This window comes from Barbus barbus (genome assembly GCF_936440315.1).
Source record: "Barbus barbus genome assembly, chromosome: 34".
Classification (NCBI taxonomy): Eukaryota; Metazoa; Chordata; class Actinopteri; order Cypriniformes; family Cyprinidae; genus Barbus; species Barbus barbus.
In genome coordinates this window covers 27,123,833-27,226,653 of record NC_136762.1, presented here as the reverse complement: position 1 = coordinate 27,226,653, position 102,821 = coordinate 27,123,833, and the positions used below count along the sequence as shown (strand labels likewise).

At 38.4% G+C, this 102,821-nt stretch overlaps 5 protein-coding genes across 7 annotated transcripts; 2 read left to right on the top strand and 3 right to left on the bottom strand.

The window, feature by feature from the left end:
* Positions 1-3,403: 3,403 nt before the first annotated feature.
* LOC306854218 (18S rRNA (guanine-N(7))-methyltransferase-like) lies at positions 3,404-10,472 on the bottom strand. Its single transcript, XM_079392053.1, has 5 exons — positions 9,837-10,472; positions 9,211-9,292; positions 9,044-9,126; positions 7,489-7,726; positions 3,404-3,746 (listed from the first exon to the last, which is right to left on the bottom strand). Exons 2-4 carry the CDS (start codon positions 9,276-9,278, stop codon positions 7,557-7,559), a joined length of 321 nt encoding a protein of 106 aa, XP_079248179.1. The 5' UTR covers positions 9,279-9,292; positions 9,837-10,472; the 3' UTR covers positions 3,404-3,746; positions 7,489-7,556.
* Positions 10,473-13,418: 2,946 nt separating this feature from the next.
* Positions 13,419-16,108, top strand: dnajc30b (DnaJ (Hsp40) homolog, subfamily C, member 30b). The gene has a single exon (XM_079392052.1). The coding sequence runs from the start codon at positions 13,441-13,443 to the stop codon at positions 14,101-14,103; it is 663 nt and encodes a 220-aa protein (XP_079248178.1). The 5' UTR covers positions 13,419-13,440; the 3' UTR covers positions 14,104-16,108.
* A 737-nt stretch (positions 16,109-16,845) lies between these two features.
* Positions 16,846-51,636, bottom strand: LOC306853849 (SH2B adapter protein 2-like). Of its 2 annotated transcripts, XR_013782774.1 has the most exons (11): positions 51,456-51,627; positions 49,240-49,347; positions 45,234-46,119; positions 33,658-33,759; positions 33,414-33,505; positions 31,693-31,793; positions 29,670-29,825; positions 24,924-25,129; positions 24,160-24,331; positions 17,410-19,547; positions 16,846-17,206 (listed from the first exon to the last, which is right to left on the bottom strand). XR_013782774.1 is itself a non-coding variant. In XM_079391500.1 (10 exons), exons 3-10 carry the CDS (start codon positions 46,086-46,088, stop codon positions 19,267-19,269), a joined length of 1,965 nt encoding a protein of 654 aa, XP_079247626.1. In that variant the 5' UTR covers positions 46,089-46,119; positions 49,240-49,347; positions 51,456-51,636; the 3' UTR covers positions 17,317-19,266. The 2 variants fall into 2 exon arrangements, 1 of the variants encoding a protein (XP_079247626.1); XM_079391500.1 differs by lacking the exon at positions 16,846-17,206 and having other exon boundaries at positions 17,317-19,547; positions 51,456-51,636.
* Positions 51,637-59,242: 7,606 nt separating this feature from the next.
* Positions 59,243-83,904, bottom strand: cux1b (cut-like homeobox 1b). 2 transcript variants are annotated; one of them, XM_079391526.1, is made up of 23 exons: positions 83,830-83,904; positions 81,543-81,653; positions 77,834-77,881; positions 77,556-77,634; positions 76,579-76,716; positions 75,989-76,112; positions 74,759-74,835; positions 74,428-74,494; positions 73,656-73,704; positions 73,109-73,213; positions 71,246-71,434; positions 69,353-69,411; positions 68,820-68,868; positions 68,634-68,730; positions 64,685-64,812; positions 63,562-63,625; positions 63,317-63,429; positions 63,114-63,230; positions 62,104-62,187; positions 61,942-61,998; positions 60,347-60,427; positions 60,183-60,247; positions 59,243-60,047 (listed from the first exon to the last, which is right to left on the bottom strand). In XM_079391526.1, the coding sequence occupies exons 1-23, from the start codon at positions 83,893-83,895 to the stop codon at positions 59,996-59,998; spliced, it is 2,019 nt and encodes a 672-aa protein (XP_079247652.1). In that variant the 5' UTR covers positions 83,896-83,904; the 3' UTR covers positions 59,243-59,995. The 2 variants fall into 2 exon arrangements, with proteins under 2 accessions (XP_079247652.1, XP_079247653.1); XM_079391527.1 differs by having other exon boundaries at positions 59,245-60,047; positions 83,568-83,864.
* A 1,171-nt stretch (positions 83,905-85,075) lies between these two features.
* On the top strand, positions 85,076-91,194 carry LOC306854336 (signal recognition particle receptor subunit beta-like). Its single transcript, XM_079392261.1, has 7 exons — positions 85,076-85,268; positions 85,870-85,964; positions 86,064-86,141; positions 86,274-86,356; positions 87,689-87,825; positions 88,454-88,508; positions 90,466-91,194. The coding sequence occupies exons 1-7, from the start codon at positions 85,127-85,129 to the stop codon at positions 90,674-90,676; spliced, it is 801 nt and encodes a 266-aa protein (XP_079248387.1). The 5' UTR covers positions 85,076-85,126; the 3' UTR covers positions 90,677-91,194.
* Positions 91,195-102,821: the final 11,627 nt, after the last annotated feature.

Below are 102,821 nucleotides of genomic sequence, written 5' to 3'. Positions count from 1 at the left end.
TACCGTAGATTAAAACTTTTTTTGTGGACAAACTGTTTGGAAAGTCCTTTATATTAACTGACCGTCACAGAACCACTGGCTCTTAGAATCACTTTTACTATGATCAATACAACATTCATTTAAACCGAGAATAGACACACAATGAGTCTATGTTCACGCTCAATGAGAGTAATTCATTAATAGATGACTGTCATTATTATCAAATAACAACCAACTACTGATCATTTTCTCTGGGCTTTTGATTTACATAAAAAATTGTTCTGCTCGTGTTTCATGAATGAGGCCCAATGAACATACGCACAGAAAACACCTCTCTTTCAGATGTGAAATCTTTCTTTTTTCTCTTTCAGATGTGAAATCTATGCTCTCTGCCTTGTAAACGACTCCTAATTAATGTCATTAACATATAAAATATCACCAGTCATCGTCCAAATCCTTTAATTTAGAACAGTGAGCTGCCAGAACAGCTTACATTTCCAGAAACCAGCAGTACTCGAACAAGAAAAGTGTGCAGTCTGCTCAGACCCTGACGTCACGCGAAGCTCTTTTCCACGCCACAAGCACTTTTTACAAATATGAGCGCTGACGTGGATTAAAGCATACACTCACTTTATAAACTTGGCCCCCAGCAAGTAACATTTACATACATCCACGACTGTGTCCACGACGAATGATTTTAGCACTATAAAACAGTCGAAACCACAAAAGCGGCCTACATATATGTAAGCAGCCAAAAGCTGCCTAGTTTGAATGCACATGCACAGACAACACGTGGTGCTAAAGAGGCTGTTACCTTTCAAATAACCATTCTTTTTGGCTTGTTCATGCTAGTAAACAATGCTATATTGCCCAATTGAACTCATTTCATAATTAAGGAACTTTACATATTGACCAGAACTGAATCCACACTGAGCTGTCTTTAACTGAACAATGACATTATTTCATTTTTGGCAGTTACACTAAGTGGAAAAAACAGAATATTCTAGTTACATTAAGTGCAAATAATGATAAATTCTGTTTACACTAAAATAGGAGTATTTGTTTTAGCAATAGGCAAAGTGTAAATAATAGTTTGGTAGCAGATATTTATACTTCAGTACTGTAGTACATTATAAAACTGTATGCCATTAATTGAATATAAATGATCATATTTATTAATATTATTAAATGGATGCTGCATTATTCTGATAAAGCCCTCACATACCCAATAAACAATGTATTATTAATGAGGTGTTTTATTTCCACTTTTCAAATATTTCCTTTATTTGTATTGAAAATAAATGCCTCTCCGATCGGATACGTGATGGGAAAAGGAGAATGAATTTGGCAAAAGGTGGATTCGAACTCGCGTTTTACTCGCTACGCCACTGATAGTACTGATAAACAGGCATTTTTTTGCAGGGCTGTTTCCTAATATTGAATGCAAAATTCTTCATTCATAAGCAAAAATGGCTTAAATCTCTTAAATCTTTGACTCGTTTCATCTCTAAACTTACAAATAACAAAGAGTGCCAGATTTTTGATGTATTATGACAACTTTTCTTAAAAGCTTTGTGCTTTTCTTTTCTTCTCTGTGTGGATAATGCCATAACTTGATATGTGCAAACCCATTTAGTTTTTTCTGTCCTTGTTTTTAGGTTTGTTCTTTGTAAGAATACATCCATGTCTCTTTTTCCCTGTTCTTGTAAGTTTTTTTACAAGCTCTGCAATAATAATAATAATAATAAAAAACAGAATTATTTTGCAGGGCTGTTTATCGCAGCCAGACATTGGTAAATAGCCTCTGCCAACAAACAGGACTATTTGTACTTATAGTAAACATACACTCATCATACACATTCCTCTTTTCAGAGCCGCTTTACAGCAGAATTGATTTCTGTTTGCATAATATAAATATCATTTAATATTAGTTGAAATATCAATTTATCATTATATGTTATGTATTACATTACTGCAGTATTATTATTACTCTTTGAAAAGATCTGTACTGTATAGAGTGCTATAGAGATAAAGGTTACGCCATTTGACTTGAATGGAAGCTTGCCATAGAGATTAAGCAACAATTTATGTCCTACTAACTGATCTCAGATTCCTACACCTGCTTGTGTATGTTTATGGAATAACAAGTTCAGTGATATAGAATGGGAAGATTTCTGGCTTTTTCAACAATATTTTTTCTTTCTAATAAAGTTGTCAGAATCTCCATTAAAAATTTTCATAATTGCTACTACCCAGTTCTCTGGTTATCAGCACACAAGAGAGAAGAGATGGATTCAGTCAAAGAGGTTTACTGAAATTCAGGTAAGTAAATGAGGATATTATTCAGACATTATTATGGATAACAAAGCATTTTGAGCAACACTGAAGGAGATGATGGCGGAGATCACTGGGTGTACTTCAATAGAGATCACAGGAGAAACACAGATGGAGATTATTTAGCGCTTTCTACAGAACAGAAGAGCAGGAGACATTGAAGTGAAGTGAAGTGACATACTGCCAAGTATGGTGACCCATACTCGGAATTTGTGCACTGCATTTAACCCATCCAACCTGCACACACACACACACACACACACACACCGTGAACACACACCCGGAGCAGTGGGCAGCATTTATGCTGCAGCGCCCGGGGAGCAGTTGGGGGTTCGGTGTCTTGCTCAAGGGCACCTCAGTCGTGGTATTGAGGGTGGAGAGAGCGCTGTACATTGACTGGTGGGTGTTGTGTGCTTTTATAGTGGACTGACAGATTCAACTGACAGTGATAAACAGGCTAGAACATCATGAAAATATCAATTTCCTTAAAATGTATGCCATTGTGTTCACTCTAAGTTTAAAAAATACATGAAATGCTATTGAAAAATATTACAAACTCTGAAACGTTATTGTCTTGTAGGTTGTCGGTGCCCTACACAGCCTGTGTACTGTTTTTTTAAAACTGCATAGTATACTCTACTTGTGTACAACAAATGGTGAGAATGTATAATGAAAATTGAAGTACATATAAATACATGTTTTAAGTAAAAAGCACTTCAAGGATACAGCTCAGGTGGAAACACATCATTTATGATGTTATCTGGCATACTATTTCATACAAAGTGTGTGAATTGTCATGTTGCCCTTGTCTTAATGAAAACAGAACTTGTATTGTCAGTTTAGTGATTAGTAGCATGGGAAATTAGTTTTTTTGCACTCGAGTTGCTGTGGCTGGAGAATGCTTAATTTTACCATTCTATACTGCCATATACTGAACGTGACATTAAATAAACAACCCCAATCTCTTGCATTCACACTGTCTTTGTAAGTGAACTATAAGCTCTTTTGAAAAATATTTTGTATGTAAAATATTTTGTACCGCAGTACATACTTTATATGCATATTCATTAAAAAGTCACACTTTAGAAGATAAAATTTGGTTTATTAAGGCTTCTGTTAATTCACACATAATGCACATGTTGATCTTATAAGACACGACAAGAAGTCCTTCAAATGTATCTTTACAAGAAGCTCTCTCCTCTCCATATGGGTTTTCTATCCTTCCATAATATATTTCCTCAAAGAGCATAGTTCTGGTTCTGGCTTCTAAATGGTCAATACAGATATATGAGTTGTAACTGGCTCCAGTAGATTGAATAGCCCACCGTCTACTGTATGTGCTGTGCAGGCGAGATGCTCATATGAAGTAGCTGAGGGATCAAAAGTGAGGTTTTCTGTGACGACCCGTGTACTTAGTGCCGGCCCTTACATCCCTGAGAGGAGAAAACACAGAACACTCACCACAGCTGAAAATCAAGAGTAAATCAGATATATAACAGCTGCTAAAAACAATGACCACTTTCTAGAAATGAATTTTGAAATTCTCATCAAGTGTAATTTTCTCAAAGGATTTCTTCAGGTCTGATTCTTTCATTGAAGATCATTTCCAACTTCTTTATTACTTGTACTATTAAGGTTTTTGCCCCCTTCCTGTTTTTTTTTTTTTTTTTTGCATATTTGTCACACTTAAAAGATTCAGATCAAACTAATTTTAATATTACACATAGATAATGCAAGTAAATACAAAATGCAGTTTTAAAATTTAGATTTCATCTCTTAAGGGAAAAAAGCTGGTCGAACCTACCTGGCTCTACGTGAAAAATGAACTGCCCCCTCCTGTTAAATCATGAAAGAACTGTGATTAACCTCATTATTTTAGAAAGCTGAGTTAAATTTCTCTAGCCAAACCCAGGCCTGATTACTGCCAGACCTGTTGAATCAAGAAATCACATATTTAAAAAGAGCAACACATCATGCCGCGATCTGAAGAAATTCAAGAACAGATGAGAAACAAAATAGTTGACATGTATCAGTCTGGAAAGGGTTGTAAAGCCATTTCTAAGGCTTTGGGACTCCAGCGAACCACGATCAGAGCCATTATCCACAAATGGAGAAAACATGGAACAGTGCTGAACCTTCCCAGGAGTGGCCGGCCGACCAAAATTACTCCAAGAGCACAACGACGACTCATCCAGGATGTCATAAAAGAACCCAGAACAGCATCTAAAGAACTGCAGGCCTCACTTACTTCAATTAAGGTCAGTGTTCATGATTCAACAATAAGAAAGAGACTGGGCAAAAACGGCATCCATGGGAGAGTTCCAAGACAGAAGCTGATCAAAAAGAACACACAGGCTCGTCTCACATTTGCCAAAATATATCTTGATTATCCCCAATACTTTTGGGCAAATATTCTGTGGACTGATGAGACAAAAGTTGAACTTTTTGGAAGGTGTGTGTCCTGTTACATCTGCCATAAAACCAACACAGGATTTCATAAAAAGAACATCCTAGCAACAGTCAAACATGGTGGTGGTAGTGTGATGGTCTGGGGCTGCTTTGCAGCTTCAGGACCTGGACGGCTTGCCATAATTGATGGAACCATGAATTCTGCACTGTATCAGAAAATCTTGAAGGAGAATGTCCGGCCGTAAGTTTGTAACCTCAAGCTCAAGCGCACTTGGGTTCTGCAGAAGGACAATGATCCCAAACACACCAGCAAGTCCACCTCTGAATGGCTCAAGAAAAACTAAATGAAGGTTTTGGAGTTTAAGCCAAAGTCCGGGCTTAAATCCGATTGAGATGCTTTGGCATGACCTTAAACAGTCCATTCATGCTCAAAAACCCTTCACTGTTGCTGAATTAAAATAATTCTGCAAAGAGTGGGCCAAAATTCCTCCACAGCGATGTGAAAGACTCATTGCCAGTTATCACAAATGCTTGATTGCAGTTGTTTCTGCAAAGGGTGGCACAACCAGTTTTTAGATTTACGTAGATTCACGTAATCAGGCAGGTTTGGAAAGCGTTTTTCCCTTAATAAATGAAATCATCATTTCAAAACTGCATTTTGTATTTACTCGGGTTATCTTTGTGTATTATTAAAATTTGTTTGATGATCTGAATCTTTTAAGTGTGATAAATATGCAAAAATAAAAAATAAAAAAACAGGAAGGGGGCAAAAACCTTTTCACGGCACTGTAAGTGATCATATTAAATTTGATTATAAATTTAGTGGATTCAAAGATAGTGGCAAAAATAGTAAAGAATTAAAATGACAATTAATTTGTATTTTTGGAGGCTGAACTGTGATCGTTAAATAGTCTTTTAATGTCATCTAAAGATTCTTGTTCTAAATATGCCTGACAAGATTTTTTTTTTTTAATAGGAACTATTGTTACATTTACACAGAAACTAAATTTTATACTGAAACTATTGTGTTCAGTAAATCATTTGATTGTCATTTTTTTTCTCAGAAAAAAAGAAAGAAAAGAAATTAAACAGGACAAATTCTAATGTATGGGAGAAAAAAATAAAAAAAATAAATATATATATATATATAAAAATCTGTATTGTACTTTTTTTTAGTTTTTGACAAATAAAAACAAAGTCAATATACAGTTATACCCATATATATTTGGACACAGGTATTCTCATCACATTTGGAGGAAAGGTTAAGGAATTACAGTTCTTTGATATGTACCTCCCTTCTTTTTCAAGGGAGCATAAGTAACTGGACAGTTGACTCAAAAGCTGTTTCATGGACAGATGTGGGCTACTCCATTATTTCTTCATCAGTTAAGCAGGTAAAAGGTCTGGAGTTGATTCTAAGTGTGTCATTTGCATTTGGAAGCTGTTGCTGTGAATCACATCATGCAGCCAAAGGATCTCTCCAAACATGAGAAACAGATGATTGTTAGGCTTCAAAAACAAAACAGATCCATCAGAGCGATAGCAGGAACATTAGGAGCGGCCAAATCAACAGTTTGGTACATTCTGAGAAAACAAGACCGCACTGATGAGATTAGAAACATAGAAAGCCCTGGATATCCACGTCCACGGAGGACAACAGTGATGATGATCGGAGAATCCTCTCCATGATAAAGAAAAACCCTTTCACAACATCCAGCCAAGAGAAGAACACTCTCCAGGAGACAGACGTGTCTACAATCAAGAGAAGACTTCACCAGAGCAAATACAGAGGCTTCACCACAAGATAGATTAAACATCTAGAAAAGCCAGAGCACTTCTGTAAAAGCATTCTTTGGACGCTGAAATTAAGATCAACCTGCACCAGAATGACGGGAAGAAAGAAGTGTGGAGAAGGCTTGGAGCAGCTGATGATCAAAGCACACAGCATCATCTGAGAAACACGGAGCAGTGTGATCATGAGCTGCACGGCTTCAGTGGCTCTGGGTTACTGGGGTTTAGTGATGATGAGACAGAAGACAATTCTGAAGTGTGTAGAGATATACTCTCTGCTCAGATTTAGTCAAATGCAGCAAAGTTGATTGGGCGGCGCTTCATTAGAACAAATGGACGATGACCTGAAACATACAGCAAAAGCAATCCAGGAGTTTCTGAGGGTAAAAACGTGGAATATTCAATCTCCTGATCTCAACCTGATCGAGCTGCATTTCACTCGCTGAAGACAAAACTAAAGACAGAAAGAGCCACAAACCAACAACAACTGAAGTCAGCACCTGGGAAAGCTTGATAAAGAAGAAACCCAGTCTCTGCTGATGTCCATGAGTTCAGACTTAATGCTTTGCAGGCAATGGCTGCCTTCTCAACAAAATATGAAAAATGAACATTTTATTTATGATTATATATTTATTTGTCCAATTACATTTGAACCCCTGAAAATGGGGAGACTGTGTATAAAAATGATTGTAATTCCTAAGCATTTTGTGTTCAACCCCTTGAATTAAAGCTCAAGTCTGCACTTCAATCACATCTTGATTGTTTCATTTGAATTCTGTTCTGGTGGCATACAGAGCCAAAATTATGAAAATTGTGTCAGTGTCCAAATATATATGGACCTAACTATCTGGGTATATCTGGAAGACAGCGTGCGCTCCTAGCGCCTACAACAACACATGTTTGTCAGTTCCTACTGTTTGCAAATAATGATCACTGTATGTCAAAGACAGACCTGTAAATCTCAGATGAACTCACCAGAGATGAGTAGAGTGTGCTGAAGAAGCAGTACAGTCTCTTCGGAGGGCTGTGTTTTCTTATCTGCGTTACACAACCACTGCAGTGCTGAGATACTGACAGAAACAGGCACATTTAACACGCACGCTCCCATCAAACTGCCTTATACAGCCATCGAACATCCCCGGTCTGAAGGGCAATCCCTCACCCATGTCTCTCAGCAGAAGATCTCCCTCCACGTCTCGCTGCAAGGCAACGTCTGACCAGCACAGCATTTAAAAGCACAGTCAATACAGTCATGCATTTATTGATTTGATTTCTAGATTAGCCTACAGGTTTAAGATGGTTATTACTTTCAATTTGATACTCTAATGAATTTGCTTCTTTGAGATTTTTGGCTTTCCATAAAGAATTTTTTTTCCCAGACTAGTGGAAAAATTTCAATACACTGCTTTTTAAATTTTTTTTGAAGGAGTCTCTTCTGCTCATCAAGGCTGCATTTTAATATACTTTAATATTAAAATATTTTATACATTTTAATATTTTCTATTTTAATATACTTTAATCATTTATTACTGTGATGCAAAGCATCATTACTCCAGTCTTCAGTGTCACATGATCCTTCAGAAATCATAATAATATACTGATTTGAAAGTTGTGCTGCTTAATATATTTTTTTGGAACCTGTGATACTTTTTCAGGATTCTTTGATGAATAAAAAGATAAAAAGAACAGCATTTCTTTCAAATTTTTTGTAACAATGTAAATCTTTATATCACTTTTTATCAAATTAACACATCTTTTTACTGACCCTAATGGCTGATGAACATTTTTTATTTTATTTTAAATTGCAATTATATTTCATAATATTGCTGTTTTTGCTATATTTTTGATCAAACAAATGCAGCCTTGATGAGCATAAGTAACGTCTTTAAAAAACATTAAAACTCGTACTGATCCCAAACTTTTAACCGGCAGAGTATCTTTAAAGGAGTTTTCTCTCCACTTCAGCAGCATTTACATACTCCGAACTTTTTATTCCTACCTAAATTCTGAAGAGCTTCACTGAGAGGTTTGTTCCTATTTCATTTCTCTGATTTTATAGTACATTTTATTTCTAAAAGTGGTGAAAATTTTTTTTCAGGCTGTTGACAGTATTTTCAGACTTAAAGAGTGATAAAAGAGAAATCTGAAATCCTTAACTTTAATGTGCCAACAAAATGAAACAAGAATGTTGAACCTGGCTTTATCCGATGTTCAGATTTATGTTCTATATATGTTTGCAAATTAGTGCATATTTAATTAGATAATGCTTCATTTGCATATTTAAACATAACATTTCATGTAATTAATGTATTCATTCAACTGAGAAAAAATGAATGTAATCATTAATGTAATCAATTAATGTAATCATTCAACTGAGAAAATATGGTGATATGTTTTTTTTACCCTATTCACCTAAAAATGTTTTGCCAAAAAGCCCAAAATCTAAAAACTGATGAAAAAAAAGGTTTCCCGTTTTAAAAACTCTTGCTTGTCAGAGCTGTGTGTGTGTGTGTGTGTGCAGTATATTCACCCAGCATGGCTGTGCTGATGTCCACACCAACCCAGTAGTGACCAGCTTCTGTTAAATAATCTCCACTGAGTCCAGAGCCACAGCTGCCGGATTGAAGCAGGTGAACGCAGCATTACGAGCCTGACAGTGTAACACATGTTCATACAGAGCAGCAGCACAGCACTCACCCCACGTCCAGCAGGTAGCAGGGCTGATCCTCGGGGAGACTGAGCAGCTCCACGGCTCGCTCTGACATCTGCGTCTGGATCTCTAGCATTAAATGTTACAAATGGACACATGCAGTGTGAAATGTGTCCCTGGAGCACAAAAGCAGTCTTAAATCGCTGGGGTATATCTGTAGCAATAGTCAACAATACATTGTATGGGTCAAAATTATACATTTCTCTTTTATGCCAAAAATCATTAGGATATTAAGTAAAAATAATACTCCATGAATATATTTTGTACATTTCCTACCATAAATATATGAAAACTTAATTTTTGATTAGTAATATGCATTGCTAAGAACTTCATTTGAACAACTTTAAAGGAGATTTTCTCAATATTTAGATTTTTTTGCTCCCTCAGATTCCAGATTTTCAAATAGTTGTATCTCAGACAAATATTGTCCTATCATAACAAACCATACATCAATGGAAAGATTATTTATTCAGCTGACCCTTGTTTTGTGCTCCAGGGTCACATATGATAAAAAAACAAAATGCATGCATCACAAAAACAATCTTGACAGTGCAGGCAAAAATTAGAACAGCAAACCTTAATGACTCGCTTTTGTAAATGACATTGTACTTACTTTAAGGAGTATTTTTTGGCCTCTTCTTCATTATAGAACTGTAAATAAAAACAACAGCATCAGCAAAAAGCATTTACGTTAATGATACACAAACGGTATTTGGCCATGTATGTGGACCCCCTTTGATTAATGGGTTTGTTCAATGAACAAATGATTTGTTGGAATTAAGCTATTGATTAAAGCTATTCCGTGTCAACTCAACCAGAGGTCCCTCAGTTTTGTTTATGTTGGTGAAAGAAATGCATAAATGAAGACAGAAGACAAAATATTCAACCCGATGGATGAATATTTACTATTTTGTAGAGGGGGGTCAAAATGACAATTTCCTCCTGGAATTTCAAGCCAAATTGCAGGGGAGGAAAATGACTTCAGAGAGCTGAAGCAATATTATGCTATTGTTACAATGAGATTGATACATCTATGAGTCCTTTGTTGTATTAGGCTATATGCCAATGGTGACAGTCTTCTTGAGATGTGCATTTGTAAAATAAAACTGTAAAGTGCTTTTTCTCATTTTTGGACTATCTTAATATCATTTCTTTCTTTTTCCATCTTCCTTTTTAAGGCTCTATATGATTTTGTTTCAGAGATATGGGGATCTATATGGCTCCTGAGCAAATTGTTACATTTTTACCCATTTTCAGGGGCTGAAGACACTTTGCTTACAGCTGATACTTATTACATTTAAAGGGGAATTAAAGAACAAATAATGTTGAAACAAGACTTGTATCTGGTTTCTTTCAATCAAAGCAATTGCACAGAACATACCTGACACTCATAAATACATGAAAAATAGCCAAGTTGAGGCACAGTAACTTGCTCTCGTTCATAAGATTTTATATTTGAATCAGTTTGAGGGATATCTGGAAGAAGGGATTTTGTTGATTGTCATTTCCCACTTCTGTAATTTAGCTCCAAATTTGGAAAATTATTATGACCTTTCTCTACAAAATATATGAATATTCATCCATGGCATTGAACATTGTGGCTTTCAATACTATTTATGTCTATCTTCCTTCAGAAAAACCTACTAACACAAAAGAAATTAGCTGGGAAAGTTTCTCAGATTTGGTAGATTAGACCCTATTAATGTGTTTCTTTGTAAAATCTGATCGGTCAACACACAGACATGGAGGATCCATCTGGTGGTGTTTCAGATTATGACGCTTAAACATTTACAAGAAAAGAACAATAAAAACAGACATTTTAATTGTTTATTATAATTTTGTAAAAGCGCCTACTTCACTCTGGAATCGAACCTACGGAGGCATCATTGCAATCGAGCACACTAACCACTCCCCTACATCACCTAGTGGGTTCACTGACACAACATACATTACAATTCGGCAATTCGCTCAATTGTTTCTTTGTCGACGCTGTTTCAGAGCAATACTTGAAAATGCCCACTAGGTGTGACTGTAGAGACAGGTATCGAAACGTTTCGAAGCCTCGACACATTTGCTTCCACTGCTTCGGTGTTTCACGAAGCCTCGCTCTGCCCACCACTAACTACTTTGTTCTTTCGGGAAAATATAGTCTTTGGGTGTTTCTCAAACGGAAGGCTGCATATCTCGTCACGTCCTTCATTCTGCTGTTTCGGTGTAAATTACTTACTAATCACTAAACTGACTGTAATTTCATCCACAGGGAGATTATAGACGGCTGTGATTCAATGTATTGCATTAATAGAAAGACAAATTATATAAAGATTTGTAATACAAAGTTGTTGTTTTTATCCCCTCCAAAAAAATAGGAAAAACTATTATAGGAAAAATGTATTAGTGTTTTTGTGCTGTGACGGTGAGGAACATATGTGACCCTGAACCACAGAGGGTCAATTTTTCAAAACTGAGATTGCATCATCTGAAGCTGAATAAATAATCTTTCCATTGATGTATGGTTTGTTATGATAGGACAATATTTGGCTGAGATACAACTATCTGAAAATCTGGAATCTGAGGGAGCAAAAAAATCTAAATATTGAGAAAATCTCCTTTAAAGTTGTTCAAATGAAGTTCTTAGCAATGCATATTACTAATCAAAAATGAAGTTTTGATATATTTATGGTAGGAAATTTACTAAATATCTTCATGGAACATGATCTTAATATCCTAATGATTTTGTCATAAAAGAGAAATGTATAATTTTGACCCATACAATGTATTGTTGGCTATTGCTACAGATATACCTGTGTTACTGATGACTGCTTCTGTGCTGCAGGGTCACATTTCACACTGCATGTGTCCATTTGTAACATTTAATGCTACAAAACAATTATTATTCAGATATATGACGTAGCCATGCACACTTACTAGGTCTTATTCTAGAGTGTAATGCCGAGGAGGAGTCTAGTCTACAGGACTCTGAAGGACTGAAGTAGACAGGATGCAGACTCTGTTTGAGAAACACTCTTTGGCTTTACTGACTATTCTGACCAAGAGGAACAGCATTTTTACTTGATAGGGAACCAATTTTATGGTGTTGTTGACTGAAATATGTATATATATTAACAGTATCAGAGACTCCTTGAATAAGAAAACTGTAAGAACTTGTGAACTTTATAATATATTAGATTTTTTATATATATAAATGCATATATGTGTATCTTGTCTTTTATACTTACCTGGCAACTCCTATTTTCTGTAACTTATTTTTCTATTCTTTCTTTTTCTTCTTTTTGATGTTAATTTCTTTTAATTAAAAACAGACAAACAGATGCGACGTGACATATGCGTTTGGGAAGTTAGAGAGGTCTCCTTTAAAATATCAAAACCTATGACTATGACAATTTTATTAGGATATTGAAAATACCCCCCCCCCCCCCCACAAAATTCAAAAACACACACACAAAATAAATAATAATTATAATTAATCGTGATTAATCGCATCCGAAATAAAAGTTTTTGTTTACATAGTATATATGTACTGTGTATATTTATTATGTCTATATAAAGACACACATACAGCATATGTTTTGAGAATATATACATGTATATATTTATATTCATATAATTTATATTATATATAAATATATTTAATATATGAATGTAACATATTTTTCTTAAATATATACATACATATGTATTTATATAGACATAATAAATATACACAGTACACATATACTATGTAAACAAAAACTTTTATTTCGGATGCGATTAATCACAGCAGTGTATAATATATATATATATATTCTATGTATGTATATGTATGTCTTAAACTTTATATGTATGATGGGTAAATACCATATTTTAGATACATGAAATTTAAACCCAGCTGCATTTATTATTGTCATGACTTCAAAAATTCTCCTCCTATAAAAATAAGCTTTGAAGACATCTCTAATTATAGAATGTTTTTTTCTGTTCGTTCTTTTTTGTATTGCCCCATATGTTCTGTATTGAATTATATTACTGAAAAAATAAATAAATATATATATATATATATATATATATATATATATATATATATATATATATATATATATATATATATATATATATAATAGATCTCATTGGCCAATGGAACGCCGTTTCCTGTGCGCCCCGTCTCTGATTGGTTCATATCTTTGTTTTGCCGGATGTAGGTCTCTGGATCTGCAGCGGCTATGGCGGAGGTCAGCGGCTGCTTGAGGAGCGGAGCTCACAAACTCTCTGTTGTTGTAACACTACGGAGACATTATCGTCATCTGTCCGCGGCGGATGAGTTTACGAGCCCTGCCGGTTCTGACAGGACTCACGGAGCGACCAAACCACCGCGAATCCGAGGCTACTGCACCAGGCCGCGCGAGGAGAGCCCAACCGCCTACTACGACATCCTGAGGGTCTCGCCGAGCGCCACGGCAGCGCAGATCAAGAGCGCCTATTACAAACAGTCCTTCATCCATCACCCGGACCGGAACCGGGACCGCAGCGAGGACGCGGCGCGGCTATTCGCGCTCGTCGCAGAGGCCTACAGCGTGCTCGGCGACAGCGGCCTCCGGAGGAAATACGACCGCGGGATCCTGAACCAGACCGACGTGCAGCGCGCCGGGAGACCGTCACCCTCGCGCGCCCCCGACGCTCGCGCTCACTTCGACTTCGACGCGTTCTATCAGGCGCACTACGGCGAGCAGCTGCAGAGAGAGCAGCAGACGAGACACAGACGCGAGCAGATGCGCCAGCAGCAGCAGCACAAACTCAGAACCTGGAGGCGGATGAAGATGAACGAGGTGACGGTCGCCTTCCTGCTGCTCTTCGGAGGAGGCCTCCTCATCAGCCTGAGATCCTGAAGCGTGCTGCACTGCGATCAATGCCGCCGGGTTTGATCCTCAGTGCTTCATACTCCTCAACTCTTAACCATGGAATGGTCTCTGTTTTTTTGCTTTTTGTCTGTCAGAATTTAGGCTATTTAATGGATTTGAGGCAAACTATGCATTTTGAATAGCAGTTGAGTGTTGTATTTACATTATTCACAATTTTCTGGGAATGTGCAAGATTTCTGATTCATCAGCCTTCATGTGTTTATAACCAGAAGAATAAGTAAGCACATCAAACTAACTGCACTGCAAACCAGTGTTTATTATGATAATCTACAGTTGTGGTCAGAATTATTGGAACCCTTGGTAAATATGATCAAAGAAGACTGTGAAATTTAACCTGCTTTGTTAATCCTTTTGATCTTTTATTTAAAAAAATCACAAAAAGCTAACCTTTCATTGGATAATAAGAATTTAAAATGGGGGGAAATATCATTATGAAATAAATGTTTTTCTCATTGTTTTGGATCAAATAAATGCAGGCTTAGTGAGCAGAAGAGACTTCTTTAAAAACATTAAAAATCTTTGTTCAAAAACGCTTGACTGATAATGTAAATAATAGCAATATTTATTCAGCATATTTGTTGCTGATGTTCATTTAAACTTGAAAAGAAGAAAAGAGCTGTTTATAAATCAATATTATATTTATATGTAATATACTGTGTCATGGGTCTTTGGTTTGAGTAGAAACACTGGTGTGAACGCCTTACGTTAGAATAAAACTATTGCTTTACACCCTCACTATATGAACTAATCCGTTTAATCGTAGTCTCTCTTCATTCTCCAGACCACATTTACCATGAAAACCTTTCTTTGTGCTTCTTCATTCACAGAAATATAAAGTTTAATGTGAAGCTCATCACTTGATATAAAATGTTCAAAACTCATTCCACTGTTAGCATAAAGGATTCATATAAAACAAAACTCAGAAGTAGACAACATTAAATAAAACAAGGGAAAGATGCACAGACTCTACAGCTGGAGCTACAACACATCAGTCATTTTCAGTTATTAAACCATGATGATGATCGGCACACGAGACATCGAGCACAATATACTCGCTCCCCAAATGTGTGATTCAAGAACTCATAAATGGAAAATATGATCAGATCAGCAGGAAAAACCACACTATGACCAAACGTGTGTGGACTTCTGATGAACGGATATGAAACAAACCTTAAAGCCATGCTGTAGAGTTACAAGCCGGTCGAGTTCTTCACAGCAAACTCAGTGAATCACATCTGGACTGGGTTTGCTGCATCAGTCTCTCTGTGTTCCAGCCCACAGAAATACAAGAGGGTGTCCAAAAACATCTGCCTCAAGAGAACAAGCCCACAAAATTACATTTATCCAAACTCTGAAGCAGATTTAGGTGTATTTAGAAGTCACTCAAGCACCCACATTGTTCAAGTTATAATCATGACTGTAAACATCTACATGTGTTGGACATTTACTGCATTAACCAACAGAAAGCTGCTTGGTTTGGAAGTGATTCCTGTGTGAGCTTCGCCTCATGCATCACTACACTAGTGACTATTGACAATGCACCTTTTTGTGCCTGCTAAAATGACCTAAATTTCACCGATGCACACCTTTCAGTGGTGTTTAAAGACATCATGCGAGCTCCGAGTTCTTCTCACCAAACTCAGTAAAGCTTCTCTGAGTAGTAACTCCTCGTCCTATCAAAAGCAGCTGGAACATTTGAGCGTCACAGATTACAGGAGTATTGACAGTAACTGTTCTTGTCATACTGCTGGGCCATTACTAGGGGACGGACTCAGAAACTCATTCAGCAAATGCCTTACAAAGACAATCACAGCATGAGCTGACCACGAGACTATAGGTGCATTTGATGTTATCTTGATAGTATATGTAACAAGTTTTTTGTTTTTAATCTATACTGATTTTTCTTCAGGTTTTGATGCTTGAATGACCCCTAAATACAATATTCAACAAAAATAAAGTTGTGGAGGAAAAATACTATAAAACTTCATGTTTTTGGAGCATCCTAGTAAACCCCCTTTGACATTTAAAAAATAAACACAAGGTAGATCAGAAAACTGGACCGTCGGAGATGAACTTGAGCTAAAGTAATAGCCGTTCATATAGAAATAGTGTGCTACTGCATAGAGGTCGACGATATATTGATTTGAAAGATTTGAACCTGTGTTTTTTTAAACTGTTGGTGCTGTGCTGATCCACAGAGCTGGATTTTAAACATTAACAGAAAAAAGCTAAGATATACATACAATACATGTTATCATTACATAGTAAAGAAATCAAAAACGCTCTGATATGCTGCAGGATTATTAGAGCATTCTTTGGTTTGGTTTTATGATGTTATTTGGAGTTTGTGATTCAGTTTGGATGTTTATCTGTATATATTTTTATGATTTAATAATTACAAAACATTTTCATGATCAAGGCTTTGCAGTGTTTTTACAGTGTATTGTTACACTAAAAAAAACATATTCATATAACATAAAAAAGTTAACTTATTGAACTTATTTTGATGAGTTAATGTAAAAACATAAATAGCCATGACTTACCCATCATATCATTTTTACAGTGTAATTATTAGTAATAAAGAGTGTAAGGTTTGCTTTCAATGTTGATTTTAAAAGCCAGTTAATTCAATACAGGCCTGTTTTCACACTTTATTATCCCACAGTTATCATATTCGTGAAATCAGTCGACCTCTACTGCTGCATTGAACAGGTTTAGTGTCTTTGTTTTAATCTGAAGCATGACTCTTATCTCAACACAACATCGCTGGAGGTTTGGGTGACACTGAACTGTTGGGACACAACTAGTTCACATTAACAACAAACGATGCAGTTAAAGGTAAAGCACATGCTGTTTTGGGTTGACTTGTAACGTCTGAGGTTCAACCACATCAGTGAAAAACCCTTGACAGCACACAAACCCAACCAAACACATGAGCAACAAAAACTGCATTTTTCATGAGAGTAACGGCACATGGGAAGGTGCTGTACATTTACTCAAACAGATGCAGTCACTGTTCATAACTGCACATATGCTGAAGGTCTGTGGATTGTATTCATGAGATTCTTTCCTGTGCAGATGAGAGAGAAGCTCCTGAAATCAGATCCTCGTCTGCTCTGAGAGTGAAACAGCCAGAAAAATGACTTCTTTAGCAAACACAGGTTTATGTTTAAATGTAATTGTTTAAATCAAGTTCACACAAGTTATAAGGGTTTATCAGTGATTCTGACTTGAATTGGTTAAAAAAAAAAAGAATATTCATTCATCATTTACTTACTTTGTCGCTCTGAACATGTATGAGTTTCTTCTGTTGAACATAAAAAAGGAGTTGACGAACAGTTGAGGGTAGCCATTGACTTCCATGGGGAAAATAAATACAATGGAAGTCAATGGCTGCCAGCAACTGTTTGTATATTTTATATATTCTCTTGTGTTCAACAGAAGGCACAAACTCTTACAGGTTTGCAACAACATTAAGAAGAGTAAATGATTTTACATTTTTGGGTGAACTGTCCCTTTAAATAAGACACTCTGCCATTGATGAAGATCAGATGATGTTTAGAAGCCCTTTGTGCAGGAAAACATCACAAAAATGTCACCACAGCCCATAAAACGTTTGTTGTCTTTACATTTTTGGACATTATTTGAAAAATACCAATAGACGAGTGATGAAAAATATCACATTTTACACTCTATTGTATAAACCAACAGAAAAAGCACATCTCAAGATCTATCAATGTCCTAAATGACTAATATTAGAATAATGCATGGCCAAACAGGTGAACATAATTAAAACATGATTAGTTTGATTTGCTAATAGACACACATCAGATGGATGATCTGCTGCACGCCTGAAGAACACAGATGGACATCAACTCTATTGTCCAGAAGAGTTCAAACCAGACGGTCCATTCAGATCCCACTGAATCCAGAGCAAGAGATGATCTACAGGTAACGGATCGTGAAGAACGAGTCAGATGCATGAATCCTGAGGATGATAGTGAAAACTAAAAACGTCCTGTTAACTATGATGTGGAGGCGTTTATTGTCACTGAATGAAGAGATCATGAGCATCTGTGCTGCAAAACACCTCAAGAAATGCACAAGGACTGACTCAACTTGAAAACAGAGTTTGATGAAGTGACTGATCAAAGACGGCAGCTCTCAGTTGATAATTTACTTTTTCACTGATGTTTTGTTGATTGCAAAATAATTTTCATGATGTGTTGATATATAAAGGGAGATCAAATATACACCACCGGTCAAAAGTTTGGAATGATTAATATTTTAATGTTTTCTGAAAGAAGCCTCATCTTTATTTTGAATTTATTTGATCAAAAAATACAGTAAAACAGTAAATTTGTGAAATATATTTAAGTGAATCTATTGTAAACTGTAATGTATTTCTGTGATCTGCAGCTGTATTTTCAGCATCATTCCTCCAGTCTTCAGTGTCACATGATCTTCAGAAATCATAATAATATGCTGATGATTATCAGTGTTGGAAATATTTTTTCAGCTTAATATACAACTGTGATGTACTACCATTCAAAAGATTGGGGAAAATTACTTACATTAAGGATGCATTTAATTGATCAAAAGTGACAGAAATCTTTTGTAAATGTCTTTACTATTTTAAATAAATGCTGTTCTTTTGAGCTTTTTATTCATTTGTGAATCCTAAAAATAAAATGCTTCACAGTTTCCACAAAAATATTGTGCAGCACAACCGTTTTCAACATTGATAATAATCAGAAATGTTTGTTGAGCAGTAAATCAGTATATTAGAATGATTTCTGAAGATCATGTGACACTGAAGACTGGAGTAATGATGCTGGAAATACAGCTGCAGATCACAGAAATACATTACAGTTTAACACATATTCACACAGAAAACAGCTGCTTTAAATTCTTATATTTCAAAATTTTTACTGTATTTTTGATCACATAAATGCAGGCTTGATGAGCAGAAGAGACTTCTTTCAAAAGCATGTATCAGTACTAAACATGGTTAAATCGCACACAAACTCAGAAACAACACAAAAGGAAAGCATTCAGACATCTGCGTGATCTGCCTGGAGTGTGCTGTAACAGTTAGAGCTCTTGTCTCTCGTGAACCGGAGCGCAGCATCAGTAGAAGGAGTACTGGTTCTCCACAGCTCTAGTCCGGCGTGTGCCGTCGCTGTCGTGGTAGTCGTCGGCTCCGGCGGCCCCGGGCTCCAGCAGTCTCTCGGCGCTGTTGCTGCGGCTGTGCAGGCCGGCGCTCGGCTGAGCCATCGGAGACGAGGAGGAGCTGGAGGACAGCACTGTGTCTGACGGAGGAGTGGCGCCGGAGAGCTGGTGCGTCGACTGGGGTTCGGCCCGACAGACAGCGGCGTCCCGCAGGGCAGCGGGGATATGAGGAGCCACATCTGCACACACACACCCAGACAAACAGTCAGAGATGCAAACAGGTAAGGGGGGGGGGAAAGGTGAGAACACTGCGTGGATCAGGGACATGCTCCACACGGAATTTCTTTTAAAGATATTTGCTTTACATGCTCATTTGTAGTTACTTTAAGATAATTTTTATTACCTTATGTCCAAAACTGTAATTTTTCACCAACATTTTTTAACATCTTGTTGCAACATTTTACAACAATCAAGATTGAATATATTTGGTCAAAATCCCATGTTATAAAAGATGAAGTGCTATGCAGGCTATTTAAGACAATGTTGGCTGATTAGACGGAAATGCTGCTGACCTAAAATGCCCTCTCTCTCTCTTCACCGTTCCCACATCTCAGGTCTAAAATACATCAAATATTGCCCTTTTTAGACAGTTTCTGAAGTAAAGAGTAAAGGAAATACTATACAAACTTACTGAAACAACCAGGGGCCAGTTGCATAAACTTAGCCACCGACTGTCTTAAGAACTAGTTAGACCAACTAGCAGTTGCCAAGGGGTAATTAATCAGTCTTGCTTTTCCAATACAAATAAGACCATTCTACCTTTTCATAACTGAATTAAAAAAAAGTTATGATCAGTCTTGAAGAAAAAAATTAGATGGCTAACTTTTTAAGACTAGTCTAAACAGTTTATGCAACCGGCCCCAGTTCTTTATTTACCCTTGTAAGACCCCCCTTCCCTCATAAAACACTTTCTCATTGGATCTAAGTGAATCTCATAGGTTACCTATTTTCTGAAAAAAGTGAGTGGTCACTGAAAGGTGAGGAGTTTACATCTATATAAGTCATACTGCAGAAAGAGCCAAAGTCACTCACAAGCGACCTTCAGGGAAGTGTGACATCAAAACAGACAACAAAATGTATAAGAAGAAACTTGGACGAAAAATAGAACTATCTAAAATAGACAAAATGTTGAAGTGTCTGTGATATTCTGCCCAGCTAGGAATGCTTTTGTTCTAAGAATGTTCTGAGAACATTATATATGTTCTGGGAATGTTTTCAGCAGATCCCAGAATATTCTCCAAAAGGTTGGATAACGTTCTCTAAAAACATTCTAAAAATGTTTATTGATGGCATTATTAGAACATTATCCCCTAACATTCTAATAAATATTTAAGTGGGAAGCTTCCCATTGGACATTGGATGTGAACTGAAATGTTGCTCAGATGTCAAATATTGGCTGAAAGTAAAAACCCAACCTTTGTTTGATGAAGATCCAACTTCATTAAGTAACTCCAAAAACAGCATTAACAGCTTCACTTATTATAAACCAGGTTGACTTTATTTTATGTCATACATATACAAAAGGTCTTATTGAGATGAACAGAGCTTTAGATGTTGATGTCTGTTTAAGGTAATAGTTACAGCCATAATGGTGACATCAAACCAAACTATGCTTGTTTTGGCAAAAACAGCAAGAGAACATGTGATTAAATGATGCCGTATGCTTGCTGATGGTGAAGATATCATCACGTAGCAGTCTGATTATCTGATTTCATCCAGTCTATACTATGGTATTAATTGCACATTAATTATTACAGCAACTCAATGGCTCTACAGACTGAGATCCAGCAGAATTTTAATCAGATCATTTCAAGGATTTAAAAGAAACAAAAACCTTCTTTGGTCACACAAACATGAAGAATCAGTGTATGAATGACTTTCATTAGTTGTCAGTTATAATCATCAAAATGAAAGGAAATAAACATTTGAAATATATCAGTCTGTGTGTAATGAATGAATCTAATATACAAGTTTCACTTTTTGAATGGTATTACTGAAATAAATCAACTTTTTCACGATATTCTAATTTTATAACCAGCACCTGTATATATAGGTTTTTATATATTTTTTTCATATTCATTTATACAGTATATTCATTATGAATGATTCTTTATGATTCTCCACATTATATCCGTATTACAGTCTTATGTTACTCATATACTCAAGCATTATTCATTTATTCTCTTTTATTACTACTATTTATACTCATATTCCGTTGACGTAGTATTTTCTCTTAAGATTTGACATTTAAAGGTACATCTTGTTATGATTCAAATGTGTTTATAGGATGATGGAAACTTGTTCACAGTGAAAAATATGTTTTATATGCAAGGATGTTTTCAAGAGCAGGTATTTGCAAAGTGAGGTCTGCTGTTTCTGCGTAAAAGATATAAAACCACAGCCCCGTCTTTACTTTTAGCTGATCTTATCTATCGCCTATTGTCATGTCAATGTGACCTCGCTTTGACTTCAAGTGTTCAAATGTACGTAGAGACACAATGGATAAATTCATTTCGGGCAGCTTCTTCTTTTCTTCTACTCGACATGCTCCAAAGGCCTTTGTCTTTTGACTATTGAAGATCATTATACTTGGATTAGATTACTCTCTAAGACATTTTGGCAAAACACACTCCGTTTGGATTTTGTATTCATTTTTAACCTTTTTCTTTCATTTTAATTTTTCATTATGATTATCATCAGTAATTGTTATGATTTGTAATTTTGTCCTCAATGAATTACAGTTTTACTGAAAGACTTTGTCTGCCTGGATCTCTCCGTGCATGAGAGCTGAACTGGTTACTCCACTTTTCTTTTAGAAACAACTTCACGTCCGTAGTGAAAAATTTATATGCTAAAATGTATTTGAAATAAATTTATTTCATGCTAAGTATACTACAAATACATTTCCATATTTATGTACTCAATAAAAATACCCTGCGATTGTACTTTTGGTGTACTAATCAGGTATGCTTAAAGTCTGCTAAACTACTAATTTTGTACTTAATGCACTTTAATTGTGTGGAAGTAGTGCTGAAGTTATACTGAAGTATATGAGATTGTGCTGAAGTGGAACTGTTGCAAGCATACTCCAGGTACATTTTAAATATCTCCCATTTAAAGACCGATATTACTCAGATCATACAATACTCATCAACAGTGACATTAAAACACATTTTAAGCTTAATATTAAGAAATGTGCATTGTGCACAAGTAGTACTCCAGATACAGTTTAATTATAATGCTTATCAGTAAGTCTTAAGGGATATGTCAATAGTTTGAACTATACTTAGTATGAAATAAATTTATTTTAAATATATATTACTTTTTACTTTAACAGCACCCAACTATAAAAAGCAAACTATGTTTGGTCACTTTAGGCCAGTCTCTTCTTGTCTAACTGACCGGCTTTTGACCAAAACAAGCTGCAAAGTGGACCAGACATGCTGATACTATAACAGTCTCACTATGTAAGACTCACGGTCAGCTTGAACAATAGTTCCTGGTGCCACAGACCATGAACAGAACAGAGCCGTGACTGTGGTCTCTCTCTGTTAGTTTGGGTGCATGGTGTCACCAGTGCTGGGAAGGTTACTTTGGAAATGTAATAGGTCACGGTTTACAAGTTGCCCTATTTAAAATGTAATAAGTAGTGTAACTATTTCAATAACTTTTTTTTAAATAATGTCACTGATTACACTGATTACATTTGATTACTTTTCTAATGAATGTTTTCAACTGTTAAGTATTTTGAAACATTTAAAGCAGACAGGGTTAACCTTACACAACTCAACACTGATTACTGTCAGACTTTCCAAATCCTTCTTCACTTCAATTAAGATTATTATAATTTAGTTTTGAAGCACAGCCACCACAAAATCAGACTTTAGCACCTCTTTTTATTTGAGATCATTCTGAGGTTAAATACAAATTTAAAACCATAACAAAAAATAGTTTAGTAGATATGATACTGTTATGATATGAAATCAAATATGTGAACCTGGATCACAAAACCAGTCATAAGGGTCAAGATTTATATAATCACCTGAAAGCTGAATAAATGTGCTTTCCATTGATGTATGGTTTGTTATGATCGGACAATATTTGTCTGAGATACAACTATTTGTAAATCTGGAATCTGAGGGAGCAAAAAAATCTAAATATTGAGAAAATCTCCTTTAAAGTTGTTCAAATGAAGTTCTTAGCAATGCATATTACTAATCAAACATGAAGTTTTGATATATTTACTGTAGGAAACTTACTAAATATCTTCATGGAACATGATCTTAATATCCTAATGATTTTTGTCATAAAAGAGAAATGAATAATTTTGAGCCACACAATGTATTGTTGGTTATTGCTACAGATATACCTGTGTTACTGATGACTGCTTTTGTGCTCCAGGGTCTCATATTTGCATAGCTGGCATCTAACAATGTCATGGAAAAAACAGTTCATCTTAAATAATACATATACATAAACCCAAACAGAAAATAAAACGGTTATCAAATAAGCACGTGTCCTAAACTCCTGAAACATTGGTGTCTCATATATTAGAGAAGTCAACGCAATTTATGAAAGAAGTCGTATGAATCTGTATTTGTGAAAAATATTAAAATGTAACTCCCTTTGTAATCATTAACATTTTCATAAGTAACTGTAATTTAATACACATTTTAAATTTTTTAACTGATTACAATTACATTTATTTTGTAATTAAATTACGCAAACGCTGCGTGTTAGTCACTGGGGAGGTGTGATGTGGCAGCGGCTTCAGTGTGTGTGGTTGGGTACCTGTGGGCGAGCGCTGGACTTGTACGTATGAGCGTAGCGTGATGTCCGTGGATCCGCCGGACTCCAGAGGGATGGGGTGAGCGTGGAAGTGGCGTAACATGTCAGCGATCGTCTGGAACCACAGGTGATGAACGTGACACTGACCGCTGTCATTCACAGACAACCGCAGGTGCTGCCAAACACACAACATGACAGATCCATATATAAACTCAACAAAATGATTAATTATTAATGTGTTCATTTGAGTTGTTTGTCATTTGGTGATATTATTAAAAATCAGATATATTAGAACAAAAACACACACACATTTACCGATATATATATATATGGGAACACGTGTTATGTTATAATATATGTTAAAAAAAATATGCACCGCAAATGATTTTCATACTTCGTATTTTTGTCTTGGTTTCTAGTATAAATATCTAAACATTCTTGAATCAAGATGCATTTACTTGACTTTTCTGAAAACGTTATCAAAAATTTGTTTAATATTTTAGTTTTTGTTTAAAACAAGAAAAAAAAAAGTGCCAATGGGACAAGAAAAATAATCTTTTTCTTGCACATATTTGTTTCTGGTTTTAATATATTGTATTAATATAAATGTATTCATATATTGCATTATATTTTCCAGTATATTCCCATATATTTTTGTTTCATACAGGAAGCTGATTAAAGTCTTGAATAAAAGCAGGTTTCCTGCAGATGCACGACAGATGTCTGCTCAGATGTCATCATCACAAGCGCTGAATGCCGTGGCTCACCTTGGCTTTGCCCTGGAAGTTGAAGGTGAGGACGTATTCTCCAGGACGCGTCTCGCTCTGGCGGATCACAAACAGACCGTGACTCCGTACGCCGCCAGCGAGAACAAGCTGGGCTGCCCGTACCCGTGATAGTGTCCCGTGGAACCATGGGTAACCCCCCAAACTGGCATCTCCTTCCACTTCCCCTGGTGTTTCTCCTGGGCTTCCTAAATGACATGAGCAATGTGAGCAGTGTGTGTGCGCATGTGTGTGTGTGTGTGTGTCCTGGTATTCCCTACGTTACGGAGACATTTTTTTGGTCCTCATGAGGAAACAAGCTTATAAATCATACAGAATGAAATGTTTTGAGAATCTAAGATGGCAGAAGGTATGATTAGGGTAAGGGGATAGAAAATACAGTTTGTACAGTAGAAAAACTATTACGCCTATGGAATGAACCCATAAAACATGGAAACCAAACCTGTGTGTGTGTGAGTGTACTTGTTTTTGCTACACTGTGACCAAATGTCCCCACAAGGATAGTAAAACCTGAAAAACATTTTGACATTGTGGGGACTGGCCTGTCCCCATGAGGGAAAAAAACAACAAAAAAAAGTAAATAATGTTCATGTGAAAGTGTAACAATGCAAACTGATTTTCTATAAGGGGTAGGTTTAGGGTTAGGGGATAGAAAATATTGTTTGAATGAATGAATGATGAATGAATGAATGAATGAATGATGCATTTTATATAGCACTTTGTGTATTGCTGTACACCCAAAGCGCTTTACAATCATGTGGGGATCTCTCCTCAACCACCACCAGTGTGCAGCATCCACTTGGATGATGCGACTGCAGCCACAGCACAACGGCGCCAGTGCGCTCACCACACACCAGCTACAGGCGGAGAGGAGAGAGAGATAGAGCCAATCAAACGTGTGTGTGTGTGTGTGTGTGTGTGTGTGCGTTTCCACTCTCATGCTGCTGGTCATAAACCAGGAACTGCTAATTTCAGTAATTCTGGAGATGAGATAATAATGAATACAAATTGATTATTATATCTATAAAATATATAAACAAAACACTTACCAAAACAATAACAGTTCAGTGTGTCTAGACTCTATAGACTGACACAAAATGAACAAGATAATTTTCATTCTAATCAATCAAATGGCCTGATGTGTTGTGCACTGCAAAGCTACTCATGCCAATTTAACTTCTATATTTGTCGGAAATAAAATGGATACATTCATAAATTTCATATGAGAAAATTAATATTATTATGAATACATCTGGATATTAAAATAATTCTAAAACCACCAAGATGTAACAGGTAAACTACAACTGAAATCATCAAAAAAAAAAAAGTGTTACAGCATATAAAAAAGACAGGACAATTTGCCTAGATACAATTGTGACAACTTGCCTCAACCTGACATGAAAAACACCAATTTACCTTCATCATACAGTGACCTCTCTGTTAAATATACATCAGTGTGTTTTATCACGTTCACTTGTTGTTCAGCATAACATGATACTGTAATTTTAGAACAGAATTCACAGGAAATATACTAACTTCACACATCAGTAAATGAGGTATAATGCTTCTCTGTCTTTCTTATTTGCAACCCAAAACTAAAAGCAATCAGACTGTTATTTTTATGTTGTAATATTTGCACGAGGACATTTGTCCTCTCTAGTTGCTCATTGTGTGTACTGCTCTCTAACTAGTAGGTCATGTGTTTTCTTTCAAATTACTTTTGGTGCAGTAAACTGTGTTAAGTCTTTGTCCTTTTCCTTTTTAACATTCTACAGCATTGTCTGTTTAGCCCCGCCCACCGATTCTACAGCACTGCCTGTTTAGCCCCGCCCACCGATTCTACAGCACTGTCTGTTTAGCCCCACCCACCGATTCTACAGCACTGTCTGTTTAGCCCCACCCACCGATTCTACAGCACTGCCTGTTTAGCCCCACCCACCGATTCTACAGCACTGCCTGTTTAGCCCCACCCACCGATTCTACAGCACTGCCTGTTTAGCCCCACCCACCGATTCTACAGCACTGTCTGTTTAGCCCCACCCACCGATTCTACAGCACTGCCTGTTTAGCCCCACCCACCAATTCTACAGCACTGCCTGTTTAGCCCCACCCAACAATTCACGCATGTAGTGTTTAGGGGAGAGGCAAATGCAAGTCTATGCAGAAACCATGCTCTGAAGACAAGACGCTGTTCAGTGCTAAGCTGTGGAAAAACAGTGTTTGCGTTTCCTTCCTTCTGATCCCAATGTTAGGAAAGAGTGAATAGACTTTATTTTTAAATGAAGATCCAGACTGCGTCAGTAAGAACTCTGTCCTTTGTTCACTTCCTTTTACTGCGGATTCGTTTACAAACAAGGCACAATTCGACGCAGGATTTTCAGAACGATAGAAACTAAAAGACGATGCTGTGGACTATACTGGATCCGACAGTAATGTCGCAACACAAGTATGAGTAACTGTTAGTGTTTTCATTACGTGCTCACTATTGCTTTGTCTGTTATTACAGATCGTTTGATATGTATTAAGTAATTATGTGTTTTTGACCTAAATCACAGCAGCGTCTATTTATTTATTTATTTAGTCATTTAGCAGAAGCTTTTATCCAAAACGACTTACAAATGAGGACATAAGAAGCAATCAAAACCAACAAAAGAGCAACAACGTGCAAGCACTATTACAAGTCTTGGTTAGCCTAATGCAGTACAGATAATTATTATTATTATTTATTTTATTTTTTTAAATAAAAAGACATATAGATAAAATACAATTAGAATAGAGAGTGCTAGAGTTAGAGGGTCAAGTAAAGATAGAACAGATGAGTTTTTAGCCGTTTCTTGAAGATGGGTAAGGATTCGGCTGCTCGGATCGAGTTGGGCAGGTCATTCCACCAGATGGGAACAGTTCATGAAAAAGTCAGTGAAAGTGTTTTTGTGTGTCTTTGGGATGGTACAATAATGCGTTGTTCACATGAAGAACGCAAGCTTCTAGAGGGCATGCAAGTCTGAATTAATGAATTTAGGTAAAGGGCTGCAGAGCCAGTGGTGGTTCTGTAGGCAAACATTAATGCCTTGAATTTAATGCAAGCAGCTATTGGTAGCCAGTACAAATTGATGAACAGAGGCGTGACATGCGTTCTTTTCGGCTCATTAAAGATTAATCTTGCAGCGGCATTTTGGATTAATTGTAGAGGTTTAATAGAATTGGCTGGAAGACCTGCCAAGAGAGCATTGCAATGCTTTGACACAATTTACATTGTTAAAAGCGCTATATAAATAAAGGTGACTTGACTTGACTTGACAATAGTCAAGTCTGGACAGAACAAGAGCCTGAACAAGGAGTTGTGTTGCATGTTCTGAGAGAAAGGGCCTGATCTTCTTAATATTGTATAATGCAAATCTGCAGGACCGGGCAGTTTTAGCAATGTGGTCTGAGAAATTCAGCTTATCAATCAATCACAACTCCAAGGTTTCTGGCTGTTTTTGAAGGAGTTATGGTAGATGAGCCTAACTGGAAGGTGAGATTGTGATGAAGCGATGGGTTAGCTGAAACCACAAGCAGTTCTGTTTTAGCTAGGTTGAGTTGAAGGTGATGGTCCATCATCCAGCAAGAAATGTCTGTTAGACACGCTGAGATGTGAGCAGCTATCGTCGGATCATCAGGATGGAATGAGAGGTAGAGTTGAGTGTCATCGGCATAGCAGTGATATGAAAAGCCATGTTTCTGAATGACAGAACCTAGTGATGCCATGTAGACAGAAAAGAGAATTGGTCCAAGAACTGAGCCCTGAGGCACCCCAGTAGCTAGATGTTGCGGCTTGGATACGTCACCTCTCCAAGATACTTTGAAGGACCTATCAGAGAGGTAAGACTCAAACCACTGGAGTGCGGTTCCTGAGATGCCCCTTTCTCAATAGGGTTGACAAGAGGATCTGATGGTTGACTGTATCAAAAGCACCAGACAGATCCAGCAAGATAAGTAATGAAGATTTGGAAGCCGCTCTTGCAAGTCTTGGGCTTCAACAACAGAAAGCAAGGCAGTTTCGGTCGAATGTCCACTTCTGAAGCCAGATTGGTTACTGTCCAGGAGGTTGTTCTGTGTGAGAGAGACAGAGACTTGGTTGAACACAACTCGTTCAAGTGTTTTTGTAATGAAAGGATGAAGGGAAACCGGTCTATAGTTCCCTAAAAGAGTTGGGTTAAGAGTGGGTTTTTTTAAGAAGTGGAGTTATACGAGCCTGTTAAAATGCTGAGGGAAAAATTCCAGTGTGAAGGGATCTATTAACGATGTGAGTGAGTGCAGGTACAACTGCAGGAGAAATGGCTTGAAGGAGATGAGATGGAAGAGGATCAAGCGGACAGGTAGTAGGATGACTGGAAAGGATGAGTTTAGAGACCTCTGCCTCAGAGAGTGGAGAGAAGGATGTGAACGAGTGTTATATGAGTGTCTATCTGTGAGGAATGTACACTGTCAAACATACACAACTATTAGCCAATCACAGCAGTGGGCGTTTACTTCCGAGTCTACGATCCTCCACACCTATTCAAACTGAGCGTTCTGATGAGAGGGGTTAAAACAGGAAAGAAATTATGATGTTTTTTGATGTAAAAATCTTGATAACTTTATAAGTGGACCTCAGAGAACAGTACAAAATAGAAAAACAAAGGCTGTTCAAGGTCAGTGTGAACTGACCCGACTCAAGCGTCACTGTGGTGGTAAAGGTGTGTGTACCTGATGGTGTGTTAGTGTTCTGGGCCTCTGTTGACTGCAGGAACCGCTCTAACGGGACATGTGAGGGGTGCTGGGTGATGGGTGGCTCCTGACAGCAGCCAGCAGTCGACTGATCAGCAGCAGCAGAGCACAGCCGCTCGGACCCCCGATGTGAACCTGAGCAACACATCCAGAACATAAACCCAACTCTTCCTGTTTCATCTGAAGAGGAACACATCATATGTACAAACTTGGGCTGTAAAAAAATAAATACAATTTTGAATATTCGTAAATTATTTTATCAGTGGCACACGAGATGTGATGATGATGTAGGTCAGTGGTCGGCAACAGGCGGCCCGCAGGCCAAAAATGGCCCACCAGCAATAATATCTGGCCCGCGCCCGCAGCCAGATTATTTTGATAGTGGCTGGTTCTGAAATAGATCTGTCATGACAGCAACAGTTAGCCTCCTCACAACCAGAGTATGTGAGCGGAATGCGAGTGGAGCGGTGTGATTTTGAATGGAGCAAGGAGCGGAGTTTTTAAAAGTCGGAGCGGCGTGGTTTTCACTCGCTCCAAGAGCGCTCCATCACGAGTACAATTCATGCCAACGACCCGGCCGTAATAACACTGCATATTTAGCAAGAATTCACAAGATTAAAATATTTAGCTAGCTAGATAGAGAAGGATCACTCAAATCAGAAAGAATGTGAATGACGGCAATGGACATGAGCGGGAAGTTATAATAGTTCTCAAGTTTGTTCCTTCTAGATACTGAATATTCTGATCTGAAAGCATGATTTAAACAACTAGTACAACACTTATTCACACACAATCGCTCTATCAATAATGCATCGATCCATAGGTAAAATAAATGACGAACACATACTGTTCTTTTCATCACAAAAAAAAATAATAATTGGACTGCAAAAAGCAGCAATTATGCCTTTTAATGCTGATAACCATGTTATTAGCTTGTCATGTGTTTGGAAAACAAGTTTGCACACTGGTGTTCCAATAAGCCATGTTGAAACAATCTTTTATTTATTTTATTTTTTAACATAGGCCTACGTTATGAACAGAACTGTGATACTGAAATACTTTATCCGCGGAGCAAAGGCAGAGCGGTGTTTCTGATTTCAGTGAGCGCGGAGCGGAGTTATTAAATGCCCGGAGCGCGGAGGGGAAATTGTTGACGCTCCACTCCGCTCACATACTCTGCCAGACACCGCCACACAAATGTGGCTTTTTGTTAATGACTGTCCTACCACAGGATTTAACACCGAGTAACAGCTCACAGTTACAAAAGACACTGTAACAGTATGTCACAGGCAATTCTAGTTGCATTTTTCATCAATTAATTTCTTAAATTATCCTTTGACCATGTTCTGGCCCGCTATCTAGTGGCAATTCTTTTTGTTTGGCCCGATGCCAAACTTACTTGCCGACCCCTGATGTAGGTGTTGTTGCATTTGAATGTTTTTCATAGCTAATCCAGCTGAACCCACTGCATGCGGTGCTGCTACGTTGTTCATTCAAAATATTGCGGAAAAAATATTGCATCATGTTTTTAAATGAAGAAAGTACTATTGGTGATTGGTTTTCGGTCCTTTGTATTAAACTCTACATACATGATGCTGTTTTGTTTCTAATTGTTTAAGCAAATTAATTAATTTAATATGGTTTATAAACATTATTTTAAACATTATGCATTTTTTTTCAAAGATAGTCATTTTATTTTATTGCTTTGAAGAAACGGTCATTAGTAATATTTTGCTCAATGCACTCTCTTGTGGCCTCAGGAGAGAAGACAAAGGCTATTTTTTCCCCCTAAACTGAAATTATGCCTTTTAAATGTGAAAATAATTTGAATATTGCTAATATTTAAGTACAAAATTCGAATTTAGTTTTTCAGCCATTTTGACAGCCCTAGTACAGACAGAATTAATCAGAACGCTGCATTCATCTGAGCAGCTCCTGTCAGGCCTGATGGCCTGTAATTACTGATCTCTATGACAGATTAAGGCTGAGCACGATGACGTACCGTCACACAGCAGCTCACAGCTGCAGGACGACACCAGCGAGAAGTCTTTGTGCGGCTGGCTGTGAGCGCATGACGCCAGCTCGATGTCATCTCCGCTGTCCCTGTGACACAGAGAGCGATTCTTTAGCAACTACATTATGAAAAAAAAAAATCTTCTATAAAGTGTTTCATCTTTTAAAACATTTATCTGATGTCCTAGAATACAGAGTTTCTGACTGACTTAGTGGTTAAATTCCATTGTTGCTTTTTACTGTATTTACATCAGACTACAGTTTAGATCAGTAAAGAAAAGAGTTTAAACTGATGCTATCCCAGATAGCAACATAGTGTCGTCCCAGATCCGGCCCACATCTGGCACATGTGTAATGATGATCTGGCCCACATCTGGCACATGTGGAATGATGATCTGGCCCACATCTGGCACATGTGGAATGATGATCTGGCCCACATGTAACATGGAATGATGGCACTTGGGCGGACCGCTCCTGTTAGCCAGATCTGGGCCAAAAGCAGGCCATAGCAATGCCACATGCCTGCCGAGAGCAAAGAAATAAACCACACTGGACCTTATCTGAGCCACAAAATCTTCATATATTATTTATAGAGTCCTCTCAGCTTGTCTAAGCTTGTTAACAAGAAAAATCACAGAAGGAAAGAAGAGAACAGAAAAAAGAGACAAATAGAAACAAGAACTACAACTGACTTAAGCCACAGCCTTAGATGAGTTCAGCTAAAGATAAGACATTAAATCTCTGAAGATCTCAGCAGAGGAGGATTAAACAACTCCACAAACAGCATCACCAGCTTCACTTATTACTAACCAGACTATCTTTACATCTGTTAGAGGGCTACAGAAGTTCTTATTGAGAATTAACAGGGGTTTAAATCTAATGTTTGTTTCATTTGAAGTCACCATAATGGTGATTGGTGTTTCTATTAGTTGTGCTCTTAACTCTTATTATTAATCATTTGTCGTCTTTAGCTGCTGTGACAGTGTGTTTAACACATTTTCAGTACATGATAGTTTGATGATTTCACAATTATCGTGGAATTGCCTGATTCTCTGAAGTTATTTGAATCATGAAGCTGTGTAATTTAATGCTTACACATTGTGTTACTGTAACTTGAGTTGCAACATCAGTTTGAAAATATAAGAGAAATGTAAATAGCACTGACACACACAGATATCAGCAATCAGCATATGAATCTCAACAATGGTGACAAAATATTCAGCTAATCAGGTCAATTCTGGACATCCCAAAAAGCTACTATAAGACACAACAAAAAGCAGCAAAAAAAATACTAAATAAATGCATGAACCAAAGTTAGATTTAAAGAAAATCATAGCACAATTCTGCTGCATAATTTATTCATGCTGTGATGCATGCTGGGAGTTTTGTACTATGGTACCCAGCATGCATTGCAACATTACACTTTCTATTGTCACCATTGTTGAGGATCATGTGTTGATTTATGATGACTTTGTGTGTTATTAGATTATAACTTTTAAATTTATAATTAAATGGGATAATTTAATGACTCATAAAAGTTATGACCAGTGTATAGACACTAGCTTTTTGTTAATGAAATGACAGATCAGACTCAAAAATATGTCACTGTCTGCCAGTCAGAGCGTATCTGTGATTGCGTCCCGTGATTTTGATGTACTATAAAGTGTTTCAGGACAATAATAATCCTCGGTCTCAGCAGAGGAGTCTCACCCGGGGTCAATGCAGTCCTGGATGTCAGCGACCCACGAGTTCTTCTGCAGAGAGTCGATGGTCTCCAAAATGTATTCAGCACCATTTTCTACCTGCGATCCACAACACAACACCACAGCTTGAACTGACAGCATTCGTCTATAATCCAACATGCTTTCTCAAAGAAAAGTTACATACAGTACATGACATGTACATGAGCATATGAGATGAAAGACTATCTAGAGTAAGCAAGAGGGAACTGTACCTTCAGCACGAATGTGTTGTCTTTGTCAGGCATCTCTAGAGGCATGGTGGTCCTCACCTCCACGATAGCAGACAGAGGGATGCTCACTTTGGGTTTAGATGACTACAAACACAAATCAATGCCATTCAAATACACACACTGTACAGCATGAAATTCAGTGATAGATCTATATAGTGAAGTGAAGTGACATATGGCCAAGTATGGTGACCCATACTCGGAATTCATGCTCTGCATTTATCCCATCCAACACAGCAGTGAACACACACACCGTGAACACACACCCGGAGCAGTGGGCATTTATGCTGCAGCGCCCGGGGAGCAGTTGGGGGTTCGGTGTCTTGCTCAAGGGCACCTCAGTCGTGGTATTGAGGGTGGAGAGAGCGCTGGACATTCACTCCCCCCACCTACAATCCCTGCCGGCCCGAGACTCGAACCCGCAACCTTTGGATTACGAGTCCAACTCTCTAACCATTAGGCCATGACTTCCCCGTAATATATATACAGTGCTGGCCAAAATGATTAGAACACTAGTAATTTCAGCAGCTAAAAATGGTTTTAAGTCAGTTATTTCTATCTTTTGTTGTAGCGTGTCAGTAGGAAACATCATAAAGAAACAGAACAAACTGAGACAGATTAAATCCAGAAGAACTGTGTCTCCAAGACGCTTCAAGTAAGCTCCTGAGAAACTCTGCTCAAGTGCACCGAGGAAAAAAGCTGCTTTAAACACAAAGGATGCTCATACCAAATGTTGATTTAGTTTAGTTAATAGAAGTTAACTGATAAAGAAAATCTATTTTTGACAGAATCCTCATTTTACCGCTTTTTTACACAAACTTTTAACAGTACTGTAGCGTTGCAGGAGGTTTCTTGAAGCAGAGACACAGTTCTTCTGGATTGAGTCTCAGTTTGTTCTGTTTCTTCATGTCACTCCAGACAGACTGATGATGATCAGATCAGATCTCTAAAATCTCACTGGATTATTACAATTAATGGAAAAATAAAGTTTGGAAAATGACACTACAGCAAAAGCTAGAAATAACTGACTTAAAACCATTTTCTATCTGGTTGAAAATACTACTGTTCTAATAATTTTGGCCAGCACTCTGTGTGTGTGTGTGTGTGTATATATCTATCTATCTATCTGTGTGTGTGTCTACATGATGTCTAAATGCCCTTTTTCGATTTCAATTTTAGCCATTAATTACTGCCATTCATCATTACATTATAATTGAAATCCATTTTTAAAACATTTTATAGGCTTTGAAAAATGTAACAACTTTTAGTTTAAGTGAACTTAAAACAATCTTCACAAACTATAAACTGTATATGCATAAACTATAAATTGAACATAGAATAATCTTTTCAAGATTATCAAACTATTCAATCTATTCAAACTATAAGTTAATCAACGAGCAGAGCAGTGATTGATTTCTCTTTTGCTCTTATGCACTAAATTCACTCTTATAAAAATGAAAAGGAAAAGAGAGTGAAACTGATGCACCAGGAAAGACTAAATTTCATCTGACAACCAGATAGACAACTTGTCCACAGTGATATTGAAATTAGCACAACTTACATCACATAAATTATTGTAATTATTGCATAAAAACACATAACATAGCAGGTCCGTTAACCCGGACCAAAACTCTCTCAAGGGCCCCGGGACATTCTTAGTGACATCCCTGTGTTTCCGGTTAAAACTAACCAGACATTTGTGACCCTGCAGCACAAAAGCAGTCGCTGGGGTATATCTGTAGCAATAGCCAAAAATACATAGTATGGATCAAAATTATACATTTCTCTTTTATGCCAAAAATCATTAGGATATTGATATAAGATCATGTTCCATGAAGATATTTTTTACATTTCCTACCATAAATGTATCAAAACTTAATTTTTGATTAGTAATATGCATTGCTAAGAACTTCATTTGAACAACTTTAAAGGAGATTTTCTCAATTCCTCAGATTCCAGATTTTCAAATAGTTGTATCTCAGCCAAATATTGTCCTCTCCTAACAAACCATACATCAATGGAAAGATTATTTATATATCTTTGATTCAGATGATCTATAAATCTCAGTTTCAAAAAATTGACCCTTATGACTGGTTTTGTGGTCCAGGGTCACTTTTACATTTGTTATTTCCAAAAGCAGTCTTTCCCTCTGCCCAACTTCTGATTTCATAAATTATGTTCTCATTTGTTAGGAAAGAGGATGTTGTTCTGAAAACCTCACAGTGAAACTGATGACTGAAGCTTTACTGCATGAAGACAGACGTCATCTGACTGATTGACAACGCCAAACTCTCTGCTTCCGCTTCTGTCTCTCACGTGCATTTGACTGCATTATTTGTCCAGGGGATGTCACATGTCTCTGAGAACACTTGAAGACAGACAGGAGCTTGACTCAACTCAAACACAGACCGATACGTCTGTTTATGCAGTAGTTAGCATGGATACGCACGCAGTCACCCTCTATTTTTACCCTGTCTTTAGTTTGCTCAGGAAAAGGAAGTTATTAGTACAGTCTTGAGGGACTAAAATTGCTCTGAGATCCACTTCCCAAAATCTCCCTAAAGCCTTCTGAACAAAATCAAAATGTGGAATAGGATTTTAAGAGGCCGGATCTGACTCATTTTTAATGAGAAAAACATTACTACTAACATATGTCTGCTTCATCTGTTCACTCGTGAAATCACCTCATGTGTGATATAGCTAGCTGAAGTTACTGGAATAACTCAATTATTCATCAGCCACATCAACATGTCAAGCGGAATCAAACACCAAAAGATAACAGTCTTCAAATAATAAAAGCTGACAGACAAATATCGCATCTCACAGTCCTGTTCATGCATACCGCAAAAGCACTTTTGCTAACATTACTGAGGGCACAGCAGGTGTTTTATCAGTCCATCAGCGATATCAAGGAAAAACTGCTCACTAGATTTAAAGTTCATATAATAAAACAAAACATTTTTCCACACCAGTCCATTACTGTGGTAATCCATGTCAGAAGATCACACACCAAACAAACAAAGTAGACGCTTCTCAGCGTTGCTGTTTAGTCAGTGGTCTGGTTACATGAGACTAGCCTAAAATATAACCACTCCCTAAACCTAAACCAGTGGTTCTCAGCTCTTCTGTATGATGTTAAAGTTGCTCTGAGAGCAGCTTCCTAAAAAGTTGTTGACTGTTGAAAAATATGCATAGAAACACACAAGTATACAAATGTGACACAATATCCCAAAACTACATGAATAAATAAGTGTATTTTATGAAATTAAGATTTTTATTATTATTAAACAAAACTCTTTACATTTATTCATGTTTCTGCAAGTTCATATGAAACACAAGGATGAGAGGATGGTGATTGTAATCGTCAAGCTCCAAATTAAGATTAAGGAACCATTAAAGGTGCAGTAAACGTTTTTGGTAACACTTTGGACCGATTCTCACTATTAACTAGTTACTTACAGTATTAACATGCCTGTTATTAACATACTGGCTGTTTATTAGTACTTATAAAGCATATATTAATGTCTTATTCTGCATGTCCATACCTAAACTTAACAACTACCTAAAGTGTGACCACGAGTTTTTAAAAACGCTGATGAAAAATGGATCGCTTTCCAGTAATGTTGGCTCTGCTGCGTTTCACAGAACTGAGGTGTGCTGTCTTTTCATACGAGTCATCTTCACTTGTGTGTTCATTTGCATTATTATCTTCCTTTGCATTAGATATGATAAAGAAGCATATGTGACCCTGGACCACAAAACCAGCGGTCATTAGGGTCACTTTTTTAAATGAATAAATAATCTTTCCATTGATGTATGGTTTGTTATGATCGGACAATATTTGTCTGAGATGCAACTATTTGAAAATCTGGAATCTGAGGGAGCAAAAAAATCTAAATATTGAGAAAATCTCCTTTAAAGTTGTTCAAATGAAGTTCTTAGCAATGCATATTACTAATCAGAAATTAAGTTTTGATATATTTATGGTAGGAAATTTACTAAATATATTCATGGAACATGATCTTTACTTAATATCCTAATGATTTTTGGCATAAAAGAAAAAATTATAATTTTGATCCATACAATGTATTGTTGTCTATTGCTGCAAATATACCTGTGTTACTCATGACTGCTTTTGTGCTGCAGGGTCTCATTTGTTTCCACACCCTATAAACCCTGGAACGTATAAACCTTCTCCACCACCTGTTTCAAGCATCAGCTCCCAAAGTGTGTCCAGAAAGTGAGAAAACAAACATTTGGTTCTCTTTTAGTGATTCTTATAACCCCTCTATCATTGCATGTGTTGTATCCCCCTTATTTTTCAACGTGGAAGTAAGCCGTTTTCTTTGAATCTGCGAGATTTCCGGTTCATTAGCCGCTGTAAATAATGAGAAGAACAACGTGCACTAAACGGTAACACTGTTTGCACTACAAACTAGTGTGTTCATAATTAAGATAATACATTAAAATAATATGATAAGACACATCAGTTTGCAATATCAAGCAGCAAAATGAGCCATTTTATACAGCTAAAAATAGCTGAAGCAGATAACACCGGAAGCAAGACACATTACATTTACAAATGGCTGCGTCCGCTCTCTGGGAAAAATAAGGTGGATAGTGTGTGTGTGTGTGTGCGTGTGCGTGTGTGTGTGTGTGTGTGTGAGACTGTGGAGGCATCAAGATCTGATCCTTTTTTGGTAGGGACGTGTTTGTTTTGATGATTTCAAATATCCACAACGTTTTCTAGAAATTGCTTAATGCAACTTTAACGTACTTCATATGATTATTGTGCATCATTCTGAGTCTTCTGAATTAATCTGATTGCTTTATGCAAAAAACAAACCATAATTTAAGTCAAAACCTTGTCCTCTCTCATTTGAATCTCTCACACGCGAGAATGTTTGTGAGCGTCATTCATAAAGCAGAAGAAGAAACCGCACACACAAACCTTCATGGTTCATGCATCTATCGTCAACGCAGTTCATTTGAATGCCGAAAGTGAACAAGATTTGAGGACTAGGGAAGCTGTATGGCACGGCAGCAACTCTTCTTCCAGCTGCAAAGCTATCAGGAAGAGGTGAGAACAGCTGAGATCATCACTGGGAATAAAATCCCGGCCTTACAGCACATTAACCAAACACACTGCTTGAGTGAGACACACGGTTACATCATTAAGGACAGCACCTGTCCTGCTCACCACCTGTTTGTGACACTGCCGTACCGTCGCATCCACTCAGACAACCAGACTGACAAACAGCTTTCATTCTCAAGCCATCAGACTACTTAACAGCCAGCAGTTCATCAAGGTCTTACTAGGCATACTAGACACTTCCAGGCAAGTTGGAGCTAAACTCTGAATACACGCTTGTATGTCATATGTCATTAGCTGGGTTTCCATCCAAAGTTGCGAATTTAACTTATGCGCAAAATTGAAATATTGCATAAAACATTTGTGAATAAGCACCGTTTCCATCCAACGAGTCAAAGAGAACAAAATCATCACTTCCTGATAAACTGGCACTAAATATCACTAAGAAAAATAGGAGAAGCCACGGAATATAATCATTTTCATAAATGATAAATTACTTGCGCCTCAGAGCGAGCAGACGAAACACAAATGCGGTCACTGCTTTTGGAGGTGGATGCTGCTGTTTGGGAACTCAGTCGTGTGAGACAGTGATTATACAGAAATACTTTGATGACAGACTTTGCTCGGGCATTTCAGAATGACCATAACATTTCAGGACCTGTGGAACGAGATCAGTCCGCTGGTTAGTCAGGATTTGCCGTCCCATAGCGCAAAGTCACATGACTTCAAAATGTGCATAAAAGCAGGGTAATGGAAACAGCTATTGTCTGAATCTGAGTGGTCACAAGCTCTTAAATATCAGTGTATTCAGTGAAAATGACAAATAAATTACTTTTAAATCTTATAACTCTAATATGGGTGTGCGATATTTACACAGTGTGTGTGTGTTTTTGTTGTTTAAAGATATCTCTGTGGTTTTGGGGATTTTGTTGATTATTATAATTAAACATTATTTAGCTATTTTGTTGAGTGTGTTTTGTCCTGATCGGCTGATTTTTGGCCTGCCATAGATAAATAAATATGATACTACAACCAGCTGCAAATCCCTGGCCGTTTCTCAAATGGAAGGCTGAATCCTCCGGAGGTCGCATTTGCAGGCTACATACATCATGAAACCTGGTTTATTTCAGTTAACTGAGCATTACATTCGTGAGTCATAAGCATATTACAACAATTTACACTTAACTAAGAATAAAGGTCAAATGTATAACTGTTAATATTCTAAAATAAGATCATCTTAAATGACGTATGCAGCCTACAAATGCGACCTCCGGAGGATGCAGCCTTCTGTTTGAGAAACGGCCCATCTTAATGAGTGATTCAAATGATTCTTTCAAAACAGCTGATTCATTTAGAAACAAAGACAAGTGACTGTCCTTATGAATGGATCACTGACTCAAGTGGTTTGTTCAAAAACAGGTCCATTTAGGAACGAAACACCTTCTCTGAGTCACACAAATGTTCTCATCTGACTATATTGATGCGATACACAGATGTCAGATCCATCAAAATGGCGCCGCTGATGGCAGCTATTGTGCGTTGCTCCTCAGTGTTTGTATTGTTTTTGTTTGTTTTTCCTGTTTTTTGTTTTTCAAATAAGATCAGCTTTACCAGGGATGATCTGCTGAACATTCGGCAGAACACACCACAAAATCTTCTACCGGTTTTTGATTTTTCGGACGTTTTGCTGGACATTGTAGTTGGCGGAGCCATAACTCTGGTCAAACGCTACAGGAGGCGCAGGTGGGGGAAGCGAGCCGGCGCGCTCGTGAAACTTCGTCAGCGCGGATTTAGAACGGCGTTGCCTAGCATCCATCTGGCGAATCTCCGCTCTCTACCCAACAAAACGGACGAACTCCTTCTGCTCTCCCGGACAAACAAGGACTTTTCTAACTCTGCTGCTCTATGTTTCACGGAAACCTGGTTGAATGGCGACATACCGGACAGCGCGATTCATCTGCCTAATTACCAGCTGATAAGAGCAGATCGGGACACAGAATCAACGGGGAAATCGCGCGGTGGCGGGACATGCTTTTACATCAATGAGAGGTGGTGTACAGATGTAACTGTGTTAAAGAAGATGTGCTGTTCAGATCTAGAAACGCTCTTCATTAACTGCAAGCCGTTCTACTCGCCGCGGGAGTTCTGCTCGTTCATTCTCGTGAGTGTTTACATTCCACCGCAAGCGCACGTGAGCACAGCTCTACAGAAACTCGCTGATCTGATCACAGAGAGTGAACAACAACACCCGGACTCTGTTTTAATCATTCTCGGGGACTTTAATAAAGCAAATCTCTCCCGTGAACTGCCAAAATACAGACAGCATGTTACATGTCCCACCAGAGACAGTAATATATTGGATCACTGTTACACAACAATAAAGGACGCATATCACTCGGTTCCACGAGCAGCTTTAGGACTCTCTGATCACTGTTTGGTTCATCTTATTCCATCCTACAGGCAGAAACTTAAGTCTGCGAAGCCTGTATTAAGATCTGTTAAAAGATGGACTAACGAAACAGAGCGGGATTTACAAGCCTGTTTCGACCTGACTGATTGGACTGTTTTTGAAGCTGCGGCAAATGACCTGGACGAGCTCACAGAGACTGTAACATCTTATATCAGTTTCTGTGAGGACATGTGCATTCCTACCAGGACTCATCTATTCTACAACAATGACAAACCATGGTTCACTGCCAAACTCAGACAGCTCCGTCAGGCCAAAGAAGATGCTCACAGAAAGGGGGATAAAGTCTTGTACAAACAGGCCAAATACACACTGGAAAAGGAGATCAGAGTGGCAAAGAGGAATTATTCTGACAAGCTCAGGAACAAATTCTCTTCCAGCGATCCGGCTTCAGTGTGGCTAGGATTAAAGGACATCACCAGCTACAAAACACCACCCCCCAGCACTCTGGAGAATCAACACCTGGCAGACGACTTAAACGAGTTCTTTTGTCGTTTTGAACAATCACCCCACACCCGCCCAGAACACCCCTCCACACAACCATTCACACCTCCAGCAACCCCTCTCTCCCCCACAACTACAATTCAAATCAGCGAAGACGATGTGTGCCAGGTCTTCAGGAAGAACAAAAGAAGGAAAGCACCTGGTCCAGATGGTGTGTCACCAGCCTGCCTAAAAATCTGTGCTGAGCAGCTGGCCCCCATCTTCACACAGATCTTCAATAGATCACTGGAGCTGTGTGAAGTCCCCTCATGCTTCAAACGCTCCACCATCATCCCCGTCCCAAAGAAACACAAAATTACTGGACTTAATGACTACAGACCTGTGGCACTAACATCTGTAGCCATGAAATCATTCGAAAGACTGGTTCTGGCTCATCGGAAGGACATCACTGGACCCTTACTGGACCCCTGCAGTTTGCCTACAGAGCAAACAGGTCTGTGGATGATGCAGTCAACATGGGACTGCACTTCATCCTGCAGCATCTGGACAGACCAGGGACTTATGTGAGGATCCTGTTTGTGGACTTCAGCTCTGCTTTTAACACCATTATCCCGGAAACCCTTCAAAATAAACTAACTCAGCTCTCCGTCCCCACCTCCGTCTGCCAGTGGATCAACAGCTTCCTGACAGACAGACAGCAGTTAGTAAAGCTTGGCAAATTCACATCCAGCACTCGAACCATCAGCACTGGAGCTCCTCAGGGCTGCGTACTCTCCCCACTGCTCTTCTCCCTCTACACCAACGACTGCACATCTAAAGACCCCTCTGTCAAGCTCCTGAAGTTCGCAGACGATACCACACTGATCGGCCTCATCCAGGACGGTGACGAGTCTGCTTACAGACAGGAGGTTAAGGAGCTGGCTGTCTGGTGCAGTCTCAACAACCTGGAGCTTAACACGCTCAAAACGGTGGAGATGATCGTGGACTTCAGGAGAAACCCCCCTGCTCTCCCCCCACTCACCATCATGAACAGCACTGTGACTGCAGTGGAGTCATTCAGATTCCTGGGCACCACCATCTCTCAGGACCTGAAGTGGGATATTCACATTGACTCAGGAAGGTCCAGCAGAGGTTGTACTTTCTTCGCCAGCTGAGGAAGTTCAACCTGCCACAGGACTTACTGAAACAGTTCTACTCTGCCATCATTGAATCCATCCTCTGCACCTCAATAACTGTCTGGTTCAGCTCAGCTACCAAATCTGACCTCAGAAGACTACGGAGGGTAGTCCGGACTGCTGAGCGAATCATTGGTACAACCCTCCCCACTCTCCAAGAACTGTACTCATCCAGAGTGAGCAAAAAGGCTGGTAAAATCACTCTGGACCCCTCACACCCAGCACACAACCTCTTTGAACTGTTACCGTCTGGTCGACGCTACAGAGCTCTGAGCACCAGAACGACCAGACACAGGAACAGTTTCTTCCCTCAGTCAATACATCTCATGAACACTCAATAAATAAACGTAGAACACACAACTAATACATTATCCATTCACCACACTCACTTATTTTATTTTCTCATTTCTAATTTGCACATACTTGACCTGTACATACATAGTCGCCTATATTATATATTGTGTATTTTTTTTTTTTTTTTGCTGCTTTGTACATTGGTCATTGGCTATTTCCTGTTATTTTGTTTCATTACCTGTGTCCTGTCCTGTTACTGTCCTTCTGTTGCACTGTGGAGCTTCTGTCACTACAACAAATTCCTTGTATGTGTAAACATACTTGGCCAATAAAGCTCATTCTGATTCATTCATTCTGATTCTGAAATCAAAGAGAGACTGTTGTCAAATTGCATTTGCATTGATTGCATGTGTGCGCTTAACACTATACTTCTAATTATATGTCCCATAGTGAGTTGTATCTTTTTAATATCAAAGGACTGAAATATGTATCTAGCTTGAATAACACATTAAATTGGTTGACGAAACAGGAAAAAACGAATGTTCTGTTGAACATTTGTATAAAGTCAATATCACATTTGCGATCTTGTTCATGTGCTGATATTCAGGAAAACAGCACTCTTGCTTGCATGATATTACTAAACTATATCATATCTTAAAACTATAATAAAACAAAAACCTATTTTGCTAATATAACTTGAAATATATTGTAATTTTATAATGAGGCTTAATCATGCAGTGAATGCTCTTGGATGCTTACGCAATAATGTCAGCTCACACATCATTAAAACAACAATTATGATATTATCATAGACGGCAAATATCACACACCCCTAGACTCCAGGTATAGAAGACCAGGGTTTGAATCCAGAGCGAGACCAAATCAAAAAGAAACATTATTTGACAAAAAGGCCCAAGATAACCAATATTCCAATGCAAATAGTAGATAAAATATCTATCCTACAAAACAGAGGCCTTTAACCCTGCTCCTGGAGACCCAGTACCCTGCTAAGTTTAATTCCAACCTTCTCAAACACACCTGCCTGCCATTTTCAAGTCATCCTGAACACAATGATTAGCTGGTTCAGGTGTTTTTGATTAGGGTTGCGGTGATACTCTGCAGTACAGTGGCTCTCCAGGAGTGAAGACCTCCGCTATAGTGTGTTTTCACGACACGTCATCAATCCAGAAGTCGGCCATATTGGTGGCACTGAATGTAAACAATGCCATGGAACCGAACAATTTTGCTGAATTGCTGCTGAAAAATGGTTGTGTTTTGAACATTTGGAGTAATAACGCCGGCAGTAGGAACTCTGAAGCGGTGTTTATGCACGGCATTTAGGACGCCGTGATCGGAGCGGTTTTTGTTGTGTGTCGTGGGTTTCATGATAACGGAGATGGAATGTAAACGCACAATTTACACAATTTTTGAGCAAAAAGTTGGACTAAGAGATGAAGTTTTCTATGACAACTTGCAGTGTTACATATCATCGAGGCTGAGAAAAAACAACGCTGCAGACAACAGGTAAATGCCGTTATCGTTGATTTCCATGTTCATTAAGTAAATATGTTTACATGGCTTTTTAAAAATGCCGGGTAGCCGGTGTTTCGTATGTGCTTGGCCAGTCAGTGTACACTACATCACTGGTAGATCCAATAGAACTGTTTTAGACCCTACTCTGAAGCAGGAGCTAATTTAGTTCCTAGAAATAAATACGTTCCTAGTTCCTGGGGTGCGAACATGCCAATAAAGAAAAGGTTCCTCCAGTGTGAAAATGCTATAGACTGCCAAAAGATACAACAAATCATCGCTCCCTTTCCTGCTTACTAAGTCATTCTCTATATGATTTAGCAGCTTCCACACGTTTTTTCTGTGGTTTAGACATAATAAATTATTAGAACAACATCTTCAGTAGTACATTAACTGTGAAATCCATGCTGTTGTTTACGTCTGAGTATCTCCAATACGGGCACGGATCCAGGTAATTGACCAAACCATGGTGTATGTGCAAATCCTCTATTGATTTTTTTTCTTCCCCTAACCCACAAACTCGCATACTAATAAGAGTTTTAGCAGAGTGCTCCTCTACCTTTGGTGGAACGTAGAACTCAAGCTGGAACTTCTCTCCTGCGTCCACATGCGCGGCAGTCTTCCTCAACAGCAACCTGCATTTCTGCCACTGCGCCGCCCCCATGCAGTTAGTGTCATCGGCCACCATGTATCGGAGCGCACCCTCCCTCTGGATCTCCAACAGCTCCGCCTTATGGCCCTGAGAGCCCCGCGGCAGTCGCAGCTTCTGGCTCCAGTGTTCGGACCCCACGGACTCGGCTCCATTGGTCCTCCTAGAGCTCCCCGAGGGGTCTGGTTCTGGAGAAGCCCTGCGGTGCCAGATCTCCTTCACCCCGTCCACCACAGTCAGACTCATGTTGCGGAGCGAAAAGCCCTTCTTGAAGCGAGCCTTGCGTCGGCCCAATGACACATCCTCCGAACTCCTGGACTGGCTCACGGTTGCCATCTTACGGGTGGGAGTCTGCTGTTCCTGTCCGCTGGCTCCTCCCCCTCCGCTGTCCATGCTATCCAGCGATTCGCTGGAGGCCCCCAGGTCTTTGCGCCGATGGTAGAGGTCGTGGCTGAAGGGCAGCGTGCAGCTCTGTATGCCCACAAAGGGCACGATGCTGTACTTCGGAGCGGTGGAGTCGCCCGGAGAGCTGGGACCTTGGTCAAGGGCGGCAGAGAAGCAGGTCAAGAAGTGTTGAGCAAAGTGTTGCGAGAAGTTGGCGTCAGCGCCGGGCGAGTCGTAGCATGGGTTCTCGCTGATGAATCGCCGGAACTTGTGGGCAAAATCTGAGGCGGAAGCTCGAGCGTGAAGCTCACAAAACTCCTTCCAGTCGGGCAGCGTGCAGGAGGAGTGCTCCGGGCTGCTGGGAGTCCCGTCGCCATTCATTACTAGGCCATGCCAATGCCCTGGCAAACCACTGACACAGAGAGAGAGACAGGTCAGTATGCAAATCAGAAAGTGTGAAGCAAAAGGCCACATTTACATTACATGGTTCAAGCGACCTATTTCTTCCTCCAATGTGGCACAGATCTGATATGAGACAAAAAAGGCAGAAAAAAAAGGGCATGGATTCCAATATTTTCAGATCGGTTTCAGGCCTCATTCATTTATAACCATATTTGGATATGAATCAGATATGTGCATTTGCATCTGCCCAACCTGGTCTCACATAATTCCGTGTAATGACCACGGACCCTTAACTCCGAAAATTCCGTGATGGGCTCACAGAAGTGATACTAATGTAAGTGTCACCAACGCGATACTGGGAATTTTATCGTCATAATTAAATGATATATTGGGTAACAACATTGCCATTATTGCGTATATGTTGGGGTGTGATTTTTCAATGTAAACAGCCACAACATTTATGAGCACGTAACCCAACCCCTGCCCCTAAACCTACCATGTGTCAATAAAACAGAAGATATAACAGACAGACACAACTACCGTCATAATTTATTCAAAAAGTATTAATGTTCCAAGTCTTCCGAGGCAAAACGATTGATTTGTGAGAGGAATAGAGCGTTCGCCGTTTCCGTCCGCCGTTAAGCTCTTCCTATGTGCTGCAGTCTCTGTGCGTAAATTAAAAAAATGCCGCCAGAAGAAGCCTTACGTCAGCTTTGGTTGTGAAATGCCATTGGCTCTTGCGTGTCTCGTGATCGATTGGGTCATGATACGGGACGGGAGTATCTTTTTGAATCAGATGTAAGCGTGTTAACGGAGCGGGATCATTTTCAGCAATTAAAACCTTGTGTTTTACTCTCTTCTTCGCATAAAGACTTCGTATTGCTTCAGAAGACTTGGAATGCAACATGACTTGTTTGTAATGCTTTTATACTGCTTGTTTATGGTCAGTTTTTGCAATAAATACCTGTGACTGCACTTATCTTTGCCTGTTATGTGTTTTATATTGTTCAAAGGTGGGTAGGTTTAGGGTAGGGGTGGGTTAGGTGCTCCAGTAAAAGTATGAATTTATATACAAATATAACTGCATCGGAGTCACTCTTTTTACGCGGTAACCACGGCTGATGCCTGTCACTGACTTACATTGGTATCACTTCTGTGAGCCCATCACGGAACATTCGGCGTTTCCGTGATGTCACCACAGATTCGGAGTTAAGGGTCCGTGGTCATTACACAGAATTCTGTGACACCAGGTTGAGCTGCCATGTAACAGAACAGATCAAATATTCCCGTCAATGCGAGTCGTATATAATTGAAAAAGTAATGGTGGCAAATAGTGCTGTCAAACGATTAATCGCATCCAAAATAAAAGTTTGTTTACATAATGTGTGTGTATTCTGTGTATATATACACACACACACAGTATATATTTTGAAAATATTTACATGTATATATTTATATTCATATAATTTATATTATATATACATACAATATACAAACTAAATTTTTCTGAAATATATACATGCATGTGTGTATATAAATAATAAATATACACAGTACACACACATATATTATATAAACAAAACTGTAAATTAATCGCGATTAATCATTTGACAGCACTAGTGGCTTTTATGGCACTTATGTGGACGCTTATCTGAGTCAGTATGCAGTGTTGCCAAGTCTCATACATAAACACATGTTAGTTAATGGAAAAAAAAACCCCATAACAACCACACACAAGCATCTCCGTTATATTCATGAAGGGAATTTTCATGCAAGCTAATTTATTGTGGTTTTGAAACACAAAATTACATTTACAGTAAACAAAATGATCATCATTCACCACAGCAAACGTCACACAAAATATAAACACAAATATAAATAAATATATATATATATATATATATATATATATATATATATATATATATAGTTGTGCTCATAAATTTACATGTCCCTTGCAGAATATGCTAAATGTTAATAATTTTTTACAAAATAAGAGGGATCATGAAAATTGCATGCTATTGTTTATTTAATACTGTCCTGAATAAAAGTTTACACACCCTTGAATCTTAATACTGCGTGTCATTTCCTGGATCATCCGTGACTGTTTTTATATTTTGAGATAGTTGTTCATGAGTCCCTTGTTGGTCCTGAGCTATTCAACAGCCTGCTGTTCTTCAGAAAAAGCTCCTGCACACTCCTTGGTTTTCCAGCATCTTCTGCATATTTAAACACTTTCCAACAGTGACTGTATGATTTTGAAATCCATCTTTTCACATGAAGGACAATTGGGGGACTCATACATAACTATTATATAAGGTGAAAACATTTACTGATGCTCAAGGCGGCAACACAATGCATTAAGAGATGGGGGGTGTAAACGTTTTAAATTGGATGATCAGGGTAAATTGTACTTATTTTGTCTTCTGGGAAACATTTAGGCTAAGTATTTATGTAGCTTCTTAAGTACAGTACCAAATGAAAAAAATATGATCTTTAAAGAAAATGAGAAAAATTTACACATCATCATCCTGTTCAAAAGTTTACACCCCCCGTCTCAATGCATTGTGTGGCTTTCTTGAGCAATAGTACGTTTCCACCTTTTGTAATAGTTATGTATGAGTCCCTCAGTTGTCCTCGGTGTGAAAATATGGATCTCAAAATCATAGTCACTGTTGGAGAGGGTTCAAATATGCAGAAGATGTTGGAAAACCAAATAATGTGCAGGAGCTTTTTCTGAAGAACAGCAGGCAGTTGAATAGCTCAGGACCAACAAGGGACTCATGAACAACCACCACAACACAGAAAGACAGTCGTGGATCATCCAGGAAACACAGATTATTAAGATTCAAGGGTATGTACACTTTTGAACGGGGTAATTTTTTATGAATTCAGTTATTATTTTGTCTTGTGTGGTATATATAAACATCTGTTATGTGAAATAGCTTATTCAGAATCAGGAGAGTACAAAAAATTAACACGCAATTTTCATGATCCCTTTTATTTAATTAAAATGAACATATTTGCATATTCTGCAAGGGGTATGTAATCTTATGAGCACAAGTGCATGTGTGTATATATATATATAAAGATTACTCTACAACAAAAAAAACTTTGAACAGTTACTCACTTTTGTGATAGACACACAGCAGTCTCTTCTCTCTGAACAGTAGACTTATTTTCCAATCATAATGCAGAGAATGACACCGAGTGCAGAGACACACAGACCAGCATCTGTCTGGAAATAAGAGCCATGCACTGAACACGTGACATTAAGACAAGTGTATTACACAAGATCAGTGTATTAGACTGATACAGTACAAGTGGCCTCCACAAATATTGGCACTTTTGGAAAATATGAGCAAAAATGTTTTTTGGTGTTTATCTTTGTCTTTCATTCGAAAATATTTACACAAATCTAAACTGTAATTAAAGCAAAACAACTGAAAGAAAAAAAAAGGTTGCATTTAATATTTTGTGCAACCTCCCTTTGCCAAGATAGCAGGCTGTGAGTCTTCTTCTAGAACGTGTAATGAGGTTGATCAACATATAGCAAGGGATCTGAGACCACTCCTTCATACAGAATCTCTCCAGATTTGCAGGCCTATGTTTGTGGACTTCTTCAGCTCATCCCACAGGTTCTCTATGGAGTTCTGTCCATGGCAAAACTTTCATTCTGTGGTCAGTGAACTATTTAGTTGATTTTGAGTTGTGCTTGGATCACTGCTGGAAGATCCGGCCACAGCCCAGCTAAAGCTTCCTGAGATAGGTTTGTTGTTTGAGGACATCAAAGACTTTTTATGGCAACTTTCCCAAACAATTTGTGGTTATTTAGGTGGTTGATCATTGTTTTAGAGACTTTTTGATCCGAAGACACACAACCAGCATCTGCTTTTCTCCAAATGTGATCTTTAAAGACTGTTTGGCCACTCAAAGCATCCTCCTCACTGTGAGACACACGTCTTCTTCCAGAACATCTCCACTAGATTTATTTCAATTAGATTTTTCTCATTACAGTTTGTAGGGGTTCCACATGTTATAGATTTTTTTTGTAATTATTCCACATTTATTTTTTTGATAAACTTTCATTAAAAGTAAGATTTGTGTGAATATTGTAAATGAAAGACTAATTGGACAAACCGCTAAATCTATTTTTTTCCGAGTTCGTTTGCACCCATTTACCAAGGGTGCCAATATTAGTTACAGATAACATTATATACACACTTATATTTGACAGCCCAGAAAATAACAGATGGTAAAGCTTACTTTATGGATATTTAAGTGTTTACTGTTTAATTTACAAAGCACTTTTAGACTAATATGAGAACGGGCAGAGCTGCACAAAACTGAGCGTGAAAATATGAGCAATTAAATAAACTAACGTTTCTCCAATATATAGACCGGTTTGTTTTTTTAAATATACTGAAGTGTTGTGCTTCTACGCATTATATATATATTTTTTACATTATTTTAACTTTCCATGATGTTTTAACACATACTGTAGCTCTGCCCCAATTAGTTTACACTGATTTTGTTGCTCTAAATAAACATTTACACACAGTTATGGGGGAATTTACATAAGTGACAATTTTATTCACCTCTAAATATTTTTTTTAATTCTTGTATAATTCTTACAAATGCAGTGTTCTCATAGTATTTGAGATTCGTAGCCTATTTGTAATATTTTATTGTTAACCCAATTTTTAATTTATTATTATTATTAAATGGTGGGGGGGAAAGTAACCAGTTACAGCTTGTCATTTACACATTTCCATTTTACATTCATATCCATTTTAACCTAAAACCTTGATGCTGGAAAAGCGTCCTTGTTTCCAGTGGTTTATGGATTTTAATGTTTACACTGGTAGGGTCCATTCTCATGTCCTCGTCCAGGGCCCCTCAAACCCCCAGAATCTCCATAGGTGTGTGTGTGTGTTTATGCATCTGTGCACATGCATGTATCATTTGATTATTTCAGGTTATTGGGTGGATGACACATGATGTTGTGAATCCCTGTGAATGAAGCCGGTGCACGAGGCCTGAATCAATAACACACACACACGCGCGCGCGCATCGATACAAAACACTGTGCATATGACCAACACTGGAGCAGCATCTCCAGAACCAGCGACTGTGACCCATATTACCCTTTAATCATCCGTCACCGCACATGTGCGAGCATTTAAACGAGCATCAAGCACAAATAAACGCATGCGAACGCGTAGGTAAAGCAGCGCATAATAAATGAGAGCGAGGGGCCGTTCATTCAGGACGCGTTCCGACGCGCGTTTCTGGACGCGTCCTGAATTAACGCGCGGCCCCTGGATCGCATGCGTTCGGTCTCACCTCCGAGAAATGCGTCACTGCATCTGATGCCAGTGCTGTTACTCCAGATCCATCGACGGGGGTTTGTGGAGGAGTCCAGCACATCGCATCGCTATATGATCCATAAGTGAGCAGTATAGAGACGGATACATGAAGCGCGCACATCTATTCTCCAGGCAATGCAGCTGCTCTTAAAGGGGACGCGGCGCGATTTCTGATTGGTCCTTAAATGGACCACGTCATGAAGTCATTGGTCACCACTTAGTGAAGGTGATTCACAGCATCATCCTCCTCCATCAGGATCAGATCACATGAGTATATATACACACTGCTGCTGTATGTTCATGGAATACTAGCTTGTGCTCATGGTATACTGCATACTATATACTGTATACGGTTTATGTACAGCTATTACATATAGATTACTTTTTGTGATGGGTGTCAAAATGTAATTGAGAAATAATACAAAAAAATGTTGGAGTTGACCTTTCATTACTGATGTAAATGTTCTGTTTCATAAACGCACAAATACTGTGGCAAAATATAAAGGAAGATTTAGACATCAACACTCATCATACAAACCTCAGCAATGGTGACAATCATCAAACTAATTCAGATAAACAGATCAACTGCAGTGCATGCTGGGAGTCATGAATGAGTTTTGTACCCAGCATGACAATGAAAACCTAACATTAAAGTACAAAGAGTCAAGAGCCCTATTAAAGCAAACACTAATCACAATAATAGAGGTTTGTTGAAATTTCAAACAATTTTCAACATTAATTGCAGGTGCAAAGTTGATATTAATTAAATGCCAGTAACACTGACAAATCAACTATTTTTTAACATTGATTGGTTGCTTGTGATCAGGGTATTTATTTATTTTTTCTGATTGGATTGCTCAAATGAGCTATAGATGTGAATAAAAAACAAATAAACAAACAAAAAAACATCCTAAATATCATGCAGGCGTCTGTCCAAACCAATGCGATATACTAACATAATGTTATATCACAGTCTATCCTGGATCTCCATACCAGTTGCAGTTTTACACACAATAAAATTGACTCCCTATCATCGATTGCTTCTGTCTGTCGTGCTTCTGAGAGGTTTGCGATTGTAGCTCTGCTACAATCTTACTTTCACTCTCTGTTGTTTAAAGTGATAATATATAACTTAATTCCCACCATATTTCTGGTATTATCTATCAAACTAATTTGATTGTTCGCTTTTTATAACTGCGAGTGCAGCGTGTTAGCATCCGTTAGCCGGTTAGCTTGTCACTCACGGTTCCATTCGCGTTTCTATTCGCGCCTATTATTGTTATTTTTTCTCACTCCGTTTTTCACGAGTTCATCAAACAACAGTGGTAAGCGAATCGTTCTTCAATCACGGTGAGTAATGGCTTCTTCTCCTGCTATTGTTATTTGCACTTCTTGTCACATGTATAGTTTATCTCTTTCTGTCGGCGATGAGGGATTCACATGTGATAAATGCAGGGATATAGTTAGGCTGACAGAGAAGATTTCAGTATTAGAGACACACATCCAAACTTTAGTTGAGGACAGTAAGAATGTGAGGGCTGTAGATACTGCTTTGGATGTGACTAGCTCAGGGAGTCCTGTACATTGTTCGGTTCCTGTTGAGCCCATGCAGCAGGGCAGCTGGGTGACTGTGAGGCGGCCTAGTCGTGGGTCAAAACACCGCTCTTCCGTTCCGATCAGAACATCAGTTCTATTGTAGGCAATTCTATTGTACGGAACGTGAAAATAGAGACACCAGCCACCATAGTCCAATGTTTCCCGGGAGCCAGAGCGCCTGACATCTTGGCAAATTTAAAAGTGCTGGCTAATGCTAAACGTAAATTCAGTAAGTTATTCATGTCGGCGCTAATGATGTTCGACTTCGCCAGTTGGAGATCACTAATATAATGTTAAAGAGGTGTGTGAACTTGCAAGTACGATGTCAGACACTGTAGTATGCTCTGGTCCGCTCCCTGCTTACCGGGGTGATGAGATTCATAGCAGACTGTCGTCACTCAATGGCTGGATGTCTAAGTGGTGCCCGCAGAATAACAGGTTTCATAGACAATTGGAAGAATTCTTGGGGCAGACCTGACCTGTTGAAAAGAGATGGTGTTCATCCCTCCTGGGGTGGTGCCGCTCTTCTCTCTAGAAATATGGCACATAGTCTTAGAGTTTGTACTTGACTAACTGGGGCCCAGGTCAGGAAGCAGTCAGACTGGCTAAACCGACCGTCTGCTAGCCGCCTCACGTCACAGAAGTCTCAGCACATAGAGACTCTTTCACCTAGATATCACACTATAGAGACTGTGTCTGTTCCCCGAACTAGAAAATACAGAAAACATCCAAACCAAAGTAAGAGTAACAATTTAACTGATGTTCAACAAATAAAAGATGCTTACAATACAGAGAAACAATTGATAAAGCTTGGCTTATTGAATATAAGATCCCTTTCTACAAAAGCACTTTTTGTAAATGATATGATCACTGACCATAAACTAGATGTGCTTTGTTTGACAGAAACCTGGATAAAACCAGATGACTACATTACTTTAAACAAGTCTACCCCCCAAGATTACAGTTACAAACATGAACCGTGTCCAAAAGGTAAAGGGGGAGGTGTTGCCACAATTTCTAGCAATATTTTCAGTATTTCTCAGAGGTCGGGTTTCAAGTATAATTTGTTCGAAGTAATGGTGCTTCATATAATGTTATCCAAAGAAACAAGTGTTAATGATAAATCCCCTGCGATGTTTGTACTGGCTTCTGTATACAGGCCACCAGGGCACCACACAGATTGTATTAAAGAATTTGCTGATTTTCTATCTGAAGTAGTGCTGGCTGCAGATGAAGGCTTAATTGTTGGTGATTTTAATATCCATGTCGATAATGAAAGGGATTAGTTGGGATCAGCATTTATAGACATTCTAAACTCCATTGGTGTTAAATAACACGTTTCAGGACCTACTCATTGTCGAGATCATACTCTAGATTTAATACTGTCATATGGAATTGATGTCAGTGGTGTTGAAATATTGCAGCAGAGCGATGATATCTCAGATCATTATCTAGTTTCGTGTATATTCCATATAGCTAAAGCTGTAAAGCCAACTCCTTGTTACAAATATTGTAGAACAATCACTTTTACAACAAAAGACTACTTTATAAATAATCTTCCTGATTTATCTCAATTCCTCAGGATATCCAGTAGCTCAGAACAACTTGATGATGTAACAGAAACTACTGACTCTCACTTTTCTAGCACTTTAGGTACGGTTGCTCCTTTACGCTCAAGGAAGATTAAGGAAAAGAGTCCAACACCGTGGTATAATGAGCACACTCTAAAGAGAGCAGCCCGGAAAATGGAGCGCAGCTGGATAAAAACAAAATTAGAGGTATTTCGTATTGCTTGGCGGGAAAGTACCCTATTTATTTAATACAGTGGCTAAATTAACAAAAAAATTAACATCAGCAGGTGCAGACAATACCTAGCAGCACAGTAGTGACTTTATGAACTACTTTACTTTACTAGAAAAGGTAGTATCATCACAACTATGTTCCTTCTTAGAGAAATGCTATATGTGAGGATTTCCAGTCAGGTTTTAGACCATATCATAGTACTGAAACTGCTCTCATTAGAGTTACAAATGACCAGCTCTTATCATCTGATCGTGGATGTATCTCTCTATTAGTGCTACTGGATCTTAGCGCCGCGTTTGACACTATCGACCACAATATTCTTTTAAATAGACTAGAAAATGATGTTGGCATTAGAGGAAGTGCACTGGCATGGTTCAAATCGTACTTATCTGACCGCCATTAATTTGTGGCAGTAAATAAAGAAGTATCATACCAATCACAAGTGCAGTATGGAGTACCTCAAGGCTCAGTACTTGGCCCCTTACTTTTCACGCTTTACAATGTTACCCTTGGGATATATCATTAGGAAACATGGTGTTAGCTTTCACTGTTATGCTGATGATACCCAGCTCTATATTTCTTTGCGACCTGATGAAACTTACCAATTTGCAAAACTAACGGAATGTATAGTTGATATCAAAAACTGGATGACTAGCAATTCCTTACTGCTAAATTCTGAAAAAACAGAGGTGTTAATAATTGGACCAAAAACTTTTGCATGTAATAACCTAGATCACTGTCTAATACTTGATGACTGCTCTGTAAATTCTTCGTCATCAGCGAGGAACCTAGGCGTACTTTTTGATAGCAATCTTTCCTTCGAAAAACATGTTTCTAGAATTTGTAAAACTGCATTTTTCCATCTTAAAAATATATCTAAATTACGACCTATGCTCTCCATGGCAAATGCAGAAACATTAATTCATGCATTCATGACCTCAAGGTTAGATTATTGTAATGCTTTATTGGGTGGTTGCTCTTCACGTTTAATAAACAAACTCCAGCTGGTTCAAAATGCAGCAGCTAGAGTTCTTACTAGAACCAGGAAGTATGACCACATTAGCCCGGTTCTGTCAACACTGCACTGGCTCCTTATTAAACATCGTATATATTTTCTGATCTTGCTAATTACCTATAAAGCCCTGAATGGTTTGGCTCCTCAGTATTTGAGTGAGCTCTTATGGCATTATAGTCCTTCACGTCCGCTGCGATCTGAAAACTCTGGCCATTTGATAATACCTAGAATATCAAAATCAACTGCGGGCGGCAGATCCTTTTCCTATTTAGCACCCAAACTCTGGAACAATCTACCTAACACTGTTCAGGAAGCAGACACACTCTGTCAGTTTAAATCTAGATTAAAGACCCATCTCTTTAACCTGGCTTACACATAACACACTATCGCATTTCTATAATTCAAATCCATTAAAGGATTGTTAGGCTGCATTAATTAGGTCAACCGGAACCAGGAACACTTCCCAAAACACCTGATGTACTTGTTAAATTGTTAGAAGAATGGCATCTATGCTAATATTAGTCTGTTTCTTTCTTATTCCGAGGTCACGGTAGCCACCCAGATCCAGACTGTATCCAGATCAGATGGTGGATCAGCACCTAGAGATGAACTCTACAGCAGGACACCTAGATGAGCCCCAGAGACTGATCCCCAGTGAAGACCCTGTCTCCAAGACGGCCATCGGGACAAGACCACAGGAACCAGATGACTCCTTTGCACAATCAGATTCTGCTTTAGCCTAGATTTAAACTGCTGATTTTGTCTGGCCAGAGGAGAATGACACTATTTCAACAAACTATTTCCCCGTCTAAATACTGTAAAGCTGATATAAAGCCACCCAGCTTTATATCAAGCCGATGTAAAGCTGCTTTGACACAATTTGCATTGTTAAAAGCGCTATACAAATAATATTGACAATAACAACACAGTGTTCAAACACTCACTGAGCCGCAAAGGACTGTTGGAGGAGAGCGAATCCACATGTTCATGAAGAGTTGTACTCTAGACACATGTGCTTTTCTCATCAAACAACACAGGTTTCAAGGCACGTACTCAGTGTCTCAAACACACATCTGCAACTTACTTTAAAAATAAAGTAGCTACACCATGTGTGTCGACTGATGATAAATGAAGTTATGTCAGTGTCTGTCCATTGTCCAGCCATTTACTGTACTTTCTCATTCAGAATGTGTTCTGTGAGATTCATTTCTTAAACCAGACAGCCTTGTCAAATAACAGAAGAAACATGAATCATGTTAGAAACAGACAAACTCTTCAGAACGAGGCTGAACATGTGGACTGTGAGTCTACAGACAAGCTTGGAGCACAAGAGCAGCCAGTGAACACACATTCATTCTGAGCATGGAGTTTAAACAGGGAAGAAAAGAACAGCTGAGAGATTCATTATATCAGTGTTGGGAAGTAACTACATTCATTGTAATCAGTTACAGATACTGAGAAAAAAAGTGTAATTAAATTAAAGTTATTTAAGGGGGTTACATCTTTTCACATACACACACAATTGATTTCTTTCATAAATTGCATTGACTGCTCTAAAATCTGAGACACCAATGTTTCAGGAGTTTAGGACAATAGGACACATGCTTATTCGATAACTGTTTTATTTCCTATTTGGGTTTATGTATATACTTTATAACTATGCAAAGATTTGATTTCAAAACAGTATCAAACTATTTACTACACTATTTCTTGTTATGGATTTAAATCTGTATTTAACCTCAGAATGATTTCAAAGTAAGTCTGATTTTGTGGTGGCTGTGCTTTAAAAATTAAATTATTATAATCTTATTTCAAAAGATGATGGATTTCGAGTGACAGTAATCAGTGTTGATACTGTAAGGTTAACCCTGCCTGCTTTACGTTTCAAAATGATTTACAGTCGAAAACATTACAAATTTAGAAAAGTAATCAAATGTAATCAGTTACATTACTTTTATAAAGTAATTGAAAAAGATACACTACTTATTACATTTTAGATAGGGTATTACATCTCCAAAGTAACCTTCCCAGCACTGTACATCATACATGTGTGTCTAAACAAGACATGTGGGATCGAAGTTATGATTCTGGAGTTTTGAGCTCAGCATCAGCACTACATCATGCACTGGAGTTTGTGTTCTCATTAATACCATGTTTCTTGGATCCGCTTGAGTAGCAGGTAAATACCACGGTTCATGAATACAGTCACTGTTATCACTGACTCTCTCAGTCTAATAGATATCGCATCAAACGTGCTGCAGGTTCAGGGAGTCCCATGCAGCTCGGATTAAACTCACAAGCAGCTGCAGTGAATATCAGTCTCTCACATCACTGCATCAGACACTCTCTGATTGGTCAGGTCCGGTCACATGGGCTGAGACCTCAGACAGACGATGTCACAGGAAATCAGGCAGCCCAGTGTGATGATGCGGCTCTGCTACTACAGCATGCTGGGAAACGCAGGAGCAGAGGTCACATGGGTCAAATGAAACGAGGAGCCGCAGCTTCACTAAAGAAGTGCTTTCTGAATCTCACTGTCATGTCTCTCTCAGACAAATAACACACTAAATCTAACTTTACGCACAAAAGGCATCCGACCAATAACCCGGGCCGTGCGTGTGTTAAAAACATCTCATGTTCAGACCCAGCTGCTCCTGGGAAAGCCCTGCACGCTGATGTACAGCAGAATGAACTGCTGAGGATCTGGACTCATTAAGAGCCATTAGATGAATTATTCAAACGCTCAACACCCCGCTGGATGTCTGCAGACTGATGGAGGAGACTGTTTTCCGTCTCACTAATTATTCATTACAAAACGAGCCTTTAACTTCTGCTTCCACGATGAAAAGATGAACCCATGAGCAGAAGCCCATTGCTCGAGCATCATCAGTGTAAGTCCAGAAATATTCTCAGGACTGACCACCGCCTGCAGCCCACAGGAAGCCCTTCATTTATTAATAATTAGGTTCAGCAGATGCCGTTTTTAGTGTGCAGGAGTCCATGCCATTTCACACATTTCATATACTCCACAGATGTTCCTCTGAATCAGTAAAGAAAATGTGGAAATATCTCCAATTATTGGTTCATGCACAGTACTGTTCAAGGGTTTGGAGTCAGTATGTTTTTTTTGGAAAGAAAACAATACTTATATTAAGGATGCATTAAATTGATCAAAAGTGACAGTAAAGACATTTACAATGTTGCAGTCGATTTCTATTTCAAATAAATGCTGTTCTTTTGAACTTTCTATTCATCTGTAAATTCAGAAAAATAAAATGTACCACGGTTTCCACAGAAATATTGGGCAGCACAACTGTTTTCAACATTGATAATAATCAGAAATGCTTCTTGAGCAGTAAATCAGTATATTATTATGATTTCTGAAGATCATGTGACACTGAAGACTGGAGTAATGATGCCGAAAATACAGATTTGATCACAGAAATAAATTACAGTTTAACATAAATTCGCATAGAAAACAGTTATTTCAAATTGTAATAATATTTCACACTCTTAGTGTTTTTACTGTATTTTTATCAAATAAATGCAGCCTTGATGAGCAAAAGAGACTCCTTTCAAAAACATTAAAAATCTTACCAACCCACAAATTTTGTATTAATTTTATTTTAATAGTTTTATTAATAGATTAATCTCAAAATAAAGAAAACACAAATTCCCTGAAAGGTTAAATTTAATTTCAAGAGACTACACCTAAAGTCCCAGTAGTTGAATATACAAAATGAAGGGATATAAATATCTGGCACACAGTTAAATAAACCATTACCACTGATTTCTCTATAAAGCATTATAATCATGTATGCAAGAGCAACAGATCACCCCCGGGTAGGTGTTACAGATGTTAGAAATGATTGATTTCAAATAAAAAAGATGGTAACAGAAAATGCTCAACACATGACTTGCAGAACATCTCATCACGTAAATTGACAGCATCAAACCGTTAAACCTCATGTCAGTTTAATATTTAACCCAGTATATTCCCAAACCAACCTGGGCCTAATACCAGTAATTAAACGACAAGGTATGATTTTCATGTCATAAATATGTGATTGATGTGAACAGCTCTCTCTAGTGGACAGAAGCCGCTACTGCCACGTATCTCCATCCTCGTGGAAACGGTGCAGGTGGTCTGAGTATCTGCAGGAAGAAAGAGTGTGTGAACCAGAAAACACATGCATTAAACACAATTCATGTGAACACATAGTGGTTCAGAACCAGAAACTCAGATCACATGCCATTCAGGAAACTCGCACAGGGTAAAAAAACACTCACTTCTTTGCACAAAATGCAGCACAGTCCCGACCGATACTCTCACTCCAGGCGGCTTTATACAGCACCTGATCTCACACACACACACACACACAGGCAAAATGCTTAAAACAGCAGGGCAACATGAGCTGTGCTGGACAGTGTAAACCGAGGATCATGTGACTCACCAGGAAGACGAGGCAGTGCAGCATCAGCGTGTAGAAGAACGCCACAGTTCTGGCCGTCTTATTGGAGAGGATCACACGACCCTGAAACAGATGCGCCGAGCATCAGCACAGACAACAGAGCAACAGCAAAAGAGCAGGGAAATGACAAAACAACACACAAACTGGATCAGGTTTGGTGATATGTGAGCATGTGTTGTGTCAGCTTAGCTCTGAATTTCTGTAAAAGCATCTGTATTTTTTTCCCCCTTAACTAAAATGTAGAATCCCTGTATGTTTAGTCATGTGATCACCAAAGTTACACACTGCAGATATCTGCCAACCTTTGAGTACCACAATATTTTAAGTCTTTGTTCACAGGCTTTCATGCTTCTTCAGTTGACACATGGTCATTTTCCCACTCACTGCCAAAGCCAATTTTTCATCATTTTTATAAAAATATTTTATTTCACTAAAGAAAAAAAAAAAAAAAATAATAATACTTTCACCCAAAAATGAAAATTTGCTAAAAATCAAAGGGTATTCACCCTCAGCCCATCCAAGATCCAAGTTTGTTTCTTCATCAGGTTTGTATAAATGTGTCTCTGCATCAGTGTCTCAGCAATGGATGCTCTGCAGTGAATGGGTGCCGTCAGAATGAGAGTCCAAACAGCTGATAAAAACATCACAATAATCCACACCACTCCAGTACATCAGTTAACATCTGGAGAAGACAAAAGCTGAAACACATCCAGCATTAAGATGTTTTTGACTTCAAACTGTTGCTTCCAGCTAAAATATGAGTCCATAATCCATAATAACGCTTCCTCCAGTGAAAAAGTGTATCTCCTGTTGTCTCTCACATCAAAATCCAGCCACATATTAGTTTAGAGCTGTGCAGATTTCTCTCCTGATATATACCAGATGGGTTTCAGTCAAAAATGTCTTAACGGATTTGTTTCAGCTTTTGTCTTCTGAAGACATTAATTAATGGACAGGAGTTGTGTGGATTATTGTGGGGTTTTTTTGTGATGTAATGCTAAATTTCTCCAAATCTCTTCCGATGAAGACACAAACTCATCTACACCCTGGGTGGCCTGAGCGGGTGAGTACATTTTGTTTTCTTTTCAGCAAACTTTCATTTTTGGGTGAACTATTCCTTTAAATTATACAAAAACTCTTTTGCTACTCTTTTAATTAATACTAATTTAGTATATACTAGCAAACAGTATAAATAGTTTAATAATAATAATAAAGCTTTTAATAGAATAATTACAATAATATTTATGGCAGTTGTTATTTTTACGTTTTCAAAATTTAAACCACAGTTTTTCTTTCGGAGGAAAACCCCAAGGAGACCTGAAATTTAGCATAAATTCCTATTGTGGCATATATATAAATATCCAAATGAAAAAGGTGTAGATCGAGACTTGACTGGACGCTGAACACACCGGACCATGAGATGCTCACGTGCAAAAGAACACTGATTCACATGTGTGTGTACTACTGTATATGACATATGATATTAGTATATGATATTAGTGCTGTCAAACGATTAATCGTTATTTTATTTCATTTGACAGCACTAGACGATCTCAACACAAACACAGGTCACACACCAGACTGAGCGTGGCCTTGTCCCACGGGCTGAGGCTCTGATATCTCCTGTGACGCTCCTGAAGAGAGAAAATCACATTATAAACACATCACAACTAAAACCTGAATGCACAAAACCAACAAACAATTCCAAAACTGAAATATGAATATGTTCAGATTCTCACCTTTTTGCTGAAGGAAGCGAAGGGATCGAGTCTCTCTTCATACTGAGATGAGTAACGCATCACTGTATCATCACTGTCTCCAGCCTAATACACACACACACACGTCAGGCTTTAGTGCTCGCCATCTACTGTAATGAGACCTACAATCTCATTCATGCCCCGAACATAACTGATGTTTGAGATCCAATTATACTAAATGAAGTCCACATTCAGGCCAACTACATGCAATTATGGCACTAGTAGGGGTGTGCGATGTGTGCCATCATAATTGTTGTTTTAACAATGTGTGAGCTGACATTGAGTATATCACTTATTTCCCAAACATGTCTTGAGAGCTTAGTAGAAAGCAGTTAGTAGAATGACCCCGAAATTGAAGATATTAGGGCCGAAATGCCCCTGTATAATCGTTGCCTTATATTTCTAGATGGTATAGCTAAGCAAAATCTCACAACAAATGTGTTTTCCCAAATATCAGCACCCTGAAAATTAGATACTGATTTTAAACAATAAGGTATTAAGTGTGTTAGATTTTAGACACAATATTGTCTGATTTGGCTTTATTTCACCAACGAAAATACTTCCAAACAAATCCACAGTGTGAACTATTGCAGTCTCCAAGCAACACAGTGGGGTTTGATTTCTGAATGAATCAAGCCAGTGATTCAGTGACTCGTTCATAAAAAATTACTTGGTTCATTCATATTTCAAATTTCTTCAAATCTCACAGCGTTAGCATTTTGTCGTAATTGTAATTGCAGTGTAAACCTCTGAGCTGCATTAATCAATCAATATGAGTTTACCAAAATACCACTTCAGATGCAGCTTCTGTGCCACGTCTGGAGTGCAAAGATGGATTTTTGTTGATACTGATTTAATTTGATTGGTAACAGTGTCGGAAACATCATACCGCACACCCCTAGGCCCCACAGGAGCTACAGACCACTTCACCTTAGTGCTGAAATGTCCAGGTTTATTCATCATCCACAGAAGCGAGATGTCAAACGACTTACTCTGTTTGGGTAGCTCTGCAGAAACTTGATCTTCTCGTAGAGCTTGATGTTGTCGGCCCGCAGACTGTCCAGCTCGCTCTGAAGAGCCTGTAAGGTCTGCTGTATGGAGCTGTTCGCCTGACGGACATCAACAACAACAACAACATGGCACATTCAGCCTCTCTTCCTCGGAGCAACAGGAATCATTAGTGACGTGCACTCACGGCCTCCAGCTCCTGGTTACGCAAGCGATATCTCTCCCTCTGACTGGAGATGATGGACAGCAGAGAGTCCATCTGACCCTGAGGAAGATCCGTCTGAGGAGAGCCGCCCACACCTCAACACACACACACAGAGAACAACAGCTGTATGAACATCTCATGCCTAGAGTGATTGATGACAGTCTGTATTATGTGTCCATGAGCATTATATGGTCATCCTGCTCTCATGAGCATGTGCTTTAGTTTACCTGAGAACAGAGCGGTGGCCTCTTTAATGGGCTCAGGGACGATCACCACACTGCTGTCTGCACCCTAGATGACAAAAAACAATCAATCGATAATCAATCAAGACACCTTTTGTACTTGTGTGTGAGGCTGAGTTTAGCTGTCAGTTCATACATCTCCTGAAAAATACTGCAAACCTCCACAACTGTCATTTGGAACAGATTCACATACAGTTTTTTACTCCTCCTACAAAGTGAGCATCAGCAGTCTTCACACTCAGATCAAGTTACTAACTGCCTTTTCAGTGTTTGAATAAAAACCTGGTCCCTGTTGAAGACCTCAGTGATTTTACTTGCCAACACTTATATTACATATAAAAACTATAGTTTGAAGTTACTAGTATCTTTAATGTTTTTTTAGAAGTCTCTTATGCTGCTTTTATTTGCTCAAAATACAGTAATATTGTGAAATATTACATTTTAAAATTTGAATCTATTGTAAAAATGTAATTTATTTCTGTGATCAGAGCTGTATTTTCAGCATCATTACTCCAGTCTTCAGTGTCACATGATCTTCAGAAAGCAATGTTGAAAACAGCTGTGCTGCTGAATATTTCAATAGAAATTTTAAAAGAACAACATCTTGAAATAGAAATCTTTTGAAACATTACAAATGAATTAACGGTCGCATCAATTTGATTAATCCTTGCTGAATAAAACTACTGTTATCTTTTTTATTATTATTGTTTGTTATTTTAATGTTCCTTGTGGTTCACTTATAATTTATTCATGTTTTTTTGCACAAGAAAAAAAAGTATTATTTTCAGCCCTCTTCTGACCCTCTGTCTGAAATTGTCTCAGTATCTTGTATTTTGTCAGTAAATCTTTGTCAGTATTTTTAGGGCTGGATAATGTTAATTATTGCAATTAATATGGACAGTTTAGCATGTTAAAAATAATTAAAGCGGCATTCATTTCCTGAGCCAATGCTAATGTTTTTCCCCGAACTTTAATCAAAAACATGAACACAAAGCTGTCCATGAAACAGCAATAGCAGATGGCGTGATGACATCTGCTAGTAAATAAAGGAAAAGCTAAATTATTATTGTGATAATAATAGGCTCCGAAGCTCATGCTCGCGTCTGACCTCAGCATCAGGCCGTGACATAGTCTGGATGGTGCGGAGATCCTGCTCCAGTTTGAGGATGAGCTCTTTCTGTTCAGCGCTAGTCTTCACTGCTGCAGAGAACTCCAGCTGTAGAGACGCATAACGGCCTAAACACACACACACACACACACACACACAATATCAAACCTCATGACTAACATTTGAGCTTCTGTTTGCCATATTTGATGTGCTCTATATATCTGCATTGATCAATGTTCACATGTAAAGCTTAAATTAAATCTGTTATCATATGAAGTGACTGCATCTGTATTGAAGCTTCACATCATAAACAAATCATTACAAACTCATAATAATTTAGCTTTCCTTTTATTTACTAGCAGATGATGTGATCACTCCATCAGCTCTCTCTGTTTGAATGGGTATTTCAGATATCTCAGGTTTCATTAAAAATAATTTCATAGATGAAACGAAACTTTTAAGTTTGGATATTTGATAACAGAATTAATTTTTTGGGTAAACTATCCCTTTAAGCCACAAAGGTCAAGTGTGCATACAAGTACTGATACTTATGATACAGGTATTGTATAGTGAGAAACGATCATTGCATAAAAATCTAGATCCTAAATGTTTTTACTAGTAATTTTATCATTTGTATAGCATGAAAATAAAATAATGATATCAATGTTATAATAATTTAAATATTGACATCTCTAATTTAAACAGAGAGAGAAGATATAGTGATGACAAAGTCAGAAACATCATCTACAGTTATTTCACTAAATAAAGGCAGTTTATTAGAATGGCTTTATTTAACCTTTATTCCTTAATTATGATTACAGGACAGACTGTTAATTAATAAAGACTTATTTTTGTGTGTTTTCTTGCACAACAATATGTTATGACCTCAAAACACTTTTACCATAGTGCATGATTTGAAAAATAATACATCTGATTTTGCATCACATAACCAGCTCCATATGTATGGCTTTTCTGATGTAGTAAACTTGCTCAGTAGCTCACCCGGTACAGCACTGCATGGAACATGAGTCATCAGTCATTCCACAAAATAGCTCAAAGACTTGTAGAAGCAAGCTAAAATAGCATGGTTGCTTCTGTTTTTCTCTCACACCATCGATTAGGTTTAGGGTAGGCGGTATGTTATTTTCAAGCACAATAGAGCAATAAATAAAAAACAGGAACCAGATGAGTCCTTTGCACAATCTGATTCTGCTTTAGCCTAGATTTAAACTGCTGATTTTGTCTGGCCAGAGGAGAATTTTTAGATTAGATTCAACTTTATTGTCATTTATGCAGAGTACAAGTACAGAGCTAATGAAATGCAGTTAGCATCTAACCAGAAGTGCAAGAATATAGTGTTTTATATACATATAAGTGCAGAGTAAATGAAGATATGATTTACAGAATGTACAGTGGAATTGCTATATACAGTATTGAGCAGAGTATATACAGAATATAAATAGGAATGCAATGTAGGGATTGTATGTACATTATGAACAGAGCAATGTGGGATTATATATACATATTATGAACAGCAGAGACGTGAGAACAGTGGTAATAAATAAATAAATACAGCTGGATGAGTGTGTGCAAGTATTGATAGAACAATGTATTAGATGCAAAATAGCAGTAGTGCAATATTTTATAGAAATAGTTTACTGTGCTTTGTACAGTAACAACTTTAGACAGTTTATATTGTAATAACTTTGACAATGTGCAGTCTGTGCAAAATATGAATAGTGCAAATGCATGTGTGTAAAGTACTGTGACCAGTGCAGTAATAAGCAGGTGCAGGAGTTAGATTAGTGGTGTGGCGTTCAGAAGTGTCACAGCCTCGGGGAAGAAGCTCTTCCTGAGCCTACTGGTGCGAGAGCGTAGGCACCTGTAACGCCTGCCGGATGGAAGGAGGGTGAAAAGTCCATGGTTGGGGTGAGAGGCATCCTTGATGATGTTTCTTGCCCTGCCCAGACAGCGCTTATAATAAATGTTCTCAATGGAAGTTAACTGGGTGCCGGTGATCCGTTGAGCAGTTTTCACCACCCGCTGGAGTGCTTTGCGGTCAGATGCGGAGCAATTGCTGTACCATACTGAGATGCAGTTCGTGAGTATGCTCTCAATGGTACAGCGGTAGAATTCCACAAGGATCCTGGGATTCAGGTGAACTTTTTTAAGGCTCCTTAAGAAGTAAAGGCGCTGCTGTGCCTTTTTGACCAGAGTGGAGGTGTTATGGGACCAGGTGAGGTCATCAGAGATGTGGATGCCAAGGAACTTGAAACTCGACACACGCTCCACTACAGCTCCGTTGATGTAGATGGGTGTGTGTGCATGACTCCTAGTCCGCCTGAAGTCCACAATGATCTCCTTTGTCTTCTGGGTGTTTAGTTCTAGATTGTTGGTGGCACACCACACAGCCAGGTGCTGCACCTCATCCCTGTAGGCTGATTCATCGTCATCCTTGATCAGACCTACCACCGTGGTGTCATCTGCAAATTTGATTATGGTGTTGGAGCCATAAACAGGAACACAGTCATGGGTGAAGAGGGAGTACAGGAGAGGGCTCAGTACGCAGCCCTGTGGCACGCCGGTGTTCAGGGTGATGATGGAGGAGGAGAGGTTATCTAACTTAACAGACTGAGGTCTGTTAGTCAGAAAATCTAGAATCCAATTGCAGATGGGTGTGCTGATTCCAAGCTGGCTGAGCTTGGAGATCAGCTTGGAGGGGATTACAGTATTAAATGCAGAACTGAAATCTATGAACAGCATTCTCACATGTGTGTTTTGGCTGTCCAGGTGGGTGAGGGCAGAGTGAAGTGCTGTTGAGATGGCGTCCTCTGTTGACCTATTGTGGCGATAGGCAAATTGGAATGGGTCTAGTGTAGCAGGGAGACAGGATTTTAAGTGGGATGCAACCAGTTTCTCAAAACACTTGGCAATGATGGGGGTGAGTGCAACAGGACGGAAGTCGTTAGGGACCGAGGCAGTGGAGTGTTTCGGTACTGGTACGATGGTGGAGGTTTTGAAGATAGTGGGGACAGATGTTTGGGCCAGGGACAGATTGAAAATGTCCGTGAAGACCTCAGCTAGCTGCTCCGCACAGGCTTTAAGCACACGACCAGGTATTCCGTCAGGGCCAGCTGCCTTCCGTGCATTCACCTTACGCAGAGTGGAGTAGACATCTGGCACTATTTCAACACTATTTCAACAAACTATTTCCCGTCTAAATACTGTAAAGCTGATATAAAGCCACCCAGGTTTATATCAAGCCGATGTAAAGCTGCTTTGACACAATTTGCATTGTTAAAAGCGCTACACAAATAATATTGACCTGAATTGACAATAACCATCATTTCATTTCCAAAGAGCCATGATACGCACACAGTGATAAAATGTTGCCAGATTCACATACATCAGTTTCAGATTAAACTGAAACATGCTTTAAGCACCACTCACAGGACATTTCACTTAAAAAATGTCACTAAATATACGAGAACCAACATTTATGATGTCGCCACAGGCATGTTTCTCCAATGAGCCTGGGATAATTAAATGACAGCGAGAGCTGGATTATAAACCTGAGATTTAACCTACACAGACACAATATGAAAACATCTACTAGACTATTAATAAATTAATTATTTTGATGTTGAATGGCTATAATTACCAATCCACCCCACCCCCCCAAAAATACAAATAAATACAAAAAATTAGTTAACAGGTATAGTATTTTAGTAGTATTTCCTGCATTATTATGATGCAACAGTTGCTGGTCTTTACATGAAAGTCATGTTCAGCCTTTGCTGCACTTTTTTTTAACATTATTTTATGGTAAGAAACAACGTTGATGCCAGTTCATGTCAGATTTTATGGCTGATTTGAAATATGTTATTGAAATGTGAAGTTGACAAGCAGTTTTTGAGATGTTGGCATTTTTGACTCAAAACAGACTCACTGCTGAGCTCAGTGTTAGCGATGCGCAGAGACGAGCTCTCAGACTGCAGGCTGCGGTTCTTCTCCAGCAGCAACACCTCTAACGGTTTAGATGAGTCCTGTGAGAGAACATCACATTAGACCAACACCAAAAAAAAATCACACACAAAACAAAACAGAACAAAAAAAATAAAAACCACATGCTTACCTGCGCTGTGGAGCTGTCACACGACCCAAACTCCATCGACTTCAGGATGCTGTTAATATAAATGTGTCAGCTTTACTTCAGCCATGATTAAATAATACAACATAACACTCAGAAATTTTAAGTTTTAGTTGCTCTAAGGGAAGACAGGGTTTGGTTTTATATACAGAATCAGATTCCCCTGTCTGCCAGAGTCTATGGATTACAGGTAATAATGTTGTAAATAATGTTCATGTTCCTCGCACAGACTGATTGCTTCATAAGACTTCAATATAACATCGGGAGTCGCGTGGATTAATTTTGTGTCGTCTCATATGCTTTTTTGACTCTCATAGCACAGGTCGCTGTTGACTTGCATTGCATGAATCACACCGGTGCACGGTTTCAGCTAAAAATCATCTTTACTGCTCTACTCAAGAAAAAAGTCTTGGATGGCCTGAGGATGAGTAAATTAACAGCAAATTTTCATTTCTGGGTAAACTATTGCTTTAACAGGCCTTGAGACTAGTGATGTTATCAGCAGGAACAACTCTTACCTGAGCTCTTTCTTCACCTCCTCATAGTCTGTCTGTGTCTGCAGCTTCTCCTCCAGTTGCTGGACAAATGAAGACTGTGATGAGGGCAAATGTACAACAGCGGAGCAGCTCAATCGTACACACACAGCCTGTTACATGGCCACTGAAGTATAAGATCAAACCGTCTGATGCACACTGTACACTATATCAATACCCCCGGAAAAAAGAACAGTGACCTTTCTGACACAATTTTTTCATTTTAATGTTTCAATTTTATCACTATGCATTGCTTCAGTGACTGTTAGACAAAGCAAATGCCCAGCATGACCACTGGACAACACTTACTTGTGCAAACAGTTCTGCCAAGCAAACACGTTTGCAGTCTGTAAACACAAGATGTACAACCTAGTCTGTCAAAATGATGGATAATGATTTGTAGCTCAATCAATTGGTGAATCGGTCTGAATTTACGGGTTCTCATCATTCTCAATCTCTTTAACAAATCAGTCAGAGACAGACAGACAAATCAGTCACTAAATCTCATGTTATCATCTTAAAAAAAATACTTAAGAGATGCTTGAGAGCGGTAATGAGTGCAGACTGGTTGTTCACATGAAAATTACTGTCTGAATTTATAAACTGTCACAGCACATATTGCATTGAATAATAAAATACTTCTTACTTTTCAAGGTAACACTTTAGTATAGGGACAAGTTCTCGCACGTCCTGATTTTAGTTAGATGTGTTCCAGGGTCAACATATTTTGTTGACCCTGGAACAAAATTAACAATTAAAATAAAACAATTTAGTCTTGACTATATACACCTAAACCTAACCTTATAACCATGAGTAAAATGAGAGGAAATGATATGACACTGATGTACAAGCACCAAACTTCACAGAAACTATAAACTGGTTCTTCAAATCTGATTGGTTAATCACAATCTTGTTCCAGTTGATACAGGAACATGTCACACTTGGTGAAATCAGGTTCTCGCTATTAATTAGTTGCTTATTAGCATTCATATTTCTAGCATATTGGCCGTTTATTAGCACATATTCTGCATGATTATATTTCACATTCCTAATCCTTCTCAATACCTAAACTTAACCACTACCTTATGAACTATTAATAAGCAGCAAATTAGGAGTTTATTGATGCGGAAGTTGTAGTTAATAGTAAATAGTGAGAACAGGACCTTAAAATAAAGTGTGACTCTTTTCAACTGTTAATAAGCTGTTTTGTAAGTGTGCAGTTGTTTAGTAATACTAGTAGTTATACAGGGGGAAAACACTTTCTGGAAAGATTTTAATACAATTTCATGAATAAATGTGATACTGTATGGCATTTATTTTTGAGTTTATTGTCAGTAGTTGCATTTATGGATTATTGCACCCATGCTATTCCTACTCATCATGTCTTCTGTGTTTTCTGTACAATTTTTCACAGACATGGCTGTGCCTTTATTTGGATGAGCACCCAGTCCATTTCTGTAGTCACTAGGGATGCACCGCAATGACAATTCTGGGCCGAAACAGAAACTGAAGCCGAAAATGCTTTGTAATGATTATTCATTATTTTATTAAATAATATAAAATAATTTTGTAAGACTTTTTAGACCTGCCAACCTTGGAAAAAGGTTTTGTTAGTACTCAAAGTATATTCTTCTCTTTTTGGCTGAAAATTGAAAATGGTATTTTCGGTCGGCCAGAAATTCGGTGCATCCCTACAGTCACATCAACTGCAAAAAACATCAAACATCAAAAATTTGAGCAGCTTCAGCTAGAGTATGCACCAGTCTTGCAGGACTTCAGCTTTTGGTGTTCATTTAGAAAACTATCCAGGGCGGCATTTCTGTCTTGCAAACTGAAAGTGGAGCGTAATGTAAGAGTGGCTTGAGTGAGGAGGTCTACCTTGAGCGTGGCGGTCTGGCTCTGGAGCTGCTGCTGTAGCTGGCTGATCTGTGCAGCTGAGCGCTCTCGGAGCGTGGAGAGGCTGGCCTGCAGTCTCTGGACGTCCTCCACCAGCTGGAGCATCTCGCGCTCCTTCGCACTGAGCTCCGCCTCCAGACTCGAGCGCAGCACCAGCTCAGCACTCTCATCCTGATTAACACACACCAGACACTGAGCGCCATATAAACACACACAGACACAGCTGGATGTGTCCGATCTCACACAGAGGTTTACTGTGCATTACTGCAGATGAAAGAGGTGAATGTGGACCAACAGTAACGTTACCCAAAATCACAGTGGAGCACCTGCTAGAGTCAGAATTAGGACTATGTAACGCTTATTATGTCACCACTGCTGGGAAGGTTAGAGCACTTATGAAAGAAGTCAGTTAAATCTGTATTGTGTGTGCATGTGTATGAAAAATATCCAGATGTAACCCCTTTTGTAATCTTTAACATTTTCATAACTGTAATTTAATAACACATTTTTTCTCAGTAACTGTAACTGATTACAGTTACATTTATTTTGTAATTAAATTACATAAAGCTGTTACTCTAGTTGCAGCTAGTTACTCCCCAACACTGTATGTCACTAAGAAAGATGACATGAACACAGCTCAAAGCAAAAGAAGAGTACAAGAATAAAGATGAAGAAAGACGGAGATCAGGGCTGGGTTTCCTGCACAGCTATGTAACCACACTGGTGTGATGCATCATTGGAGAAATGAACTAGCTAGTTTCCCGAAACCATAGAAACTGTCACACATCCTTGTTTCAAACCACATTGGTTCAACACTACAGAACAATTAATGATTTACTGAGGTTTTGGTGCTCGAAACTGAATTAATGTCAGTTTATTACAGCTCTGCTATTGTTCACTTTTTTGCTTTATTTTCAAATGTTTGATAACCTTATAGCTTTAATAAGAAGAAAGTTTAATTTACGCAGTGAAGACATACATTTGGTTAATGTTTGTAGTATTTCTTACTGGAATACTATGGTTAGACAGTGTAAATAAATTGATTTATTTGTTCTACAGGATTTTATTGTTCTATTGTTTGTAATTTGCTGTTGTTTTATTACTGACTGTCCTTCAATAAGATTTTGCCTACATTAGTTAGTCAAGTATTGTTTTTTTTTTGCTGTTTTTGACTGATGTCCACAGTGTGGTCTTAAAAAACAAGTTTACTTTGTTGACTCAAAACTATGATTTTATGTTAACAGCAGTGTTTATATAGCGTATGTGACCCTAGACCACAAAACCAGTCATAAGGGTCAATTTTTTTTAAATTTGAGATTTATAGATCTGAATAAATGCTGAATAAATAATCTTTCCATTGATGTATGGTTTGTTAGGAGAGGACAATATTTGTCTGAGATACAACTATTTGAAAATCTGGAATCTGAGGGTGCAAAAAAATCAAAATATTGAGAAAATCTCCTTTAAAGTTGTTCAAATGAAGTTCTTAGCAATGCATATTACTAATCAAAAATGAAGTTTTGATATATTTACGGTATGAAACTTACAAAATATCTTCATGGAACATAATCTTTACTTAATATCCTAATGATTTTTGGCATAAAAGAAAATGTATAATTTTGATCCATACAATGTATTGTTGGCTATTGCTACAAATATAGCTGTGCTACTCATGACTGCTTTTGTGCTCCAGGGTCTCATAAATGATTATATACTTTGAGATTATAGCAGTGGTTTAGTTTATTTGGCGAAACCATATTGAGGAGTTTAAGATCCGGCAGTCTTTTAATCTCTCTACCAGCCAGCTCTGTAGTGTAATATGGACCAGCAGCGGAGAGCAAGTACCGTGTATGGAGTCGAGTCGATCCGTGTCTGCGGTGGGGATGATATGTTAGCTGAAGTCAGCTGCTCTCTCAGAGCTTCAACCTCCCTCTCAGCAGCTTCTGCTCTCTGCAGAAAAACATCATCAATAGAGTTAACAACGCCATCATCTTCCTAGCTCTTAAAGGGACAGTTCACCCCAAAAAAGAAATTCTGTCATCATTTACTCGACCTCATGTCGTTCCAAACCCATCAAACTTTGGTTAATCTTTGAAACACAAATTTTCTGTCCTTTCACAACCAAAATTTCCAAAACGATACTTTCTGCAAATATATTTCAAGATTAGCCAACGTTTTATAGGTTTGGAACAACATGATGACGACATATGACAACACAATTTTCATCATTATTTGGTGAACTAAGCCTTCTAATATTTGTTTTTTTGCATTTTAACAATTTATGCATTATTTTCAATATAAAATGCATAACCAGGATGAGGAAAAACTGTGTGTCTGTCATAAGTGTAATCTGGAAATTTGATGAAAGTGTTACAAAGGAATGAATCTGTACCTGATTGGCTCGCTCCAGATCAGTCATCACCATGTCAATCTCATCAGCTCTGAGAACCAAATAAATTCACCATTATCTCTCTTTAATACATGTGTACGAATGCAGAGATGAACTCCATGTGCTTCAATGCTTATTATGTGAAAATGCGCTCACACTGTATTAATGGAGCACACACATCTGATAACATATGATGATTATGACGATGATGACCAGACAGACTCTTTAATTAGAAGTAGCCCGATAAACATAAATGTATAAATGTATACTGTGCACTATTTGACCATTTCTAAACTTGGTAAACAGTATTTGCCAGCATTAACAAGCAGGGCATTTTGACTGGGAGAATAAAAGTAATTGTTCACTTCTGTTCATTATTTTATCTATACTTACTTTCCCAATTTTTTCTAATATGCTGATTTGGTGCTCAAGAATATTTCTTGTTATTATCAAAGTATTTTTTTTTAAACTGTATACATTTTTCTTTATTGAATAGAAAGAACAGCATTTATTTGAAGCAGATTTTTCAGAACAATGTCCATGTCTTTACCATCATGTTTGTGACTTTATGTGTTCTTGCTAAATAAAAGTATTAAGCATTGAGTAAATCTTACTGATCCCATACTTTTGAACGGAAGTGTACAGTGTGAGTGATCAACTTAAATAGTCAGAAGCTAGCTGAACATGAAAGAGTTTATCATAGGCGAGATTAATAATAAATTGGTTAATAAATGAATATGAATGATGATCCACATATGAAGTAACATGCACTTACTTTGCAGTCGACTCTTCATCATATTTGGTTTTCAGGTCAAAAAGCTCCGTCTGAGTTCGTTCAAGTGCTGCAAAGAAACACAACAACATAATGATCTATATAAATAATATACAATATATATATTTGATATAAATATATATAACCTCCAGCGTGTGCACACACACACACACATTCTTTAGCAGAGCTCCTGTTTATTAGTACATGCAGGAAGAGCTTTTGAATGAATAATTCACTCATAAATCAAATACAGATGAGATTTGCACTGACAAATGAAATACAACGGGCCTCTTTAGCAGACAGACGGTTCTACTGAGAGCAGCTGCTCTGGTACCTGTCTGCAGGGTCTGGGCTTTGAGTTCAGCTTCCTGTAGTTTACCAACCAAAGACTCATGCGACTCCTGGAACTTCCTGTTAGAACACAACAAGAGATACTTTACTCACCAATAAAAAAACAATGGGACACAGTAGCGCATTTTGGAGTGATGGAAACACCAAATTTCGAATAAAAATTAGCAAAAACGTTTTACGCTCGCTTGAGGTGGTTTTTGAAAAAGGGTTATTATGAATAATGGGAGATGGAAATGCATTTACCGAATAAATTCCTCCATGCACATCAAAAAAGTCTTTGCGCTATGGGACGGGATAACCTGACTAACCAGCGGACCGATCTTGTTGCATGGTCGTTCTGAAATGCCTGATTTCTGTATAATTGCCTCCCAGAACTGTTCCACGACTGTGTTCCCAAACAGCAGCATCTGCCTCCGAAAGCAATGACTGCATTTATTGTGTTTCGCCTGCTTGCTCTGAGGCGCAAGTCATTTATTATATATGAAAATTATTATATTCAATGGCTTCTCCTATTTTTCTTTGTGATATATAGTGCCGGTTTATCAGGAGGTGACAATTTTGCTCTCTTTGACTCGCTGGATGGAAACGGTGCTTTTTCACAAATTCTTTATGCGATATTTAAATTTTGCACATAAATTGAATTTGTAACTTTGGATGGAAAACCAGCTAGAGCAGTGATCCTCAAATCTGGCTCGCGAGATCCACTTTCCTGCAGAGTTTAGTTCCAACCCTGATCAAACTCACCTACCTGGGATTTTCTAATGATCCTGAAGACACTGATTAACATGCTCAGGTGTGTTTGATTAGGGTTAGAGCTAAACTCTGCAAGAAAGTGGATCTCGCGAGCCAGATTTGAGGATCCCTGAGCTAGAGAGAGGAAGAGCATCCAAACCCATGATGAGTAATTTGTGAAAACAGAGTACAATTTCATAATGCCACAATTATTTAAATCAGGGATCTTTAAATCTCCAGGCCTGAAAATCACAGGCAGGTGAGTTTGATCAGGGACCTTTAGAATTACAAGTTAGTCATATGGACAATTTTAACAACCTGCCAGAAATCCACAATCTGAAGTGACAGAATAGAACTTTTAATGCTATTGCATGGCTGGTCTATTGCTTTGATGACAGTAAAAGTGAGGTGATGGCTTATGATTTAGATATCTTAAGCTGTGGATTATATAAAGATGAGATGGAGCACGATGGGTACTGACCTCTCTTTCTCCTCATAGTTTTTATGAATCTGTTGCTGTTTCTCCAGGGCCAGATTCTCTGCCTGGTTCCTCATGCTCTGCTCATACTCTCTGATCTTCTCCTTCAGCGTTTTAATGGTCACCTCTACAAACAGACCACAAATTTCAGAAAAGCTGTGACTAACACACAACCTGTGCTAATACACTCCTCTGATTCTCAGCCAGGCGAAGTGGAGCCTGTTGTGAACCGTCCCTGTGTTTTAACAGCCTTGAGAAATGAAAAATGATGTAGAGGGTTTGCGCTGCTATGATGTGTTGTTTGTGACTACATAACCAGTTCAAACAGAAAACGATGTGCATCACAGTGTGTCATGCCATTTACAGCACTGGAGATGACTCTCGCGTACTGACAGCTGCAGATTGAAACCCCAGATTTGCACAGTGTGTAAATGTAATGTAATGCAACGATGATCCAGTAGCATTTTTTCCAGAGTACAATATCATTATTTTGTGGCAGTTCCATTTGAGTCTCAGCCTAACTTCATCTCTACTACATACATCATGGGCAAAAGATGACTATGTTTCCAGGGTTATGTGTGTGCATATCTCACCCTGGTTCTTGACCTCAGCAAACTCTTTGTTGTACTCCTCGAGCGTCTCACGCAGCTTCTGGTTCTCCGTGTCTATGTCGTGCATCCTCTGGACCTTCAGATGCAGCTGCTGTGACAACTCCAACGCCGGCACCGGATCTAAACACACACACAGGGCCACAGTTAACAAAGCCTTCAGCAAAGCTCTCAAACTGCTGATCAACACAGGTTCTTATAACATAAGTTTGAGTTCTTTTCATTTACTGACCCATCTGGGCCCAGACAATCTGCAAATCAGGGTATCTGCAAGTTTAAAATGCTTTATTCAATATGTACTCAAATTGGTTTATGTACCAATATACCAATTAGGGATGCACCGAATGTTCGGCAACTGAAATTATTCGGCCATAAATGGCAAAAAAAAAAAAAGGCTCTTTCGGTGTTTGGCCGAATAAGCAAAAAGATTGAATAAACTGCACCAAGCAATGACATGATGCGATCAAATAGCAACCAGCGTGAGGCGTGAAGCAGTGTTACTCGTCAGTTGCTCAGTAACATTTTTATGAATTTTTAAAAGGCATGTGAGTGACAGGGTGATAAGTGCAAAAACATCTTTTCAAATTCGTAATGAGAATCATTTATAAATCTGCTTATACCATTTAAGAAATGTAAGATTTTTATAACCCTAAATTTCATAAAACCTAATTTTATTAAGGGCCCATGGGAATTCTGGGGTCTTTGTAATGTTTCGTAGAAGGATCAATGTTAACTTTGGGCTGATGTACAGATATAAAACAATAATAAAGTATTTAAAGAATGTAGTCAGCGCAGCCTCTGCATATGAATATGGCATACAGTTGGCTCATCTTCTGACTGGAAATGAATATTACTGCAATTAGCATTATTTTTTTCTACTATTATTGCAACATAAAGGGAAATATTTGAGGATTCTGATGTTTTAATCATGCAGCTCATATGATTATGGCACACAGACTTACCCGGCACATCAATCAGTCGTTTATAGACGTTTAGAAAGGCCGTCTCTGACTCTTTACTCCTCTTACTCAATGCATCAATCTAGAAGAGACATAGATGAGAAAATATCATCAAACACAAACTAACAGCACCTGACTGCCCCTCAAACATATCAACTCATAATGACTGTCCTGTTGTGTCATCTTGTTCTGACAAATTAAATTACACCGTCTTTGTGTGGTGCTGAATAAAGTCACGCATCTGCTGGTTTACTTCTTCCACGGTTCAGGAGAAAACTCACCTCAGCCTGGAAACTCTTCAGCAGCGGAGCCACAAGCTTCCTCAGATCCTACATCAGACACATATAAGACTGTTAGTTAGGCAGGAAGCAAGCATGCAGACATAAACATGATCTGACACTCAAAAAGCTTCAGTATCAAAGATCATGGATGCTTCAATGCACTTCAACTGTACTTCATACACACACAGAACACTAGACTTCCCATAGCATCGGTGTATTTCTCCTCTAGCGCTGACTGGCAGACATCCTGCTTGCTTTCATGGCTCTGCAAAAGCCCAACATGTTGATATTCCCCTTGTTGTGTGTGCACTAGGCCACAATAATATGACCTAATATAATTTTGCTGAACTTGATATTGCCCATAATGTTTATGAAGACTGATGTTATCAACATTTTAGCCTGCTTCGTCCACACACAGAGCAGAAAGACAGGTGAACATAACATGTTACTCGAGGCTAATATGTGTTTTTTAATAAATGCTTTCCTGACAACTGCATATTTACAGAAAGAAATGCTAGGCAGAGGAAGTCCAAATGGACTTGATTTCCACTGAAGATAATACATTTTTTTTTAACTAAAACAAACTGTTCTAAAGGATATGATAAACAACAACAAAATGATTCAAAATTATTATTAATACACTTAAAAATATATTATCAATATGTTTTAAATAAACATTCATAAGCAATATTGTTTTAAACAATCTGATCACAGTCAATATTGTCATTTGAGCTGCTTAAGTGAACGAACACCAGTAAACTAAAGCACTTTGCTAACATCTTTAACATAAATCATCCTAAATTAGATTAATCAGATACATACACAAAATTAATGTAATAAAACTTGAACTTACATCTGCAAAAAAAAAAACAGTTATGTGCTAGTCTGAATGTGTAAATACCATTTAGATGTGCTCTACTTGTAACAATACACTAAAACAGACATCTAAAGCACAAATAATTTACAAAATAGCATTGTAATGTTATTATAAAGTGCACATTCTGCACTTTTGTTCTCCAGTCTGGACCACAGGCTGTCACAACTCTAAATGCTCAACCATCCCATATAGCAAAAAAATATATTTTTTGTGGCCAAAATATAATTGAACTATATGCTAAATATATGCTGCAAACAGGGAAGCTCAATGAAATATAATTTTGAAATAGGAAATATATTTAGTTTCAATCTTCATATACCAATATATTTTTCTAAATGTATTTCTGGGGCAAGAAAATGCATTTGAAATATATAGGTCAAAATATATTTTTTAAATGGTCTTAAAAAATTTATTTCTATATTCAAAATACATTTTCATAGATCTACAAAAAATGGCCCAAAAATATATTGATAGAAAATATATTTACTTAAATATATTTTAACAAATATATGCTTTAGGACATTTTTTGTGTATTTTGAAATATATTTGAAAATATATTTTTTTTGCTGCCACTTCCAGTTTCTGGAGTCCTAAGGTCCTTGTGCCCATCCCTAATTTTATTTATTTAGGATATTTCATTTTTTTGACATTCCAGTTCTGAAAATCGGGAAAGCCGATTAGTCACCAGAAGAGACGGACGGCAGCTTGCGTAGATCACCAGCGCTCCAGACATGCGTAATCTCTTCAGAACATTAAATTCTCTCCTCTGTCCCCCTCCTCCACCTCCCACCACTTCGATAACAGCTGACGACTTTGCCACTTTTTTCACAGACAAAACTAGAACAATCAGTAACCAGTTCTCACCTCCGCAGGACCTCCAATCAACCACATCCACTGCTCTAACTCCCATCTTCTCCTTCTGTCCCCTCACCGAGGCAGAAGTATCCAAACTTCTCCTCTCCAGCCATCCTACAACATGTCCTCTCGACCCGATCCCCTCACACCTTCTCCAAACAATCTCTCCCACACTCTTACCGGCACTCACACACATTATCAACACATCTCTCCTCACAGGCATCTTCCCCACAGCATTCAAGCAGGCTCGGGTAACCCCACTGCTCAAAAAACCTACATTAAACACTTCTCTTTTAGAAAACTACAGACCTGTCTCTCTCCTTCCATTCGTAGGGAAAACACTCGAACGAGTTGTCTTCAACCAGCGGTTTCTTTCACAGTACAACAAACTGGATGCTAAACAGTCAGGTTTCAGGAGTGGCCATTCAACAGAGACTGCACTACTCTCAATCACTGAAGCCCTGCGAATTGCAAAGGCCGATTCCAAATCATCAGTCCTCATTCTGCTGGATCTTTCTGCTGCTTTTGACACTGTCAATCATCAGATCCTCCTGTCTACCCTCTCATCACTGGGCATCACTGGGATTCCACTTCGCTGGTTTGAATCCTATCTCACCGGTAGATCTTTCAGGGTGGCCTGGGGAGGGAAGGTATCCAAACCACATCAACTGGTCACTGGAGTTCCTCAGGGGTCGGTTCTTGGACCCCTCCTCTTCTCCACATACACTACATCGCTGGGTCCCATCATACATGCACATGGCTTCTCCTATCACTGCTACGCCGATGACACACAGCTCTCTCTCTCTTTTCAACCAGATGACCCAACGGTAGCTGCACGGATCTCAGGCTGCCTGGCGGACATCTCGGCATGGATGAAAGAACATCACCTACAGCTCAACCTGGCAAAGATGGAGCTTCTTGTCTTCCCTGCCACTCCGACTCTACAGCATGACTTCACGATTCAGTTCGGCTCATCAATGATTGCCCCATCAACTTCGGTCAGAAATCTTGGTGTAATCTTTGATGACCAGCTGACCTTCAAAGAGCACATTGCAAAGACTGCTCGATCCTGCAGGTTTGCACTACACAACATCAGAAAGATCAGGCCCTTTCTGACAAAGCATGCTGCACAACTTCTTGTCCAGGCCCTTGTCGTTTCTAGACTGGACTACTGCAATGCTCTTCTGGCTGGACTGCCATCAAACACAATCAAACCTCTACAAATGATTCAGAATGCAGCGGCACGACTGATCTTCAACGAGCCCAAAAGAGCGCATGTTACACCTCTCTTCATCTCCTTGCACTGGCTACCAGTGGCAGCTCGCATCCAGTTCAAGACACTGATGCTTGCATACAGAACGACCACAGGCTCAGCACCCTCCTACTTCCACTGACTATTACGAACCTACATCCCCTCCAGAAGTCTGAGATCTGCTAGTGAGCGATGCCTTGTGGTACCATCACAGAGAGGCTCAAAATCACTCTCCAGAACATTCTCGTTCACCATTCCTGGCTGGTGGAATAATCTTCCCACCCCTATCCGGAGCGCCGGATCTCTGGCAACCTTCAAGCAACAACTGAAAACTCATCTCTTTCGGCAGTACTTCATCCTAAACTCAAAAAAAAAAAAAAAAAAAAAAAAAAAAAAAACTTAATCTTTCCCTCTATCTTTCTCTCCTTCCCTTGCTAGCTTGTACTTATTTGAACAATGACTGAGACTTGGTGTTACGAGCACTTCCTCTGATTGCCTCTTCAAGATGACTCGCTTCTTGTATTCCCCAATTGTAAGTCAATTTGGATAAAAGCGTCTGCCAAATGACTAAATGTAAATGTAATGTCAAAACATTTACACAGAATTAAAAACAAACATCCTTTGAAACTCTGTGGACATCTGCTGCCAGACGAGGACTGGTGTAATGGATTGTGAGGGAGGAGCGTATCCTACAGCCACACACCTGAACGAACCATAAAGCTCACCTCTGGCGTGTTCTTCTTAAAGTCACGGCTCTGGTCGATGAGTTTTTTCCTGGACTGCTCGCTGTCATCCTGCCGGCTGGCCAGTAGCGTGGCGGTGCTGTCTAGCTCTCTCTGAAAGACAGCGAGTCACAGTTAGAGCCGATGAACTCACAACTGATAGATTTAGAGGCTCATTCTTTCCCAGGTTAAATACATAAACACTGCTTACACTATCAAGAAAACAACAACCAACACAATTCTGTTTCGTATGTTTACATTAACAATGCAATTAATGTTCTGTTTATTAAAACAAAGTATAAGACTTTCCTTCCCCAAATTTAAGACCTTTTAAATGAAGACAAATGTATACTTTTCTTATATCTTTTACGACTTTTAATAACTGACTTTTTAAGGACCTGCAGGAACCCTGGGATGTTTGTGCTGATAAGCGATGCACACAATTGTAATATTTCATAATATTTGTATTGTTTTGTTTTTGTATTGTGGTTTATTCTGTAATCCATTTTTTTAATGAGGCACCGTCTCTCTTGCCTCTTCCTAAAAAACAAACAAAACAAAACAATCCCTGGCAGAATCAGATAAGAAAACACTGCTCTCACATGTCTGTGAGGAATTTAAATGTCTGTCTTTATTTACAGACGCATACACCACTGATCTATAAAAACAGTTTTTTTGTTTTAATTTTATGATTAGAGCTTACAGCTCATGAAAGTCAAAAATCAGTATCTCAAAATATTACAATATTTCCTAAGATCAATCAAAAAAAAGGATTTGTAAAACAGAAAAGTTCCAGTTCTTTAAAGTATGCTCATTTCTGCACTCAATGCTTGGCAACAGCATGGAAGCGATCAGCCTGTGGCTCTGCTGAGGCACTATTGAGTCTTCAGCTCATCTGGATTGTTGTATCCACTGTTTCTCATCTTTCTCTTGAAAATATCCCATAGTTTCCATATGGGGTTCAGGTCAGGCTGGCCAATCAAGCACAGTAATATCATGGCCAGCAAACCACTTGGAAGTGGTTTTGGCTCTGTGGGCAGGTGCTAAAGTCCTGTTGGAAAATTAAATCAGCATCTCCATAAAGCTTGTCAGCAGAAGGAAGCATAAAGTGCTCCAAAATCTCCTGGTAGACGGCTATGTTGACTGTGGACTTGATAAAACACAACGGACCAACACCAGCAGATGACATGGCAGCCCAAATCATCACTGACTATGGAAACTTCACACTGGACTTCAAGCAACATGGATTCTGTGCCTCTCCAGTCTTCCTCCAGACTCTGGGACCTTGATTTACAAATGAAATGCAAAATTTACTTTCATCTGAAAAGAGGACTTTGGACCACTGAGCAACAGTCCAGTTCTTTTTCTCCACAGCCCAGGTAAGACGCTTCTGACGTTGTCTCTGGTTCAGAAGTGGCTTGGTAGCTCTTTTCCTGAAGACGTCTGAGCGTGGAGACTCTTGATGCACTGACTCCAGCTTCAGTCCACTCCTTGTGAAGCTCTCACAAGTGTTTGAATCAGCTTTGCTTGACAGTATTCTCAAGCTTGCGGTCATCCCTGTTGCTTGTGCACCTTTTCCTACCCAAATTCTTCCTTCCAGTCAACTTTGCATTTAATATGCTTTGATACAGCACTCTGTAAACAGCCACAGCTTTCAGTAATGACCCTCTGTGACTTACCCTCTTTGTGGAGGACGTCAATGTTCATCTTCTGGATCATTGCCAAGTCAGCAGTCTTCTCCATTATTGTGGTTTCAAAGAACAAGAGAAACCCAGAATTTATACTGTAGGGATGGTCATTAATTGAAACTCAAATGTAAATATTCTAATATTTTGAGATACTGATTTTTGACTTTCATGAGCTATAAGCTCTAATCATCTAAATTAAAACAAAAAAACTTTTAAATGTTTTACTTTACATGTAATGAATCTAAAATATATGAAAGTTTCACTTTTTGAAATAACTTACAATAAAAAATGAACTTTTTCACGATATTGTATGAGAAGTGCGTTTAAATATGAATCTGACCGATTATAGTTCCGTGTGTTTGTGATGATTGACATCTCGTGGCTGAGAAACACTGGTAATAAAATACTGAGATATGACCAGAGAAGTCAGCATCTTCAGGACAAATAATTGATACTGTTAACAAACTTGATCTAGCGTTGAATTAAACTTCATGTCTGTTCTTCTGCGAATACATCACAGCAGCTGATCGATACTCAATGATCAATGAGTCGACGCAGGAGCCAAACACACATGAAGACATGAAGTATAAGATACAACAGACCTGCAGCTGCTGCAGATTAAAGCGCTTCCAGAACTGCCCCACAGACCCCGCGCCGCTGGCCGCCATCTTCCGCGGAGAACCAGGGTTGCCAGGTTTCTACTAGAAAGTCCGCACATTTGTCACCCAAAACTACTAGTTAGTGCTGTTCAACGAGTAATCGCATCCAAAATAAAGTTTTTATTTGCATAATATACGTGTGCTTAATGTGTATATTTATTATGTATATATAAATACACTCTCGCACAAAATAATTTTGAAAATATTTACATGTATTTATTTTGATTTATATTATATATAAATATATATTTTTTTAAAATATATACATGCATGTGTGTGTATTATTTATATATCATAATAAATATACACAGTGCACACACATATATTATGTAAACAAAAACTTTTATTTTGGATGTGATTAATCGTTTGCCGGGTAAAATACACATTTTATGGTGGGGTTCCCCTGGTAAAATTCGCATTTGGGTGTTAAATCATGTTATTGAGGTCACTTCAACCCGTGGCAACAGTTTTTATTTCTGAAGCATCTTATGTACATATTTTCCTTTTATTTTTCTGTCAGGTTTAGTTTGGTTTATTTTGATGCTTTTGTTGTTTTATTTTTGGTTATGCTCAATCTCAAGGCTGAATAAGATTGGATTTATTCTGGAATGTGATTATGCACCTTGTTTGGTTGTAAAGCTGATGCATTAATAAATAAAAATAAAAAATAACCCTGAGGCAACAGTGTTAAAGTAGCCCAATTCCGCAGGAAAACCGTGGACCTGGCAACACCGCAAACGATACAGTTTCCTACAAAACTCACAACGTTTGTGCATAAAAGTGCGATTAGGATCGGTATCTAGGGTGAAAAATAAAATATACCCTAGCAATCTCAATTAAAGGATTGCACAAACGGTAATTACAAACAAGTGTGATTGCTTCATCTTGGTAAACGATGAGAAAAGTAACACGCGCTAACAACCCATTAGACCTTGCATTGAAAATACAGAATGAGGAAACACAATATGTATATTTCTCTAAAAACATATATATCACATTTCTATGCTCGTTTGACATTGTATCTTGTGTCTACGTATTTTATTTCCATACTACTATGGTAAAGGTCAGCTCATTAATATTAATTATTAACCCTGCATTCAGATTGGCCAGTAACGGCAGCGCATGCTCATTAATATTCATGAGGCGAGACGTCACCATAGTAGAACGCGCGGGTCGCGAAGTTAGTCCACGTGTCATTCACTTCCGCTGTCTCCTGTCGGCTTCCTGTGCCTGGAAAAGCATGGACGAGAAGATGAGTTTAGATCTGGAGGATTTCTCTGAGGAGCAGTTCATGGAGAGCTTCCTGAAAGAGCTTCAGAGAGAAGAAGCCGTGTTCGTCCTCGGGATAATAGTGGCTTTATTGCTGGTGGTTCTCACTATCGGTAAAGTGACCTCAATCAAGACCAGAGGCATTCATACAACACATTATTAGAATTAGTCAGCATAACTATTACTGTTGTTATTTGCATCTAGACCAGGGGTCATATCATACTGAGATTATGATAAAAAATTATGTTAATAATGATGATAAACTCTTGACATTTTTACTCCAGATGGATTAATGTAACATCATATGCATGTGGCTCATAATGTTCTGTGTCTCTGTGTGAATGTAGTAGTTTCGTCTGATACACATGACATCTGTCTCAATATATGAGGACATGAACACACTTTATTATATACATTATAAAGGGAGAGTTCTTTGTTCACTTTCTGCATATAATCAATTTAAATAACAGATTTTCTAATAGGAGCAATGTGAAGTTGATAATTTAGTCACTGACTTGGTTTACTGACAATAAAGCAATAGGCGATTTTGTGACAAAGATTGTCTGACAATAAGTCCTTGCATTGCAAAAATGTTGACATTTCTGAAACTGAACACTTTTATAGTGCAGTGACCTGTCGATATGATACAGAGAAGTTCAAACCCAAAATGCAGACAGCTTTTATGGTTGACATGTTCTTTTTCTGAAATGTTAGTGTTCTTTGGGAATTTTTGGGGCTCCAGTAAAGTGAGGAACGCTGTGCTGCTGCTGGGACTCTGTGACTCCGGGAAAACTCTTCTGTTCACTCAAGTGAGAGATTCAGTTTTCATAAAGATTATACAACACAAGCTTTCTTACTCTTTCACCACACAGTCATTCGATTGGAAATGATTTGCCGTGTTTTTCCAGTTATTACTAGGGAAGTTTGTAAGAACTCAGATGTCCATGACAGAGAACAGTGCCACATACAAGAGCAAAAATGACAGAGTAAGTTATTTAATGTCATTACAACTGTGTGCATTTGATGTTATGAAGCACCTAAGTAGATTTCAGACGTATAATTTAATTAGCAAAGTGACACACTGAAGGTTTAATGGAAGAATGTTTTTGATCTTGCAGGGCGGCAGCTGGACTCTTATCGATGTTCCTGGTCATGAAAGTTTAAGAGTTCAGATTGTGGAGAAGTACAAGGTCGTGGCTCGGTGAGTTATGAAGAATGAAGACAAATATGGCCTTTTCTGATTGAATTCTGACTGCATGAAGGACTGTTCATACTCTGTGAGAGTATTAGTTGCTTGGAAACTTTTGAATGGAAAGAATGGGTTCCTCCGATCCTGCTCACTGCGGGAACATTCACATGATGACAGGCTGGCTTTTTGTAATATGGGGAACAGGCCAATTTTTTTTTTTATCTTTGAACTGCTGCAATCAGTCAGAGACGAGCTTTTCTCACATTAGTTGTGAGCTAGTGTTGGACAGTGGATGTGGGACTGCTGATGTCTTTGCAATCCCTGAGCCCTTTGTACCACAGACATAATTTCTCGCTCTAGAAACAAAGGAAAGTCCACAAATACTTAATGCACAAATATAATACGTGTGTATACATGCAAGGCAGAGGTCAGAAGTGTATGCGGTGCTCTTTTATCTCATGCACATAAAAACAAAGAATTTGAAACGGCATCAAAAAAGGTAATGCAAACAGCGATTTGCAAAAATGAAATTATTATAATAAACTTTTCCTACAATTTAAGTCCAAATCTGTTGAAACTATGAGCCTGTTTTCTTTATAAATTCACCATGATTTTTTTATTTTTTTTTAATGGAATGTTATAATGTTGATTATAAATTAATTATTTGTGCACATCTTTTTTTTTATTAATGTGCCCTTGTAATCAAAAGCATCCCATCCCCAGTAATTTGTTTGGACATATATTAATAAATCAGAGGTAGCACTTTATTTTACTGCCCAGTTCCACATACACTATTAAAAATAAAGGTGTTTAGAAGTTTCTTCACAGCAATGCCACAGAAGAACCATTTTTGGTTCCACAAAGAACTATTCAGTCAAAGGTTCTTTAAAGAACCATCTTTCTAATAATCTGAAGAACCTTCTTTCACCACAAAGAAGCTTTTGTGAAACAGAAAGGTTCTTCAGATGTTAAAGGTTCTTTATGGAACCATTTAGACAAAAGGTTCTTCTATGGCATCGTGAAGCACCTTTATTTTTAAGAGTGTACAAGGTAGTTATTATAGTAACTACAACTACAGTATTTTTGTGGATCATCTCAGATTTTGTATTCCTGAAGATGCATCATAAACAGCTGCTTGATCCCGTTGACTTATGTCTTCTTGCTCTCCTGTGAATTTGCTGTCTATTTAGTCCAACCACCATTCACACCAGTCAGTGTAAATAAATGTTCAACCATTTATCAGTACTTCTAGCTGCTAGATGTTCAGACAAAGTCCATTTCCAATCTCTTGGTTGCGTGACTGAAACATCTTTCATTGATTTTCACTCCTCCGTTGTGTTGCAGAGCCATTGTGTTTGTGGTGGACAGCAGCATCTTCCAGAAGGACGTCAGAGATGTGGCTGAGTTTCTCTACTCCATCCTTACAGACAACATAGTGGCAAAAAATGCCCCGACACTTGTGGTAGCCTGCAACAAACAAGGTTATTGTTGAATTTAACATTCTCAATTAAATACAATCCATGGTGCTTTTAATATGTGCTATACAGTATCTTGATACTGGCAGTCGTGGCCTAATGGATAGAGAGTTGGACTTGTAACCTGAAGGTTGTGGGTTTGAGTCTCAGGTCCAGCAGGGATTGTAGGTGGGGGAGTGAATAATCAACATTCTCTCCACCTCAATACCACGACTGAGGTGAGACCCTTGAGCAAAGCACCGAACCCCCAACTGCTCCCCGGGCGCCGCAGCATTGGCTGCCCACTGCTCTGGGTGTATGTTCACTACTGTGTGTACACTTGGAGGGGTTAAATGCAGAGCACTAATTCAGAGTATGGGTCACCATACTTGGCCACACACTTCCCTCCCTTCCCTTTGATGTGAGAATTAGCTTATGCAATAAATATCCATGCACCAAAGAGAAAACTTCTTTAATAAGAAGTCAGTCTGAATGCTGCACACCAGTAATGAATATTTCATAAAAAAATGTTTTCTTTCATAAATACGTGCAAAATGAACCATTCAAATATATTTTGTTTTCAAGAATACATGTATGTGAATGGAGGAATTTCATATGTCTGGAGTACATGTTTGTTTTCTCTCTTTTATTGTAGATATCACTATGGCAAAATCAGCTAAATTAATTCAGCAGCAGTTGGAGAAGGAGATGTGAGTATTCACTCATTTCTTTCTCAGTGATTTAAGGCAGCGGCTATTTGCACTAAGTGTAAATAGCGATAGACGCTATTTACACTGTGCAAATAGCATATTTTTTTAGTGACAGATGCTATTTACACTAAGTGCAAATAGCGATGGATTCTATTTACACTGTTAAAATAGCAAGATTTTCTGCTATTTCTACTACTTATTGCAAATAGTGGCAAATATCTGCACCTCAGTATTGTAGTACATTATAAAACAGTACGCAATAATAACATACTGAGTGTAAATTATAGTTTTAATTCAAATTTATTAAATGGATGCCACCTTATTGGGACAATAAAGCCCTCCCTACACCTACCCTAACCCTACCTGATACTTTATTTTCAACTTTTTGATTATTTCCTTCATTTTTATTGAAAATAAATGCCTTTCTGATGCGATATGAGATTTGAAAAGGGAGAAATTTTTTTTGGCAGAAGGTGGGCTCGAACTCGGGTCGATCGCGTCAAAAGTCATGCTCTTTATCATCTACGCCACTGAAACTGATGTTGAAAGAACTTCTTTTTTTATTGTCGACTAACCCAATCACACGTTAGTGGGCGGAGTTAGTGTAAATAGCCTTTGCCAACAAGATGGGCTATTTGCACTTAGTGTAAATAGACACTCCGGTGATTTAAATGTTTAAGTGCCCATATTATGCTCATTTACAAGTTAATAATATTATTTTGGGTGTCTGCTAGAATGCTTTTACATGAGTAACGGTATTTTTCTAATACTGTACATTGCTGCAGCCTCTGTCTGAAACACTCGGTTTAGCTCATGTCTCTTTAAAGCCTGTACTTCCAAAAAGCCCAGTCTGCTTTGATTGGTCACCCACTCAGAGATTCAGCTATAAACATTATTACATCTATGGTAACTATGACATTGGTATTATAAATCAGTTCATTTTTTTTTATGCCTTTCGACAGTGAAATCGCTTACCCAACTGTTCTTTGAGGGAGTGCATTATACAAATGTGTAACACAGTGATGTAGCTAAGTCATGAAATAATGGCAGAACTAGAAACGAGACGTTTCAGGTGTTTTCTGTTGGGGATATGAACTAGCATTGGTGTGGGCTTTGTAAATTTGCAAATGGTTTACATGCAAGGTTCTTCTCTGTGAAACATCTAGTAGCACTGGTGTCATCAGTGTTGGGGGTAACGCATTACAAGTAATGCGAGTTACGTAATCTGATTACTTTTTAATACAAGTTACTTTTTCAAATAAGTAAGGCCAGTTACTTTTTTCCCCATTTATTGATTGACAGCTCTCCTGTCCGCATGTTGAGAGAAATCTGGAGTAAGATGTTACTGTAGTTCTAGAATAAATGTGAACGTGCATTAATTTATCACTTGCTAAAACACATTCAGTATTCCTCAAAATTAATAAAAATCATGAAATGCAACTCCGATTATGACTCAAACCTGCAATAATGAAATGTTAACACAAATATCCTTTATGTATTTAATCCCATTTTATTAACCAATGCCTTTGCTGCTGACCGTCAATGATCCAATTCAACCATACTAATACGGAAAAATTACTCTAGAGAAACATTTGTGCTTTTAGTTTTTGTTATTGCTGAAGAGTGTTGAACTTTCTTCTGTGGTCTGCTGTACAGATGTTAATTTACTTTTCCTTCAGCCTGATGCTTATTCATTTCACTTTTAAGTTTGCCAAAAATATTACTTTTTTTTTTTTTATATTAAAAACCAACAAGCAAGCCCTGCCCAGATTTAAAAAGTAACGCAAAAGTAACAATGCATTACTTTCCATAAAAAGTAACTAAGTAACGTAATTAGTTATTTTTAACACAATATTCTAATGCATTACCTTTAAAAGTAACTTTCCCCAACACTGGGTGTCATATGTTTTGTTGTTACTTGTAACAGATTGATTGTAGGTTCATCTCTTCTCCACAGGAACACTCTGAGATTGACACGTTCTGCAGCTCTCTCCTCTCAGGACGGGGCTGTTGGGGGTTCTGTGTATCTGGGTAAGAAAGGCAAAGATTTTGAGTTTTCTCAGCTGCCCAATCGAGTGGAGTTCATTGAGTGCAGCGCACGTGGAAGCAAAGGAGAAGATGGAGATGCTGATATCGACGCTCTAGAGAAGTGCCTGGCCAAGCTCTGAAGATCTTAAATCTCGACAATTACAATTAAGCTAATTCAGAGCTGGAGCATTTTTTTTTTTTTTTTTTTTGTGATCTTTGGATTTTTTTTTTTCTTCAGTATTGTTGTACCAATCCAAGACCAGAATCAATGTTTATTGTATGAATGAAAACACTGGCATTTCTATTTGCCTTAGTGTTTTCACTTCAGGGCTCTTTTTGAGTTATAACTGGAGCCAGGTCAGCATTTTATTTCTATTCAACTGTGTTGTATTTTGTTTTGCTAGAGGCAAGTGTGAGTGTAAATTATATTAAAGTTGGCTTATGACTGCTTGTTTTCATGGGGCTTTTTCCAAAGTTTTGTGGCTAAAAAATTCAAATGTTTAAGCTGTATTTTAAACTATATATTACTGGAGCATTCCAGGTTCAAAACAAGTTAAGCTCTGTGTGGCATGGGGTTGATTTAAAGTAATTTTATAAGTAAACAACTAAATGTCTGTAAAGCGCGTACAATATAACGAATGAATGAAGGATGCATTTTATATAGCGCTTTATTGTGTATTGCTGTACACCCAAAGCGCTTTACAATCATGTGGGGGGGATCTCTCCTCAACCACCACCAGTGTGCAGCATCCACTTGGATGATGCGACGGCAGCCACAGCACAACGGCGCCAGTGCGCTCACCACACACCAGCTACAGGCGGAGAGGAGAGAGAGTCATTGAGCCAATCAAGTAGATGGGGATTATTAGGAGGCCAAGATAGATAAGGGCCAGTAGAGGGAATTTGGCCAGGAGTTACACCCCTACTCTTTACGAGGAGTGCCATGGGATTTTTAATGAGCAGAGAGTCAGAACCTCGGTTTAACGTCTCATCCAAAAGACAGTGCTCTTTTTGACAGCATAGTGTCCCCGTCACTATACCGGGGCGTTAGGACCCACACAGACCACAGGGTGAGCACCCCCTGCTGGCCTCACTAACACAAGGAGGTAATAAGACTCAAAGCAATATTAGCACTGACAGATGGTGAAATGGCACTTTAGACTTTTAGGTCAAAGCCAGGTTCCTGAGAATATTCCTTAAATGAGGTTAAGCAACTTTGTAGGAGACAAGTTTACTTAGAGTAGATGGATAACCACAATTTTTGGATCCAATAGCTAAGGTACTTTCAGGTTAAGTAGCCATTATAAATGACACTGAACCAGGGTCAGTTTATTTCAGAGGTGTTTTCTGTATGCGTACCCTACTGATGAGGCTCCAGTGGGCATAAGAGAACAGATGACACACAATAATATACAGCTGAAGTCAAAACTTTACATACACCTTTCAGAATCTTCAAAATGTTAATTATTTTACTAAAATAAGAGGGATCATACAGAATGCATGTTATTGTTTATTTAGTACTGACCTGAATAAGATATTTCACATAAAAGATGTTTACATATAGTCCACAAGAGAAAATAATAGTTAAATTTATAAAAATGACCCCGTTCAAAAGTTTACACCCCCTTGATTCTTAATACTGTGTTGTTACCTGAACGATCCAAAGCTGTGGTTTTTAGTGATAGTTGTTCATGAGTCCCTTGTGTGTCCTGAACAGTTAAACTGCCTGCTGTTCTTCAGAAAAATCCTTCAGCTCCCACAAATTCTTTGGTTTTCAGCATTTTTGTGTATTTTAACCCTTTCCAACAATGACTGTATGATTTTGAGATGCATCTTTCCACACTGAGGACAACTGAGGGACTCATATGCAACTATTACAGAAGGTTCAAACACTCACTGATGCTCCAGAAGGAAAAACCATGGTCTTTGCATGACGCTAATCTGCGGTGATTGGTCAATTTCAGATATTTTTAACGCTCCAAAAGCGGCACCTAGTGCCAAAGAATGAATCTGCATTTTCATTCAGACCAACTCAAAAATAGACTGATGTTGAATCGGTATATATATCCCACGGGGGAAGTCCCGCCACACATAGAGTATAAGTCTGTGGGAAACACTAGCAGTCTTCAGTAAAATGATGGGACACAACACATGGTTGGGGCTATACTGCTGTGGTATTGCTGTAAAAATAAACTTTTTAACCATTGATTCTTCACAGCCTCATCCTTTGGCAGTAAACAAACAACCAAAAAAAAAAACCGGATTTACCCTCACAGTGCAGAGCGCAGCATCAATGTTTGAGGGTGAGGTGTTCAAGTTTTCTCAGGTCAGCATGTGCAACAAGCGGGTGGGTAATACGCTAATGTTTCATGTTGACGTCAACATGACTTGTTTCAATGATTCAGACTCAACGCTTTCTTTTGAGAGACATTGGGCCTCATTCATGAAACACGAGCAGAACTAATTTTTGTGTAAAACGTTCGTAAAGTCGTTCTGACGTAAATTTTCGGATTCATGAAAATGTTCGTATTTTTAAAACGTTAGTTGCTAGGAAAGAAATGTACACCTGCTCTCTACCAGCTGTAAATGATGCGTAAAACTTTCTGTGTTCTTTCTGGCAAACTAATGAGAGCACCTGCCATTTTTCAGCAGGCTAAAAACGCTTTGGTGGACACACATTATTGAATATTTATTGTTAGGCATATGGCCTATTAGTCTTTTTTGCATTTATGCAATATACTGGAGCCAAACTTGAGAAAGTAGACCAGAATATTCCACTGCGTTCCTGGACACGCAAATTGCGTAGCTGTAATTCATAGGCAGGGATTATGTTAATTGTGAACGAGCGTGCACGAGCGCCCCATTTATGAATGATTGGATTTCATTAACATACACATTTAAGTCTCAAATCAGATGTTTACGAAGCGTTTGTGAATCCGGAGGAGAGTTTTCGGGAAGGTCCGTTTTACGTGCAAAATACTCAGAATTTACTCCTATATTTATGAATGTTTCATGAATGAGGCCCAATAACTTTATACACGGTGCACTTTCAGATTTAAAACTTTGCAGGATGTTTTCATTCACTTAGAGCTGTGTTACTGCATGAAAGGTAATTTTCAAAAATCCATAATAGGGGCACTTTAACACATCAAAGAAAACTGCACTCCTCAAGCCACTTCACAGAAACTGTAACAGATTTATCGTTCAAAATACAAAAAGTGGCTGCTGTGCATTACTCTGCAATGAATGCGACGCACGTGACATCATCATCAGCGCTCAGGTACAGTTTAGAGACGGGCGATCCGTCGTGACTCCACAGGGTCAGTTCACCTGCTTCTGCTCCAGTCGCCACTACATGCTCTGATTCAGAGGAAACTCCAGCATAAAGCACTGGTGTGGCATGACCGCCAGTCCATAAGTGTGGCATCCTAAATTTCACACACACAAACACAGAGTCAACATCAGTGTTGGGGTAACGCATTACAAGTACCGCAAGCTATGTAATCAGATTACTTTTTTTCAAGTAACTAGTAAAGTATTGCATTACTTTTTAATTTAGAAGGAAATATCTGAGTTACTTTTTCAAATAAGTAACACCAGCTACTGTGTTTCTGATGTATTGAGTGACAGCTCTGGTGTTGAGAGAAATCAGGAGTAAGTGCAGAGTGTTGTGTGTGAACATGATCTTACTGTAGTTCTAGACTAAATATCTACATGTATTTACTCCTCTCACCTGCACTAAAACACATTCAGTGTTCCTCAGAATCAATAAAAACAGTCAAATGCAAACTCAGACTATTATACAAACCTGCAATAAATAAATATGTTTAATAAGACAAATATCATTTATGTATTTAATCCTATTTTATTAACCAATTTCTTTGCTGCTGACCTTTGATGATCCAATTCAACCAAACTAAGCAAAAATGACATTTGTGTTTGATTTTAGTTATTGCTGAATAGTGTTGAACTTTCTTCTCCTGCGTCATATTCTTCATGTGATTAGTTTGAGCTGTACAGACGTGAATCTACATTTCCTTCAGTCTGAGGCAGATTCATTTCACTTTTCGTGTGAAAGGGAAGAACTTTTATATATTAAAAACTAGCAAGCCCTGCCCAGATTTAAAAAGTAACTCAAAAGTAACGTAATGCATTACTTTCCATAAAAAGTAACTAAAGAAATTAGTTACTTTTTAGGGAGTAATGCAATATTATAATGCATTATTTTTAAAAGTAACTTTCCCCAACACAAAAAAGACTCGCATTTAAACTTAAAGTTTCAGCGACAGCAGAGACACTCAGAGCCTGTGGCAGGGGATACAGACCATTACGGACTACAAGCCCCCACCACAGACCTGTGACAGCACCATCCCCCTGCTGAACGAGCTGAATGCCTTCTTTGCTCGCTTTGAGACACAAAACAGCACCACTGCACAGAAGACTCCACCTCCTCCCGGCGACCAGGTGATGACGCTGTCCCCGGACAGTGTGAGGAGATCCCTCAGCAGCATCAATGCACGCATAGCTCCGGGTCCTGACAACATTCCTGGGCGTGTACTGAGAGACTGTGCAGTGGAACTCACTGATGTCTTGACCCCTTCCAGTTTGCATATAGGTCCAACTGCTCGACCGATGATGCCATCGCCACTGCCCTCCACCCAGCCCTCACACATCTGGACAAAAAAGACTAGGATATGTCAGGATACTGTTCATAGACTTCAGTTCAGCATTCAACACAATCATGCCTCAACAGCTCACTCACAAACTGGTCCAGCTGGGGCTCAGCACCTCTCTGTGCAACTGGCTGTTGGACTTCCTGACCGGGAGACCTCAAGCAGTACGGGTTGGCAGTAACACATCCAGCACCATCACACTGAACACTGGGGCCCCCCCAAGGATGTGTGCTGAGCCCCCTCCTCTTCACTCTGCTGACCCACGACTGCACACCGTCACACAACTCTAACCTGTTCATTAAGTTTGCGGATGACACGACTGTGGTGGGTCTCATTAGCAACCGAGATGAGACAAACTACAGGAGCAAGGTGAGCCACCTGGCTGGGTGGTGCAGTGACAACAATCTCTCTCTGAATGACTTCAGGAGAGTACACACTCAGCATGCCCCTCTGACCATCAACGGTGCAACTGTGGAGAGAGTGAGCAGCACCAAGTTCCTGGGTGTGCACATCACAGAGGACCTCTCCTGGACTAACAACACTGTAGCACTGGCCAAGAAAGCACAGCAGCGTCTCTACTTCCTCCGTAAACTCAGAAGAGCCAGAGCTCCGGCCCCCATCATGTGCACCTTCTACAGGGGCATCATCGAGAGCATCCTGACTAGCTGCATCACTGTGTGGTATGGCGCTTACAACGCATCCTGCCGCAAGTCACTTCAGTGCATAGTGAGAGCAGCTGAGAAGATCGTTGGTGTCTCTCTCCCCTCCCTCCAGGACATTTACAACACCCGTCTCACCCGCAAAGCCCTCCGCATTGCAGGTGATCCTACCCACCCGACACACAGCTTCTTCAGTCTGCTGCCATCATGGAGGAGACTGCGGAGTAAAGCCCTGCACGGGCCTAAAATTTAGGCCCTAGCCCGGCCCTGGCCCGAGACGCTCAGGCCCTAGCCCGGCCCACGTCTGACAGCTTATCAGAATTACCAGCCCGAGTCCGACCCGAGCCCGTCTTTGTTTCCCCCTTCTCCTAAAACAGTTTGGATAGTCTGATAAAAAGACTGTTCTCCCTACTGACAAGCTCTTCTTGCACTACACATATATCTGCACAGTTTTGTTTTATTTAACTGGTTTGCACTCTATCTGCCATGCACCTTATGCCACTTTATCTATTTCTTTATTTTTCTACAATGTCCTCATTTGTATAGCTGTATAGTTGTATGTACATATGTTTAAACTGTATTATCTGTATTTGAACGTGTTTAATGTTAACTGTATGCACCAAGGGTCTGAGAGTAACACAATTTCAATTCTCTGTATGTATGTGCCGTACATGTGGAAGAATTGACAATAAAGCAGACTTGACTTGACTTGACTTGACTTAAATTGCCTTTAATGGTGTTCTGAGTCAATGTTTTAATCTGAATGATACTCAAAAGTTGCACTGAATGATATGGGACAACCCTTAGGGAATCAACTGTGGCATGACGCTCATGAACGTTAATATGACTGACTGAGAGAGACTCAACAAAATGGGCATGCCAGCCATTTCGTGTTTATGGATGAAAGAAAGGGGTGCAGGAGAATAATCACAGTTAATGAATATGTAAAATGTCTGATGGCCATAAGCAGATTAAATTATGTGAGAATGGTTTGTACATTTATTCATTTAGCTGACGCTTTTATCCAAAGCGACTTACAATTGCTATATATGTCAGAGGTCGCACGCCTCTGGAGCAACTAGGGGTTAAGTGTCTTGCTCAGGGACACATTGGTGTCTCACAGTGGATTCAAACCCGGGTCTCTCACACCAAAGGCATGTGTCTTATCCACTGCGCCATCACCCTTGTGTTTCTGAAGCACAAATCAATTTATTTAGTTTATCCTTGTTGTCTTTGTCTAGCTGATAAAAAGGGAAGGTGATCTGCTTTGTAGTCATGCTTAAAAAGTATCTCTTAAGTCTCTTGGGCTCTATTTCCAATTGGTATTAGATTTGTTTTTGGAGATTACGGTCAGCTGAGATGCATAAGCCTCGTTCAGACTGTTGGTTCAAATCAGATTTTTGTGCATATATGGTTGAAATATGAGGGGGAAATTTTACAAATCCATTTCAAGGTCCATTTTTGAAATTCTATTCAAATTACAGCTATGGATATCCAGTTTTAGTCTGGCTGCTCTAATTAGATTTCACAGATATGTCACGGTTTTATCTTACATGTACATCATAAATATGCTGGAATGTTTGCCTTAAAGGAATACCTTAAAATTAAAAAATAAAAATTGTCATCATTTACTCAACATAATGTCATTCCAAACCTGTATGAATTGCCTGGGGAACGTGATATAAATCTCAAGCCAAAACAAGTGTACAAACAAAACTGTTTGGTTTCCAGAATATAAAAACTTGAGGGTGAGAAAATGATGACAGAATTCTTATTTTGGGGTGAACTATCCCTTTAACAGATCAAGGACAGACTAGAGAGAGACTTTTGGTGGGACACTGTTTACACAGTGACAATTAGATTTATTTAATTTATATTTAATGAAACTCAGACTTTTTTTCTTATTTTGCAAACAGACAGATTGTTTTATTATTCATAGTCAACATCTACTTCATCTTTATGACTTTTTTGCACATTTTATAATAATAACCCTGCTAATAAACAAACAATAGAAGCCCAATAGAAACCATCACAGAAATTCCAACGGTTTCCATTAAAATACCATTATAAGCCATTAGCTTTTTCCAGTAAAATCATTACAAAATTCATTTTTGTAGTGTATTTTGGGCATTTTTCCAATAGAATTTAACATCCCACCAATAGAATCCATCACATACCAGTAGACACCATTATAGTCTCCTTTAAAACCAATACAATTCCCATTATAACCATTAAATCCATTAGATTTCCTATTGTGTTTTGGGCAGGGTTCTATTGTGTTTTTTTTCAGCAGGGTGTCATGAAAAATATGAAACAGCACCAATGGAAATATAAGAATTATGTATTGACCAAAATTATTAAAAATGTCTATATTTGAGCAGCTCCACACATTCTCTTAACGATGTGCATTCTTGCATTATCAGTGTTCTTTGGCATTGCATGCTTTCTGACTGAGAACTGTTGCCAGTGTTATCGTAGAAAGAGCTTATTCTTTTGGAAGTAAAAAGCTGCTTAAGGGAAGACTAAGTTACTGAGAGAAGCTTCTTCAAGCAATGGAGAAAATTGTCTTCATTGAGCCTATTGACCATAACCTGGATAACGAATCAAATGTGCTCTGCTTTTATATTCTCGTTAGCGATAATTAGAATCTTTTTATTTTGCTCCACACACAAACAATGATTATTAAACTCCTGTTATGAGCTGCAGTCACTCGATGACGATGACTGATGATGACGCAAGCGTGACACATTATTTTCCTTTTTTGATAGTGTGCAGTGCTTTGACACAATTTGCATTGTAAAAAGCGCTATATAAATAAAGGTGACTTGACTTGACTTACGCTTTACGAGTCCTGTAATAATTTTCAGGTTGTTGTTTATTTAATATTTTAATTATTGTAAGTGAAGTGACATTCAGCCAAGTATGGTGACCCATACTCGGAATTCGTGCTCTGCATTTAACCCATCCAACGTGCACACACACAGCAGTGAACACACACACAGCAGTGAACACACACACACCGTGAACACACACCCGGAGCAGTGGGCAGCCATTTATGCTGCAGCGCCCGGGGAGCAGTTGGGGGTTCGGTGCCTTGCTCAAGGGCACCTCAGTCGTGGTATTGAGGGTGGAGAGAGCGCTGGACATTCACTCCCCCCACCTACAATCCCTGCCGGCCGGAGACTCGAACCCACAACCTTTGGATTACAAGTCCGACTCTCTAACCATTAGGCCACGACTTCCCACAAATTATATTGTGATATAATTGTAAATAGTACATTTATGAATAAAATATCACAATAATTAAAATATTAATTAAACAAAGGCATATAGAGTTTGTCTGTGTTTGTGACTTTAATGAAGATCAAATGACATTTAATCATGCAGAAAACTAATTCCAAAGGTAACACAAACACTGGACAGATTATGGATTTTAGGTAATGTAAGTGTATTTTCTAACGGGACAACTGTAGTCTGCATTACTGTAACATCATTATTCAACATATATCAAGGGTGATTTGAAACATAGGCCTATATCTTGAATGAATGAAATAACTGTTAGAAGTAGACTAAACTGCAGGATCATACTGATGTGCTTTTATGATTACATTATGATTACATATTATAGCGATCACCTAAAAAGAAAATAAGTCTTGAATGGCTAGCTGTAACAAGTGCGATCAGTTTAGATTTCTGAAAGAAAAAATGAAATACGCCTTGTGAAAATAGTACTAATGCAAATGAAAAAAAAAAATGAAAAAACTTAGCAGAATTCCAGTAGAAACAGTGTTGGGGAGTGACTAGTTACATGTAACAGCTTTACGTAATTTAATTAGCCTACAAAATAAATTTAACAGTAATTTGTTACAGTTACTATGAAAAAAATTGTAATTAAATTACAGTTACTTATGAAAATGTTAACAATTACAAAGGGGGTTCCATCTGAATATTTTTCACACACACACACACACACACGCATGTTGGTTTTTGTGGTTTATGGGGACTCTCCATAGGCGTAATGGTTTTTATACTGAACAAACTGTGTGTGCTATTGCCCTACACCAACCCTACACCTAAACTTAGCCCTCACAGGAGACTTTAGATTTCCAAAAAAACACCATTTATTATGTTTTTTAAGCCTTTTGAATTACGGGGACATAGGCAGTGTCCTCATAAACCACCTTCATATTGTAATACCTCTGTCATACCCATGTCATTATACAAATTTGTGTCCTCATAAACCACATAAACATGCACACACACACACACACACACAGACCCCTGCAAACAAGCCTGCACTGGTCCTTTACAGGCTGCCAGCGCAGGGCCCCTGAGAATTTGCTCATTGGCAAAATGTTGGCCCCTTAGCACTGGCCCTGCATGGGCAGCCCTCACTTAGCCTCCAGGAAGCCTAAGCGCTGTTTTATTGAAAATAATAAAGTTTGAAGTCACCGTTATGGAGGAAAGCACTTGCTTTAGTTGGGCTCTTGACCCTTGACTTCTTAACAGGGGTGTATTTAGAGCATTTTAAATGGGGGGGGGGGGGCAGTCTGGGGCACTGCCTTAAAAGAGGGTGGTCGGGGGGAGGGGTTGGATATACAATGTTAATAGGCCTATATTATAGGCTATTAATTGCACAGTGTGAGATTCATTGGTCCTCACAGAACTTTGCGAGATCGCGATGAACAAAGAGTGACAGCTTTATTGGTTATGAGCACTCTTTGCAAGCTTTCTAAGCAATCCATTTAAAATGTAGAACTTTGTTTTTTGCCCACACACACGTTGCAAAGTTTTGGGAATGACATCTGCATGTTTATGCAGGATTCGCTCTCGAAGTAGCAGCATATTGATAGCAATAGAAGGGACAAAATATGTGAAAATGTGCATTAAGAGAGCACCCCCACTTATTTCAGAAGCAGCCTTAGTGATTATTTCTGGAACCTGGTTGATATGCTTCTATAACTATATACAAAAACAACTAAATACAAATGTAGCCTATTACATAAAATAATTTAATAAATGCATGTTTACAATTTAAGCACTTAACTAAAATAAGTATTAATAAAATTAATAACTAGAGAAGGCCAATATATTCAGCTTGCTTCCATTTAGTGAGAAATGCCTACTCTTCACTTGAATTAGAAAAAAAATCAAATTCTTTTCTGGTCTTCAGTGATGCGAGGATAACGTTTGAGCATACACACAATATCTGAGTAAGACCCGAGCCAATTCATAAAAGAACAATGTAGATTTAAAAGCACACGTCCAGTTTTGTGCGAGTGAAGGAAATGCGCTTGCGAGTGGAGAGATTCGTGCTCGCGCATTACATGATCGCGTAACATTATGCGCTCTCGACATTTGTCATTTAGATCACGCTAAAATGCCTAAAATGAATAAAGAAGAGAAGAAAGCTGCCTACACATGCCAAGATACGCCAGATGCAGTTAGAAACTAAAAACAAGCCTATCGCAAGACATCTGGTAGGGGGGGCACCTGGGGTAGACACACGCCCCTGCTTCTTAACTTAAGTAATTGTGTGTTTCTGAAGCACATTTGTTAAAGCAAAAAGCAGTTGCAAGAAGAAAACCTAATTTGATGATTTAATCAACACATAGTGGCCTGATTCTCTGGTCTCGCCCAGATTTTGATCTTTAGAGTGTTATTTAAAAATAATTATTTCACTTTATAGTAGTCCTAGAACACAACTACATGAAATGTTGTTTTGTCTTAATATTTTGAACATTTTTAAGTCATTATTTAGTAAATTATTTAGATGGGATCATGTAGACTCACACAGATATCAAGATTCAGTGTATGAACCTCAACAATGGTGACAGTCAACAAAATATTCAGATCAACTCTGAACATCACAAAACAAGCTTTTCATTGACTGTCACCATTGTTGAGGTTCATACGCTGAATCTTGATATCTGTGTGAGTCTACAAGGACCTGTCCAAATAGTTTCCGCTTAGAGACTTAAAAGCATTCATAATATTAAAGCAGGACAACATTTCATGCAGTGGTGTTATAGGGCTACAATAAAATGAAATGATTAAGTCTATATAATATTCTCAGAGTTCAGTCTCTGGATGAGATCAATGAATCAGGACACTAAATTTTCAGGGCGCTGGCAGCCCTAAGTGGGCCCGTAGAGGGCCAATGCAGGCTTGTTTGTAGGGAGATTTGATTGACTTTCATAAATTGCATTAACTGCTCTAAAATATGAGACCCCAATGTATCAGGAGTTTAGGACACATGCTTATTTAATAACGGTTTTATTTTCTGTTTGGGTTTATGTGTTTGCTTTATTTTCTAAGATTGACTTTTCCCCAAGGCATTGTTAGATGACGGTGTTTCCTGGTTCCTATGCAAAGATTTCATTTCAAAAACAGTATCATAACAATATCTTATGATCTTAAATCTGCATTTAACCTCAGAACGATCTAAAAAAAAAAGAGGTGCTAAAGTCTGATTTTGTGGTGCTGTGCTTTAAATTAAATTATTATAATCTTAATTGAAGTGATGAAGGATTTGGAAAGTCTGACAGTAATCAGTGTTCAGTACTAAAGATAATCCTGCCTGTCTTAAATGTTTCGAAATGAGTAACAGTTGAAAACATTAGAAATTTAGAAAAGTAGTCAAAACAAAAGTAATCAAATGTAATCAGTTACATTAATTAAGTAACTGAAATAGTTAAAGTCAAGTCAAGTCAAGTTGCGCTTTATTATCACTCCACTACATTGTCACGGTTCACTAATTCATTGTTTCCTTCTCGTCTCGTGTTATTGTTGTTATGTGTTTATGGGTGTGTGTGTGTGTGGGGGTGACCGGGCCAATTACCGCTGATCAGCGTCTCAGCTGAGTCTTGTTGGCAGCGACAGCTGCAGCTCATCTACACACCAATATATACTCACCAGTTTCTTCCCTCCTTTGTCAGATCGTTTGTTGATGC

What these genes read in the sequence shown, in the direction of transcription:
- LOC306854336 (XM_079392261.1), top strand. Translation starts at nt 85,127, where the DNA reads ATGGACGAGAAGATGAGTTTAGATCTGGAGGATTTCTCTGAGGAGCAG. An exon ending in AAACTCTTCTGTTCACTCAA is followed by an intron (nt 85,965 to 86,063) that starts GTGAGAGATTCA and finishes GTGTTTTTCCAG; the next exon opens with TTATTACTAGGGAAGTTTGT. An exon ending in ACAAGAGCAAAAATGACAGA is followed by an intron (nt 86,142 to 86,273) that starts GTAAGTTATTTA and finishes TTGATCTTGCAG; the next exon opens with GGCGGCAGCTGGACTCTTAT.
- LOC306853849 (XM_079391500.1), bottom strand. Translation starts at nt 46,088, where the DNA reads ATGAATGGCGACGGGACTCCCAGCAGCCCGGAGCACTCCTCCTGCACG. An exon ending in CAGGACTGCATTGACCCCGG is followed by an intron (nt 31,794 to 33,413) that starts GTGAGACTCCTC and finishes TCTGTGTCACAG; the next exon opens with GGACAGCGGAGATGACATCG. An exon ending in GAACACTAACACACCATCAG is followed by an intron (nt 25,130 to 29,669) that starts GTACACACACCT and finishes CATGTCATTTAG; the next exon opens with GAAGCCCAGGAGAAACACCA.
- cux1b (XM_079391526.1), bottom strand. Translation starts at nt 83,895, where the DNA reads ATGGCGGCCAGCGGCGCGGGGTCTGTGGGGCAGTTCTGGAAGCGCTTT. An exon ending in GTAACCAGGAGCTGGAGGCC is followed by an intron (nt 63,231 to 63,316) that starts GTGAGTGCACGT and finishes GATGTCCGTCAG; the next exon opens with GCGAACAGCTCCATACAGCA. An exon ending in TGCACTGCCTCGTCTTCCTG is followed by an intron (nt 60,248 to 60,346) that starts GTGAGTCACATG and finishes GTGTGAGATCAG; the next exon opens with GTGCTGTATAAAGCCGCCTG.
- dnajc30b (XM_079392052.1), top strand. Translation starts at nt 13,441, where the DNA reads ATGGCGGAGGTCAGCGGCTGCTTGAGGAGCGGAGCTCACAAACTCTCT.
- LOC306854218 (XM_079392053.1), bottom strand. Translation starts at nt 9,278, where the DNA reads ATGTCAGAGCGAGCCGTGGAGCTGCTCAGTCTCCCCGAGGATCAGCCC. An exon ending in TGCTACCTGCTGGACGTGGG is followed by an intron (nt 9,127 to 9,210) that starts GTGAGTGCTGTG and finishes TCAATCCGGCAG; the next exon opens with CTGTGGCTCTGGACTCAGTG. An exon ending in CATCAGCACAGCCATGCTGG is followed by an intron (nt 7,727 to 9,043) that starts GTGAATATACTG and finishes TGTGCTGGTCAG; the next exon opens with ACGTTGCCTTGCAGCGAGAC.